The sequence below is a fragment of the Heteronotia binoei genome, chromosome 18 (assembly GCF_032191835.1).
Source record: "Heteronotia binoei isolate CCM8104 ecotype False Entrance Well chromosome 18, APGP_CSIRO_Hbin_v1, whole genome shotgun sequence".
NCBI lineage: Eukaryota > Metazoa > Chordata > Lepidosauria > Squamata > Gekkonidae > Heteronotia > Heteronotia binoei.
In genome coordinates this window covers 37,804,867-37,946,027 of record NC_083240.1, presented here as the reverse complement: position 1 = coordinate 37,946,027, position 141,161 = coordinate 37,804,867, and the positions used below count along the sequence as shown (strand labels likewise).

Sequence of the window (141,161 nt, the reverse complement as noted above, 5' to 3'; positions counted from 1 at the left end):
AGAGGGGCTCAGTCATGGCCGGTGCATGGGAGTAGGCCAAGTAGGCAGCCGGCCTGCCTAGGGTGTCACCTGGCCTGAGGGGGGCTGCCAGGTGCCCCTTCTCCCCACGCGCAGCATTTGTGCTCCTTGGAGACTGCCTTCCCCAATGGACAACACCTGCTCAGTGCACCCCTCGGAGTCCGGCTGAAGAAGAAGATGAAGAATTGCAGGTTTATACCCCGCCCTTCTCTCTGAATTAGACCCGGTTCGCCCAGATAAGAGTCCACGCACTTAACCACTACACCAAACTGGCTCTCTTACAGGGACCTCAGCAGGGTAGAATGCCACCAAGTTCACCCTCCAGAGCATTCATTTTATCCAGGGGAACCGATCTTTGCAGTTTAGAGTCGAGCTGTAATTCTGGAGGAGCCCCAGGTCCTACCTGGAGGCTGGCATCCCCTAGGCCAAGTAAAAGTTAAAACGCAGGACTTACAATCTCACCAGAGGTTGTCGTCTGCTCGCGGTTCCTCGTTACCAGCGACCCGTCCCTGAACCACAGCGATGTCAAGTCTTTTACACCTTCCAACTCTTCCCCTTCTTAGGCGTTGGCTGGAGGGGGGGGAATATATCTGTTTTGCTTGCTCACAGATTGGTCCCCACAGTGGCGGTTTTGATAGGTAGGCGGGGATGATTTCGAAGAACAGAGACACACTGCTAACACAATAATGAAGAAGTCCTGGAAAAGCAGAAGCGATCGCTTGTCCCAGGAGTCTAGCAAAGCTTTTTGTAAAAAAAAAAATGTTTTGGATTTGAGATTGTTTTGTTCCAATTTAGCAGAAGACATTTTTCATCAAATTTCCTCCCTGCGGAAACACATTAAGATCCGGCTCTTTCCCCGGAGCACAGGCCAAGTTTGACAAACAAATGGCAACTTTTAGACAAGCCTGCTTGTATTTTTGTGGTTGAGATCTTTTAGCTGGTACCATGAATGTGGACACCATGTCAAAAGACACATTTGCTTTCTGACTGGATAATAACTTGGAGGGAACTATTCAGATGCTGTTGGTATGCACTCCCCCGTTTACCCACGTGGAATTAAGTTCTGGGGTGTGAACACTTTAGGAATGTTTACTTTATCTCAGGGGCAGAGCTCATTAGCATAACTCTTTAGCATAGCCCCCCCTTCCAGCCAAAAGCAACCCGATGCAAGAAAGGAGAGTCCTGGGTGAGCGAGGCATGCTTAGAGCAGCCAGCCCAAACAGGCCTCACTCGCCTGGGGTTCTCCAGTCAAAAGGCCAGTAAGCCACCAGTTTGGTGTAGTGGTTAAGTGCGTGAACTCTTATCTGGAAAAACTGGGTTTGATTCCCCACTCCTGCACTTGCAGCTGCTGGAATGGTCTTGAGTCAGCCATAGTTCTTGTATGAGTTGTCCTTGAAAGGGCAGTTGCTATAAGAGCTCTCTCAGTCCCACCCACCTCACAGGGTGTCTGTTGTGTGTGGGGGGGAAGTAAAGGAGATTGTGACCGCTCTGAGACTCTGAGATTCAGAGCATAGGGCGGGATATAAATCCAATGTCTTCATCAATATCTTCACCCGCCACCCCAAATCACATAAGAAGTGGAGAAAGAGTGGCATGGGCTTCTCCAGGTGTTAATGAGGGCTGCTGGGGCTGTGGCAAAACCCCTGGTGTATAGCTGGCTGCTCTCCTAATCCAGGGATTGTTATGCAGATGCACCTACTATTCAGCAGACAAGGTAGGTGGGGAGGAAGAGGGGGAACCCTCAGAAAGGTTCAGAAGCTGCACTCCAGTGAGAGCTCCTGCTGAATTTGAGGCCTACTTAATCTCTGGCCTCATTTTGGGCAGGAGCTCACAGGAGTGGAGCTCCGGAATCTCTAAATTTTATTGTGTTTTTTCTTTCTGGGCTCTGTTGTTCAAACCCCCTGTGAGAATTTTGCTGAACTCTAAGATTTGGCAAACTTTCTAATATTTCCCCTCAAAATAACCCAAACACATAAAGCAGAGAGATGGAAATCTTCATCATGGCACTGTGGCCACATAGGAGAAAGTAATTTAACAAGCGTGATGGGACTAGTAAGGTTTTATGATGACAATTTATAATCTAAGAAGCATTTTAAAATAGATGCTGAGCTGATATAATTTACGACACCTTCCGATGATGTCAGGGGTGTGTGGTATATGCAAATGAGTGTGCTAATGAGCTCCAGCACCTCTTTTTCTACAAAATGACCCCTGCTTTATCTATATATGAAAGTCAAGGTAGTGTAGAGGTTAGAGTGTTGCTAGGATCTGGGAAACCCCTACCCTGCTATGGGAGCTTACTTGCTAGGTAAATGTAAGGGGATTTCTCTTAAATGCTACTTCCAATAAAATCTGCCCCACCCCCTCCTTTTTATCGAAAATTTGTCTGGGAGAGAAAAACCTGACTGCAAGGCTTTCCCTTTAAGTAAACAATTTCAATTATGAATGAAATTCGTTCCGACGTCAGTTCGTTCAGCAACATGTTGGGCAAGTCGTATGCTCTCACAGCCTAACCTACCTCACAAGGTTGTGGGAGGAGAGGAGAACAGTGTAAGTTGCCATTGAAAAAAAATAGTTGGTTTTTATGCCCCATGTTTCTCTACCTGAGACTCCTTGCCTCAGGGCAGCTTACTATTGCCTTCCCTTTCTCTCCCCACAACAGGCACCTCGTGAGGCAGGTAGGAATGAGAGGCCTGAGAGATCCGTGACAGGTCCAAAGTCACCAGCAGGCTTCATGTGGAGAAGTGAGGAATCAAACCTGGTTTTCCAGATTAAATACTGCCACTCTTTACACCACACTGGCTCTCAAGACCAGGTTTTTATACCCTGCTCTTGGTGTAGAAGAGCCCCGTGGCGCAGAGTATTAAAGCTGCAGTACTGCAGTCCTCTGCTCACAACCTGAGTTCGATCCCTGGTGGAAGCTGGGTTTTCAGGTAGCTGGCTCGAGGTTGACTCAGCCCTCCATCCTTCCGAGTTCGGTAAAATGAGTCCCCAGCTTGCTGGGGGGAAAGTGTAGATGATTGGGGAAGGCAATGGCAAACCACCTTGTTTAAAAAAAAAAGTCTGCCGTGAAAACGTTGTGAAAGCAACGTTACCCCAGAGTCGGACACGACTGATGCTTGCACAGGGGACCTTTCCTCCTTTCCTTGGTGTACTGGTTAGGTGTGTGGACTCTTATCTGGGAGAACAGGTTTTGATTCCCCCCCTCCTCCACTTGCAGCTGCTGGAATGGCCTCAAGTCACCCATAGCTATTGCAAGAGTTGTCCTTGAAAGTGCAGCTTCTGGGAGAGCTCTCTCAGCCCCACCTGCCCCACAGGGGGTCTGTTGTGGAGGAGGAAGGTAAAGGAGATTGTAAGCTGCTCTGAGACTCTGAGATTCAGAGTATATTCAGGGTATAAATCCAATTCAGAGTATATTTAGGGTACAAATCCAATATGTTCATCTTCTTCTACCTGAAGGAGTCTTGGAGCAGCTTACACTCGCCTTCCCTTCCTCTCCCCACAGCAGACACCCTGTGAGGCAAGTGGGGCTGAGAGAGCTCTGAGAGAACTGTGGCTGCACTGGCTCAAGGCCTCCCCATGGGCTTCACGTGGAGAAGGAGTTGGGAACCAAATCCAGTTCTTTAGATTAGAGGCTGCTGCTCTTAACCACTACACCATACTGATTCCCACTGGGCTCCCACTGGAGAGAAAGCAAACAAATAAATAATAGATAAACAGCACACAGGTGGGGAGGTAGAGTCCTCCTATACATACCCCAACTCAGGACACCCCCTCCCCTGCCTTGTTGTTCATCTCAGCTCTCTCTGTTACTCTCCAAGCTCTGAAAATTGCCATCTCTTTCTCTCTCTGGCCCTTTTTTACATTTGTATTCTGCCTCGGTTTTCTGAGAGCATCCTAGTCCGCCCTTCTCCATTGTATCTCACTTCCACATCTGTCTTGCTGCACTCCTTCTAATGTCTTCTGCCACTCTCTCACACACACAACACACACACAGAACCCCTCCTCTTCTTGGCTGGGGGGCAGTATTCTTTCCCAAACTATAATGGTCTTCAGCCAAGTGAGCTGTCCAATGCAGCCATTCCTGGAGAGAGAAATTTGGCCAGGGGACAGGCAGTTACATACATAAGGACGTAAGAAGAGCCCTGCTGGATCAGATCAGTGGTCCATCCAGTCCAGGCTCCTGTCTCACACAGTGGCCAACCATTTCCTCTGGAGGGCCAACAACAGGGCACGGAAGCCGAGGCCTCAATCAGAACATCAGAAGAGCCCTGCTGGATCAGGCCAGTGGTCCATCCAATCCAGCATCCTGACTCACACAGTGGCCAACCAGTTCCTCTAGAGGGCGAACAACAGGGCAGAGAGGCCGAGGCCATCAGGTAAGGTAAAGCCACAATAAAGCTGCAGTCACACGCACTAAATAATGCATTTTCGATGCACTTTCAAACTGGATTTTACTGTGTGAACTGGCAATATCCGGTTGGGAAGTGCACTGAAAGTGAATTGAATGTGCATTATTAACTATGTGAGATTGCAGCCGTAGTGTCTGAATGCTGAGGTGTACCTAGACATCCCCCTAATGCATTGCTTTTGGCTTTGGCGTTTCAAAAAACACAAAAATAATAAAAACACCTCTGGGATTTCACCAGTTTGCTCTTAAAAGTTTCTACAGTCCCTCCCTGGGGAATCTTCAGACCTTGTTGGGCGTCCCAGAGCAGAAGCAAACAGACCTCTGAGCTCCTCTCCGGCTCTCTGCGCCTCCTAGCTGCACTCATGACAACATGGCGCCCTAACTCTTCCCCAAGCCAGACTTCTGTCTATAATGTCATCCTGCAATTAACCATGCTTCCCAAGACTCCCTCCGAGGACTAATTAAAAAATCAAATAAAAAAAGAAAATGAAACACTCGGCAGCAAAATGAGAAGCTTCTAAATGAGATCATAATGGAAAGATCTTCAAATTGGCCCAGAATATTCATTCGTGACTAACAAAACTAAAGCACTCCGGATAGAAATCTCCTTGACGCTGGGCCAGGTCATGAAAACCTCAACAAGGTGCAGGAGTCTCATCTTTAAGCATCCTTGCTGGGAAAGGAGCAAACCAACCATCTGGCCAGGACTCTGGTGACAAATCATACCCTTGTAGAGGAGCAGGGAAGCCCAGAAGGAACTCTGTAGGATGGGTTCTTATCCAGGCAGCAAGTAAAACTGGGGTCCAGAGAGTCCCAGATTCGTCTGCCTCTAGAGCAGGGACGTCAAATTCGTTTGTTATGAGGCTGGATTGGACATAAATGAGACCTTGGTGGGCCGGGCCATGTCAGGCCAGGCCATGTGTTAAGATTAGGTAGCTAAAATATAGACAAACACAATTAAAACATGATTAAAACATTAGCACTCTGACTTAAAGGTGCTTTCTTTTTATTTCTCTCATGGGATCTAGGGAACTGGGCAAAGGGAGCTGTGGCTCTTTCCTTCCTTCCCCAGGGGACTGGGGGGGGAGGAGCCTCAACCAATCAAAGGAAGAGAGGCTTGGCTCAGTAGCTCTACTATGCAATTGAGCGGGTCTGGAAAAACAAGCTCTGCTCCCCCCCCCTTCCTTCCCAAGGGAGGAGCCTCAGCCAATGGAGAAAATAGAGGTTTTGTTATGTAGCTCCTGTGCGATTGAGCAACCCTTGCAAAGCAAAGTGTTATGCAGAAGGAAGCAAGATACAGGGAGAAGGAAGCAGATGACAGCCGGTTGCTTGGGAACCTGAGAGGAGCCCTTCAAGGGCCTGATTCGGCCCTGGACCGCAGGTTTGACACCCCTGCTTTAGAGACAACTGTCTCTGAAAGCCCATTGATAAAGGCAGACCAGAAGATGAAGATGAGGGTAAGACATTACATGGTACAACTGAAAGGGAGAAAGTGGATTTATTTATTTAACTCATTTGTAGCCCAACTTCCTTGCTCAGAATGACGGCAGATTACAAAATATAATGACAAGGGTGGTCAAACTTGCTTAACACAAGAGCCGCATAGAATAAATGTCAGATGTTTCAGAGCCGCAAGACATTAATGTCAGAGGTTTCAGAGCCACAAGACAGGAAGGAAGGAAGGAAAATAGGTGGGGAGGAGGAAAAGGAAAGGTCCCCTGCGCAAGCACCAGTCGTTTCCGACTCTGGGGTGACGTTACTTTCACAACATTTTCACGGCAGACTTTTTACGGGGTGGTTTGCCATTGCCTTCCCCAGTCTTTTACACTTTCCCCCCAGCAAACTGGGGACTCATTTGACCGACCTCGGAAGGATGGAAGGCTGAGTCAACCTTGGGCCGGCTACCTGAACCAGCTTTCACTGGGATAGAACTCAGGTTGTGAGCAGAGAGTTCAGATCACAATACTGCAGTACTGCTGCTTTACCACTCTGCGCCACGGGGCCGCTTAGGATGGGGGGGAAGAGGTGGAAATAAAGCAACTTTAACTTTGAATGCATTCTCCAAGCCTCTGGTTAGCTTGGCTTGTAAAACTGATTTAAAGAGAGAAATGCCTTCTCCAAGCCAGCTGATCAGGTGGTGGGGGCTTTGAAAGGCACACAAAATGTGTGAAAGAGCCACATGTGGCTCCTGAGCTGCAGTTTGGCCACCCCTGTATAATAACAAAACAAGGAGGCATTATAACGCAGCCAGTGAACAATGCTATAGGGGTCGGATTGCAAAATCAGAAGTTAATACATTTTCCTTTTTTAAGAAGGACGTGTTGTTGTAAACAATACAGAAAATGAATTACAAAGTACGGCAATACACGCAATCAGCAGTGCAACAGAATACAATCCACACAAGCAGCTTCCTGAACCGTTCCCATTGGCCCTGTTCCTTTAAGGAAAAGGCCTTTTGGACAGTCAGCGGAAGGGCAGAGGCGTAGATGCCTTGTTCCTGACCTCTCCAGGCAGGCACTCCACAAAGCAGAAGCCACAACAAAGGATTCCCCAGGGTGTGGGCCACACACATTCACAGGGCGGCACCTTCAGAAGGCTTTGCTCAGGTGAGCGAGGCTGTTGCAACAGAGGATGGCAGGAGAAACCGTCCTACGGCTACGTGGGCCTGAGCAGCGATGGAGCTTCACCAGGATCAGGTCAACAGGAGGGGTGTGGCAACGTCCCAATGGTAGCATGATCTTGGCTGACTCCCCTAGACCAGTTCTTGTCTGAGTGCTCTGCTGGACAGTGCCACGAATGGTTTGTTCCATTTTCTTGTTGGTATTTTGTATATTTTGTGTGTATGTGTGTATGTTTGCATCTGGAAGTCATGTTGACCCAGGGTTGCCAGGTCCAATTCAAGAAATATCTGGGGACTTTGGGGGTGGAGCCAGGAGACTTTGGGGGTGGAGCCAGGAAACTTTGGGGGTGCAGTCAGGAGCAAGGGTGTGATGAGAATTGAACCCAAAGGGAGTTCTGGCCATCACATTTAAAGGGACCACACACCTTTTTAAATGCCTTCCCTCCTTTGGAAATAATTAAGGATAGGGACACCTTTTGGGGGGGAGGGCTCATAGAACTGGACCCCCTGGTCCAATCTTTTTTAAACTTGGCAGATGTTTTGAGGACAGGCACTGTATGCTAAGCTGCAAATCTGGTGCCTCTACCTCAAAAAACAGCCTGTCTCCATAGGGAATAATGGAGTGCCTAGCAGACATTTCCCCCCCACACACACACTTTCTGATGACCCTGAAATGGGGGGAGGGCCTCCAAACTGTGGGATCCCCTGCCCCCACCTGGGGATTGGCAACGCTATGTTGACCTCTAGTGACTGACCCCTACTGGGGGTCCAGAGGATATTCAGAGAGGGGGCTGAATAGAGCCTGCCCTGTCCTCTCGCCTGGGTATTCCAAAGGAGGTCTCTCAATCAAAATAGCAACCATGGTTGACTTTGCTTAGCTTCCTCGATCTGATGAAACTTGGGCTATCCAGCTCAGGTGTTTGCAGTTAAGGGCAGTGGCATTGTAGTCCTAGATACCAAAGACTACTTACTGGAAGTTCATAGACAGCTTGGAGATTTAATGTACTATCGCCCTTTAAAGGACGATCCAACTGAAAAGGTTAAAAGATTGATACAGATCTCTCCGACGGAAGCAAATAATATGGGCTTCATATCTGATAAATTAAAAGACTGTTTAACAAATAAGACAACTCGGTCTTACAGGCCCTGCGGAACGCAGACAGATCCCGCAGGGCCCGTATGGCTTCTGGAAGTGCGTTCCAGAGCTCTGGTGCTGCCACCGAAAAAGCCCTAGATCTTGTCACGCATAGCCTGGCTTCTTTTGGTCCGGGGACCGAGAGTGGGTTTTTTGCCCCTGAACACAGTGCTCTCTGGGGGATATGCGGAGAAAGGCGGTCCCGTAGATATGCAGGTCCCTGACCATAGAGGGCTTTAAAGGTCAATACCAACACCTTGAAGCAAACTCGGAACACAACAGGTAGCCAGTGCAGCTCTTTCAGCACTGGCTGAATGTGCTCCCATCGTGGCAGCCTCATCAGCAGCCGTGCCGCAGCATTCTGCACTAGTTGTAGTCTCCGGGTTTGCGTCAAGGGTAGCCCCATGTAGAGAGCATTACAGTAATCTATTCTTGAGGTGACCGTAGCATGGATTACCATCGCTAAATCGTTGTGCTCCAGAAAAGGAGCCAGCTGCCGTGCCCGCCGAAGATGAAAAAAGGCAGATCTAACAGTGGCTGCTACCTGGGCCTCCATTGTAAGGGAGGACTCAAGGAGCACGCCTAAACTCCTGGCCTTAGGGACCGGTGTTAATGGCACCCCGTCAAGAGTCGGCAGATGGATCTCTCCCCTTGGACCACCCCGACTCAGGTAGAGAACCTCCGTCTTTGTCAGATTCAGTTTCAGTCGACTCAGCCTGAGCCAAGATGCCACGGCTTGTAGAGCCAGGTCTAGATTTTCCGGGGTACAGTCGGACTGGCCACCCATCAATAGATAAAGCTGGGTGTCATCCGCATATTGATGACAACCCAGTCCATACCTCCTGACAATCTGGGCAAGGGGGCGCATATAGATATTAAATAGCATCGGGGATAGAATCGCTCCCTGTGGCACCCCACAACTAAGAGAGTGCCTCTGGGATACTTCCTCCCCGATCACCACCCTTTGTCCCCGATCTTGGAGAAAAGAGGTCAGCCACTGTAAGGCAGATCCCTGAATCCCCGCATCGGCAAGGCGGCTAGTCAGTAGCTGATGGTCAACCGTATCGAACGCGGCTGACAGATCTAATAACAACAGCACCGCTGAGCTGCCCTGATCCAGATGTCGCATGAGGTCATCTATGAGGGCGACCAGAACCGAGTTGTTCAAGCAGGCCTTCGATGCTTGACGAAGATGGCTGCCACCGGACATCACACAGAACGCCGGTGATCACTGTTTGGAATTCTAATGCCGCTATAATGTAGGGATTCAGCACTTTAAAATGGTTTTAATAATTTTAATTGTAATATGTTTTTTAAACTGAAAATGTTAAATTATGGTTTTATATATTGTACTGGTTTAATTGTGTAGATACTGTGAGCCGCCCTGAGTCCGCTTGCGGAGAGGGCGGGATATAAATCAAATGTAATAAATAAATAATAATAAAATAATAAATTTACATCCTGCCTAAGATTCATAAAGAGGGTTTCCCTCCCCCTGGCAGGCCAATTGTTTCTGCCTCAGCATCATTACTTGAGCACTTAAGTCAGTGTGTAGATTTTTATTTAAAGCCTTTTGTGTCAAAATCACAAACATATATTACAGACGCTGCAGATTTTATTAAAAAGATTGAAGGACTACAAGCCACTAAAGAAGCTGTGTTGGTTTCTCTTGATGTCAGCTCTCTGTACACTGATGTGCCACACGATGAAGCTAGACTTGTCCTACAAAATATACTTGACTCCAGAGTAGACAGATCTCCCCCCACAGCATTTCTCATGGAATTAGTGGACATAACATTAGAGTGCAGTTTTATTCGTTTTGATGACCAATATTATCTTCAAGTTAAAGGCGCATCTACGGGCAGTCCTTTTTCGCCTAGTATTGCATGTTTATTTATGGATTTTCTGGAAGAGAAGATTTACTGTAATCCTATTGAAAACCCTTTTTCTTCCTCTGTTTTATGGTTTCGGAGGTATATAGATGATGGACTGGCCATATTATCCAATGAGAATGTTGTAGTCCAGTGGTGGCCAATGGAAGCTCTCCAGATCAGTCATGCTGGCTGAGGCTGATGGGAGTTGTAGGCAAAAAACATCTGGAGAGCTACCATTGGCCACCCCTGTTGTAGTCCCATTCATGGAATGGATGAACAATGTACATCCCTCTATTAAATTTAGTTACAAGGCAGATGTCCAGACAGTAGCTTTTTTGGACACTTTACCGTATAAAACTGCAGATTATAAACTAGCAGTCAAACCATACAAAAAACCAACAGATAAAAATAAACCTTTGAGTTTCGATTCCTGTCATCCGGGCCATTTAAAAAGAAGCTTACTTTTTTCACAGCTGGTGAGAGCTAAAACATAATTCAACCTCTTTTGTAGATTTTGAAAATGAAAAAATGCGCATATGCTCTCACTATAGAGCCCAAGGATATCCTGTAAGGACTCTCAGAACAGCATGTGATCGGATTAATAAAGTCTCCAGAACATCTGTGTTTACAGACTGGTTCATTAGATACAGAGTCTATGCGGCAAAATAATAGGCTTTCTTGTGCATTTCAGTTTTCTACATTGTCTTATTCTATTCAAAATATTTTAAAGAAACATTGGTTTATCGTGAGGAATATACCTGGATGTGAGCTGTTTCCTAAAATAGGATACAGGAGAACAAAAAATATTGCTGATGTAGTGACTAGATCCGATTATGCTAAACCTCCGCCTAGAAATACCACCGCAGGCGGACACCATAAATGCGGAGCGTGTTCTGCTTGCGGTTTGTCTCTTGATTGAAAGAATTTATCCACCCTGATACTGGCTACAAAATTACTTTGAGAGACACTACTCCTTGTTCGACCCAACGTTGCATCTACACGATTTTGTGCCCATGTTTAAAAATCTACTTGGGAAGCATGACACGTGTCATTAGGACACGCGTCTTGGAGCATAAATCTCACATTAAGAATTTTGTGCAAAGAATAAAAATTCTTCACTCATTCCCTGGAATGAAAAAATTCAGATTATTAAATCTTTTATTTTTCCCAAATTTCTGTTTTTATTTCGAGCCATTCCTATTCTTATTCCTGAGGATTTATTTGTGGGTTGGCGTCGTTCGTTCTTAAGATATATATGGAACAAGGGCTTATCTATAATAGGGTATGCAACTCTTATTCGTTCTAAATCCTCAGGTGGTCTGGCTCTTCCGGATCTGCATAAATTTTATGAAGCTGCCATTTTAGGTGGCCTTATCAGATACCATGATGCTGATTTAAATTCAGGCTGGAAGGTCCTAGAAGATACCTATCTAAATAACAAATCGTTTCAATCTACAATATGGGAATTTCCGAAGAACAGACCTCCTAATATTTCCTCCAACCTTTTCCTTAAAGCTATTTTTCAGATTTGGGACAAACGTCGCTTCTCTTTAGCCCCTCCACTATCTCATTTTATGGATGTTTCTTGGTTTCAACCGGGTTTTTTTTACAAGTCTTTTCCAATTTGGAAAAAGTATAATCTTTATAGGTTTGTGGATATTTTGTCCAATGGAAAAATGCTCGACAAAAAATCTTTAGAAGAGAAAACTGGTGGGACAAAAATCCCATGGTTTGAATACTTGCAAACTAACAACTTAGTGACATCACTCTCAAAGAAATACAATTTCAATCGACCTCTTACTTTCTTTGAATACTTGCTATATTCTCCTTTTTTAAAGCGGAAGGGACTGATTTCATTTATCTATAAGGGTTTGCTAGACATTGATGCTGTTGATTTGTTATCCTATCAAGAAATTTGGCAAAGGAATAGTTCAATTAATTTTCAGGAGGATGTTTGGCAACAAATCTGGTCATCTCCTTCGTTTGTTTCAAAATCATTGAATATACAATTACAAACTCAAAAAATTTTGTTTTGGTGGTATTTAACACCTCAGAGATTAAGCCATATGGTGATAAATCAATCCTCCAAATGTTGGAAAAATTGTGGAGAGGTGGGCACATTTATACACTGCTGGTGGTCTTGCCCGAGGGTGCAGTCGTTTTGGGCAGTAATTGTGGCAAAAATCAAGGATATCACGGGCTATAGTTTACCCTTAAGATTGGAACTCATTTTGCTTCACTGTTGGAAAGGTATTTCTATTACCTCTCTCAATAAATCCCTGATATCCCTTTTACTAGCTGCTGCTAAAATGGTGTTAGCCCAATTTTGGAAATCTCCCAATATTCCTCCAGTTAAAGCCTGGTATGCTAAAATCTGGGAGGTCTATGCTATGGACAAGATAGCAGATAGTTTATGCAATATAAACAATTCAGAAGGTAACGATTCTCTGATGTACAAGTGGCTTCCATTTCTTAAATTTTCTTTTGGTCCTGTAGATCAGATACGTACATGTATACCTGGTAGATATTATGACATTATTAATTTGATGTAATTAATATATGGACAGGGTACTTATTTTTTAATTCAGCTGCCAATTATGTATGTGTGTGTGTATGTGTGTATGTATATATATTGCAAAACCGATATATATATATATATATATATATATATATATATATCGGTTTTGCAAATTTGCACATGATCCTGAGTCCCTGAGATTTTTTTGTAATCGAAAGGTTCCCTAATTGGCTACAAGGAAAAAAGAGATATGAACAAGTGGCTTCTTAGACAAGAAATACACTGGATTTTTAAACTCCAAATTTTAATGCCAAATGAGTTAAATAATGATTGAGACCTTTCGTGTTTTCTTTAAGTTGTCATGCATTAGAGATTTTTTTGTCTGTAGCTTTAAAGAACACTGTAATGTTTTACATATAACCATGTGGTTTCTTGCAAACAGTGTCAATTCTTTCTCTAAGAATATTGAAGCGTTGCTCCTTAGGAAAGAATTTTATGAATGTATTCTTGAAGGTTTATAAGTATTTTTTATAATTATTCGAAAGTATTCGTGTATTTTTAAGGATGATGTTTAAAGTTCACAATTATTCACGCAGCTCGTTGAAGCACTATGTGAAACAGAGAGAATAGCGCAACTCTGTCGCGTTCCGATGCCTTGCTGCATTATATCACTCTACTCATCTGTTCACCAAAAAAGATAGGAGCGTCGTACTCCGTTTGAATATCGACCATTTTCACCGCAGCCCGGATCTTCAGCTCAAGAAACTTTATGTTTAAAGACTTAAGTACTACCGGTATGGGTGTGGTCAGTGTTCTGTCACTTAAAAATGGGATTTATTTCACTTTTGATATGTTTATTTTTGTTATAAGAATTGTTGTAAATTACACTTAAATTTCTTTACTGTTGAGGCTGGTGCTCGCGGAGGTTTTTGTACCTTTACCCTGCCCCATCTGGTGATTGGCAACCCAATGTTGACCTCTAGCGACTGACCCCTAGTGGGGGTCCAGAGGATATTCAGAGAGGGGGCTGAATAGAGCCTGCCCCTGTCTTGTTGCCTGGGTATTCCAAAGGAGGTCTCCCAATTGAAATAGTAACCATGGTTGACTTTGCTTAGCTTCCTAGATCTGATGAAACTTGGGCTATCCAGCTCAGGTGTTTGTTCCATTTTCTTGAGGCCCTCCCAGCTTCCAGCTGTTGGGTAGCTCCTGGGCCAACTAATGCCCAACCACTTGATTCCCTGACTGACTGGACTCACCAGTGATCACAACTGTACTGGAAACAGGAAAAATTTCTCCCAAAGTTCTTCTCGAAGTCAGGATGCCCGCTTCCAGGTAGGATTGCCAAGTCCAATTCAAGAAATATCTGGGGACTCTGAGGGTGGAGCCAGGAGACATTGGGAGTGGAGCCAGGAGCAAGGGTGTGACAAGCGTAATTGAACTCCAAGGGAGTTTTGGCCATCACATTTAAAGGGACAGCACCTTTTTAAATGCCTTTCTTCCATAGGAAATAATGGATGGGGGCATCATCTTTTGGGGCTCATAGAATTGGACCCCCTGGTCCAATCGTTTTGAAACTTGGGGGATATTTTGGGGAGAGGCACTAGATGCTATACTAAAAATTTGGTGCCTCTACCTCAAAACATAGCCCCCCCTCAGAGCCCCCAATACCCGGGGATCAATTCCCCATTATTCCCTATCGGAATCGTTCTTCATAGGGAATAATAGAGTGCCCAGTAGACATTTCCCTCCCCCCCCACGCATTCTAAAGCAGGGGGAGGGCCTCCAAACCAGGGAATCCCCTGCCCCCTCCCTCTCTCACACACACAAACACTTACTGGGTCTTGTTTCTGCAGAACTTTACTTGCTCTGAAATCTGAAAGCAAAAGAAAGGAAGGGGCCGTTCTCCGAAGCCCTTCCTGTTTCCTGCTTCCTGCTCAGCCTTAAAGGCACATATTTTAAAAGCGGACCTGGAGAAGCTCTAAAACTACAAGGAGATTGTGGGGGGCGGGGCTTCCCCCACCGGCCAGCTGGCTGGGGCGGGGAGAAGCCTGTAAAAACGGGGGATCCCCCGCTGGTACCTGGGGATTTGGAAGCCTAGACATTTCCCTCTCCCCCTCCCCCGTTTCTGATGACCCTGAAGTGGAGGGAGGGCCTACAAACTGGAGATCCCCTGCCCCCACCTGGGGATTGGCAACCCTAACACACACCTACTTGCTCTGAAACACTCTGAAAGGAGGAGCTCTGCTTTGACAAAGCAAACGGCTTCTGACCCTTCCCAATGAAGTACTTTCTGCTCTTATTTAAAGGCACACGCACACATTTTAAAATGGAACCTATTTGCAGGTTTCTAAAGTTGCAGAGATCTACAGGTAGGTGGTGGCTGTGGGTGGGCAGAAGGAAGCCTGTAAAACCGGGGGATCCCCCGCTAGGACCTGGGGATTGGGAAGCCTACCTCCAGGTGGGGCCTGGCAATCCTCCTGAATGAGAAGTTATCTCCAGACTACAAAGATCAGTTCCCTTGGAGAAAATGGCTGCTTTGGAGGGTGGACTCTGGCATTGTATCCTGCTAAGGCTCCTGTGCTTCCCAAGGTCCACCCTCAAATCTCCAGGATCTGGCAACCATATCCCCCTACCCCCCACCCCCATCCCCTGCTGATGGCCAGTGGGGACTTGGCAACAAATACTCCAAGCCAGGAGTGTCAAACATGCAGTTCGGGGGGCGAATTAGGCCCCCGGAGGGCTCCTATCAGGCCCCCAAGCAACTGGCTGTTATCTATTTCCTTCTCCCTCTCTCGTTTCCTTCTGCGTCACGACTGGCTTTGTCAGGCTCGCTCAATTGCACAGGAGCTACAGAGCAAAACCTCTATTTTCTCCATTGGCTGAGGCTCCTCCCTTTGGAAACAAGGGGGAAAGGCAGAGCTTGTTTTTCCAGGGTGTCTCAGTCAAGTCTCTCTTCCTTCTATTGTCTGAGGCTCCCCCCCCAGTCCCCTGCGCAAGGAAGGAAAGAGCCACAGCTTTCTTTGCCCCATTCCTTGGGTCCCAAGGGATAAATACAAAGAAAGCACCTTTAAACCAATGAGTGCTAACATTTTAAGCATGTTTTAAAGGTTTTTTTAAAAAAATATTTAATTGTGTTTGTCTGTGTCCTTTATAAAGTTTATATCTCCGCAACCTAATCTTAAATAGGCATACACGTGGCCCGGCCCAACCTGACACGGCCCGGCCCAACAAGGTCTCATTTATGTCAGATCTGGCCCTCATAACAATTGAGTTCGACACCCCTGCTCTAGCATTTGGGGGGAAAGCTCTATGATAACTATAGAACCAGGTCATATCTGGCAACCCTGGTAGTGTCAGAGTAGGATCTAGGATGATGATGATGATGATGATGATGATGATGATGATGATGATGATGATGATGATGATGATGATGATGATGATGATGATGATGATGATGATGATGATGATGATGATGATGATGATGATGATATTGGATTTATATCCTGCCCTCCACTCCGAAGAGTCTCAGAGCAGCTCACAATCTCCTTTACCTTCCTCCCCCACAACAGACACCCTGTGAGGTAGATGAAGATATTGGATTTATATCCCACCCTCCACTCTGAAGAGTTTCAGAGTGGCTCACAATCTCCTTTATCTTCCTCCCCCACAACAGTCACCCTGTGAGGTGGGTGGGGCTGGAGAGGGCTCTCACAGCAGCTGCCCTTTCAAGGACAACCTCTGCCAGAGCTATGGCGGACCCAAGGCCATGCTAGCAGGTGCAAGTGGAGGCCTGAGTTCCATTCCCCACATGCCAAGGAGACTCACTGGGACAGGAAACAAAGTGGCTACACAGTAAATAGGTCAAAGCAAAACCACTGTGCAAACACAAAATGAATCAAAAATAATAAAGAGTCCAAATACTTTATAAAGATACCCCAAATACACAGGAAGGATATTTCATGATTCCACAAGAATTTTCCAGACGATTCCATGGAGAATGCAAAAGGTCCATTCAAAAGGCTTCCTCTGGAAATTCAATCACAGTCAATTTCACAAGATGTGGTTGATCCAGTCTCCCGAAATAAAGGCTCCAAAGGGACAAAGTTCCTTCCTTTACATGTTTGTCGACTTGCTAGACCATGTTTCGCAAACAAGCTTCATCCAAGAGCCATCCTGTAAACTCACAACAATGACATCAAACGAAGACGTATTCAGTTTCCAAAAGGCACAATCCATCCCCTCATGAAATATACTTCCTGGGTATTTGGGGTATCTTTATAAATTATTTGGACTCTTTATTCTATTACCGTTGATTCATTTTGAGTTTGCACAGTGGATTTGCTTTGAAGGAGGCTCACTAGGCAACACATGCTCAGCCTAATTGGCCTCACTGAGGTTGTTATTGTGAGGGTAAAATGGAGGGAGGGAGGAAGAATAATGGAGGCTGCTTTGAGTCGTCATTGAAGAGAAAGTGTGGGTATAAATAAAGGCAGGGCTGCATTAGGACTTCCATGGGCTCCAGGCACTCTTGCCTTTGTGAGTTCCTCCCACCATAATAATATCAGTAGTAAATAGGGTTGCCAATCCCCAGGTGGGGGCAGGGGATCCCCCGGTTTGGAGGCCCTCCCCCTGCTTCAGGGTCATCAGAAAGCAGGGGGAGGGGAGGGAAATGTCTGCTGGGAACTCTGTTATTCCCTATGGAGATTTATTCCCATAGAAAACCATGGAGAATTGATCTGCGGGTATCTGGGGCTCTGGGGGGGCTGTTTTTTGGGGTAGAGGCACCACATTTTCAGTATAGCATCTAGTGCCTCTCCCCAAAATACCCCCCAAGTTTCAAAAAGATTGGACCAGGGGGCCCAATTCTATGATCCCCAAAAGAAGGTGTCTCTATCTTTCATTATTTCCGATGGAAGGAAGGAATTGAAAAGGTGTGCCGTCCCTTTCAATGTAATGGCCAGAACTCCCTTTGGAGTTCCATTATGCTTGTCACAGCCTTGATCCACCCCCAAAGTCCCCAGATATTTCTTGAATTGGACTTGGCAACCCTAGTAGTAAAAACTATTTTTGATATAACTTTAAATACTTCAACATTTCTCTCTTTCTCTCCCCCCCACCCTGGTTTTAATAGATTTCTGTGGACCCTAACATTTCATTGTTTTCTAATGTGGGGGGGGGGGGACTTTAAACCATTTTTCTTTGACCCTATTTTTTCCCTTCTGATTTTAAAAGAAATCAAACTGTTTTCGTGGGTCTTTAAGTATCATGGGCGCTAGGCACCGTGCCTATTAGATAAGTCGGCCCTCCGTGAAGAGAATAAATGAATAAAATGTCATCCCTGACACTAGGGTTGCCAATCCCCAGGTGGGGGCAGGGGATTCCCCGGTTTGGAGGCCCTCCCCCCGCTTCAGGGTCATCAGAAAGCAGGGGGAGGGGTGGGAAATGTCTGCTGGGTATTCATGATTCCCTATGGAGACTTATTCCCATAGGAAATAATGGAGAATTGATCTGCAGGTATCTGGGTCTCTGTGGGCCCTGTTTTTTGAGGTAGAGGCACCAAATTCTCAACATAGCATCCAGTGGCTCTCCCCAAAATACTCCCTAAGTTTCAAAAAGATTGGACCAGGGGGTGTGATTCTATGAGCCCCCAAAGAAGGTGACCCTTTCCTTCATTATTTCCTATGGAAGGAAGGCACTGAAAAGGTGTGCAGTCCCTTGAAATGTGATGGCCAGAACTCCTTTTGGGGTTCAATTATGCTTGTCACACCCTTGCTCCTGGCTCCACCTTAATGTCTCCTAGCTCCACCCCCGAAGTCTACTGGCTCCACCCCCAAAGTCCCCAGGTCTTTCTTGAATTGGACCTGGCAACCCTACCTGACACTCAAGTGGGTGGGGACGAAACACAATAGAAGAGGCATTCGCTCCTGGAAAGAAAGGGGGGGGGGGATAGTGCTGGATTAAACCCTGTGGAGACCCCTAGGCCAGGGGTGTCGAACTCATTTGTTATGAGGGCCACATCTGACATTAAAGAGACCTTGCTGGGCCGAGCCATGTTAGGCCGGGCCATGTGTGTTCCCATTTAAGATTAGGTAGCAGAACACAAACAAACACAAATATATATATTTTAAAAAAACTTAAAACATGCTTAAAATGTTAGCACTCATTGGTCTTAAGGATGCTTTCTTTGTATTTCTCCTGTGGGATCCAGGGAATTGGGCAAAGGAAGCTCTGGCTCTTTCCTTCCTTCCCCAGGGGACTGGGGGGGGGGACCTCAGCCAACAGAGGAAGAGATGTTTGGCTCAGTAGCTCTGCTGTGCAATTGACAGAGCCTGGCAAAGCAAGCTATTCTTCCCCACTTCCTTCCCCAAGGGAGGAGCCTCAGCCAATGGAGAAAATAGAGGTTTTGCTCTGTAGCTCCTGTGGAATTGAGCAAGCTTTGCAAAGCAAGGTGTTATGCAGAAGGAAGCAAGAGAGAGGAAGAAGGAAGCAGATGACAGCCAGTTGCTTGGGGGGCTGATAGGAGCCCTCCAGGGGCCTGATTCGGCCCCCGAACTGCATGTTCGACACCTCTGCCCCAGGCAGTCAAAATCTCAGGGGGGGTGGGCTTGCAAATTGTCTGAGTTGGAGCACCTGTCCTACCGCCCACAGCCCCCACAGCAGCAGATACCTTCTCAAAAGCCCCTTTGACAAAGCTGTGGGGGAGAGGCAGAGAGAGGCAAACTTGGCAGCAGCAGCCACACCAGGCAAGTCGGGCAAAGAGTGACTCAGTTGCTGGCTGCGTGTGCAGGCTGGGAGGACTGCAAGCAGGGAGAAAACCGGGGCAGGGGGAGCCGGCCTAGGGCCCCTAAAGTTGTGGGGGCCCATAACCCAGTGCCTAGTTGGCCTAATTGCTAATCCAGCCCGGAGGGGGGGGGGCAATGCCTCTTCTCGTGGCTGTCCGGCGATTGTGTTGTGAATTATTTGGGAACCGATCGTGTAGTGTCTTTCTATGCCATAAGTGCTTGCATGTTCCTTTGGGGTGGGTCAGAGCGTCCCCCCCCCTTTCCTCCGTCAATCATTTCCAGAACGAGGGAGAGGAAGCAAGACCCAATCTAACAGCTCATCACCTTTCAAAAGTGGACGAAAAGCCACAGAATAACAGGATGAGGCAGCTACACGATGAGGAAACCTGACTGCTGTAAGGACTAATTGGCTCGATGCATATGTGATCACGTTGGTTTGTTCTCAGAAATATTTACTCCCTGCCGTTCCTCAGGCAGGGCCAAGGGGGCTCACGGCAAGACTACTGAAATGGCCCCTTAAAACGTGAAAATCAATTATAGAGTCAAGCAACACCATGATGTAACAAGGCGGGTCACCACACTCGGAGCAGAGAAAGCTCTCTGGCGTCGTTTTAAGACAGTCACCGAAAAGCCTCGGATGATAAAGCAGTAAGATACGTAATGATGATAAAAAGTTTCTTAGCTTCTACTGCAGCACCACAGAATCAGCAGCCCCTGCTAAGTAGAGTCAACAACAACACACACACCTCCTTCCTGAGGCTGTGCACGTCCTCCAAATTAAGAGAAACCGAGGACGGGTGTGGGATGCCATAGAGCATGAAGGTGTTTCTTGCAGAAAACTGGCCAGAAAGAGGCTTCTCTGATCCTTACCTCCTCTGACAAATCAGTCCGTAAAGCCGGCACTACAACTGAGAAGGCACGGTTTCTGGCAGCATCAGACCAAAGAACTGCAAGGAGAGATGGCCAGCAACAGCAGCTGATGTGGGGAACACAACCAGCATACTGCTTCATACATGGGGGGCCACAAACAAACCACTAGGCACATAGGCAAGTGGGGAAACAAGGGTTGCTAAGATCTACGAGGTTTGTTAAAACCTGGGGCAACAGTCCAGTTGCGAAGATGTATACACAAACAGACCCACTGCTTGAGAAGCACTCACACAGAAATGTATCACAATTCCTAACCTGAAGATGGTACCTTTAACAAGCTACATGCTTAGAAAGGCAGCGTTGTTTTTCTTAGAGCAGGTGGGTTTTCCTCACGCGCAAATGTGCTCGATTCAAAACGTATGAGCGCAATCTAATCATTTAAAAGAACGTGAAGCCTGGGTAAGATGAATGCAAGATTTTGGCTAAAATATGGAAGTAATAGAATGGGAAAAAAATCTGGAGGGAAAACCTGAAGTTGACAAAGTCTTCTCTTTTCAAAGAAAATTTATATAAATTAATATATCGTTGGTATTATGCTCCGGAAAGACTATCCAGAGCTTACCCCAAGGTTTCAAATAAATGCTGGAAGTGTAAAAAGATTTAAGGAACATTGTATCATATGTGGTGGCAATGTGATGCGGCCAAGAAGTACTGGGCACAGGTGTCTATATGGATGCAAAAAAATCTTAAAAATGCAAATCCCCCATGTCCCAGAGTTATACTTATTAAATGTTTGTAAATTTCCAATATCCAAAATAGGGAAAAAACTTCTACTCCATATAACCGTAGCCAGAATTTTGTATGCCAAATATTGGAAAATTTGTGAAATACCAAATAGAGAAGAATTTATGTTAAAATTATTGGAGGCAGCGGAAATGGATTTATTAACTACTAAATTGAGAGATGGAAATATTGTAGAATGTGAGAAAACTTGGAAACCTATGTATGATTGGGCAAAGCATTTGAAAATAGAATTGATAGAATAAGATATATATATTGGATTATATTCGAACGTTCCTTTAGATGTTAGTGTGTTTGTGTAGTTTTTAATGCTGTATGTATCGTATGTGTTGTTTGTTAATAAAAATTTAAAAAGAAAAAAGAAAAAACAACGTGAGACACAGTTTTAGTAAAAGGCTCTTGTTCCGTTGGACACATCCCTGGTAACGTTATTGGCCTCATTGTCTGTCTAAATGTTTTTTAATTGAATTATTGTATATATACTTTGCTTTAAAAGTTTCTAATGTCGCAATGTTTTAATGTTTGCCACCTTGGGGACCTTTCTTTGGATGCAAAGACAGCAGAGAGATGTTTTAAATAAAATAGATAATAAAAAGCTTCAGCACCAGGAGGCGGTTACCATTCAATAAACTCCTTCAGGTTCTCACATCCAAAGAGAGATGATCCGCTTTGGGCCTTTCTGAACTGCCCTATACTCCTGAGCGAAGCTGTTTCTATCTTTCTGCTCCCCTTTAAAGTTCATGCTCTGGCCTTAGTCGTCCCTCTTTCCATCTCAAGAGACATACAAGATAGGACTGCTGATACACAGTGGGGAGAGGCAAAGAAACGAAGCTGGACACAGCATAGGAGAAGCGAGTAAGTTTCTTAGCTTCTACTGCAGCACCACAGAAACAGCAGCTCCTGGTAAGTAAAGCCACCACCAACACACACACACCTTCTTCCTGAGGCTGTGCATGTCCTCCAAATTAAAGAGAAACCGAGGACCGGTGTGGGACCGGTCATGCCATAGAGCATGAAGGTACAGAAACACATGGAGAAGACTGCAGATTTATACCCCGCCTTTCTCTCTGAATCAGAGACTCAGAGCAGCTTACAATCTCCTACATCTTCTCCCCCACAACAGATATCCTGTGAGGCGGGTGGGGCTGAGAGGGCTCTCACAGCAGCTGCCCTTTCAAGGACAACCTCTACCACAGCTATGGCTAACCCAAAGCCATTCCAACAGGTGCAAGTGGAAGAGTGAGGAATCAAACGTGGTTCTCCCAGATAAGAGTCTACGCACTTAACCACTACACCAAACTGGAGCAGAGGTCCATCAGTGGCTATTAGCCACAGCATATATGGAACACTCTGCTTCGGGTAGTGATGCTCTGTATTCTTCGTGCAGTGGGAGGGTGTGACGGAATTGAAAGGGTTAATAGAAAAGCTAAGGACTCAGGGAGTCTGAGTCATGTGATCTGAGGGTGGGGGCCGGAGTGCTCGGAACTCTCAGGATGAGTGAGTGACAGATAACGACTGGAGAGTCAACTGTCAGCAACTGTCAGAGGGAGACAGTTGAAGTGGGCAGTATATGGTCAGCAGGAGAGCTGAAGAGAGAGCTGATACAGAGAGCTGTGAAGAGACTTCTGGTGAAGTGAAGCTCGCTGTTAGCTCTGTGAAGACAGCCAGGTGGCTGAGAGTGACAATCGAGTGTCACAGTGAAAGACCTGAGTGGTCACAGAAATAGTTACACTACTCTTAAGAACTAACAAGGTTGCTGAGGGAGGGATGTGGGTCTGAGGGAGTCAGGAGGGCTGGGAGCAGACACACCAGTCGACTCAAGAGACCAGACACATAAAGCCCAAGAGGCCAACCTAATTAGAGTTTGGAGAGTGACGAATATAAGAACTGTGGACCCTGAGATACCTCAGTGAACCTCTGTATTGTAAAACCTGAACTGTTTAGCAATTGTTATTCATCCAAGATACAAAATAGCCTAAGTAAATACATCCCTTCCCCCCCAGCTGAAGACTGTGTGTAAATAAAAATCTGTGGTTAACTGTTAAGTTCTCTGGTGCCTGAGTATTTGGAATCAGCAGCAAATCAGCAGTGGTCCCCTACATACATAGTTATCCATCTATCTGAAAATAAAAGAGAACCCCGAAGAGAATAGAAATCCTTATTATACCCACCCCCTTTACTCAGTAGTCATGAGGTAAAACCAGAAGGAAGAAACAAAGGCTGCAGGAGGGGCTGGGGTCGCCATAAGTCGCCTTGAGTGGTCCGGGGCAGTCATAAAGGGCTTCTGGAACTCTGGCCCAGATGGCTGGACCTCCTGACGGCATTTTTGAAGCATCAGTCTTAGTCCATTTCAAGGACAGTAATTCCAACACTCTATTGCCGGCATCGGTTCTTCTGTTCTCGCAATACAGCCGGTTTGGTGTAGTGGTTAAGTGTGCGGACTCTTATCTGGGAGAACCGGGTTTGATTCCCCACTCCTCCACTTGCACCTGCTAGCATGGCCTTGGGTCAGCCATAGCTCTGGCAGAGGTTGTCCTTGAAAGGGCAGCTGCTGTGAGAGCCCTCTCCAGCCCCACCCACCTCACAGGATGTCTGTGGTGGGGGAGGAAGGTAAAGGAGATTGTGAGCCCCTCTGAGACTCTTCGGAGTGGAGGGCGGGATATAAATCCAATATCTTCTTCTTATTATTATTATTCTAATTTGTGGTGTAAGAATTACTTCTGAATAACTGAACAATTGTATGGTGCTATACAGTTTATTATTCTGGTTTAAGTGACAGCATCCGTGCCCTGCCGTAGCAGAGAGGAGTAGGAGGAACACAAAAAGGAAATGGCGGTGCACGGTCGGCGAGAGTTAGGGATGGAAAACAAGGAAAAATCTTTGGTCCCTTTTTAGTACGAGTGCAAATGCAGCACTGGGGAATGATTTACGGGAGTGGAATGCTTTCCCCAGCCACCAAGGCTAACCTGTTCAAAGGGGGTGCCCTCCCATTCCTTTAGGGGAAGGGTGGAGTTCAGGAGGTAGCATCTTACAGGCCCAGCACCTTCAAGGCCCGCTGGTTTCATTCAGAGGGCTCAAATGCCAACCGTGGACTGCTGGTGCTTGCAGGGATATGCTGCAGCACCACCTGACAGCCCATCTGCACACAGCCCTCATTAACAGCATGGGGCTGGGAGCTCCAGACGTCTGCCCCATCTTCTGGCCAACAGTGAGGGTCCCCCTTGTCCTTCCCAATCAGAGGGAGGGGCTTCTGCTGTCCCGCGTTCCGACCTCACTTCCGGTGTAGCATCGCCAAGGCGGCCCCTATCGCCGCGTCCATAGCTACCCCATAAACCACCCGAAAGGGGTACGCGCTATTCACTTCCTGCCTCAACACTTCGTTCCTGGAGAGGGCGCTGCCGCTGGCCAGGATCTGCCTCTTCCCTGCCTCCATCAGGCGCTGGGAAGGCATCATGGAGTGCAGGTTCTGGACCACGCCGCGACACAGGGCTCGGGTCACGTGCCCCAAAGAGAGGTTGGAGGCCGCGATGTGCGTGACGGAGCCCTGCTGCTCAGGCCTGTGCCTTTCGCCATAGATGGTCGGGCAAACGGAGAGAGCTGTGTCGCCTTGGGCCAAGGCAGCATGGATCAGTTGCTGGTAGAGGGTGGAACGTGGGACTTGGAGTCCTGCCGAGAAACACACCGAGAAGAGAAATCAGTAAAAGGGCAGGGAAGGATTTCGTAACTGGAGGGGTGATGCAGAGAATAAACGGGGCTGGTGAATCCTTCATGGGGCCCAATTGTCACCACTTCCTCCAGAGAGGAACACAATGACCTACAGCAGGGATTCCCAACATGGCACAGTGGGCACCCTGGCACCCACCAACATCTTTCCCTGTGCCCGCTAAGTGTCTTTAGAAAGTGGGTGGGTCTCCTTCCCAGCAAGTCTTCTGATTGGCAGTACAGATTTTTTTTAAAATGTTGCTTTGGCAACAATCCAAGGCTCTTCACTATGTGACTGAAGGTAAGCTGCAGGAGCCATTTTGTGGCTGTCCCTGTTCCTTGCAGCAGCCATTTTGTGGCTGTGCCCACCACACCATATCAGAATTCCAAAGCTCCAGAAAGGCTTGGGCACCCCTGCCCTACATGGGCTAAGCCTAGGATAGGAAGGAAAGTTCAGTCAAGAGCACCAATAGTCTATAATAACATCCTGTTGAAACATAGGAGCTTTAAGAGGAGGAAAATCACGTCTAGGAAACAGGGCCTGAAAGAAGCCAGAGAGTTGGTCAGAAGACTGGAGCCTCCATCCAATCATGTTTGGATTTGAGATCCAAAATGGCTAGCCAGTCCATCAGAAGGCATGGTCCAGTGTTGGACCAATCTTGTTCATCTCACCTGCATCCTGCCCTCCCTCCACGGAGGCTAGGGCTGCCAAGTTTCCGGGCCGGGCGGGGATTCTCCCACCTGGGAGGTTCCCAACCCGCCGGCCTACATTGGGCCAGCGGGCGGATTCTCCCCTGACATTGCCAGTGCGATGACGTCACTCACAAGTGATGTCATCGCACCACCATTTTGCTTGCCGGCCACTCTCGGAGCTTCCGGGAAAACTCTACGGTTTGGGAGGGAAAACTCCATGGTACCCATTGTACCATAGAGTTTTACCTCCCAAATTGCTAGAGTGTCTTGGAAAACCATAGAGTTTCCCCAGAAGCTCCTAGAGCAGCTGGCACGTGATGTCACTCGCAAGTGATGTCATCGCACCACCATTTTGCTTGCCGGCCACTCTCGGAGCTTCCGGGAAAACTCTACGGTTTGGGAGGGAAAACTCCATGGTACCCATTGTACCATAGAGTTTTACCTCCCAAATTGCTAGAGTGTCTTGGGAAACCATAGAGTTTCCCCAGAAGCTCCTAGAGCAGCTGGCACGTGATGTCACTCGCAAGTGACGTTATCATGCTGTGCACGCTGTGCATCTGCAAAACCAGTCCTCCGCTGGAGGCTGCTGGGGACTTGGCAACCCTAATGGAGGCGTATGAGGCAGCTGCCCCACTCTCTTCTCCCAGCTGGAGCCATCAAGCAGGTTTTGTAGCCAGCCTGGGATCTGTACCCAGGCCCTTCAGGTTCCAGTCTAGCACTCCTTATAGATCACTCTGCCGGCTACCAAGGTATTATGGGTAGGTGGAAGGAAAGAGCCTGGTGGCCAGGAAGGGGTGGCTGGTCAGGCCTGCTTTCCACTCATGAGGTAGCGCAGATACAGTAACTGTGGGTGGAGGAGGGAGGGGGGCAAGAAACAAAAGAGACGACTTAATAGCATCCAACCCATTAAGTGCTCAAAATGGTAATAAAGCTGGAAAAGTAATTGAAAATCCTCATTAATGCTGTCTTTCAAGGGTCGGCTAAAAGCTCAGAGAGAGGGGCTGTTCTGCGGTTTATGGTAGATGTTTACCTTCGAAAAAGCCTTTTTTGCTGGGATTCAAACCACAGAAAAAGAAAAGGAAGGCGGGGAAAACCCTAACCAATTAGCCCTGACGACCCCTTCTCTCCTGCAAAGCGCTCTGGGGAGGGGAGGCTTTGGAAAGGAGAAAGGGATTGGGGTGGGGGGAGAGCTTGCAAAGCGCATGAACCTTTTCCAGTCCAGATGCTGGCGAATGCTTTGGTTCTACTGAGGAGTGGATCGGGGGAGGGGGGTGGGAAATGGATGGAAGGGTTAAAGCCTGCCTCGCGTTCATTCTCGGGTGAGAAGCACCTCCTACCCAGAGTACTCTGCAACCCAGAAGGGGCGATCAAGTCCTCCTCAAACAGAGCTGCAGACCAAACCCAGCCCCCTCCGCTGAGCTTTTGCATATCCACCAGCTGCACAAGAACTGGATCTCCTCTCTTCACACGTGTGAATCCCAGGGAAGCAAAGGAAATAGGCTGCCAGTTGATTCAAGTCGGAGACGAAGAAGACGAAGGAGAAGAAACTGGATTTATACCCAGATCCGTAGCTAACCAGTTGTGGGGGCCCCCCTCACCCCCATCCCAGGACTGCCCCTCTCCCTCCTTCTTCTGCGTGATTTTAATTGTGCAGGAGGGGCACCCTGAAGCAGCCACTGCCCCTCCCATGCCATTTAAAGGGCCCACAAAGCAGCTGATCAGTGGGCTATAAATCATGCAAGAGGGGCAGCAGGAGCACTCTCCAGCCTCCTGCACAATTTAAAGGTTCCCTCCCCCCTGTGGCCCCCCTGGCCCCCTCCCCCCTGGCCCCTAGCTACGGGGCTGTTTATACCCTGCCCTTTACTCTGAATCTCAGAGCAGCTCACAATCTCTTTTCCCTTCCTCCCCCACAGCAGACACCCTGGGAGGTAGGTGGGGCTGAGAGTGCTTTCCCAGAAGCTTCCCTTTCAAGGACAACTCTTGAGAGAGAGAGAGAGAGAGAGAGAGAGAGAGAGAGAGAGAGAGAGAGAGAGAGAGAGCGCGTGCCATGGCTGACCCAAGGCCATTCCAGCAGCTGCAAGTGGAGGAGTGGGGAATCGAACCCGGTTCTCCCAGATAAAGAGTCAGCGCACTTCACCACTACACCAAAAGGAAGCATGTGGGGGAAGGGGAAGCGCACAATACTGACAAGGGAGGAGGGTATCCCCAAGGAGGAGCCAGTTTGGTGTAGTGGTTAAATGTGCGGATTCTTATCTGGGAGAACTGGGTATGATTCCCCACTCCTCCACTTGCAGCTGCTGGAATGGCCTTGGGTCAGCCATAGCTCTGGCAGAGGTTGTCCTTGAAAGGGCAGCTGCTGTGAAAGCTCTCAGCCCCACCCACCTCACAGGGTGTCTGTTGTGGGGGAGGAAGATAAAGGAGATTGTGAGCTGCTCTGAGATTCAGGGTGGAGAGTGGGATATAAATCCAATACCATCATCATCATCAGAAGTAGGAGCCGAACCTGAGCAAAAGGGGCCCAAGCCCATACCCTCATGCCTTAAGCACACACAAAGCTGCTTTCTACTGAAACAGACCACTGCTCCGTCAAGGCCAGCATTATCTGCTCAGAGAGGTGGCGGCTCTCCAGGGTCTCAGAGGCCTTTCATATTTTTATCTAGAGATGCCACGGTTTGGGCAGATACCCTTCCCTCGAGCTGCAGCCCCTCAGCCTTGCTTGGTTAACTGGCTACTGGTAAAGGCGGAGTTCTAGACCTTGGTCTAATTCCAGCAAGGAAATTCTATTTTTGGAGGGGGGGGGGTGGCGGGGAGACAGGCCAAAAGGCGCTCATGACATCGCTTGCCCCGAGATCCGCAATCTCCCGCCCGCTCCCGCTCTCAGCCTACGGTGCCCCCCCCTCCAAATACTTTACCCAGCTCGGCCATCCATCCGACCAACATGTCCACGAAAGTCGCCAGGACGTTCCCGCCGTTCAGAGAGGCCGCCACGGTCAGATAACGGTTGCCAAAATATGGATAGTAGGTCACGGGCGAGTCAGGGTCTGGGGACTCTCCTGGAAGGAAGCCCAAAGGTGCCAAGATGGTCAGCTGAGCAGAGGTGCCGATGTTGAGGACTAGGAGGAAATATGGAAGGAGAGAGGAGGGCATAAGGACCTCGAAAGAGCCTCGCTGGACTAGACCAAATGGATCGGAGCTTAGTCCCTAAGGAGCATTTCCCGAGCACCCTGCACATTCTATAACAGGAGTGGCCAAACATTCTTAACATACAAGCCACGTAGAATAAACACCAGATGTTTGAGAGCAGGAAGGAAGGAAAACAAATAGATGGGGGAGGAGGGGGTGGAAAGAAAGCAACTTTAAATGCATTCTCCAAGCCGCCAGCTGGTTTGACTTGGAGAAGTGATTTAAAGAGACAAACGCCTTCTCCAAGCCAGCCAATGGGCTGGTGGGGGCTTCGAGAGTCACACAATGTGTGCGAAAGAGCCACGTGTGGCTCCCGAGCCACAGTTTGGCCACCCCTGCTCTGTAACCTCTTTCTGCCAACCAGAATTCTCTGAGCCAGAGGACTCGCATTTTGGACCCCCACTGTAGAAGAAATGAATTTTTTTGACTACTGGATCCACGGTTTTAATTCAAAATAATATCAGAAGGACCCAGATGAATCCGTTTAGATCAGGAGTCCATCAAATCCACAATCCTCTCTAGCCCAATGGCCAATTAAATGCTAATGGGCGGCCAACAAATGCAGGGAAAGAGGCTCCCCCTGCTGTTCCTTCCCAGAGGTGTTCAGTATTCATACTTGTATTCTCTCCGAGTACAGTAGGCCCATTTATTGATCGGGGCTGACAGCGACTGATGGACAGCTCCCTCCTTCAATTTGCCCAGCTGCCCCCTTTTAAAACCATCTAGGTTGGTGGCCATCATGGCATCTTCTGGGGCACGGAGTCCCACAAGTTCACTGTGAACTGTCAGCGCCAGTATTCAACAGGGGAGGCTGAGGTGGCCACCAGGTGATCCCAGATGGGTTACGCAGTCATCCTCATCTCTATTTTGTTTCTCTCTAATTCCCAGTAAGGGGAAATGGCTGGATGAGTGAAAGAGAGAGATGAACGTGAATGAGAAAAATAACTAAAAATTACAGGCTGGGCTAAGACAGCGGGGGCCAAACTCGTTTAACATAAGAGCCACATAGAATAAATGTCTGATGTTTGAGAGCCACAAGACATGAACGTCAGAGGAAGGAAGGAAGGAAGGAAGGAAGGAAGGAAGGAAGGAAGGAAGGAAGGAAGGAAGGAAGGAAGGAAGGAAGGACGGACAGGGAGGGAGATATGGAAAGAAAGCAACTTTAACTTTAAGTGCATTCTCCAAACTACCAGCTGGTTTGGCTTGGAGAAGTGATTTAAAGAGACAAATGCCTTCTCCAAGCTGGCCAACAGGGCTGTGGGGGCTTCGAAAGCCACACAATATATGTGAAAGACCCACATGTGGCTCCTGAGCCGCAGTTTAGCTACCCCTGGGCTAAGAGACGGGGTTTTGGGTTCACTCTGAACAGAACCCCATTAGGAATGAACAGCTATGGCTCAGCTGATGTAAAAAGAGAATGAGGTACGGTTGCCAGACCCCTGCCAGGGGTGGGGGAACCCCTGCATTTTGGGGGGGGGGGTGTACTTCCTTACCACCATCCCCATCTGACCAGAGAAGTAACATGATGATGTCTCACCCATCAGTAATGTCATCACATTGCCAACACTCCATGGGCAAAACTATATGGTAGAATTGGCTACAAATCATAAGAGTTTTGCCTGGAAACTAGACTGTCACCCCCCCCCCCATGACAGCAACATGATGATGTCACTTCCAGGTGATAGAACAAAAGCAGTAGACAAGTTGCACCTTTAAGACCAACTAAGTTTTATTCAGAATGTAAGCTTTCGTATGCTCTTAAGCAGGGGTTGTTTTGTATAAAAATAGGTGGTGGAGCTCATCCAGGGATTGTTATGCAGCTGCACATACTATTCAATGGACAAGGAGGTGGAACTCTCAGGAGGAGGTGGAACTCTCAGAAAGGTTCAGGAGCTGCGCTCTAAAGGTAAAGGTAGTCGTTTCCGACTCTGGGGCAACGTCGCATCATGATGTTTTCATGGCAGACTTTTTACGAAGTAGTTTGCCATTGCCTTCCCCAGTCATCTACACTCCCCCCCCCCCCCCAGCAAGCTGGGTATTTATTTTACCGACCTCAGAAGGATGGAAGGCCGAGTTAACCTCGAACTGGCAACCTGAACCCAGCTTCTGCCAGGATCAAGCTCAGGTTGTGAGCAGAGGGTTCAAACTGCAGTACTGCAGCGTTATCACTCTGCGCCATGGGGCTCCATTAAGACTGTCCAATGTGCATAAAACACAACATATACATAGGCCTGGCTTACGCAGAATCGATTTCGCATGCTGCACTCTAGGCTGAAGGAAGCAAAAGCAATATCCCACCAACTCCTAAACCAGGGGTGGCCAAACTTGTTTAATGTAAGAGCCACACAGAATAAACATCAGATGTTTGAAAGCCACAAAACATGAGCATCAAATGTTTGAGAACTGCAAGACATGAACGTCAGATATTTGGGAGCCACAAAACATGAATATTAGATGTTTGAGAGGAGGAAGGGAGGAAGGAAGGCGGGCTGTGGCTCAGTGGAAGAGCCTCTGTTTAGCATGCCGAAGAACCCAAGTTCAATCCCCAGCAAAGGACCAGACGGGAGGGCATGTGAAAGTCTACCTTACTGAGACTTTGGAAAGCCACTGCCACTCAGAGCGGAATGAGACTAGATAATAGATGGGAGGGGGAGGGAAAGGTGGAAAGAAAGAAACTTTAGATGCATCCTCCAAGCCACCAACTTCCTCGGCTTGGAAAAGTGATTTAAAGAGAGAAACGCCTTCTCCAAGCTGGTCAACAGGGTGGAGGGAGCTTTGAGAGCCACACGATGCGTGTGAAAGAGCCACACGTGGCTCCCGAGCTGCAGTTTGGCCACCCCTGGCCGACACCAATGTTATAGTTCTCCCACGGACGGGAACGTTTAGGTTCTCAGCGTAGCCAGAAAGAAGGCATCACTCTCTTCTGCCTGTACCTGCATCTGAACTTTCAGGCAAACAGGAGTACACCGAACACTGGCAGTCCCCCAGAGCGGCTCCAACTTCAGTGCCCTTCGGGATGGCGTACCACCCGGAGCAAGTCTCCCCTGCAGGGGCTCCGGGGTCAACCACCTCCGGAAGCAAATGGACGGGGAAGTGGGATTCTCCAAGGCTGAAACCAGAGGACAAAAACACAGTTAGAGGAGTCTGCGGCAGGGTGAGAGCCATCAGCAAGGTGAGTAGGGTTGCCAATCCCCAGGCGGATAAGCAATTGATAAGAACACTGTGAAAACTTACACTTGAATAAATTCTAGACACTTGTTTCCTGGTTATTCACATGCACATTCCGTTAGAACCCAAATAATATTTCCCAGTCAAAATTCAAACGGCTCTAACCGAGCTCAAAGTTCATAAATAATTTTGTGGGTTTCAATATAGCCCATATACAGCTCTATATACACTAGGGATATTTTTCCTGCTGTCCTTGAATCCCATTTTCTGGTAGACGCAGGCATACCGTGCTGCTTGAGTAATGTAGAGGTAGCAGTCCTCTGCTCAACAGGTGCAGCTACACGAGTCCCAGGTTCGATTCATGTTTCCCTTTGCCACTTTCACTGGTCGCCTGCATTTTTATCCGGAACCCGCGCTAAGGCAACAGCTCACTCACAACATTTTGTTTGCACGATTGGTTTGATGAAATGTGCACGTGAAGAAACAGAAAAGAAGTGTCTAGAATTTATTTAAGTGTGTAAGTTTTCACAGTGCTCTTATTGATCTCTACACTGGCTTCCGGTTTGCTTTAATTCCCAGGTGGGGACAAGGGATCCCCCAGTTTGGAGGCCCTCCCCCCGCTTCAGGATCATCAGAAAGTAGGAGGCGGGGCAGGGAAATGTCTGCTGGGCACTCCATTATCCCCTATGAAAACTGATACCCACAAGGTATAGTGGAGAATTGATCTGCTGTTATCTAGGGCTCTACGGGGGCTGTTTTTTGAGGTAGCGGCACCAAGTTTTCAGCATAACATCTAGTTCCTCGCCTCAAAACACCCGCCAAGTTTCAAAAGGATTGGACTAGGGGGTCTAATTCTATGAGCCCCCAAAGAAGGTGCCCCTATCCTTCATTATTTCCAATGGAGGGAAGGCATTTGAAAGGTGTGCAACAGCCCCTTTAAATGGTGATGGCCAGAATGCCCTTTGGAGTCCAATTAAGCTTGTTCCTGGCTCCACCCCCAAAGTGTCCTGGCTCCACCCCCAAAGTCCCCAGATATTTCTTGAATTGGACTTGGCAACCCTAGATGCGAGATGCCTCGGAGGTGGGGGATCTAGGGCTATCAAAGCCATGCGGATTACTGCTTGATATTCTGTGCCTCCTGGAGCATGCTCAGTCCTCAGCAGGCTTCTTTCCCGGCACTTAAAAACTTTATATTTTGATTCATTTAAGTGTGGTCGACCTGAGGCTGGCCCAATCGGACTGACGATGGCCCAATTCTGCTCCTTTTGTGGCTGGCCCAAGATGCCCGCTCTGCTATCCCAGCAAAGCGATATCGCAGAGTATTTCACGACAGGGCGCTCGCTCCAACAATGTGTACCCATGAGGGCTCAAACCTATAGTGAGCGTTGAACAGGCATCAGGTGAGGATTTGGCTAGTGGCGCACCCCTACAACCCCCACCCCAGTCGGCCTCACAAGGCAACTGCTGACAAATCATCCCAGTCATCCATTTGATACTAGGCCAGAGCACGCCAAAGAACACAAAGGATTCTGGGTAAAGGCTTGCTTCCTGGACTCTGCCACCGGGAGGCTCCACTTCCGTGGCTCACGGTTGCCATGGTTTCCACCTTCCCCTTGCTAGCCTTGGCCATCCTGTATCAACGAAAGCTGCGCGTGGCAACATCACACATTTGATCCGGAGCCTGCAGTTCCCGCTGATGCTGCCACGTCGAGCTATTCATCGTTTGCAGCTCAGGTAAGGAAAATGTACTCACACCAGCCACACATCTCCCTCCCCTGCCCCTCAGCCCAGAGGGCTTGAAAGCTGGGGATGCAGGGCCAGCAGCAATAGAGATGAACCCCAAGGCCAAAGCTGGCGGTCCAAGACTAGCCAGTCTCCATTCAGATGATACTTCACTACAGAAAATCTGCGGGAGGTGGCAGAAATCCATGAGTTCCGCATAGATAGTTCTGGATTCAATCCCCAACATTGCCAGCTACAGCATCTTAAAGCAGGCAGGGCCAGCCCTAGACTGCCTGACACCCTAAATTCTGACCCCTCCCCACACTGATAACGTCACTGAGTCACATGGGGAGCATCCCCAGAAGGCAGGCACCCTAGGCAATCACCTAGTTTGCCTAGTGGCAGGGCCGGCTCTGAAAACAGGGGTGTCAAATGTGCAGCCCAGGGGACAGATCAGGCCCCTGGAGGATTCCTATCAGGCCTGCAAGCAGATCTGCTTTCTTCTCCCTCCCTCTTCCTTCCTTCTGTGTCACAGCTTGCTGTGCCAGGCTTGCTCAATTGCACAGGAGCTACAGAGCAAAGCCTCTGTTTTCTCCATTGGCTGAGACTCCTCCCTTGGGGAGGAAGGGGGGAGGGAAAGTTTGCTTTGCCCAGCTCTCTCAATCGCACAGGAGAGCTACTGAGCAAAGCCATTTCCTTCTGTGGGCTGAGGCTCCACCACCTCCTCATCACCTGGGGAGGGAGGGAAACAGCCAGAGCTTCCTTTGCCCAGTTCCCTTGATCGCATGGGAGAGATACAAAATCTTTAATTGTGTTTTTGCATCCTTTTATAAAGCTTATATCTCTGCTACCTGGCATTATATTTTATGACCCACATGGCCCAGACCGACAAGGTCTCATTTATGTCAGATCCGTCTCTCATAAGAAATGAGTTCAACATCTCTGTCTTAAAACATCTTCACCCTGCAACCTTGGTGAGCCGCTGTCTACTGTGACAGGCCGTAGTGAGCTAGCTAGACCAGTGCCCTGCCTTGGTGTAAGAAAGCTTCAAATATCCCCCTTTTTCCAATGTGTTCTCCATTAGGGCAGGGGTGGGGGAATCTTTTTTCCTCCCGAGGGCCATTTGGATATTTATAACATCATTTGCGGGCCGTCACAAAACGATCAACTTAAAAAACAGTGCTCCGGCAAGGGAGAATGATTCAGACCAGCAAAATTAATGCAAATAATTGTTTTTTCTATTTGAAGTCATGTGGGGTGTGCCTAATTTGGCGCACCCCCCCCGGCCTAGGTCTAGGTCTTTTTTTGTAGAAAAAAGCACAGCAGGAACTCATTAGCATATTAGACCACATCCCCTAATATTAGCATATTAGGTCACACACTCATTAGCATATTAGGCCACACCATCTGGGATAATCAAGGGCACCCCTCCCTTCATGCGGAAACTGCAGCTTCTCCCGGCAGACCTTTAAAGGCACCCACATACCCCAGCAGCAGTCCTTCGCGATGCCCACCACTCAGGCTCCAGAGAGAGAAAGAGGGAGAGAAAGAGAGAGGAAGGAAGGAACAGAAATTAAAAAAAAATGGAGGGGGAGGCTGCGCAGCGTGGCTGGGCCCTGCAATCCCTGCCAGCCGGCCAGGCCCTGGAGGAGCTGCCGCACAGCGCTGCTGGGTCCCACGATCCTCGCCGGCCAGCCAGGCTCCAGGGAGGCCGCTATGTGGTTTGGCTTGGCCCAGCAATCCCAGAGGGCCAGACCAAGTGACCTGGAGGGCCGCAAACAGCCCTCGGGCCTGACGTTCCCCACCCCTGTATTAGGGAGAGGCTGTAGCTCGATGCGTGCATACTTGCTTGGCATGCAGGAAGTCCCCGGGTGTGGCCGGTTCAAAGGATCTCAGGCAGCAGGCGATGGCAAACCCCCTTCTCCCCCCAAAGAGCCACTGCCGGTCCAAGCAGTTCATTCTGCCATAAACAGACTAAAGGGATGACTCAGGAGAAGGAAACCCCGCCTACCTTTCAAACACATTTGCACTGTTCAAATCACACCAAACCAAGCAGCGCGGGCAGTTTCTGGATGTGGAGTGTTACCCCTTCTGGGTTTCAGGAGGTTAGTTGCTCCAAATGCAATCCACAAGCAGTTAGACCCCCCCTCTCTCATGAGCGCACACACACACACTGGGTGCAATCACACACATTAAATAATGCACTTTCAATCCACTCTCCAACTGGATTATTACTATTTTTTTCCTTTTCTTTCTTTCACTACTTTTTCTTTCTCTTCTCTCTTTCTTTAGCTTCATTTTTCTTTTACTGTGCTAGTCGTGGTTCACACCTAATAGTAATTACCTAATAGTAATTCTTGGAATAACCTGTATAGTACGTATAGACTCTATTTAGGCAGTTAGGCATTCATATCCAAGGCCTTATTAATATTTTTTTCTAATATAGGTTTATTTTGATTGACTGTATCTTGATACAGGAATTATTGCCTTAATTTTAATTTTATATTAATCTCGACCTCTCTCCTTGAATAGAAAATGGTCTGCATGTCTAGATACATCTAGACAGCTTCAAATCCTTACATGATATTTTATTATATGTAAGTATTTGTGCTTTTTTTTAACTTGTTTCCATAGGATTAATTAATTGTATATACACATATTAATATTGAAAGAGCCCCTTGGAGCAGAGAAGTAAAGCTGCAGTACTGCAGTCTGAGCTCTCTGCTCATGACCTGAGTTCGATCCCAGCTGAAGCTGGGTTCAGGTAGCCAGCTCCAGGCTGACTCAGCCTTCCATCCTTCCTAGGTCAGTCAAATGAATACCCAGCTTGCTGGAGGAAAGGTGTAGATGACTGGGGAAGGCAATGGCAAGGAAAAAAAGGAAAGGTCCCCTGTGCAAGCACCAGTCGTTTCCGACTCTGGGGTGACATTGCTTTCACAACGTTTTCACAGCAGACTTTTCATGGGGTGATCTGCCATTGCCTTCCCCAGTCTTTTACACTTTCCCCCCAGCAAGCTGGGGACTCATTTGACCGACCTCAGAAGGATGGAAGGCTGAGTCAACCTTGGGCCGGCTACCTGAATCCAGCTTTTGCTGGGATCGAACTCAGGTTGTGAGCAGAGAGTTCAGATCACAGTACTGCGGTACGGCTGCTTTACCACTTTGTGCCACGGGGCTGCTAGGCAATGGCAAACCACCCCGTAAAAAGTCTGCTGTGAAAACATTGTGAAAGCAACATCACTCCAGCGTCAGAAACGACTGGCGCTTGCACAGGGGGCTACCTTTACCTCAATTTTTTTTATGCATATTGACATTTACGTGTTTACTTCAAACTTAATAAAAAATATTAAATGTCATTCTCCAGCTGGGTTTTGCCAGCTCACACAGTAAAAGCCAGTTGGAAAGTGCACTGGAAGTGGATTGAAAGTGCGTTATTTAGTGTGTGTGACTGCAGCCCCTTCTATCTCTCTGCAACCACAGGCTGCTTTGCCACGCAGGGTTTAGCGATGAACACGCCAAGCACAAGTTTTGCGCAAACCTTGAGGTGGGCTAAGAAAGCAACTGTCTCTTCCCTGCTGGGCTGGGGAAGGGAATCCGCTCCTTGGGAAGCCCCGGCCCGGGTGGAGGCCTCAGACTCTCGGTGCTCTAAGGAGGAAGCCGGGAGGTTTCAAAACAGTATTGGTCACGAGCAACGCTGCAGGGCCTGCTTGGTTATTGCTTAGATTTCTTCCATTTACAGTACCATTTAATGGACTAAACAGTTGCTCCCGATTTTAAGGAAACCCATTTTAAGGAAATCTGGAATTATTTTGAGAGATGAAACCTCCGGAAGAAAAAGTCATTCCCCGCTCTCTCTCATGCGCGCCTTCTTCTTTAAAACTGTTATTTGACCCATATGCTAATGGACGTACATTGGCCAGAGGAAAACTCATACAATTAACAGAATACCCAGAGTGGACTGACTGCGCTAGCGACTGGGACTTCTCTTGATGGGCTCACGGCCTCCTTCTAACCTGTACTGAGGGGTGACATGATAGAGGTTTACAAGATTATGCACGGGACAGAGAAGGTAGAGAAAGAAGTCCTTTTCTCCCTTTCTCACAACACAAGAACTCGTGGGCATTCAATGAAATTGCTGAGCAGTTGGGTTGGAACTGATAAAAGGAAGTACTTCTTCTCCCAAAGCGTGATTCACACATGGAATTCACTGCCACAGGAGGTGGTGGTGGCTGCAAGCATAGCCAGCTTCAAGAGGGGATTAGATAAATATATGGAACAGAGGTCCATCAGTGGCTATTAGCCACAGCATATTGTTGGAACTGTCTAGGGCAGTGATGCTCTGTATTCTTGGTGCTTGGGGGGAGGGGGCAAAGTGGAAGGGCTTCTAGCCCCACTTGTGAACCTCCTGATGGCACTTGGTTGGGTTTTTTAGCCATTGTGTGACAGAGTGTTGGACTGGATGGGCCATTGGCCTGATCCAACATGGCTTCTCTTATGTTCTTCTCATACAAATCGTTCACTTTTGATAATCTGGCAAGTCCCGAACTCAAACGGAACAAGCGTATTCCCAGTTTCTGCCTGACTCACAGACTAAGGGGCTTAAGCAGATGGCGTGGAGAATCTCTGTGATCTTTTTTTTTCTCCCTTAAATTCAAAGCATTGTGGTGCTCCCTGACCATGCCCAGAGACTGTAGCCTGGCATCCTGTCTCCCGTCTAGGAAAAGTTTTACTCACATGTCTGTATTCCAGGTTTTTTGGGTGGTGTTGAAGTACCCCCAGCTGGCAGCGTTCTGGGAAGACATCCGGGGCCGTTTCAGGCCACACAGCATGGCCACCACATAATCCTGGATGGTTCCGGCAGCATCGTAATGTTTCAAGAAATCCGGGCTAGCCAAGAATGACACAATGATCGAGGAAACTGATTAGGACCGCAAGAGAGACACTGAGGTTCTTTGGGGCAGCTCTTTTCCCAAAGGGAGAAAGTTCAAGGAAGCATCTTTCTTAGAATGGCGTGCAACCATTCATCAGTGATATCATAATTTTCCCTAAGCGTAAGTGGCTGAAAGGGGCAAAAGTAGGCGTCTGGCAGACACGCTTGAGATCTCAGCATACCGGGGAGGGGGGAACAAGCCTCTCCAGATAGGCAGAGAAATCTAACTTTGTAAATTAACAAAAAAGAAACAGGAACACAGTCTCACCTCACCAGAATAGCTCCCCCTGCTCCTAGGGGGCAGGGCACAAACCAGTTTTCCAAACTTTTAAAGTGTTTCGTAACTCTCTTCAGTATAGGTTGACAAACAACCACATTGTAACTGGATGTTACAACGTATCACGAATGGCAAATTTTCAGCAATCCAGTCATGTAATAATTGGCTTATAATGTCTTAACCAGGGGTAGCCAAACTTGCTTAATGCAAGAGTGAAGAAGAAGAAGAAAGAAAAAGAAGAAAAAAGAAGACTGCAGATTTATACCCTGCCTTCTCTCTAATCAGAGACTCAGAGTGGCTTACAACCTCACAGTGTGTCTGTTGTGAGAGGAGAAGATATAGGAGATTGTAAACCACTCTGAGTCTCTGATTCAGAGAGAAGGGTGGGGTATAAATCTGCAGTCTTCTTCCTCTTCCCCCACAACAGACACCCTGTGAGGTGGGTGGGGCTGAGAGGGCTCTCGCAGTAGCTGCCCTTTCAAGGACAACTCCTGCGAGAGCTATGGCTGACCCAAGGCCATTCCAGCAGCTGCAAGTGGAGGAGCGGGGAATCAAACCTGGTTTTCCCAGATAAGAGTCTGCACACTTAACCACTACGCCAAACTGGCTCTACACCCAAATGTCAGATGTTTGAGAGCTGCAAGACATGGACATCAGATGTTTGAGAGGGGAAGGAAGGAAGGAAGATGAGGAGAGGGAGAGGTAGCAAGAAAGCAACTTTAACTTTAAATGCATTCTCCAAGCTGCCAGCCAGATTGGCTTAGAGAAGTGATTAAAAGAGACAAATGCCTGCTCCAAGCTTGCTGATGGGGCGGTGGGGGCTTCAAGAGCAACACCATGCGTGTGAAAGAGCCCACATGTGGCTCCCAAGCCACAGTTTGGCCACTTCTGGTCTTAACTATAATGGAGTTATGATTCATGAGGACCAAAACATCACTTCTTAGGAGGGCTCCTACCCTCCAGGTGGCAACTGGGGCTCTCCCAATATTATAATTGCTCTCCAGATAGCCAAAGTAAATTCTCCAGGAGAAAATGGCTGCTTTGGAGGGTGGACTCTATGTCACTGTACCCTGCTGTTGTCCCTCTCCAACCCCCACCCTCCCCGGGCCATCCAGGTCAGGGCAGAAGCCTACTTTAAGATGAAGTTTAGCTCCTTGCCTTTGCTTGCAAAGAAGCATCGAAGAATCGAAGACCAAAACAAAAAACAGAGAATGTGCCCTTCAAAGCGAGGCAGTGCCTACCTGTTCCTCAAGTACCAGAAGATAGTGGCACAACCAAATCCTGTGGCCACGCTGAGGTGCGATCGCGGCAGCGGGAGCGAGGACAGGAAGCTGCTAGTGCAGCGGCCATCTTGCCACGTGATCAGGTGACTGACTTCATCTGGCTCAAAGCTTTGCCCTGTCCATTTGCAACCTGCAGCAGCCAAGGGGTCGGGAAGAACATAGTGGAGAAGTAACACACTGGTAACGACTACCTGATAACAACCGACACTGATAACGACTATATGGAGTAGAGGTCCATCAGTGGCTATTTGCCACAGCTTATTGTTGGAACTCTCTGGGGCAGTGATGCTCTGTATTCTTGTACCGGGGGGGGGCACAGTGGGAAGACTTCTAGCCCCGTTGGAATACCTCCTGATGGCACTTGGGGTTTTTTTGTGGCCACTGTGTGACACAGAGTGTTGGACTGGGTGGGCCATTGGCCTGATCCAACATGGCTTCTCTTATGTTCGAGCCAAGTGGCATCTTTAGGACCAACAAAGTTTTATTCTGGGTATAAGTTTTCATGTGCATGTACACTTCTTCATACATTGAAACAGAAGTCACCAACCATTACATATAGGTAGAGTGTGAGGAGCGTGGTGCCAGAAAGGGTCGATTAGAGTCAAGATGCATAAGCAGCTAAGCAGTAAATATAGCTAAGACTGGAAGAAGGAGATTAATGAGACCTGTGAATAGCAGCAAATTAGTAAAAAAATAATAATAAAAGTTTACAACAGCTTGTGAGAACTGGATGATGTTAACATGTGTAGTGAGATAAGAAACCAATATCTCTCTTAAGCCCTGGGGATTCCATTGTCCTGCGTGTAACTCTGCAATCTCCCTAGTCTGTTTCTGCTTTGAGGTCCCCCACTGAATGTCCTGGAAGGTTGAAGTCTAATTTGAACATGGTTCTGGTCCCACTGATGGACCTCCTGATGGCACTTGTGTTTTTTGGCCACAGTGTGACACAGAGTGTTGGAGTGGATGGGCCATTGGCCTGATCCAACATGGCTTCTCTTATGTTCTTATCTCAGTGGCTCCAGAGGGCACTAAGCTGTCTGTTGAGAAACAAGATTCTCCATTTCTTCAAGCAAGGTGGCTGCTTTTCAGCCCCCTGGATGAGCACCTGACATTCCCTCATAGACAACCGTGTCTCACCAAATTTCCTTCCTGCTGATTTCCCAGCACTGTCCGTAACAAGCCTCCAGAGTGCCAGCCAGCTCTCAGCTGGGGTGGGTCAAAGGGCTGAGGTTTAACCCTGGCAAATGGGTGGTGATGCTGGCTGGCCACCTGGGCTGGAGCAAATCCTTTATTAATGGATTCCGTTGGTCAAGAGAAGTTTATTGCCCTTTGGTTCCCAATAATTTCTTAAGGTAAAGGCAGTTTCCTGTGCAAGCACCAGTCATTTCTGACTCTGGGGTGGTGTCCCATCATGACGTTTTCACAGTAGACTTTTTACGGGGTGGGGAGGAGGAAAACAACTTCCTGAAGACAGAACCAGTCACAGGAAGGGAAGAAGAAGATGATATTGGATTTATGTACTGCCCTCCACTCCGAAGAGTCTCAGAGCGGCTCCTTTACCTTCCTCCCCCACAACAGACACCCTGTGAGGTAGATGAAGATATTGGATTTATATCCCGCCCTCCACTCCGAAGAGTCTCAGAGCGGCTCACAATCTCCTTTCCCTTCCCCCCCCCCACCACAACAGACACCCTGTGAGGTAGATGAAGAGATTGGATTTATATCCCGCCCTCCACTCCGAAGAGTCTCAGAGCGGCTCACAATCTCCTTTCCCTCCCCCCCCCCCCACCACAACAGACACCCTGTGAGGTAGATGAAGAGATTGGATTTATATCCCGCCCTCCACTCCGAAGAGTCTCAGAGCGGCTCACAATCTCCTTTCCCTTTCTCCCCCATGACAGACACCCTGTGAGGTAGATGAAGATATTGGATTTATATCCCGCCCTCCACTCCGTAGAGTCTCAGAGCGGCTCACAATCTCCTTTCCCTTCCCCCCCCACCACAACAGACACCCTGTGAGGTAGATGAAGAGATTGGATTTATATCCCGCCCTCCACTCCGAAGAGTCTCAGAGCGGCTCACAATCTCCTTTCCCTTTCTCCCCCATGACAGACACCCTGTGAGGTAGATGAAGATATTGGATTTATATCCCACCCTCTACTCCAAAGAGTCTCAGAGCGGCTCACAATCTCCTTTACCTTCTCCCCCCCACAACAGACACCCTGTGAGGTAGATGAAGATATTGGATTTATATCCCACCCTCCACTCCGAAGAGTCTCAGAGTGGCTCACAATCTCCTTTACCTTCCTCCCCCACAACAGACACCCTGTGAGGTAGATGAAGATATTGGATTTATATCCCACCCTCCACTCCAAAGAGTCTCAGAGCGGCTCACAATCTCCTTTACCTTCCTCCCCCACAACAGACACCCTGTGAGGTAGATGAAGATATTGGATTTATATTCCACCCTCCACTCCAAAGAGTCTCAGAGCGGCTCACAATCTCCTTTACCTTCCTCCCCCACAACAGACACCCTGTGAGGTAGATGAAGATATTGGATTTATATTCCACCCTCCACTCCAAAGAGTCTCAGAGCGGCTCACAATCTCCTTTACCTTCCTCCCCCACAACAGACACCCTGTGAGGAGGGTGGGGCTGAGAGGGCTCTTACAGCAGCTGCCCTTTCAAGGACAACCTCTGCCAGAGCTATGGCTGATCCAAGGCCATGCTAGCAGGAGCAAGTGGAGGAGTGGGGATTCGAACCCGGTTCTCCCAGGTAAGAGTTCGCACACTTAACCGCTACACCAAACTGGCTCTCCTGGAAGGGAGCACAGAGGAGACGCGATCCATCCGGTAATAACTGCACCCAAGTGCAGCCTCTCCCAGCGAAGGCACCGAGCCCTCTGAGAAAGGCCTCGGTTCGTAAAACGCCAATAAAGGAGATAAACCGCAGAAAAGTAAGTTTCTGCCTCATTTCCTCCCACCTCCTTTTCAGCGGCTCTGCGCCACATTTTTCATCCCATTTATCTCCCTCGCATTCATCACATGGGCTCTTTGAAGCAACATTAACAGTCAGCCCTTGAAAGGATGAAAGGCCATCATGACTGCAAAGGGCGTGACGGACCACTCCGGGGGGACAGGGTGGGGGAAGAGCACACCCAGGGGCCAAACACATTACAAGAGCATGAGACTTTGCAAATGAAAAAAAATGAAAAGCACCTCCATTTAAGGTTTTATTCGCGTGACGTTCGGGGCTTGGTTTTGGTCTGGGCTCACAAGAGAACCGGAAATTATGCAACAGCAAATACTCGTAGATCGAGGTGTCCAACTCGCTTGTTATAAAGGCCGGAGCTGACATAAACGAGACCTCGTTGGGCCGAGCCATGTCGGACCACGCCGTGTGTGTGTTTCCATTTAAGATTAGGTAGCAGAGACGGTAACTTTATAAAGGACACAGACACAATTAAAGATTTTTTTTTTTTAAATTAAAACCTTAAACTAAAACATGCTTAAAACATTAGCACTCGTTGGTCTTAAAGGTGTTCTTTGTATCTTTCCCATGGGATCCAGGGAACTGGGCAAAAGGAAGCTCTGGCTCTTCCATTTCTTCCCCAGGGGACCGGGAGGGGGAGGAGCCTCAGCCAATGGAGAAAACAGAGGTTTTGCTCTGTAGCTCATGTGTGATTGAGCAAGCCTGGCAAAGCAAGCTCTGATGTGGAAAGGAGCAGGAGAGAGGGAGAAGGAAGCAGATGACAGCCAGTTGCTCGGAGGCCTGATAGTAGACCTCCGAGGGCCTGATTCGGGACGCATGTCTGACACCCCCTTTACGTAGATTGCTTCACTTCAGACAATCCCATCACAGAGTGCTGGGAAGGGTCCTCTCAGAATAGGAAACAACTGATCCATTCAGGAAATTGGTTTTACATGGCAAGGACAGTTTCTTCCAGCCTTGGAGGCTCAAAGACTGAAGCTGCCCTACAACGGAGCCAGGCCACTGGGCCTGCCGAGCTCAGTGCTGCCTGCTCTAATGAGCAGCGGCTCTTCCAGATTTCCAACATAGAAGAATTTTTTCCAACACTAGATCTTCTTATTGGGAACTGAACCCGGAACCTCAGAACTCGGTGCTCCATCACAGAGCCTTGAGTCCTGCCCAGACCACCGATCAGCCTATGAATATATGAAGCTGCCTTCTACTGAATCAGACCCTGAGTCCATCAAAGTCAGTATTGTCTACTCAGACTGGCAGCAGCTCTCCAGGGTCTCAAACTGAGGTTTTTCACACCTATTTGCCTGGACAAGTTTTGGCTGGGGACGGCAGGGATTGAACTTGGGACCCTCTGCTTACCAAGCAGATGCTCTACCACTGAGCAACCATCCCTCCCGCAACTACCAACTCAGATTCCTGGTTCATCTCTCTGCTCTGTCTGGTAGAGCAGCACCTAGGGTTGGCGGGGGGGAACCTCTCCCTATGTCGCTGGCGCGATGACATCACCCGGAAGTGACATCATCATGCCGGCGATGGCACACAGCAGCTGCTCTAGGCGTTTCCGGGAAAACTATGGTTTTCCTGGATGCTCTAGCCATTTAGGAGGGAAAACTCTATGGTACAATAGAAGGGGACTTGGCAACTCTAGCAGCACCCCAAGACCTTGAGCAGAAAAAAGTTTTTTTTCAGTCCTGCTACCTGAGGCTCTTCGTAAATTAATCCACAAGGGAAATAACAGGCTTAGCAAGGCCAGAGAATGGTCCAGGGGGTATGCATGAACCGTGGGGTGCGGCTGAAAGTTCATTAAAGGGGGCAGGAGAAGCCGTCAAACCCTTAAGAGCTTGGAGAATCCCGGAAGGAAAGGCGGGGTAGGGTAAGATTATCCCCTCCACAGTAGCTCCAAAATATCCCACCCCTTGCAATTTGTCATGAGGCATTATTATTATTGCTACTACTAAAAAGATAAAGGTAAAGGTAGTCCCCTGTGCAAGCACCAGTCGTTTTTGACTCTGGGGTGACGTTGCTTTCACAACGTTTTCACAGCAGACTTTTTACGGGGTGGTTTGCCATTGCCTTCCCCAGTCATCTACGCTTTCCCCCCCAGCAAGCTGGGTACTCATTCGACCGACCTCGGAAGGGTGGAAGGCTGAGTAAACCTCGAGCTGGCTACCTGAAACTAGCTTCCGCTGGGACTGAACTCAGGTGGTGAGCAGAGAGCTCAGACTGCAGTACTGCAGCTTTACCACTCTGCGCCACGGGGTTCTTTTATTACTACTACTTGCAATTTTAAACTCCTTGCCACTCCAAAAGCAGAAGCGGGGAAGGATACATTCTAAACATCAAGCTTCTTGACCTGGAAAGCTTACCTCGGTCGGCCTTCCAAAACACGAGTCCGTGCATCTGTCCGCAGATTCCAATGTGGCGAACCTCTCGCAGCTGTTGCGGAGAGAGGGCCGAGAGGCATCCGTGCAGGGCAGCGACGATTTTCCGAACATCTTGTTCATTACCCTGCACGAGTAAAAATTACAAAAGAAACGCATGCGCGCTGGAGTCAGCATATTCTTGAGGTGGCGCAGTTCCCTAGACCCAGAACAGAGGGAACTTTCTGTCTGGGACAGTGATGCTCTGCATTCTTGGTTGTGAGCCGCTCTGAGACTCTGAGATTCACAGTATAGGGTGGGATATAAATCCAATATCATCATCATCATCATCAACCACCCAGTTTTGCTACAATGGTGAAAGAGGCAACCTCTATTTTAGGGATTACTAGGAAAGAGATTAAAACGGCCAATACTGTAATGCTCCCGTATAGATCTATGCTCTTGAGAGTCCCTTGGGCTGCAAGAAGATCCAATCAGTCAGTCCTAAGGTCAGGTGCTGAAGCTGAAGCTCACTTTGAAAGAACTGAAGTCCTTTCTATGGTCTCACATTATCATACCCGCCTGAACAGAGAAGCTATTGAGATTTACAAACACCAGCACAATTTTAACAGAAAGGAAGAAGGCATTTCCATCCACCAATCTTGGTACCCAGCTCTGCAAAACACCCTACAGACTATAAATTGCAGAAAGTCACAGAACAACCAGCACAGTCAACAACCATCTTCCTTATCTTCACACCCCTTCCAACCCTCCCAGCAAATAACACAGAACAATGGTCACATTCAACAGCCAGTTTCCTTATCACTACCCTTCCAGGAAGCCCCACCAAACAATGGGCACATCCACAAACCAATTGCCCTTTCACCACACCCCCTCCAGCCTAAAAATAGCAGCTCTCCAGCAGCCCTGGCCTCACTCAATGCACAGCAGCCAAGAAGGTCAGAGCGCCTGCTCCGGCTGCAATGCCACTGAGGATGTTCTCCGCAGCTGAGAACGAAACGTCTGGAAGGAAAACTTTCTCCAGTAGAACACGGCACTTGATCCCGAAAGATTCTACAAACCCTAATAAAGCTCACATACTTTGGCCACCAAATGAGAAGGGAGCACTCAAATGAGAAGGAGAAGATCCTGATGCTGGGAAAGACAGAAAGCAAAAGAAGAAGGGGATGGCAAAAGATGAGATGGCTGGACAGCGTTACTGATGGTACAAACATGAATTTGAGCAGACTTCAGAGGATGGTGGAAGACACGAGGGCCTGGCGTGACTTGGTCCATGGGGTCGCAAAGAGTCAGACTCTACTGTGCAACTGAACAACAACAAAGATCTCTGATGTGGCCTCGTTTGGAAAACTGTGTACAGTTCTGGTCCCTGTATCTCAAAAGGGACACTGCAGAGCTGGGAAAAGTCCAGAGGAGGGCGTCCAAGATGATGAAGCAGCAACAGCAGCTTTCCTCTGCGGAAAGGATGGAGTCTGGGACTTTCTCAGTTTAGAAAAGAGACAATTCAGGGGCTAACACAACAGATGTTTATACAATTATGCATGGGAGGGAGAGAGCTGAGAAAAAAAATTTCTCTCTCTCTTCCAAAATAAAAGAACTCAAGGGCATTCAACGGCGCTGATGGGCGGTAGGTTCAGGATAGACAAAAAGAAAGAGAGAGCAATTTAAATGTGGAATTTCTGCTAGAGGATGGAGAGATGGCCACAGGAATGAACAGCTTTAAAAAGGGATGAGATAGATTCATGGAGGGTGCGTCGCCATGGTGGCTGAGGGGGACATCTCAGAGGAACTAAGCCTCTGAGTTTCAGAATCAGGAGGCAACATCAAGGGAAGGCCTTCTGGCCTCTATGTCCCATTGTTGGCCCTTCAGAGGAACTGGTTGGGGCCACTGTGTGAGACAGGATGCTGGACTAGATGGACCACTGGTCTGATCCAACAGGGCTCTTCTGATGTTCTTATGAAGGCCTTGGCCTCTCTGCCCTGTTTTTGGCCCTCCAGAGGAACTGGTTGGCCACTGTGTGAGACAGGATGCTGGACTAGATGGACCACTGGTCTGATTCAGCAGGGCTCTTCTGATGTTCTTATGAAGGCCTTGGCCTCTCTGCCCTGTTTTTGGCCCTCCAGAGGAACTGGTTGGCCACTGTGTGAGACAGGATGCTGGACTAGATGGACCACTGGTCTGATTCAGCAGGGCTCTTCTGATGTTCTTATGAAGGCCTTGGCCTCTCTGCCCTGTTTTTGGCCCTCCAGAGGAACTGGTTGGCCACTGTGTGAGACAGGATGCTGGACTAGATGGACCACTGGTCTGATTCAGCAGGGCTCTTCTGATGTTCTTATGAAGGCCTTGGCCTCTCTGCCCTGTTTTTGGCCCTCCAGAGGAACTGGTTGGCCACTGTGTGAGACAGGATGCTGGACTAGATGGACCACTGGTCTGATCCAACAGGGCTCTTCTGATGTTCTTATGAAGGCCTTGGCCTCTCTGCCCTGTTTTTGGCCCTCCAGAGGAACTGGTTGGCCACTGTGTGAGACAGGATGCTGGACTAGATGGACCACTGGTCTGATTCAGCAGGGCTCTTCTGATGTTCTTATGAAGGCCTTGGCCTCTCTGCCCTGTTTTTGGCCCTCCAGAGGAACTGGTTGGCCACTGTGTGAGACAGGATGCTGGACTAGATGGACCACTGGTCTGATTCAGCAGGGCTCTTCTGATGTTCTTATGAAGGCCTTGGCCTCTCTGCCCTGTTTTTGGCCCTCCAGAGGAACTGGTTGGCCACTGTGTGAGACAGGATGCTGGACTAGATGGACCACTGGTCTGATCCAACAGGGCTCTTCTGATGTTCTTATGAAGGCCTTGGCCTCTCTGCCCTGTTTTTGGCCCTCCAGAGGAACTGGTTGGCCACTGTGTGAGACAGGATGCTGGACTAGATGGACCACTGGTCTGATTCAGCAGGGCTCTTCTGATGTTCTTATGAAGGCCTTGGCCTCTCTGCCCTGTTTTTGGCCCTCCAGAGGAACTGGTTGGCCACTGTGTGAGACAGGATGCTGGACTAGATGGACCACTGGTCTGATTCAGCAGGGCTCTTCTGATGTTCTTATGAAGGCCTTGGCCTCTCTGCCCTGTTTTTGGCCCTCCAGAGGAACTGGTTGGCCACTGTGTGAGACAGGATGCTGGACTAGATGGACCACTGGTCTGATTCAGCAGGGCTCTTCTGATGTTCTTATGAAGGCCTTGGCCTCTCTGCCCTGTTTTTGGCCCTCCAGAGGAACTGGTTGGCCACTGTGTGAGACAGGATGCTGGACTAGATGGACCACTGGTCTGATCCAACAGGGCTCTTCTGATGTTCTTATGAAGGCCTTGGCCTCTCTGCCCTGTTTTTGGCCCTCCAGAGGAACTGGTTGGCCACTGTGTGAGACAGGATGCTGGACTAGATGGACCACTGGTCTGATTCAGCAGGGCTCTTCTGATGTTCTTATGAAGGCCTTGGCCTCTCTGCCCTGTTTTTGGCCCTCCAGAGGAACTGGTTGGCCACTGTGTGAGACAGGATGCTGGACTAGATGGACCACTGGTCTGATCCAACAGGGCTCTTCTGATGTTCTTATGAAGGCCTTGGCCTCTCTGCCCTGTTTTTGGCCCTCCAGAGGAACTGGTTGGCCACTGTGTGAGACAGGATGCTGGACTAGATGGACCACTGGTCTGATTCAGCAGGGCTCTTCTGATGTTCTTATGAAGGCCTTGGCCTCTCTGCCCTGTTTTTGGCCCTCCAGAGGAACTGGTTGGCCACTGTGTGAGACAGGATGCTGGACTAGATGGACCACTGGTCTGATCCAACAGGGCTCTTCTGATGTTCTTATGAAGGCCTTGGCCTCTCTGCCCTGTTTTTGGCCCTCCAGAGGAACTGGTTGGCCACTGTGTGAGACAGGATGCTGGACTAGATGGACCACTGGTCTGATTCAGCAGGGCTCTTCTGATGTTCTTATGAAGGCCTTGGCCTCTCTGCCCTGTTTTTGGCCCTCCAGAGGAACTGGTTGGCCACTGTGTGAGACAGGATGCTGGACTAGATGGACCACTGGTCTGATTCAGCAGGGCTCTTCTGATGTTCTTATGAAGGCCTTGGCCTCTCTGCCCTGTTTTTGGCCCTCCAGAGGAACTGGTTGGCCACTGTGTGAGACAGGATGCTGGACTAGATGGACCACTGGTCTGATTCAGCAGGGCTCTTCTGATGTTCTTATGAAGGCCTTGGCCTCTCTGCCCTGTTTTTGGCCCTCCAGAGGAACTGGTTGGCCACTGTGTGAGACAGGATGCTGGACTAGATGGACCACTGGTCTGATCCAACAGGGCTCTTCTGATGTTCTTATGAAGGCCTTGGCCTCTCTGCCCTGTTGTTGGCCCTCCAGAGGAACTGGTTGGCCACTGTGTGAGACAGGATGCTGGACTAGATGGACCACTGGTCTGATCCAACAGGGCTCTTCGTATGCTCTTAGGAAGGCCTTGGTCTCTTTGTGTGTGTGTATCCACAAGATGCATGCATAGTCACCATGGATGTCATGTCCCTTTACATGTCCATCCCTTTGGATGAGGCAAGAGTAATAGTGGAAGAGGACTTGTTGGCCAGACAGGATCAAACCCCTAATGGAACTGGTAGACATAATATTTGAAAATAACTTTTTTAGGTTCTGTGAGGATTTTTATTTACAAGTTCGAGGAGTAGCCATTGGAAGCAGCCTGGCTCCCTCAGTTGCCAATCTGTTCATGGCTTGCCTTGAGAAACACAACACATTTGTAATTCGAGCAATCCTTTTTTTTTGACAGCATATGACTATATTTTCGATTCATTGATGATTTATATTTAATTGTGAGCAATCACCAAGTGGTGGCTCCACTGTTGGCTTGGATGAGTGAGCTGCACACTACAATTAAGTTTACAAGCAAGAGTGATATTTCTGAATTGCCCTTTTTGGATGTTACTGTATATAAAACACCTAAAAAACCAATTGGCTGTACGACTTTACAGGAAACCTTCTGATAGAAGTTCCTTTCTTCATTATCGTTCCTTTCACCCTTTACATTTACGAAGGAGTCTTCCTTACAGCCAGATGTTGAGAATTAAACGCAACAACAGAATCAGCAGATTATAGAAGGGATAGTAGAGATCAAGCTCAGGATTTCATAAAACGGGGTTTTCCAGCCCGCGTAGTAAAAGCCATTGATAAGGCGGACTCTATTGACAGAGCATGTCTCTTTCAAAATTGTGAGGACAAACGGGGAGAACAATTAACGTTTGCTTTTGATCACACTCCCCTTTCTAATAAAATTTGGTCTATCATTAATGAACAATTAATGATGTGCCAGGGTGTAGGAATAGACCTTATATGGGACTTCGAAGAACTTATAGTATAAAGGACCTGGTTGTACATTCTGACATGAGAACTGAAGATTTAAAGATCACAGAACCGGTTCTTGGGAATTTTCCTTGTGGCAGGTGCAAAGTTTGCCCCCTAGCGATACAGACTAAAGAGTTTGTGCATCCTGTTAATGATATTACCGGTAAGATTCAAATTAGGCATTTCAGCTCCAGTTTGTCAAAAAATGTGGTGTACGCAGTCCTGTGCAGCTGTCCAGGGATCTATAGGCAACACAACTAGACAAGGGTCCGGATTCTGGAGTACCAATCTTGCTTTCATCATAAAAACATGGAGGCTCCTCTTACGAAACACTATGGCCGTTTTCCCACTGACCTTACTCTGGAGCGACATCCCTCTTCACCGCGCAGCGTCTGCGCGGATTTCCCAACAACTGCTGCGCACAAACAGGAAGTGCCGTGGCTTTTGCGTCGCAGATGTAAACCACTAAAAAACAGTTTACATCAGTGACGCAAAAGCCGCGGCTCTTCCTGGTGCGCAGCAGTCGGTGGGAAATCCGCGCAGACGCTGCGCGGTGAAGAGGGACGTCGCTCCGGAGTATGGTCAGTGGGAAAACGGCCTTTGTGTCTAAAAATCATACAGAGAAGGACATGAGGTTTTGTGTTTTGTATAAATATCAAGGGACTAACAAAACTCAAAGTGAAATTCAAAAAATACTGCTTAGGGAGGAGGCTGCTCTTATTTTTAAAATGGATGCGTTAGAACCCATGGGTTTAAATTCAGCACTAAATTTGTCATGCTTTCTTTAATGTTATTCAATTTTGCATTTGAAATGGTGCAGGCCTTCCAGCTCTTTTTCCTATTTCCATTTGGTTAAATGTTAATTTAAATGTCACTTTAAATTTTTACCAGCTGTTTTTAATTGTGACAATATAAGGTAGAATGTGTGGGAAAACCCTTTGAGAGTTTTCTCCAGAGCTAGTGCTACAAGAAGTGCTTTATTTGTGTGTTGGTGTTATCTGACTTGGCTACATTTTATTAATTATTGGTAACATATGTTGGACTGATGTAGGTCTTTGATTGCAGATGAGTGGGAAACGTCTCTTAGATGAAGGAAAATGAAACAGTATTACAGGCAGCTTTACTGTTAGAGGCTGTTAAAACCCACTGCATTTAAAATTGCTTTAAAAAGATGGAAGTCTTAATAGAACACCTGCAACAGAAGAAACATCTTCGAAAAACTAAAATCATCTGCACTTGAAATCTGGTCGGCACTGGCACTTTATTCTTCCCACGGAGCTGGGTGAATAGTCATTGAGCGCTTGAAGTCTGAAACTGACAGGATGAACTGAAAGGATGGTATAAACTTCTTCTCTTGCACATTTACCTTGTTTTTTGGAATTTATAGTGTTATTAATGATTACATTGTTTAAGAGGTAGTTGACTAATCACATATATTTTTGAAATAATCTTCAGTCTTTTTCGTTATTTTCCCACAGTTTTTTGCAGCTTTATATTAAATCCCTAGGTGGGGGCAGGGGATCCCCTGGTTTGGAGACCCTCCCCCTGCCTCAGGGTCATCAGAAAGTGTGGGGGGGGGAGGAAATATCTGCTGGGCATGCCATTATTCCCTATGGAGACTGATTCCCATAGACAGGGGTAGGGAACGTTGGCTCGCCAGATGTTTTTTTTGCCTACAACTCCCATCAGCCCCAGCCAGCATGGCCAATGGCTGGGGCTGATGGGAGTTGTAGGCAAAAACATTTGGAGAGCCAACGTTCCCTACCCCTGCCATACAGTATAATGGAGATTTGATCCCTTGGTATCTGGGAAGGGAGGGGTTTGAGGTAGAGGCACCAGATTTTCAGCATAGCATCCAGTGACTCCCCCCAAAATATCCTCCAAGTATAAAAAGGATTGGACCAGGGGGTCCAATTCTATGACACCCCCCCCTAAAAAAGGTGCCCCTATCCTTCATTATTTCTAAAGTAGAACATAAGAGAAGCAATGTTAGATCAGGCCAATGGCCCATCCAGTCCAACATTCTGTGTCACACAGCGGCCAAATATATATAAATATATATACACACGCTGTGGCTAATAGCCACTGATGGACCTCTGCTCCATATTTTTATCTAACCCCCTCTTGAAGGTGGCCATGCTTGTGGCCACCACCACCTCCTGTGGCAGTGAATTCCACATGTTAATCACCCTTTGGGTGAAGAATTACTTCCTTGTATCCGTTTTAACCTGGCTGCTCAGCAATTTCATCGAATGCCCATGAGTCCTTGTATTGTGAGAAAGGGAGAAAAGTGCTTCTTTCTCTACTTTCTCCATCCCATGCATAATCTTGTAAACCTCTATCATGTCACCCCGCAGTCGACGTTTCTCCAAGCTAAAGAGCCCCAAGCGTTTTAACCTTTCTTCATAGGGAAAGTGTTCCAGCCCTTTAATCATTTAGGAAAGGCATTTAAAAGGCGTGCGGTTGCTTTCAATGTGATGGTCAGAACTCGCTTTGGAGTTCAATTGTTCTTGTCACAACTTTGCTTACGGCTCCACCCCCAAAGTCCCCGGATATTTCTTGACTTGGACTTGGCAACCCTATCCGCAGATGTCCTGTCCTAAGAAACAGGGTCCTCCTCCAGCCCCACCAGGCCCCATTCAGCTCACCTGCCGCCCAGCAGCCTGGCTCTCCACCTGCGCCTGAGTCTCTTTAGAGGCTCTCTGAATGATTGTGGGCCCTTCGTACGTCTCTTCCATCAAAGCCACTTTCACCGTCGAAGTGCCCAGGTCTATCCCCAAGGCAAGAGCACGTCCAGGACAACGAAGCGCAGCAGGATTCGAACCCGCTCCCAGCCGAGGAGGCGTCTGCATCGCTCGCAACCAGAGCAGCTAAAGGCGGCAGGCAAACAGGGCTGGTCCTCCAACTGAAAACAAGCGGAAGACTTGGATCACCACATTGGCCCCGAGGTCAAGTCGATTACACGGGGTTTGATAATTGTCTAACGCGGGGTTCTTGCCCAAAGGTTTTCCACCCCCAAACTGCAGGCTACGACCGTGGAAGGAATGCGCTCGATACGTTCACACGCAGGCGAGGAAGACACGCAACTGTTTTGCAAGTGTGAACTTTGGACCATAACGACTCCAGGTGGGCCCCCTGAAAGCTGAGAGAGCTTTCCCAGGAGTTGCCCTTTTAAGGACAGCCCCGCAAGATGGCGGGCCCAGGCCGCGGCCATGTTGGGCGTGGCGTCCCGCAGGTACACACCCCTTCTCTACCTCGGCAGTTTTTTCACATAGCCTCAAATGGCCTCGAGTTTTTACCTCAAGCTCTTTCCCCGTTAGGCGTTAGGAGAAAACAAAAATAACCTCGGGGGAGAAAAGAACGAAGTGGAAGGCTGTGTTCCGTCACTACCGCCACACCCAAGATGGCCCCTCCGGCGATCGCGCGAGAGGCGGAAGGTCTGGCGGCGGCTCATTATATAGGGCGGTCTCCAGGGTGACGGCGCGCAGGCCCCGTCGGGCGGGAAGAGACTTCGGGACGGGCAGAAAGCGAGACGCTCCCGGTGGACCTCCCAGTCTCGACCTCTCGGTCGAACCTCGACTTGAGAACGGTATGTTCGGCGGACTCCAATTCCCAGTGTGCACTGCGGCGCTCTAGCGCACGTTTCGAACGCGGCGGTGCCGCGTTGCGCGGTGGGATGCGTAGTTCTAAAAAGCGACGTTTTGCCTTCGATCGGTGTTCGATGTTTGTGCTTTCCTCTCTATTGGTGGCTCTTTCTAATTCGAATTCTTCTTTCTCCAAGGAGCTCGGGGCGGGGGCTTTGCTTTTCCTCCTCTGCAAGGACAGCCCTGTGAAGCAGGTCGGTCCCGGGTGGGCTTGAACTTGGTTCTCCCGGGGGAAGGAAAGGAAAGGTCCCCTGTGCAAGCACCAGTCGTTTCCGACTCTGGGGTGACGTTACTTTCACAACTTTTTCACGGCAGACTTTTTACGGGGTGGTTTGCCATTGCCTTCCCCAGTCTTTTACACTTTCCCCACAGCAAGGTGGGGACTCATTTGACCGACCTCGGAAGGATGGAAGGCTGAGGCAACCTCGAGCCGGCTACCTGAAAGCCCAGCTTCCACCGGGGATAGAACTCAGGTCTTGAGTAGAGTTTAGGACTGCAGTACTGCAGCTTTAACACTCTACGCCACGGGGAGGGGAACCCTTGGTCAGACGTTCCTGCCACTCCGGTGCCTTGGTGCCCCCAATAGCATCCCATGCCCTGGACCCGGGCTATGGGATCCTGCTTAGAATCCCTTCCCCTCCAAGAACCTGCTGTGCCCTGGCTCTGGTAGTGGCGATGCAGAGAGGAGAGGCTTTCCTGGCCACTCCTGCTGGCAACCTCAAAGCAGGGGGCGCTTCTCCTGTGCCTCAACCAGGGATGCCAGCCTCCAGGTGGGACCTGGGGATCCCCTGGAATTACAGCTCATCTCCACAGAACAGAGTTCAGTTTTCCTGGACAACACTGATGCTTTGGAGCAGGGGTGGGGAACCTTTTTTCTGCCTAGGGCCATATGGATATTTATAACATCATTTCCGGGCGATAAAAAAATACCAACTTAAAAAACAGTGCTCCGTCGAGGGAGAACGATTCAGGCCAGCAAAATTAATGCAAATAATTGTTTTTCTATTTGAAATCATGTGGGGAGAGCCTAATCTCGCGCGCACACACACGGCTCGCCGCCCTAGGCAAATGCATAGGTCCAGGGTTTTTTTGTAGAAAAAGCCCAGCAGGAACTCAGCATATTAGACCCCATCCCCTAATATTAGGTCACACACTCACTAGCATATTAGGCCACACCATCTGGGATAATCAAGTGGAAACTGAACTGTGACAGTAACTTTTCCAGGCCCTGCAGTAATTCTGGCCAGCTGGCCAGGCCCCAGGGAGGCTGTCCCGCAGTACATCTGGGCTCTGTGATCCCTGCCTGGCCCTGGGGAGGCTGCTGCACAGCGCGGCTGGGCCCCGCAATCCATTCTAGCCAGCCAGGCCCCAGAGAGGCTGCCACACGGCTCGGTTCGGCCGAGCAATCCCCGTGGGCCACACCAAGTGAGCTCGAAGGCCGCATACGGCCCTCGGGACAGAGGTTCCCCACCCCTGCTTTGGAGGGTGGGCTCCAGGCAGTGTTCCCTCTAAGCTGAGTGGGCGTGAGCTGACTCACGGGTTTTTAGCCTCCAGCTCACACATTTTTGTATTCACTCAGGAAGGAGGACCACAGAGCACACTCATTGATGCAGGAACTCACAACTTTAATGCCAGTTGCTCACAAAGTAGAATGTTTGCTCACAAGACTCTGCAGCTTAGAGGGAACATTGACTCGAGGACATTGTACCCCACGGAGTTCCCTGTCCTCCACATGCTCCATCCCCAAATCTCCAGGTGTTTTACGACCTGGCAACACTTCCCCCCCCCCCAATCCCTGTCTGTGGCTGGTGGGGTGAACCTGGCAGCTGTGCAATGAAAACGTTGTTCTTAATAGAGGTTACCTGGGATGTGATTCACCAGGTGAAGTTTACTTCCATGCCATAAAAAGCTTCACCTGCCCATTGCGGCGCCTGAAGCTGCCCTGAAAGGACCTGGACATTTTTCTTTCCAACAGTGATTACCGGCTTCCCTGTTTCCTTTCCAGGCAGAGGGCCCCAAGCCTGCTCTTGTTGTTCAGTCGCCCAGTTGAGTCTGACTCTTTGCGACCCCGTGGACCTAGTCACACCTAGCTCTCCTGTCCTCCACCATCCTCTGAAGTCTGCTCAAATTCATGTTAGTTATCAGTAACGCTGTCCAGCCATCTCATCTTCTGCCGTCCCCTTCTTCTTTTGCCTTCTGTCTTTTCCAGCATCAGGGGCTTCTCCAGGGAGTGCTCCCTACTCATTTGGTAGCCAAAGTATTTGAGCTTCAGCTTCTGACCTTCCAGGGAACAGTCTGGGTTGATTTCCCTTAGGACTGACTGATTGGATCTTCTTGCAGTCCAAGGGACTCTCAAGAGTCTTCTCCAGCAACATAACTCCAGCCTACTCTATGACATGCTAAATCAAGAAGTGTTAGAGTAGCTTCGCTGTCAATTGGCATCCTCTCTGGGCTGATCTGTGCTTAAGAACATAAGAGAAGCCATGTTGGATCAGGCCAATGGCCCATCCAGTCCAACACTGTCACACAGTGGCAAAAAATTTTATACATACACACACACTGTGGCTAATAGCCACTGATGGACCTCTGCTCCATATTTTTATCTCAACCCCTCTTGAAGGTGGCTATGCTTGTGGCCGCCACCACCTCCTGTGGCAGTGAATTCCACATGTTAATCACCCTTTGGGTGAAGAAGTGCTTCCTTTTATCCGTTTTAACCTGTCTGCTCAGCAATTTCATCGAATGCCCACAAGTTCTTGTATTGTGAGAAAGGGAGAAAAGTGCTTCTTTCTCTACTTTCTCCATCCCATGCATTATCTTGTAAACTTCTATCATGTCACCCCTCAGTTGACGTTTCTCCAAGCTAAAGAGTCCCAAGCGTTTCAACCTTTCTTCATAGGGAAACTCTGTGCTTAGTTTCACAGAGCAGCTTGCGCGCGCGTGTGTGCGCGCTAAGCACAAGTAAGAGCAAAATCATGATAACCGCCTGATCTTGCGAAGCCTTCTAGGCATACTGTTACCTTTCCATTTTTTTTTAATCCCATGGCCATAGGTGTGTGTGGGTTTAAATCAGTGTGCAGGCCCTGGCGCTGTACACATGTGCAAGCTAGAATACCCTGTGAAACTAGAATAATGTGAGCATTATGTCTCAAGAGCATTGACTTAATTTTTTGTTAACTTTGAGGCAGAGTTGCTATTGTATTGCCTTGAGAACTTCCCCTAACCTTCCTAGAGCTTTAGTGTTCATCCGTTTTAATGGACTAACCGCTGTGCTGTATGGGAAGTTTAAGAAAATTCCATATTCCAACGAGGTTTTGCGCTTGTGGGTCACGGGATATAGAAAGTGCTGACAGTGTTCTCCTGCATTGTACATTTTACTGTGAGATTCGTGCCCTTTACTTAGATCCTCTTCTTCCAAACATGAGGGACCATCTGAGGTTGGTAAGATTCTCTTCCGATGGTCCACTCATAACTCTGAGATTATTGAGACTGTGGCTAAAGATCTGTTCTGTGCTTCTAAGAAGAGAGGAACGTTTCAAATGTTGGGGTGATCTATGTTTATGCCCTTGCTGATTGTGCACGTCTCTGCTGTTACGCCAATAAAGGTGGTGGTGGTTGTTATTGCCTTGAGAATAAAAGCTGTAGTGTCCTCCTTGGCACCTGTTGAGTGTTTCAAATGTGCGTGGTTTTGAAAAACTGTTTGACGTTGGAGTTCACCTTTGGGCTGACAGACTTCCCCTTTTTCACGATCTGCTTTGCAGCTAGCCGTTATGGTGCATGGATCCAGTCTCTTTTCTTCCCTGTGGGGTCTGTTACTCCTGTCACTGGGAGGATGTGGTAAGTGCTTTGGCTTTCTAAGACACAGAAACTTTCCATTCAAAATCTCTACTGTCGGCAATTTAGCGTTGTGTGGGAGAGATCACAAGACCTTCACGCTCGTCTCTGTTTTTCTTTCATTCGTTTCCTGTAGCTGTATGAAATGCCTCGTGAGGGTGCCGGCTGTTTTAAAAGGAACGTTTCCCCCCCTGCAAGCTCTTAAAATGCATTGCAAACTAAAGTAATGGGAGGGGACAGGAAAGAGAGTCCAAGATTTATATTTTTTTTTACCCATATTTTCATTTCAGAATCATCTTTGTGATGCTTAACTGGCCGGATTGTTAGCTAAAGCAAATGCTTGCCCAAAAAAGAAAGCTTCTTTCTGGAATCACACAGTGTCCTCAGTTTCCCTTGCTTTTAGCCTCAGTTTTATAGGGGTGATCCTAGGATTTTAAGAGCTTCCGAAGTTTGTTTTCAATCCCTTTATTGCATTTTTTTTTAAACTAGCTTTGGTGCGATGGCTGTTGCTTTAACTTGTTTTTGTTCACACTGTTCTAGAGTTTTTAACGCCTGCCAGCTGTTTTTCATGGGGAGACAGAGCTTAATTGTTATTATTTCCTTAAAGAAGCAGGCATGTTAAGACTGGTTCGGCAGAACTCACGTGCCTCAGCCAAGGGCAGATTCATTTCTTGCATTTTTTTCTCCAGCTCCTCCTTCAGGGAGCTTGTGACGGGGATGTGGTTTTCCTAACTTCCGTTTTATCCTTGTAGCAGCCGTGCCAGGTAGAACAGACTGAGGGAAGGGGAGGGCAGCTAACCTAAGCCGGCCCAGTGAGCAACGTGACAGAGCACGGATATGAATCTGGTACTCTAGCTTGGCCCTGACCCGGATAGCCCAAGGTAGCCCGATCTTGTCAGATCTTGGAAACCAGCAGGGCCGATCCTAGCAAATACTTGGATGGGAGACCTCCATGGAATACCAAGGTTGTGATGTGGAGGCAGGCAATGGCAAACCACCTCTGAATGTCTCTTGCCTTGAAAACCCTACAGGTCTCCATGTCAGCACTGACTTGACAGAGCCTTCCACCCCCACCACTCTAGCTTGCCAGTCCTGACACTATGCTGACTCTCCACCGGGGATGGAATTCTAGCAGGAGCTCCTTTGCATATTAGGCCACACGCCCCTGATGTAGCCAATCCTCCAAGAGCTTACAAGGCTCTTTTTTGTAAGCTCTTGGAGGATTAGCTACATCAGGGTGGGTGTGGCCTAACATGCAAAGGAGCTCCTGCTAGAATTCCACCCCTGCTCTCCACCAATATTCCCTCTAAGCTGCAGAGTCTTGTGAGCCAAAATTCTACTTTGTGAGCTCCTGGCCTTAAAGTTGTGAGCTGCTGCATAAACTAGCGTGCTCTGGGGTCATCCTTCCTGAGCTAAAGCAAAAATGTGTGAGCTGGAGGCTAAAAATCTGTGAGTTAGCTCACGCTATCTCAGCTTAGTGGGAACCCTGCTCTCCACCTGTGGGAACTAAGCCACACACACACGCACACACCCCATAGTGGCAAACCTTGCTTTCCTGGGAGCATGGCAAGGACTTTAACTGAGGCCGTTTCCACACAAGTTATTTCCCTGGGTTCAGCAGTGGTTTTTTCCTGCTTCTCCACGGCTTCTGGGAAGCAGGGTTTCTCTTGACTTTTCCCTGAGCTTTCCCAAACCCACTTTTCCATTAAGTTCTAGGAAGTATTGCAGCAAAGCTGCACATTGTGGCTTCATGGGTAAGAAAGTTTGGTTTCCCAGTCCCACCCACATTGGCAGCCATCTTTTTCCTGCCCTGCAGTGCCCATCTCCTCCTGCCACTGGGCGTTCTTTTGTTTTTGGAGTGGTAACTGAATATTGTTATACAATTATAGACTATAGGGAACTGTGTAAGGGGGTCTCTGAATTCCCAGGTTTTACTTCTTTTTTTTAAGAGTAAATCTCTAGCCTTTTCCATTGTGAAGATAAAAGGGGGGAAAGTACATCTCTGCAGTGATTGTTTGAGGGTAACCAGATTGGTCTGCAGTAGACAGCTGGATTTGAGTCCTGTAGTGCTGTAAAGACCAACAAGGTTTTTGGGGTATAGGCTTTCAAGAGGCAAAAGTCTGACCAAGGGAGGTTTTGCCCTGTACAGCTAGCGGCTGGAGACTTCCAGGAATTCAGAGAATCTGATACATGAATTTTAATAACATGATGATATTCAATCAGATTCACCAATTTAAAAAGCCACAGTGGCACAGGAAGTGGCTACGGCCAAATGGCAGGGAAACTAAGGGGGACTCTACCATGAGGGCAACCAAGATGATAAGAGGGTTAGAGCACCTTCCCTATGAGGAAAGGATGAAGAGTCTGGGACTTCTCAGTGAATTAAGGGGGGGGGCATGATAGAGGTTCCACCTCCACCACTCTAGCTTGCCAGTCTTGACACTATGCTGACTCTCCACCAGGGGTAGAATTCTAGCAGGGGTGGGGAGAGGTGACTTTTTCCTTCTCCGAAAATTCTAGAACTCGGGGGCATCCACTGAAGCTGATGGGTAATGGGTTCAGGACAGACAAAAGGAAATAAGAACATAAGAGAAGCCATGTTGGATCAGGCCAGTGGCCCATCCAGTCCAACACGCTGTGTCACACAGTGGCCAAAAAACCCAGGGGCCATCAGGAGGTCCATAAGAACATAAGAGAAGCCATATTGGATCAGGCCAGTGGCCCATCCAGTCCAACACTCTGTGTTACACAGTGGCCAAAAAACACAGGTGCCATCAGGAGTTCCATAAGAACATAAGAGAAGCCATGTTGGATCAGGCCAGTGGCCCATCCATTCCAACACGCTGTGTCACACAGTGGCCAAAAAACCCAGGGGCCATCAGGAGGTCCATAAGAACATAAGAGAAGCCGTGTTGGATCAGGCCAGTGGCCCATCCCGTCCAACACTCTGTGTCACACAGTGGCCAAGAAAACCCCCAAGTGCTATCAGGAGGTTCACAAGTGGGGCTAGAAGCCTTTCCACTTTGCCCCCCCCCACAAGCACCAAGAATACAGAGCATCACTGCCCCAGACAGTTCCAACAATATACTGTGGCTAATAGCGACTGATGGACCCCTGCTCCATATTTTTATCCAATCCCCTCTTGAAGCTGGCTATGCTTGTAGCCGCCACCACCTCCTGTGGCAGTGAATTCCACATGTTAATCACCCTTTGGGTGAAGGAGGACTTCCTTTTATCCGTTCTAACCCGACTGCTCAGCAATTTCATTGAATGCCCACGAGTTCTCGTATTGGGAGAAAAGGACTTCTTTCTCTACCTTCTCCATCCCATGCATAATCTTGTAAACCTCTATCATGTCACCCCGCAGTCGACGTTTCTCCAAGCTTAAGAACCCCAAGCGTTTCAACCTTTCTTCATAGGGAATACTTCTTTACACAGAATGTGGGATTTGCTGCCAGAGGATGTAGTGGTGGCCCCAGGACTAAACAGCTTTAAAAGGGGATTAGATGGCTTCATGGAGGGTAACAGTCTATTGATGGCTCCTAGCCACGGTGACTGAGGGGAACCTCCACATTTAGAGGCCTGTCTGAATCCCAGAGCCAGGAGGCATCCTCAAGGAGAGGGACTAGCTGACCGCTGTTTGAGCCAAGATGCTGGACTAGATGGACCACTGCTCTGATCCAGCAGGGCTGTTCTCATGTTGAAGAACTGTACTGGTGGATGCAGCAGCAACAGGGAAACCGTAGGAGCCTGTTCCTGTCTGTAATCTTCTCGGAGCATTGAAGAAAGCATTGTGGTCCAGCGTGCAGGCTGATCGTGCCGCCAGCCCTGTTCACTGACTCATTCTCCGGCCACAAACTCCTCTGTGTGCAAAGGAGCTGCCTTTGAAAAAAGTACAACCTCAGAGTCTTTGCCGGTCATCAAACCCACCTTGAATCAGGGCTTCCCAAGCCTTGTCCCCTATACAGGGAGCCCAATGCCTTGAGACCAGGGCTTGCTTTGTAGCGGGAACTCCTTTGCATATTAGGCCACACACCCCTGATGTAGCCAATCCTCCCAAGAGCTTACAGGGCCTACTGAAAGCTCCAGGAGGATTGGCTACATCAGGTGGGTGGGGCCTAATATGCAAAGGCGTTCGTGCTACAAACAAAGCCCTGCTTGTGACCAATCAGAGTCTTCAGGTGTCCCCCCCACAATCACCAAATATCTGTTCCCTCTACATTTGAGCTAGACCACGTCAAAGGTCAGCTTCAGATCCAAGTGATCAGCCGGGGTGGGGGGGGAGGCCCCATGCTAAATCCAGGGTGGGGAGACAAATGGGTCATCTGCTCATAGGATGTGATTGACAGGTCAGTTCTCCTGCCCCCGCCTCAAAACAGAATTTGGCCTTCCTGTTTCCTAGACGGAGACCTCACTCTTTCTGTCCCGGAAGAAGTTTCTTTAGCAAATGGCAGCGTGACGGCCATCACCACCATTTTGAGGTGAGTTTATACGTGTATGATTCCTTTCTGTAAAAGGGAGTGCAGGAGAGGTAGAAGGGGAGCAAAGCCAGGGAGCTGGAAAGAAGAGAAGGTTTTTATACCCTGCTTTTTCTCCCTCCGTGGTCCCGATACCGCTGTGAGGCCTCCAGGTGAGGCCTGGAGATCTCCCACTTTTGCAGCTGATCTCCAGCTGGCAGAGATCAGCTCTCCTGGAGAAAGTAATAGTAAATACAACTGGAACCCGTGTGAAGATAAACAATATAAGATAACCACCGGAAGCAATGAAACTTTCACGCAAAGCGTGTAAATATGCGTATTTAGTGAGATTAAACAAAAACAGAACTAAGGAACACTGAATATTCTTGAAATTTTCCCCTCAAAGTTTCTGAATGGTCACAAAGAATGAAAGCCTCTTCAAACAGGACTTAGTGAATACATGGGTGAAGTCTTTCATTTCTTAGTGTTCCACTCGTGATGGTGTGGAGATAATAAGGAACCGCTTTTAAAAGGACTCCTCGTGGTTTCAATAGTTCTTCCTCAGCCTCTTTCTCCCGACATTACACGGAGCCACAGCTCTACTCTTTACAGCATGGATCCACACATGCTCTAATTTGCTGCTGCTGTTGTAAAGAGTAGAGCTGTGGCTCCGTGTAACGTCGGGAGAAAGAGGCTGAGGAAGAACTAACTATTGAAACCGTGAGGAGTCCTTTTAAAAGAGGTTCCTTGTTCTCTCCACACCATTGCGAGTGGAGCACTAAGAAATTAAAGACTTCACCCATGTCTTCACTAAGTCCTGTTTGAAGAGGCTTTCATTCTTTGTGACCCTTGAGAGACTTTGTGGGGAAAATGTCAAGAATATTCACTGTTCCTTAGTTCTGTTTTTGTTTAATCTCACTAAATACGCATATCTATACGCTTTGTGTGAAAGTTTCTTTGCTTCCGGTGGTTGCCTTATATTGTTTATCTCCTGGAGAAAGTGGCTGCTTCGAAGGGTGGACGCTAGGGCAATTTTCTAAGCCAAACTTGCTTAACATAAGAGCCACATAGAATAAATGACAGATGTTTGAGAGCCGCAAGACACAAACATCAGATGTTTGAGCACCGCAAGGAAGAAAAGAAGGAAAATTGAGAGAGGGAGAGGTGGAAAGAAAGCAACTTTAACTTGAAACGCATTCTCCAAGGCACTAGCTGGCTCGGCTTGGAGAAGCGATTTAAAGAGAGAAATGCCTTCTCCAAGCTGGCTAACAGGGCAGTGGGGGCTTCAAGAGCTGCACAATGTGTGTGAAAGAGCCACAGGTAGCTCCCGAGCCACAGTTCGGCCACCCCTGCTCTATGGCATTGGACCATGCTGAGGTTCCCCCCCCTCCTCCTGGATCCACCCCCAAAGTCTCCAGGTATTTTCCATCCCAGACCTGGCAACCCTACCTCGGTGTCGCATAGGTCAGGGAGTTGCTCGGGTGCCTGATTGCATGGCTCTCATTCCTCTTCCTTTTCTGTAGCGCCCCAGCCAAGGAGACACTGGTGATAACGTTTAATGTCACGTATGCGTCCAAGAACACAACCATCGTTGAACTGCCTGATCAAGTAAGTCTGAGAATGAACGTCTACGTTCAGAGTTGGGCCCGCCTGCCTGCCTGGCAACAGTGCTGATGTCTTGTCTGTGTCTTGTCTGGCAGGTAGTACTACCTGCGGGTGCAAAGGAAACGGAGTTCCAGGTGAGAGCCGAAGGCATCGGGCAGGTGACTGCGTATCTTCACGCCAACCAATCCAACTTGAATGGGTACGCTGAGCGCTCTTGGGGGCCTCCGGTAACAATGCTTATCATCACCCCGTTTTAGAGCACCCGGATTTTTTAACATTAAAACGCCCTTGGCCCCTGACTGCCACAGAACCTCTTTGCTCTTGGCAGGGCTTTTTTTGAGCAGGAGGCTAGATGGCCATCTGACAGCAATGAGGATCCTGTGAATTTAGGGGGAGGCGTTTGTGAGTTTCCTGCATTGTGCAGGGGGTTGGACTAGTTGACCCTAGAGGTCCCTTCCAACTCTATGATTCTATGACTCTAGGAATGCACAGGAACACAGTTCCAGCTAGCTTGGTGTGGCCTAATATGCAAATGAGTTCCTGCTGGGCTTTTTCTACAAACAAAGCCCTCGTTCTTGGCAATACCCTCCCTGCCACACATTTCCTTCGTGTGCATCTGCAACCGATCTCTTTGCTGCCACACCCCAAGGGGGTCATGCGCAGGCAGCCGTCACGTGCTGTTGGCCGATCAACTCTCCTAACGGTGCTACCAACCACACAGAGGAGAACCCACCTGTCAACTTTCCTTTGACAGGCCAAGAATCCGGTTCCTTGTGATCCACAGCTACGCTTTGAGGATTTTAGACCAGGTGATCGGGTGGATCTACTTCCTCGCCTGGTCAATCTCTTTCTATCCCCAAGTGTTTGAGAACTGGAAACGCAAAAGGTAAACCAGAAGGCCGTGGGAGAAGCCACTAGAGGCAGAGAATGGTCGGCAGGCTGCCCCAGAAGGGGGTGATGGGAAAGGAAGAAGATATTGGATTTATATCCTGCCCTCCACTCCGAATCTCAGAGTGGCTCAAATCTCCTTTACCTTCCTCCCCCACAACAGACACCCTGTGGGGTGGGTGGGGCTGAGAGAGTTCTCACAGCAGCTGCCCTTTCAAGGACAACCTCTGCCAGGGCTATGGCTGACCCAAGGCCATTCCAACAGATACAAGTGGAGGAGTGGGGAATCAAACCTGGTTCTCCCAGATAAGAGAGCTGTGGCTAACCCAAGGCCATTCCAGCAGGTGCAAGTGGAGGAGTGGGGAATCAAACCCGGTTCTCCCAGATAAGAGTCCGCACACTTAACCACGACACCAAACTGGCTCTCTCCAGTGGTCTCTTCCAGTGAAGTCACTGGCTTGGGTTGCTCAGGAGGCTGCACCAAGGAGGAACTTGGTCAGCTGGCTTCCTTTCCAGGGAATGAGATCAAATTGCGAACTTGGCAGATCTTCTGAAGGAAAAATTTTGGGTTTGATAGAAGTTGCCAGCAGAGGGCGCTCAGACAGAAACCTGACATGGATGGACGTAGATCAGGGGTGGCCAAACTTGCTTAATGTAAGAGCCAACAGAATAAACCTCAGAAGTTTGAGAGCCGCAAGACATGAACATCAGATGTTTGAGGGAGGGAAGGAGGACAGGCAGGCAGGGGGAGGGAGGGAGGGAGAGGCGGAAAGAAAGCAACTTTAACTTGAAATGCATTCTCCAAGCTGCCAGCAGGCTTAATTTGGAGAAGTGATTTGAAGAGAGAAATGCATTCTCCAACCCAGCTGATGGGACAGTGGGAGCTTTCAGAGTCACACAATGTGTGTGAAAGAGCCACATGTGACTCCCGAGCTACATTTTGGCCACCCCGACCTAGATCCGGGTGGGCAGCCCTGTTGGTCTGAAGCAACAGAACAAAGTAGGAGTCCAGTAGCACCTTTAAGACCAACAAAGTTCTATTCAGAATGTCAGCTTTTGTGTGCATGCACACTTCGTCAGACGGGGAATGAGGTACAGTGAGCAGAGCTACATCTAACTGGTGGGCAGTGGGACCCAACCCAAAATCTCCTCTGTCTCCCCTTCTGACTCCTGATGTACTACCGACACCCTTTTCAATCTTACGGCCCCACCCATGAGGTCTGGAAACATTGCATCTTGCTCTAACGGAAAGCAGAGGCTTTCAGGTTGTCCGCCGGCGGTTTCTTTGGGTCCTTTCTGAAGCTAGCTGTTGGCCTCTTGGTGTGTTGGAAGGTCTTCTCTCCAGACGCGCCTTTCATTTTGACTTTCCCCTGCATTTTGACCAGCGTCGTGGGCCTCAGTTTCGATTTCATCGCTCTGAACCTGACGGGCTTCATCGCCTACACCGTCTTCAACGTTGGGCTCTTCTGGATCGGCCCCATTAAGGTAGGCGGGCCCGGCAGGCGTCCCCTCTTGCTTTAGAGCGGTCTCTCCCAGGCAGCTCTGGACCACTGTCTGACCTTCCTTTTCCCTGCACAGGAGCAGTTCCTGCAGCTGTACCCCAATGGAGTGAACCCCGTGGACAGCAACGATGTGTTCTTCAGCCTCCATGCAGTAGCCGTGACCCTCTTCATCATTTTCCAGTGCTGTATTTACGAGGTGACTATTTTCTAGTGCTGTATTTACAGTAGTGCTCCGCAGCTCTCGGGAGGGGGGAGCTTGTTCATGCATGCAGGAGAATACGGTAGCAGTGGAGCGGGCGTTCCTTTGGGTAGAAGATGATGATGATATTGGATTTATATCCCGCCCTATACTCTGAATCTCAAGAGTCTCAGAGCGGTCACAATCTCCTTTACCTTCCCCGCCCCCTACAACAGACACCCTGTGAGGTGGGTGGGGCTGAGAGAGCTCTGACAGAAGCTGCCCTTTCAAGGACAGCTCTGCGAGAGCTACGGCTAACCCAAGGCCATTCCAGCAGGTGCAAGTGGAGGAGTGGGGAATCAAACCCGGTTCTCCCAGAGAAGAGTCTGCACATTTAACCACCACACCGAACTGGCCACATGAACTAAGCATTGATGAAACCCTCCCTGCCCTCCTTCTCATGATTTGCCTAAGTACAGATTGCTTGTTGGAACATCCCACATAACTCGCGTGTATTTAATTGTCATGAGATATGACAAGATTTCAAAAAATGTTCTGGGGTGTGACAGAGATCTAGAGCAGGGGTGGCCAACGGTAGCTCTCCAGATGTTTTTTTGCCTACAACTCCCATCAGCCCCAGCCAGCATGGCCAATGGCTGGGGCTGATGGGAGTTGTAGGCAAAAAAACATCTGGAGAGCTACCGTTGGCCACCCCTGATCTAGAGCCTTAAAATGGAATATGAGGCCATGCGCAGACCTGATTGGATGACACTGTGCCGGGTGCAAAACTGGTTTCAGGATGCGCCAAAGGCTGCCAGGACAGACAGGGCCAAAGGGAGGGTACGCTTCACTGGGAATCTAAAAGCCAGCAGTTAATCCGAGGCTGAGATCTAGAGAAAAGAGTAGTCATCCTTAGGTTAAGGAAACCAGAGGTGAATTTCAGGTGTGCTGCTAGGTGGAGTCACTTGAAGGTAATGTGGCCTAGTGGTTGGGGGTGACAAGCAACCCTGCCCCTCACCCCCAAGCATCATCCCAGCTGAAGAATCCGTTATGGATAGGAGCATTTGGTATTTCCCAGACTAGGCCCAAGATGATGGGAGGCTGTGTGGGTGACAGTACGGTTCCCAAATAGCTGTGTTCTACCTTCCTGCGTTGTTTTGCCTTCCCAGAAAGGGAGCCAGAAAATCTCTTGGGTCGTCGTCGGGCTGCTGGCCTTTGCCTGGATTTTTGTCTTCGCCACCCTCTTTGTGGCCTTTCTCCGGGAAATCACGTGGCTTCAGTTCTTATTTTACTTCTCTTACATCAAGTTGGGAGTGACTCTCGTCAAGTACTTCCCGCAGGTAAGCAGGCTTTGGAAATAAGAAGGGCCAGCGAATTCATTCCAAATAGCCTTACGTAAGAACAGAAGAGAAGCCATGTTGGATCAGGCCAATGGCCCATCCAGTCCAACGCTCTGTGTCACACAGTGGCCAAAAAAACCCAGGCGCCATCAGGAGGTCCATCAGTGGGGCCAGGACACTAGAAACCCTCCCACTGTTTGTCCCCCCCCCCCACTCAAGCACCAAGAATATAGAGCATCACTGCCCCAGACATAAGAGAAGCCATGTTGGATCAGGCCCTCCAGTCCAACACTCTGGGTCACACAGTAGCCAAAAAACCAGGAGGCCATCAGGATGTCCATAGTGGGGCTAGGACACTAGAAGCCCTCCCACTGTTGCCCCCCCAAGCACCAAGAATATAGAGCATCACTGCCCCAGACATAAGAACATAAGAGAAGCCATCAGGCCAGCAGCCCATCCAGTCCAGCACTCTGTCACACAGTGGCAAAAAACAATAGGTGTTATCAGAAGGTCCACCAGTGGGGCCAGGACACTAGAAGCACCCCCCACACGCACTGTTGCCCCATCAAGAATACAGAGCATCACTTCTCCAGACATAAGAGAAGCCATGTTGGATCAGGCCAGTGGCCCATCCAGTCCAAAATTCTGTCACATAGTGGTCAAAACACCCAGGTACCATCAGGAGGACCATCAGTGGGACCAGGACACCAGAAACCCTCCCACTGTTGCCTCCCCCCAAACACCAAGCGTTCTTTCCGTTTCCTCTGTGCTACATGCTGTCAGGTCACTTCCAATTTGTGGTGACTCTGTGAATTAACAACCTCCAGAATGTCCTGTTGTTAACAGCCTTGTTTAGGTCTTGCCAACTGAGGGCCTTTGTGGCTTCCTTGATGGAGTCCATCCATCTCCCATTGGGGCCTCCTCTTTCCCTGCTGCCTTCCACTTTTCCTAGCATGATTGTCTTGTCCAGTGACTCTTGTCTCCTCACAATGTGATCAAAGTATGATCAGCTCAGGTTCAGTTGTTTTAGCTTATAGGGAGGCTTGATTTGCTCTAGAACAGGGCTGGCCAAACTTGCTTGACGTCAGAGCCACACAGAATAAATGTCAGATGTCTGAGAGCTGCAAGTCATGAATGTCAGATGAAGGAAGGAAGGAAGGAAGGAAGGAAGGAAGGAAGGAAGGAAGGAAGGAAGGAAGGAAAATAGATGGGGGAGGGAGAGATGGAAAGAAAGCAACTTTAACTTTACATTATTTTAAGAGACAAATTCCTTTTCCAAGCTGGTTTGGTAGGGCTTCGAGAGCCACACAATGTGTGTGAAAGAGCTGCAGTTTGGCCATCCCTGCTCTAGAACCTACTACCTTTAGAGAAATAAACTGTCTTTATTATTGCTTCAGTTCTTCTTCCCATATGCTACCTTTCCCCATTAAAATCCGTGCATCTTTCAGCATGATTCCCTCCCTCACCCCCGTCCCAATCACATATGGAAAAAATGAAAGGTCCCCTGTGCAAGCACCAGCCGTTTCCGACTCTGGGGTGACGCTGCTTTCACAACGTTTTCATGGCAGACTTTTTACAGGGTGGTTTGCCATTGCCTTCCTCAGTAATCTACACTTTCCCCTCAGGAAGCTGGGTACGCATTTGACCGACCTCGGAAGGATGGAAGGCTGAGTCAACCTCAAGCCAGCTGCTAGAAAACCCAGCTTCCACCGGGGATCAAACTCAGGTCATGAGCAGAGCTTAGGACTGCAGTACTGCAGCTTTAACACTATGTGCCACAGGGCTCTTAATCACATATGAACAGCATAAAAATCAGCAACATTGAAAATGGGGCAAGCTGGTGACGAGATGCAGAATCTAAAACAGCTGCTTCTCTCCTCACGTTGAAATTGCCCAACAAGGCTCTGGAAACCTGCTCAGCTGCCTTCCAGCCTGGCAGCTGTTTTCCCGAAAGAAGAATTTTAGATGTTTCTGATTTCCCAGTAATTCAAAGCATTTAACCGAACTGATCCATTTGAAACAAAACCTCCCATAGTTGTCCATGAGCATCAGGCCACAGGTAAAATAAAACAGCCTTTAAAAAGTCGCAGGGCCACCTGAAATGAAGAGACCTGAACCCACTTCCTGAAATTCAGCGAAGCGCAATCCCCACAGGAATGTTCTGGAACGGCATTTCTGAAGCTTTGCTGGAATGCAAAGCCGCAGAATGTAGTATGAAACACAGAACTGGAATTTCATTTTTTAAAAAAAAACTTGTTGCACTTGAAACTGGTGAACTGCCTAATGCAGTCCCTGATGCTAAGTGAACACTTGGCAGAACGTGAAGCAACTAGGAAGGGCAGTGCTCGGATGCCCGCGTGACACAAGGCTGTGAAAAAATGCAAATGTGATACAAATATATCCTACATGGTGCAGACACACACTGCTTTTATAGGCTTCAGAACTCTTTTTCAGGGGGGAGAGGGGGTTAGCGTGTGCAGAGGACACAGCAGGGGTTTTGGGCCACAGACAAGGCCCTGGTTGAGACAGCAGCAAACCAGAGTGCCGCCTTTCCTCTGAGGAGACTGGCACATCGTTCAGGGTCTCCCCTCTTCCGTTATCCCCTTAACAGTCCTGCAAGGGAAAATGAGGGTGAGTCCTCCAGAAGACTTCTTGACCAGGTTATGGGTTGGGCCCAAGTCTTTTAAAGCATTGTCTGAGTGTCAGACTGCATAAATTATGCAAACCATACATAGTTACACGTAGACATTTGATGGATTGACAATCACCAGAAGGACCATACGCGATTCGGCCCCTAAGGGCCTTCCTCAGTGGTCAATATATAAAACGTACAGAGACGCACATCCAAGAATAAAAGTATAGCGAGCCAATCGTTGCTTCTGGAGTTATCAAATAAGGAAAAAAGGGGGGAAACCAAAATTATTATAGGCATTGAATTTTTATTTTATTTTCGGTTTTATTTTTTAACTTTAAAAATTATTATTAACTGTTGTTACCTTTATATGATGTGTGGTGTGGTTACTAAATATTATACAAAGTAAGTAATGTCTGGATAGTCCTGAAGACTTCCCCCACACATCAGAATATTCACCTTATGGTTCTCTGAAAAAATAAAGAATACACATTAGCTTATTTTAAAACCACATGTACATGTGTAAAGATAGATAGACAGACAGATACTAGCAAACCAATCTGGTGCAGAGTATCTAATATCACTGGATGTGAGGTAACACCATCAAAAGTAGAATACTAATGGCGCACAACACTTATTGCGTTTCTTTCTGTAAGAGCTGCTAGAGTATGATGCAATCACGCACCTGCATAACATTATCATAGCTACAGAGGAGAAGGATAATGCAGCCACACCCATCACTTACATAGTATTTTTCTTAAGAGGAAAGGCAAGAGACCAAAAAATGGGTGAGGGAACTTTTCAAAGACAGCATGTCCAGTCTGCTTCTTCATTTAATCCCGTGAGAGTTAAGTGTCTGTAGATGATGTATCCGGAACGTTTCCCTTTTGCGGAGAACTTTGAGCAGGTTTGAAGGTGTAGATTGTACTGCTTCCGTGACCCAGAATAAACAGGTTGCTTACCTGTAACTGATGATCTTCGAGTGGTCATCTGTGCAGTCACACACATGGGTCTTGCCGCAGGCAACGGATCCATACCTCGGAGCTCCAATAGCTCGTTTATAACGTCTTTTGGCGCGCTTTCCTCCCGCCCTGGGGAGCAGGCAGCGACTGCGCATGCCTGGAGCGGGGGGAGAGCGCCCATTCCACTCAGTTTCTTCCAGCCGCCGTTGGCACTGACACTATCCAAGGTTAAGCAACAATTACAGGAGGCCAGCAGCGGGGAAGGCTGGGTGGGCGTGTGTGACTGCACAGATGACCACTCGAAGATCATCAGTTACAGGTAAGCAACCTGTTTATCTTCTTCGTGGTCTCTGTGCAGTCCCACACATGGGTGACTAGCCAGCTAGATGACCTGGAGGAGGGTGCTGGTAAAGAAGAAGGTTAGTCACATAAAGCAACCAGATGCAATGACAGCATATTAAACAACATGGAATGCAATGTAAAGATGGAAGCGGATGCACTCACCCTGACTTCAGTGGAAGATGGATCTGAGGACCGCTTGGCCGAAGGAGGCGTCACGTCTCGCACGAACGTCTAGCGCATAATGAGAGACGAACATGGATGGGGAGGACCAGGATGCAGCCGCACAAATGTCCTCCAGCGAGACGCCTTGCAGAAAGGCCGAAGAGGTCGAGACCGCTCTAGTAGAGTGGGCCTTAAGGCCTTCGGGCAGAGGCTGTTTAGCCAGTTCGTAGCACAACCTGATGGCACTGACTACCCATTTAGACAGTCTTTGGGTAGAAATTTTAAGACCTTTATGTGGGTTCCCGTAGGCCACAAATAGGTTAGGGTCCTTACGGAAAGGTTGTGTACGATCAAGGTAGAAGGATAAAGCCCTTCTGACGTCCAAGGAATGCAGGGCTCGTTGTCCCTGGTCGGATGGGTTGGAGAAAAACGTTGGTAGAGAAGTTGAAGTTGATAAGTGGAACTGGGAGACAACTTTAGGCAGGAACGCAGGGTCCGGTCGCAGAACCACTTTGTCCCTGTGGAAAATGGTGTATGGAGGATCGTAACGGAAGGCGCATAAGTCACTTGCCCGTTTACCTGAGGTAAGGGCTACCAGTAATGCTGTCTTCCAGGAAAGAAGGTTGAGGTCTATGGTGGCCATGGGTTCAAAGGGGGCCCTCATCAGGCAGGAGAGGACTAACGATAAACTCCACGTCGGAACAAAGGGCTTAACAGGTGGGTTGAGGTGCAACATGCCCTTAAGAAAGGACTTAGATAAAGGATGGGAGAAAACAGTTTTGCCATCAACCGGGTTGTGGAAAGCAGAAATTGCAGAAAGGTGAACTTTCAAGGAGGAATAACAAAGTCCTGATTTTCGTAGAGAAAGCAGATAGTCCAGGATCAGGTTCAGGGGTGCCGTTTCCGGCTGCAAATGATTAGATGTCACAAAGGAACAGAAACGCTTCCATTTTCGCTGATAGGAAAGTCTCGTGGAAGGCTTCCTCGCGTTGAGGATAATATTGGCTACCTCTGCGGAGAGATAGGAGGATGTATTCTCCAGGCTACCAGGGCCAGGACTCGAGGGTTGTGGTGCAGAATCTGGCCGCTGGCCTGAGAGAGAAGGTCGCCCACAGGAGGGAGTCGGCGGTAAGTGTGGCGGGACAGTTGAAGAAGCCTCGTGAACCACGGTTGCCGAGGCCACCATGGCGCAATGAGGATGCAGTCTGTGCCATCCCGAGCTATTTTGACCAGCACCCGTGTCAGAAGGGGGGTTGGTGGGAAGAAATAGTGAAGGGGACCCGTCCAGTTGTGTAGGAAGGCGTCGTTGCCCCTCCTGGAGTAAAATTGAGGGCATTTGGCATTGTCCCTGGATGCAAAGACGTCCACCTTGGGTGTTCCGAAGCAACGGAAGATACGCCGAAGGTAGGTCGGATTGATGGACCATTCGTGGTCGTCTATGCGGAACCTGCTGAGGGAGTCGGCCAGAGTATTCTCCACACCTGGGAGATGAATGGCAGTCATGTATATGTTGTGCTTGACACACCATTCCCAGAGCATCACGGCTATACGGCAGAGACGGAGGGATCTGGTGCCCCCTTGCTTGTTTATGTAATAAACTGTTGCCATATTGTCCGTGGAGATCTGAACGTGCCGACCTCCTATCAGAGGGAGAAAGGATTGGAGGGCTCTGTGTACCGCAATCAGTTCTAAGCAGTTTATATGCATGGCTCTCTCGGAGGGTGTCCAAAGTCCTCTGACAGTCTTGTCCTCTAGGTGGGCTCCCCAACCCCACTTGGAGGCATCTGTAGTGACTGTGGCCGTGGGTGAAGTCGGTAAAAACGGCTTGCCCTCGAGGAGATTGTTGGGAACAGTCCACCACGTGAGGGATAGAAGCGCTCTCCTTGGAACAGTCAGCAAAACGCTTTGTGGCTGTGTCTGAGGGTGGTAGGCTCGCACAAACCAGATTTGTAGTTGTCGCATCCGTAGTCTGGCAAAGCGGAGGACAGATGTTGTTGCGGCCATAAGGCCCAGCAGGCGCTGGATTGTGAACGCAGACTGACAGGGTTGTTGTCGCACTGACCCGGCTAGGTCGATAATAGTCTGTGCCCGATCCTCGGGGAGAAAGACACGATGTATGGAGGTGCATAGAAGGGCGCCTATAAACTTGAGGTCTTGGGTAGGTGTGAGGTGTGATTTTGATGCATTCACACGAAGGCCCAGAGAAGTCAGGAGAGTGAGAGCTGCGTTGAGGTTGTGCTCCAACTGTTGTTGTGTCGGGGCCACCAGAAGCCAGTCGTCGATGTATGGGAAGACTGGGATGTTCCGGATGCGAAGCGCAGCTGCCACCACTGCCATGCACTTGGTAAAGACACGAGGCGCCGTGGATAGGCCGAATGGTAGGGACACATATTGGTAGTGGTCCGGGCCCATGGCAAACCGCAGATACTTCCGATGTTGAGGTCGGATGGTCACATGGAAGTAAGCGTCCTGAAGATCTAGAGAAGCCATCCAGGACCCCCTGGGGATGAGGGGCAAGATGGACTGCAGGGAGATCATTCTGAACTTCCTGTATTGGATGTGTTTGTTGAGCTTCCTCAGATCCAGAATGGGACGCCTGCCTCCATCCCTCTTGGGAACTAGGAAATATCTTGAATAGAAACCTGTCCCTCGGTGTAGGGGGGGAACGGGCTCTATGGCGTTCTTGTGAAGTAAGTCCAGGATCTCCTGATGTAGGAGAGAAGACGGGGGAGTAGCTATGAAGTAGTGGTGGTGAGGTGGAGAAATGAACTCGATTGCGTAACCTAGGCGCACGATGGTCAGCACCCAGGAGTCGGTTGTTATCGAGTTCCAAGTGGGAAGGAATGGTGAGAGACGGGTGCGGAGCTCTGGTAGGGTGTGAGGAAAGTCAAAGAGACTGCTTAGAAGGGAGGGAGGACTTTTTGGGCTGCTGTGACCGAGGCCTTTGTTGGAACTGAGGCTTCTGCTGTCCACTCTTCCTTTTCCAGAAGTCATTGCGCCTAGGTGACCGTTGGCGCCTCTGGAATGATGGTCTCCAGGGTTTTGTACGATTGGGTTGTTGGGAGAACGGTTGAGAGACTCCCAAACGTTTTGCACGTTTGCGCCCGTCATCCACTGAGGCGAGAACCTCATCGGTGGAAGCGTGGAAGAGACCCAGGCCATCAAAGGGGAGGTCCTCGATCTTTTGCTTAATATCCGGTTGTAAGTTGGTGGACCTCAGCCAGGCATGACGGCGTAGAGCAACAGAGGACGCAAAAACCCTTGAAGAGCAGGAGACAGCGTGGCGAATGGTATTTATTTGTTGCTTCGACACCCTAGACAGCTCTGATACAAGTCCAGAGGCCACCCGTTGAGAGGGTTCCGGAAGGGAAGGAATAAGAGGTGTGAACTGGTTGGCCAAGTTGAAGATGTAAGCCGAAAAGTAGGCTAGATAATTGTTCAGCTTAGAATTTGTTGACGCAAGGTTGAACATTTTCCTGGCCAGAGTGTCCAGTTTCCTGCCCTCTCGGTCTGGAGGTGTCGGATGTCTAGAGGGCTTGGCTTTGGTGGCTGAGTGCACAATAATAGAGTTGGGTGCTGGATGGGAGGCCAGAAATTTAGCTTCGGGAGCATGGACTCTATAAAGCGAGTCCAAGCGCTTAGAGGTAGGTGGAATTGAAGCAGGTTTCTCCCAGGTTTCACGGAGGCCTTCGAGGTGCACCGGCAACATAGGAAGTAATGAACCAGGTGGGAAGTCCGTTTGTACAAGGTCGTGCACAACGTCCGAGACCTTAGGCGAGTCCGACGGAAGGGTAATGTTCAAGGCTTCAGCCATAGTAGTAATGAGATGGAGGTAGGCCTTGGAGGCATCAGATGGAGAGAGCCTGGGCTGTGGCGTCGAATCCGAGACTACCGAATCCGGATGGTCGTCGGAGTCAGATGAAGCTACGGAGTCGGCGTCGGAGCGGGAGTCCTCACCGGAAGGAGGATGTGGAGGCGGAATCGGGTCCGACGGGGTGGTCTTAGGCTTCACAACCTGATCGCGTTGGTCCGTGTGGGTAGAGACTGGGGGAGCAATCGAAGTAGAAGCTGACGGAGTGCGCGGCCTAGCACCTTCTAGCTGGTAGTGGTCCCGAGATTGCTGTACACATTCCCCTAGTCGCTCACGGAGTCGGGGGGAATAGCGAGAATAATCAGGTTCTCGGGTCCGATCAGGTTCTCGGGTCCAATCTTGATCACGGGCCCGTGGGTAGTACCGATCACGGAGTCTAGGTGATTCCGGAAAACGCTCGAGATCGCGGGGTCGCGGGGAATCCCAGTGTCGTGGGGAATCCCGAAGTCGTCGGTGGGAATCACGGAGTCGATCACGGGGTCTGGGAGAATCTCCGTACTGAATAGCAGAGTACATTGAATAACCTGAACCCTCCACGGATGGGGACCGAGAAGGATGGCGGTACGGTCGGCGTCTAGGAGAAGGAGACCTAGAGAAATGGCGGTCGTACCTTGAAGGGGCATAGTAGTGTTGATAATACCCCGGAGAGTCGGAGTCTCGGCGCCGACGTGGCGATCTGGAACGGCCTCTAAGAGGGGACGACCCGGAGTGGACTCGATGAGTAGGTGAGCGAGGGCAGCCTTCATTTGACGCCTGAGTGGCCGAATCCTTATACAGGGGAGAAATCCCGATGTCCCGGAAGGATCCGATCCGAAGCGGAGGCTTAAAGTGGGCCTGAGTCGAAGCAGTAGTCAGGTCAGTAGTCAGGTCAGGCTGCATGAAGTCGGTAGGAACCACGCTGTGCACTGAAGGTGAACGAGAGTGGACTGGTATAACCTCTACTGCTGTAGATGAGTGAGGAGTCAGCTGTGGCATGTCGGTAATGACGTCTGACGGAGTCGACAGTTCAAGCGGAAGTGCGGGCTGCGTTGAAGCCGAGGGATCCATAGGCGTTGAAACTGGGGCCCGAGGCTTCTTAGGTGCCGAGTGCGAGTGGTGGAGTTTCCTCGGAGCCGAATCAGCTGATTCGGAAAGGCGAGATTTTTTGGGCGCCGAATCCGAAGATTCGAGATGGCGCGATTTTTTCGAAGCCTTATGGCCAGGATTGGCGTGCTTCGAAGATTTTTTCTCGGACCTGTGCTTTTGCTTAGAGAGAGACACGTCCGTAGAGGCCGAAGCTCCCGTTTGTTGTTGGGGAGGCGGCGAGTCCGACGCGGGCATAGCCCTCAGGGACAATTCAATAAGGAAACTCCGGAGCCTGGCTGCCCGGTTTTTACGGGCCTGCTTGCCAAAGTTCGCACAGTGCGGGCAGGAGTCGACGCGATGAGCTTCACCCAAACAAAACAGGCAGTGGCTGTGGCCGTCTGACGAAGGGATTTTGGTCCCACAGCGCGTGCACTTTTTGAAGGTAACTTTCCCTTCCATGCGCTCCGGACAAGGGAGGGGAGGGAAGGGAGAAAAGGGAAAAGATAGCGCAGAAGGCGGGTTTTTTTTTTTTTTTAAATTTTTGCAGGACGAAAGAATATGAAAACGGTGAGAAAGAGAAAATACTAGGTAGCGAAAAGAAGACGAAGGATGAGGTACGAACGAGCTAAGGAGGAACGCAGCGAGGAGGGTGTTGTCCGGGCGGCGGTAGGAAAGAAACTGAGTGGAATGGGCGCTCTCCCCCCGCTCCAGGCATGCGCAGTCGCTGCCTGCTCCCCAGGGCGGGAGGAAAGCGCGCCAAAAGACGTTATAAACGAGCTATTGGAGCTCCGAGGTATGGATCCGTTGCCTGCGGCAAGACCCATGTGTGGGACTGCACAGAGACCACGAAGAAGATCTCAGTTGTTTTTTTTCCCCCTTCCCCCTTTCTTTGGGCCCAGGTCTCCATGGTTCTAAGCCAACATTTTCTAGCCACGCTTCTTTCACTCACACCCAGGGCTTTTTTTTTTGTAGGAGTTCCTTTGCCAATCCTCCCAGAGCTTACAGTAGGCCCTGTACGAAGAGCCCTGTAAGCTCTTGGAGGATTGGCTCCATCAGGGGTGCGTGGCCTAATATGCAAAGGAGCTGCTGCTACCAAAAAAGCCCTGCTATAACCTCTTCCTGATTCAGCAGTTTCCTCTATGCCGTGCATGCGTGTGTGTGTTTGGTCTACAGCCGCTTCCTTCTCAGGAATCTGTTTTGCATTTCAAAGCAATTTCCACAGTATGTTGCTCCATTTCACAGGAGCCACAGAATGCTAATGTGGACTCCCTTCCCCTTTCCTCGGAATTCCGTGGGTTTTGATTCCGGGAAGTTGCAGGCTTGTGCTTGGTCACCGACGGGCTGGCAGTGGAAGAGCTGCTCAGCTGGGGAGTGTGTGCGCTTGGTCAGTTTGGGTGGGCTGGCTGCCAATCCCTGAGGTTCTCGTACGAAGCCCGAAGCGGCCCCTGGCTCATTCAGCAGACTGCTCTCTCCCCTTAGGCCTACATGAACTTTCACCGGAAGAGCACGGAGGGCTGGAGCATCGGCAACGTCCTGCTGGACTTCACAGGGGGAGTGTTTAGCCTGCTCCAGATGTTCCTGCAGTCCTACAACAATGGTAAGCAGGAGGGAAGGGAATCATCTGCCCACCGAGTGCTGGCTGGAACCCTATCTGGGCCACCACCCCAGTTTCTCGCAGGGTCCAGTCCGCTGGCCTCAGAAGCTCCCAAGCAAAGCACGAGAGAGTTGTCTGATGCGTTCGTGCCAACTGCCTTTGTACATTGAGAGCCAGTTTGGTGTAGTTCTTAAGTGTGCAGACTCTTAACTTTGCCCACTCTTCCACTTGCACCTGTTGGAATGGCCTTGGGTCAGCCATAGCTCTCATAGGAGTTGTCCTTGAAAGGGCAGCTTCTGTCAGAACTCTCTCAGCCTTACGCACCTCACAAGGTGGCTGTTGTGGGGGAGGAAGATAAAGGAGATTGTGAGCCACTTTGAGACTGAGATTCAGGGTGGAGGGCGGAATATAAATCCAATGTCTTCTTGTTAACCAGCGCTGCTGACCACCATTGGTTAGAATTCACACCATACAAGGAAGGCTTCATTCCTACCTTTTGCGCGTCAACCGTTCTCTTAGAGCTGTCAAGGCATCACCACAGCTTGTGGGTCCATGAAGCTCCACCAGCTGTCCTTAAAATGCAACAGCTAATTGTCATTCTGTGTTCCAGAGTTATGAGAAAGGGACGAGGTGTGGGGGAGAGAACCTGCCTTCTATACCATTTACAGGCCTTTTCTAAAGCTTTTTCCCCTGTTCAAGTGAAACAGCTTTCTGTATCCTTTTGGAATAAGTTGCTTGAAATTCTGCAGTGTCGCTTTACAGAACGCTTGCTTTCCTTCCTTTAGATGAATGGAAGCTGGTCTTCGGGGACCCCACCAAGTTTGGCCTGGGCGTTTTCTCCATCGTTTTTGACATTGTCTTCATCGTCCAGCATTATTGCTTGTATAGACATCCAGGCTATGAGTCTATAGAGTAAAAGCTCTGCCCTGAGGAACACAGTGCCTGTCCCAAGTCCACCCCACCGCACCTCCTGGAGGGATCCATGCTGTGGAATCAGCAGCTCTGGACCTCCTGCACCTGGACTGCGAGAAGCCACCTGTGCCCTATTTGTTGCTGCCCTTGTGCCTTCGTGTCTTGCGTGAACCTTAACCCAGGAAAGGTCAGCCTTCCTTGGGGTCTTCAGAGGAACGGGCCTCTTCAGCTCAGGGGAAAGAAGACAGGAGACTGGATGTCAAAACACCGTATAGTGATCTTTACCTGCGGCCAATTAACAAAGCAACTGCCTTCGGAGAAGATGGCTGGGAACGAGAGGAACGAACAGCCACGCTTCTAAGGATCAGGGCCACGTACCTGGAGAAACAGAGACAGCTAGGAGGTCCCATTCCTGATCAGCAACGGATGATTCCTTCTGTTTGGAAGGAGGAAGGGAATTAGATTATCACTGGAGCCTCTCTGTCCTCTAAAAACTTTGTCCTAAAGCTGCCTGCGGCAATGGGTGTGAAACACCCAGACCTCCGCTGTCGATGACGATTAAAAATTTTGTAGCAGAACTGGTTTTGAGCAATGGACTAAAGCAACTTTCAATGCAATGGGGGCAAAAACATACCATTGGCCACTCCAGCTCCCCGAATACGTTGTCGGTTGTTGGCAACCGGCTTCCGAATATTGCACAGAGCTATCCTTCCCCCACCCGTGGGAGCTAGAAAGAAATCCTGTTCGGATGGCCCAGAGCTGTGAAGGAACATCAGAAGGATTGCTGTCCTCAGTGTTCCTGGAGGCACTGGGCTTGCTTGCGAACTGGAGGAGCTGGGCTTTGTAGCCAAAAGCAGCAGGGACATTTATGTTCTTACACTTGATTAAATAGGCTTGCATTGGAACTGAGTTCAGGCCAGGTCCCTTTAAGGTACGCAAAGCATCTGTTTAGGATGGCTTCAAGGGTAACATGGCAGAATCGGTCACTGCAAACCACACCACGTGAATTACTTAACGGACTCCATTATTCAAGTATTCCCGCTGGGTATCTTAGGTAAGAGGCCTGTGGCACAGAGTGGTAAGCTGCAGTACTGCAGTCCAAGCTCTGCTCACGACCAGAGTTCGATCCTGGCGGAAGCGGTTCAGGTAGCTGACTCCAGGTTGACTCAGCCTTCCATCCTTCTGAGGTCGGTCAAATGAGTCCCAGCTTGCTGGGGGGAAAGTGTAGATGACTGGGGAAGGCAAGGGCAAACCACCCTGTAAAAAGTCTGCCATGAAAACGTCGTGATGCGACATCACCTGAGAAAAGACTGGTGTTTGCGCAGGGGACTAACTTTACCTATCTTAGGTAACATTCTGCTGGGAGGAAGGGGGTTACAGGAGGGTTAGGATCTGCAGGAGTCTGCTGTGTACTTACCTTATCATAAAGGACAGATAGGCATGCCATAAAAACAGTGAAGTCTCCCCTGTGTCTTGTCTCACCTGTCTTGAAGGGAATGCGCAGGGCGAAAGCTATACAAGGACAGAATGGACTTGGCCCTTCAACATTCAAGCATACAAATGCTCCTTTGCTACACTAGAGGACACTCTCTCCCCATTCTAGTCAGCAGAAATCTAGAGAAAGGCCTTCAATGGGACTCAGACCCGACAGTTGGTTAGTGATTTGTTTTTGCTTTCTTGAAAGGATCTCAAAGTAGCGTTCTCATGATACAGCTCTTAAGAGAGCCAGCACTGTGTAGTGGTTAAGAGCAGTAGACTCAATCTGGAGAACTGGGTTTGATTCCTCACGCTTCCACCTGAAGCCAGCTGGGTGACCTTGGGCCAGTCACGGTTCTCTCAACACTCTCAGCCCCACCTATCTTATGTGCCTGTTGTGGGGAGAGGAAGGGAAGGCAATGGTAAGCCACTCTGAGACTCCTTAAGGCAAAGAAAGGAAAGGTCCCCTGTGCAACCACCAGTCATTTCCGACTCTGGGGTGACGTTGCTTTCACAGCAGACTTTTTACGGGGTGGTTTGCCATTGCCTTCCCCAGTCATCTACACTTCCCACCCCCCTCCAGCAACCTGTGGACTCATTTTACCGACCTCGGAAGGATGGAAGGCTGAGTCAACCTCGAACCAGCTACCTGAAAACCCAGTTTCCACCTGGGATCAAACTCGGGTCGTGAGCAGAGCTTAGGACTGCAGTACTGCAGCTTTAACACTGCGCCACGGGGCTCCTAATGCAGAGAAAAGTAGGGTATAAAAACCAGTTATTCCTTCTCTTTCTAAGCCACTTATATTTTATTCCGTGCTCAGGAGCGAAAAAAGCGAAAACCACAACTACCAGAAACAGTCAAACTAGAAAACCCAGCCGTTTTATTGTATGCAAAAATCATTCAGGGCAGCAAAACGCAACCCCCCAAGACACCAGGCTACTGCAAACTTGCTGTTACCCCAAAACCACTGGGCGGGGCTTGCAGCTCAAGTTATTAAAAAAGACCCCAGAACAAAACACAGCACAGGAGGCAGCGAGTGGCAAAGACAGACGACATTCTTCTCCAGTCCCAGGCCCGAGTTAATATGACTCAGGTAAAATCAGCACACAAGTGGGGGGTAGCAGTAATATACTGAAATAAGTTAGTGAAACTTCCACAGGAGGATTATTTACAGTGCGTTTAAAAAAAAACCCACAGTTTGAAGGGACGATCAGAAAAGAGGGAAAGAGAAACCAGAAGCCAACTTGGGGAGGGCCGAAAAGAGCCCGAGAGAGAGAGAGAGAGACTGCGGGTGGCAGGGGCATCCGCTGCTGTGCAAAAGGAATCAGGGCACAGCAGGGTTCTCCCCAACAGCAGCCTTCTCTTACTTTCCAAAGCGTGATTTAGGAACAACCCCTCCCTTCCAAAAAAAAAAGCTTAAGGCGCTAGTCACAGCTGTCCCTTAACATTTTAAGAGTTTGCCAAACAGTAGCAGGGAAGCTGAGGGGGGCTTCAAAATCATCTATACATTCAGCTGCTCGTTTGGTCAGAAGTGGTTTGCCTTCCATGATGCAGCATTTGGTATTCATTAAAGCACAACAGGGAACTTTCAGGGGGAGAGACCTCTCAGGCCGCAGAGCTATTAGTGTCTGACGCAGGTCTCAAGGAAAGTCCCACGAGAAGTTTGGCACCGCGTGTGGATTGGGCACGATCTGGGCAACAGGAATCTTCATCGGTACCAGGCTCTGTCTCTGCTAGATTGCCATTTGGCGTGCTAGTCTCGAGTTTCCAGACAGGAATGCGACAATATCAAAACAGTTATTTACAGTAATGCCTTTTCTAAAAAATGTGAAATGTGCTTTGGCTGCCTTGAAAAACACAGGTTAAGAGCGTTTCATGTTTTTGAGTCACAGATCCTATCCGTAGATCCTGATAAGAAAGCCTCTGAGTAACCAGAAATGCCAGAGCTTTGCCTAGGGTTGCCAACTTCCAGGTACCGCCTGGAGATCTCCCACTATAACAAATTGCTCTTCTCCCAGGAGAAAATGGCTGCTTTGGAGAATGGGCACTATGAGCAGCAGAACCCTGCTGAGGTTTGACCCCTCCCCAAACCCCACCCTCAAAGTCTCCAGGTATTTCCCAAGCCAGTGCTGGCAACCCTAGTCTTGTCTCTCCCATATGAAGAGTTGTGGTGGCTTTTGTCACTCTTGGAAGACAAGGCAGCCCAGGCGGAATTTATGAGCAGAATACACCAGGGACTTAGTCCCTTTCACTAAGGCCTCTGGCAAAGACAGCGCTTAAGGTGGATTCTACCCTTGGGGCTGGACCTCAAACTAAGATGCTCTTCACATCTTGGACTGGCTTCGCTTTCCCAGGGAGTGTCTTGATTGGTTGCCTTCTATAGTTCAGGGGCGGGGCTGGAGGACAGTCCGACCGTGCTACCAAAAAAACGCTCCTAAGAGACAGAGTGACAACGCCCACAGCATCACAGCTTCAGCGATGAAGTGGGCCGTGTCGCATTTGAAGAGGGTTTTTCTGGCAGGCAGTCAGTGCTCTGTGGCCCGCTGGTGAACTGTGATCAAGTGTCCTTCCCGCTTCCCGTTCCGGATCCTCCTTCATCCCAGCCCAACAGGGCAGTTAGGACATCATGGACTGCTGCACGGCCTTCTGGAGGGAGTGCCTGGTCACCAGGAGCCGGACCACTTCCTCGTTCCGTTTGGTCAGCCTCTTCCGGGCTTGGTCGTGGGTGACCATCGTCATGTCCCACCCGTTCACCTGCGGGAGGAATCGCATTTAACAAGGACAGATGAGCATGCTTTTATGCTTAGGGCTGCCTGCAAGCTTGACAGCTGCACAGAACACCACAGATGATTGAAGATTTAAATGACGATATTACAAGCACGCTAGTCTGTTCCTGGCTTTGTGGAAGAGACCCTGGGCTCTACAATACCCAAGTGAGCAAAGCATTATGGACCTCAAAACTCTTAGCAGTGTTTCATTAAAAAAAAAAAAGGAAGCTTAGCCCTACAAATTAAGCTACATGCATTCCTCACAGTGCCAGTTTGGTGTAGTGGTTAAGTGTGCCGACTCTTATCTGGGAGAACCGGATTTGATTCCCCACTCCTCCACTTGCACCTGCTAGAATGGCCTTGGGTCAGCCATAGCTCTGGCAGAGGTTGTCCTTGAAAGGGCAACTGCTGTGAGAGCCCTCTCCAGCCCCACCTCACAGAGTGTCTGTTGTGGGGGAGGAAGATAAAGGAGATTGTGAGCCGCTCTGAGACTCTTCGGAGTGGAGAGCGGGATATAAATCCAATATCATCATCTTCTTCTTGTTGTTGCTAGAATCAAGTTGGAGGTGACCAGCTTTGCCACTGAGACAAAGGCAGGGAGAGAAACCCTTTGGCCACCCAAAAAGGCTATATGGTGGGGATCAGGGACGGATTAACTAGTAGGTATTGGCCTATGGGCCCCCACACCTTTAGGAGCCCCAAGCCGTCTCCCCCCACTGTTTTCCCCCTGCTTGCAGCCCTCCCAGCCGATACACACATCCAGCAACTGAGCCGCTCTTTGCCTGATTTGCCTGGTGCAGCTGCTGCTGGCATTGTTGCCAAGTTTGCTTCTCTCTGTCTCTTCCCCACAGCTTAGTCAAAGGGGCTTTTGAGAAGGTGCCTACAAGCTACAGCACGGTCCGTGGGCAGCGGGGTGGGCACTCAGACTCTTGAGATAATTTCGACTGCCTAGGGGCCTCCACAGGGTTTAATCCAACATCAGTGGGGATTATCAGACCTACATGGACAAAAACCAAGCAGGATGAGGGGTGCAGTAGGGAGAGGAGCAGGACAAGCTAGAGCAAAAAAAAAAAGCTTACTGAACCCAACTGGAGAAGCCTGAGTGTGCAGGATCATGGCCAAAGGATAGAACTTTCCCAACTTCACACTTCCCTAACCCAGATCTCAGTGCGGTGCAGTGGTTAGAATGTCAGATTAGGATCTGAGAAACCCGGGTTCGAGCCCCCCTCTGCCACAGAAACTTTGCTGGGTGTTTTTGGGCCGGGCATATGCTCTTATTTTTATTTATTTATTTTATTACTTTATATTTATATCCCGCCCTCTCCGCAAGCGGACTCAGGGCGGCTTACAATATCATAAAAACAATCAATTTCATAAAACATATAAAACCATAATACATTTATCAGGTTAAAAACTATTACGATATCTCAGTCTAGTCTGGCGGTATTAGGTTCTGACTATGACCACCAGCTTCTGTAGGATGTCCGGTGGCAGCCCATTTTCAGTCAACCAGAAAAGCCTGCCTGAACAGTTCGGTCTTACAGGCCCTGCGGAACGCCGACAAATCCCGCAGGGCCCTTATAGCTTCTGGGAGGGTGTTCCAGAGTTCTGGTGCTGCCACCGAGAAGGCCCTAGATCTTGTTGCGGATAACCTGGCTTCTTTTGGGCCAGGGGCGGACAGCAGATTTTTTGTCCCTGATCGCAGTGCTCTCTGGGGGATATATGGGGAAAGGCGGTCCCGTAGATAGGCAGGTCCCTGACCATAAAGGGCTTTAAAGGTTAATACCAACACCTTGAAGCGAACTCTCAGCCTCACCTACCTCACAAGGTTGCTGTGATAAAACAGAAGAGGGGACAAATGATGCAAGCAGCACTGGGAAAGGTGGAGTATAAATTAAGTCAATAAAGAAATAAACTCAGGAACTAATGTCACAAGCCTTAGGAGGAAATCATAAGCATCTTTGCACATGAGTAAACCCCACTGGTTTTATTGCAACTTGCTTCTTGGACACAGGGCCAGGTTCTGTTCATTTCGTGACAAGTGTGTGTGTGTGTGTGGGGGGTAGTTGTGTGGTTTTTCCCCCCAAAAAATGTAATAAAAGGATAGATTGTTAGTTTCCTTTCATGAGTCACGTGCTGAACATGATGCACAAAAAAGCACTGCTAGGTTACAATTTTGAAAGGAAGAAAGTACTAGCAGAAAGGCCAGACTATGCAAAGTAACTGAGTTATGTTGGCTGCTGTAAACCTGCTCAGCTGTTCACTGGAACGAACACAAGACACTGGAAGGGGAGTGGGGGGGGGGAGAAGGATTTTTTTTAAAAAGGTGTTTTGTTACCTGCATTATTTTGTCTCCCACTTGAAGGCCAGCAATTTCTGCCGGGCCACCTTCCGTCACTCTCGTGACATAAATGCCCTGCAGGGAGAGAAGAAAAAAAAAATACTAAGACCGGCCACAAAACAAAACAAAATATAAGAGACATTTTTACATATCCCCACCCCCACCCCCCGCTGCAGCTGTCAACACTCTTAAGGTGAAGCAGCGATTCATTCCTGCTAAACAGCTTGCCGGTCTAGCTGTTCGAGCCATTAATGGGCACGCAGAAGGCTGCAAATCAGTTGGCAATTTTCTTTTGCTGCCTGGCACGTTATCTGTACAATGCTTGGCTAAGTGTCCCTTCAACCGCCCTCTGTGACAGCACTTGTGCCCATAAGTAGGGCTGGACTGTGTAGGCCCAGAGACTCCGCCTAGCCCCACCCTGGTGCTGTCAGTACTCAGACTGGGTTATCGTCAAAAATAGAAAGGGACTTGTACATTTGCTCTCCGCAAGAGGGCTTTACAGCAGAAGAGATTCTGCTTAGAAAACCTAGAGCACGGTAACCCCTCTGCTTTGGATACTCATTCTCACGTGAATTACTAGACCAGCTCTGAGCCGTGGCCTCTGTTAAAACCAAACGAGTGAGCGGTTTGATCTGACGCTCCTAAGCAGCTGTGCAAGCTGCCCACGAAACTATTACTTCCGTGCACGTTACATGCATCTGTGGCCTGAAGGATGGGATTCTTTTGCAGTTTTCTTGCCTAGACACCGGGGGGGGGCATGGTTCATTTGCAAGAGGTGACCTCATGCTCCCAAGAAAGCCAGAAAAGGACAAGCATCGGCCCACAGACTGAGACATCCAGATGAAGCAGATTCATTTTCTGCTAGGGAGAGTGCCAGCTGCGGAAGCCCCAGCCCCCGACGACAACTGCAGATTTATACCTCGCCCTTCTCTCTGAATCAGAGACTCAGAGCGGCTTACGATCTCCTATATCTTCCCCCCTAACAGACACCCTGTGAGGTGGGTGGGGCTGAGAGGGTTCTCACAGCAGCTGCCCTTTCAAGGACAACCTCTGCCAGAGCTATGGCTAACCCAAGCCCATTCCAGCAGTGGAAGTGGAGGAGTGGGGAATCAAACCCAGTTCTCCCAGGTAAGAGTCCGCATGCTTAACCACTACACCAAACCGGCTCTCCAAACAGATTGCCCACCTGCTCTGTGCTTCCAATGATACCCTTCCTCCAGAACAAGACTGGTTTTTTACGAGGACAGAGACCCAGCCAGCATCCAGGCAGAAGCTGCTATGGCTGGATTCAAACAAGGCACAGCCTGAAGTCACCAGGAGGGTTGGGGGAGTCAGTCCTGACCTTGTCAGTTTTGTCCTCCGAGAAGGGATTCTGGGTGGGGTCCTGGTCGATGCCACCTCCGATGCTGAAGCCCAGAATTAGGTTCTCCCCTTGGCGGAGCTTGTGGATTTCGACTCTTTGCTTGGAGGAGAAAAAAAGGAGAAGTGAAACTTCCTTGCTTTTAGCCTAGTTACAGCTTCTGGTTCATAATGTGTTCAGTGTAGCCCTGGACCCTGAACTCCTGATAACAGAAGAAACCACTTCAAGAGCACTCCAGTCCAATGCGTTCAGGTTTCTTTGCAACCCACCTCTCCAGTACGATCATCCCACGCACAATTAAGAGAGACAGCAAAGTTCTCTGAAGCTGAACAAGGAGAATACCAACAGCAAGGCATGGGATTGCATCACAGTGGAAAGACATTTGCTGTTGGATTGCTGGGCAGAGCTAGATGCTGCACGAGAACAAGCAAGACCGAGCAGAACCATTACCTTCCTGTTCCCTCCCGAATACCACTTTCCCTGCACCTCCGCTGAAGTGCTGAGAAGGGGCTGAGCTGGGTTGACCCGACAGCAATCTCTCGCACTCAGCTACTGACTCCCCAAAACTCTTTCCAACAAGGAGGAACTATTTCCTCCAGCCGCAGAGCCCCGCGGCGCAGAGCGGTAAAGCTGCAGTACTGCAGTCCAAAGTCTCTGCTCACGACTTGAGTTCCATCCCAGCAGAAGCTGGGTTCAGGTAGCCAGCTCGAGGTTGACTCACCCTTCCATCCTTCCGAGGTCAGCAAAATGAGGACCCAGCTTGCCGGGGGGGAAAGCGTAGATGACTGGGGAAGGCAATGCCACCCTGTAAAAAGTCTGCCATGAAAACGTCATGATGCAACATCACCCCAAAGTCGGAAACGACTGGGGCTTGCACAGGAGACTACCTTTACCTATTTCCTCCAGCAACAACCGACTGGGCTGCAGCATCAAAGAAGGCTTGACAAAGGGCTGACATCAGCTTTGCTGCTTAAACCCTAAAAAAAGGTAAAGGCGTGCAAGCGCTAGTTGTCTCCGACTCTGGGGTGACGTCGCATCACAGCGTTTTCCCAGCAGACTTTCTACAGGGTGGTTTGCCATCGCCTTCCCCAGTCCTCTACGCTTTCCCCCCAGCAACCTGGGTACTCATTTTGCCAACCTCGGAAGGATGGGAGGCTGAGTCAACCTGAGCCGGCTACCTGAAACCAGCTTCCGCCGGGATCGAACTCGGGTCGTGAGCAAAGTTTAGTACTGCACCACGGCAGCTTTACCGCTCTGCGTCGCGGGGCTTAAACCGCACAGGCAGGCAAAAAAAGATTATTTTCATAGCAATTTGAAACAATTGGCCATATCCGGCCCTCAGTCTCTAGCTCTGACACAGGGCTCCTTCATCCCAGAGCGTGCCTGGCTTTCATTGTGGATATGCAAGACCATTCTCCCTCCAGGCCCAAGAGGCCCAGCATGAAGTTTTAGCGAGGGGAAGAAGTGGGCCGGATTCAGCTAGCGTAAACAAACGGCCCTTTATACTTTTTTTTATTAGGGACTGGAATTTGGTATGAGCTCATTGGAAAGAGCAGCCACTTCCAGAGAAAGACACAAGCAGGGACAAGGGGCGGGGGGGCGAAAAAGCCAGAGGACGGCAGGGACTGATCATTTCTTTGGCTGCTTCGCATGCCGAAAGGTCAGAGGGAGCATTCTTATGGCACACGCATTAAGCCTGCCAGAACTGAACACAGATGACTTCCAGGACACGGAGGCTTCTACGAGCAGGGACTCTGATTTGAGATTAAACGTTTCGAGTTTACTCTCCAGAAGCTCCTCTCTGCAGATGAAGGAAAGAAGGAAACTTCAAAGCGTTGGTGAGGAGGAAGAGCAGCTGGGAACGCGCGAGGACTTTTCTAGACCCTGGCTGTAATACCTGGAAACGACCAGCCTAACCCTTGTACGCACTGCCGAGGGCTACGTTTTAGCCTCCACTGCTCCATACTATCAGCCTTCAACTCTGAGTTAATGTCCTTGTTCGATCTTTGCCTCCATCTCTGAGTTACAGTAATGCCCTTCTTTCTGTCGTTGGCATTCTCATACAGCCTCACGGTAGAAGGCTACATTTATAGTACTAGGGTGGTTCCCAGCAAGAAACCCCATTAAACATTAACACTGGTGGGCGAACATGCCATCTAGTCCAGGACCATAGAATCATAGAATTGGAAGGGACCTCCAGGGTCATCTAGTCCAACCCCCTGCACAATGCAGGAAACTCACAAATACCTCCCCCTAAATTCACAGGATCTTCATTGCTGTCAGATGGCCATCTAGCCTCTGTTGAAAAACCTCCAAGGAAGGAGAGCCCACCGGATCTATATGTTTTTTGAGGGGGGGGGGGCAAAATTAAAAAATGACACCTCCCCTTATGGGCCCATTCTATCTTATGGGTCCATAGAATAGAATGGACTCCATGCCCAATTTGGTGCCCCCTCCTCTGTCGGTGCCTGGGGCAAGCACCCCCCTCTGCCTCCCCCCCCCAGATCCGGCCCTGATCTAGTGTCAACTGACCTAAAGCAAAAGGTTTCCAGAGGTAACTTGTCGTTGCCTGCCTCCGTGCCATGACCCTGGACTTCCTTGGCGGACTCCCCTCCACATACTAACCGAGGCTTGGCTTCCCTGCTTGGCTTCCAAGATCTGACCAGATCAAGCTAGGCTGGACCCTTCAGGTCAGGGATCAACAGTAACGCTATGACTGCCTGTTTCCAGGAACAAATTTTCAAGTGTTTTTCTTTTTGATCATGACACCTTCTTCCTCAAGCACTCTGCGAAACAACTTCGCTTGAGCTGGCTCTCCTGGAAACCCATGGAGGAACCATTCTTGGATTACAGGGCTTGTGTGGCCGCTCTCTCTCCACTGTACTTCGCTGTTCAGCCTCCAGTTTGGTGTAGTGGTGACCCAGGTTTGATTCCCCACTCCTCCGCTTGCACCTGCTGGAATGGCCTTGGGTCAGCCGTAGCTCTGGCAGAGGTTGTCCTTGAAAGGGCAGCTGCTGTGAGAGCTCTCTCAGCCCCACCCACCTCACAGGGTGTCTGTTGTGGGGGAGGAAGGGAAAGGAGATTGTGAGCCGCTCTGGGACTCTTTGGAGTGGAGGGCGGGATAGAAATCCAGTATCTTCATCTACCTCACAGGGTGTCTGTTGTGGGGGAGGAAGATAAAGGAGATCGTGAGCCGCTCTGAGATTTGGAGTGGAGGGCGGGGTATAAATCCAATTTCTTCTTCTTCCATCTATTTGTTTGAAACAACTAACATCTGAAACCACCTCATGTGTTGCAAGGAGCCAGTAAGGCTGCTGGCTGGCCATCTATACCAAGTCACTATCTACTCATCAGCGTTCCTGAAAAGATAACCTCATCAAAGACCAAAGACCAGACTTCAGACTAAGGAGGAGTATCACTTGTCCGTGCAACACATTGCGCCATGAAGCGCTGTTTGCAGAAGGCAAAGAAAGTTACAGGCAAGGTTGCCAGGACGGCACTCTCTCTTCCTGCCCTAGACAGCAAAAAACATGTATGCGCCCCCGCACTTGCGCGATTTACACTTACTCATTCCCATGACTGTACAAAAGGGCAAAAACAAAACCACTCCTTCAGGCTATTTGCTGACCCAGCCCTGAATCACCAGCCACGCCCAAAAGAGAAATATCTGTGGGATTCAAAAAGATTTAACTGGGGAGGACAAAAAGCCTCTTTATTGGGGGGGTGAGAAAGAAAAGTCAGAAAAGGGGATGAGGACAGTGTACAAAAAGGTGAGAACAGAGACACACGTTCAGGGTGCAAAGATCATCACGGCCTTCAGGATGGCCTGGAAGCGGGAGTGGTTGTTCAATGGCACCCAAAGGGGCCATGGCAAGAAATACTCCACCACCACCAATGTTCCCTCTAAGCTGCAGAGTCTTGTTTGGTGTAGTGGTTAAGAGCCAGTTTGGTGTAGTGGTTAAGTGTGTGGACTCTTATCTGGGAGAACCGGGTTTGATTCCCCACTCCTCCACTTGCACCTGCTGGAATGGCCTTAGGTCAGCCATAGCTCTGGCAGAAGTTGTCCTTGAAAGAGCAGCTACTGTGAGAGCCCTCTCCAGCCCCACCCACCTCACAGGGTGTTTGTTGTGGGGGAGGAAGGTAAAGGAGATTGTGAGCTGCTCTGAGACTCTTCGGAGTGGAGGGCGGGATATAAATCCAATATCATCATCTTCTTCTTTGTGAGCAAAAATTCTACTTTGTGAGCTACTGGCATTAACGTTGTGAGCTCCTGCATCAATTAGTGTGCTCTGGGGTTATCCTTGCTGAGCTAAGACAAAAATGTGTGAGCTGGAGACTAAAAAAATCAGTGAGCTAGCTCACGCTAACTCAGCTTAGAAGGAACACCGTTTGGAGCCCTGGCCAGATGCTCCAAAGTTCACAGAAATCCCAAGAAAATGATATGCAAGATCCAGGTTTGCTTGCGAGGAGATTTTAATCAAGCATCAAACTTACAGAAAAGAGCAGGGTTCAATCTTCTGGACCTTGAACATACACAACAAAGTCAGCCAAAATTAGAGATGAGATACAGAGCTAAAACTTTGTATCTCATCTTATACTCTAATCACTGGCTACAAGTCAAGCCGTCAAAGCTAAACACTGGGAGGGAAAGCCAAGCCGTATCTTGCCCCCGGTTTCTTAGCAGCAGAGGAAAACAAGTCAAGTTTCTAGATAAGAACTCAGGAGAATGCAAATGAGGAAACATTCCCTTGGGAGAGGCCTGGCGGCCATCCTCCCAAGCGACTCAGATGCATAGCAAAGGCCAAAATGGAGTTACGACGGCCATATGTTCCCTCACTAAAGCAGCAGCAGCAGCATATGGCCACATTCATTTCAGGAATCCAAGCAAAAATGCTTCCTAGAAGAAACAAACCGCTTGGTGCCTCCTGAAAAGACTAACGTGCATTCTGGCATGCACTTTCATGTGCTTCGGCCGTCTTTGTGAGATGAATAGAGCGCTCTTCTCAGTGTGAAGGTACCTGCACAATGAAATGCATTTCCAGGCAAAGCTGAAATACAGTTAAGCTTCACACAGAAATATCAGAGAGAGGCCCCCGCTGAATACCATGGCCTTTTGGCTTCACTGGGTTGTAACCAGAAGACATCAGAAGCACAAAGATTTCTATCCAATAAGACATTCTATATATCGTTCTGTTTGAGCAAAAACTATACACTCTTTTTGTCAGAGCACTGTAGGGCTTACTGCTAAACACATACACAGCACTACACACAGAGTCTGTTTTGGGTGACAGCAGAGCACTGTGTCCACCAGACAAACACTCCCACTCCTGACATTTTAAAAGGTTCAGTACAGGGCAAAGTTGCACCCACACACCTTCAAAGAAGAGGAGGAAGGTGACAAAAATCTACCCTAAAGAAAAACACGCACACAACTGCTGTTCTTCCATATAGGAGAAAAGCTAAAATTATTACAAAGCTAAAAGAGACAAAGAAAGGCGGCAGGAGAGGTGCAGAGAAGTGGAAGGCAGGTTCAGCCTAGAGGCGAGGATGCCCGATGATGACCTGGGAGGCCCCCAATTCAAATCCCAGCTCTGGTGTCCTTCCTTTGGCAAGTCACTCTCCGCCTCTAGAGATGTGTGGATGCACACAGAAGCCTACGCCCAGAATTACAGATCTAAGCAGGCGGCTATGTTAGCCTAAAGCAGCAGAAAGATTTTGAGTCCAGTGGCACCTTAAAGACCAATGAAAGTTTATCCAAGCTATGAAAGCTCATACCTTGAATATACTTTTGGTGGTCTTAAAGCTGCCACTGGACTCAAACCCGCCCCTCTGCAAGCCATCCTCATGCTACGGCAGGGGTGGCCAAACTTGCTTAACGTAAGAGCTACATAGAATACATATCAGACGTTTGACATGAACGTCAAATGTTTTGAGAGCCTGGAAGGAGGGAGGGAGGCAAATAGACGGCGGAAGTTAGAGGGAGGGAGGAGTGGAAAGAAAGCCACTTAACATTAAATGCATTCTCCAAGACGCCGGCTGGCTTGGCGACGTGATTTGGGGGGTCTTGCCACTGTGTGACACAGAGTGTTGGACTGGATGGGCCATTGGCCTGATCCAACATGGCTTCTGTTATGTTCTTAAAGAGAGCAATGCCTTCTCCAAGCTGGCCAACGGGGCAGTGGAGGCTTTGAGCGTCACACAATATGTGTGAAAGACACACATGTGGCTCCCGAGCCACAGTTTGGCTACCTCTGCGCTATGGCATTGCTTAGGAGTTGCACCATCCTACTGAGCGCACTAACCCTGCGCAATCCGCCTTGAGCCTCCACGAGAAAGGCGGACTATGACTCAAGCCCCCTCCCTGGGGACCGGCCAACCCTTCCAGCAGCTCAGCACACATTCCAGGACCCGGAAAGGCGCAGAAGGAAGAGCCTCTCCACGGGGAGAGGCCAAGGAGGCTCCCGGCGGGGTGGCAACGAGAGACCGTCCAGGGAGAGGCGCGCGGGCCCCTCCCCCACAGGGACCGTTGGGCGGCCCGGCGCAGAGGGGGACGGAGGGGCTGGGTCCTCTGCCGCCGCCCCGCTACTCACCACGACGGCCGTGACCGGCTGGCCCGGAATGTACGACATGGCCCCGGCTGGGCAAGGCTGGCGGCCGCCGCTCCTCTTTCTTCCCTCAGACCGAACAAAAGGCCCCACCCAGCCTTCAAGCCACGCCCCCTCCTCCCCGCCCGCTTCAGGCGCCGCTCCCGGGCGCCGCCCCGCCCCCTTCGTCACGGGCGCGCGTCCCTGCACCACGCATGCGCAAAAAGGACGCCTTTTGATCTAAGGATAAAGTTGGAATCCGGTGGCACCCTGAAGGCGGTGTTCCTTCTCTCAGCGGATAGATCCCAGTAGGCAGCCGTGTTGGTCTGAAGTAGTAGAACAAAATAGGAGAGTCAAGTGGCGCCTTTAAGACCAACTTAGTTTTATGCATGAACGTAAGCTTTCGTGTGCTCTCTACGCACGCTTCGTCAGACGAGGAATCCGGTATGAAGTGTGCTTAGAGAGTGCACGAAAGCTTAACGTTCTGAATAAAACTTAAGTTGGTCTCAAAGGTACAACTTTGACTCCTATTCCGTCCCTCTAAGCTGAGTTAGTGTGCGTTAGCTCACAGATTTTTAGCCTCCAGCTCATGCATGTTTGTCTTAGCTCAGGAAGCATGGCCCCATAGCACAATAATCCATGCAAAGCAGGAGTCAAGTCGCACCTTTGAGACCAATTTAGTTTTATTCAGAACGTAAGTTTTCGTGTGTGCTAAGCACACTTCATCAGACGAGGAATCCGGTATGGTGTGCTTAGAGAGCGCACAAAAGCTTACGTTCTGAATAAAACTTAAGTTGGTCTCAAAGGTGCAACTTGACTCCTATTCTGTCCCTCTAAGCTGAGTTAGTGTGAGCTAGCTCACAGATTTTTAGCTTCCAGCTCATCCCATTTTTGTCTTAGCTCAGAGAGGATGCCCCTAGAGCACACTAATTTATGCAGCTCATAATTTTAAGGCCAGTAGCTCATAAAGTAGAATTTTTGCTCTCAAGACTCTGCAGCTTAGAGGGAACATTGCTTGAAGGCCCGGCAGGTTTTATTCAAGGCATGAGCTTCGGTGTGCGTCACCCACGCTTCTTCAGATACTTTGAAACGAAAGGTGCCAGTTCATACCTATTGGTAGCAAGTGAGCAGGAAATTAGCATGTAGCATAATAAAATCGTGTTGGCAGACGCATGGACCAAGATAGATCCAGGTGGGCAGCCGGATTGGTCTGAAGCAGTAGAACAAAGCTGGAGTCCATTGGCACCTTGGAAGACCCACAAAGTGTTATTCAAGGTGTGAGTTTTCATGTGCATACATTCATTGGACACAAAGGGTACCTGCACACGGATGCTCACACCTTGAATAAAATTTTCCTGGTCTTCCAAGGTGCCACTGGAGTCTAGCAAGGACCAAGGTCCGGGGTGTTTGTTTGTTTATAGTCCGCGCTCCCCTGCGAGCAGGACTCAGGGCGGGTCACATCATAAAACATACAGTTGAAACATAAGCAGTTCCACATAAATAGGATAAAACACGCAACATATTTATGTTAAATATGAGCAGCCAGTGCGAAGCAGCAACAAAAAGGGCTAATACCATCTTGGAGCGTACCAACAAAGGCATAACATCCAAATGGCAAGATGTCATAGTCCCACTGTACAGTGACTGCTTCAAGTCTCTGCGGTTAAAGCACAATACTGCTCAAGCACAATACTGACGGTCATTTGGGCCGGTGGCAATAAAAGGTGTCACACAGATTTTGTTTCATTTTATTTCTGGATCTGGCGCAGCAAGCTCCCAGCTTGACGTTTCCTATCGGAGCAGGAACACTTCCGGTCTGAGCCGGAAGTGGCGTGGCGATAGCGAAGTCTCTACGGTTGCGGGCGGAAGGGGGAAGCGTTAGCGCCGGGGAAGCCGACGCCTGGTCCCCTCTCGTTCCCAGCATCCTCTCTGTTTCAAGATGGCGGCGGGATGCCGCTTTCGGTAAAGGGGGGCTGAGGAGTGGCTGTTGTTCGGTGGGTTCGTGGCGAAAAAAGCGGTGAGAGAAATCCCTGGTTTGGAAGGGGAAAAAGGCACGGCCGACGCAGGAATCCGGGGCGGCTTGGTGGCGTCATCGCAGTGGGGTTGTCATGGTGGGGAGAAGACCTTGGCTCACTCCGGTTTCGTTGGCGAAGGATCACAGTGGCCCTTCGAAGACTCAAAGGTTGCCAATCCCCAGGTCGAGGCAGGGGATCCCCCGGTTTGAAGGCCCTTCCCCTGCTTCAGGGTCATCAGAAAGTGTGGAGAGGGGAAAATGTCTGCTGGGCACTCCATTATTCCCCATGGAGACCGATTCTCATAGGTATAATGGAGAATTGATCTGTGGGATTCTGGGGGGGGGCTGTTTTTTGAGGTAGAGACACCAAATTTGCAGCATAACATCCAGTGCCTCTCCTCAAAACAACCTCCAAGTTTCAAAAATATTGGGCCAGGGGGTCCAATTCTATGAGCCCCAAAAGAAGGTGCCCCTATCCTTCATTATTTCCAATGAAGGGAAGGCATTTAAAAGGTGTGTGGTCCCTTTAAATCTGATGGCCAGAATTCCCTTTGGATTTCAATTATGCTTGTCACACCCTGGCTCCACCCCAAAGTCTCCTGACTCCACGCCCAAAGTCCCCAGGTATTTCTTGAACTGGACCTGGCAACCCTAAAGGTGTACAAATGCATTTTTCAAAATTAGGACCACTGAAAATATGCAAACTAGGCAAGCGTTGCAGTTAGGGCTGCCAGGTCTCCCCAGGCCACGGGCGGGGGATTGGGGTGGGGTTCCCAGACTGGGAAAGTCTTGTGGTTTTGGGATGATCCTGGCAAAGACAGGAATCCATATTGGGTACAATGCCAGAGTCCACCCTCTATTTTCTGCAGGGAAACTGATTTCTGTCATCTGTAGATGCACTATAATTCCGGGGGGAACTCCAGGTCCTATCTGGAGGCTGGCATCCTTGACAATTCCGGTAGAACTCTTTAAACCAGTGCAAAAGGGGAGGAGGGCATGATGAAGGAGCTACGTAGTAGCTTACAACTTTAATGCCAGTAGCTCACAAGATCCATCATGATCTACTGGAAGAGAAAATAACATAATAATATAAATGAAAGTAACAATGCAAAAGCTTGCAGCTAATGTAATGTTTTCAACCCCAATTGGGACATACAAAATGAAGACTTCTATGGAACTTGAGAACTCATCCAAGTGTTTGTGCTATTGAGGCTACTCCTGATACAAAGCTATTAAACGTTTATTAAATTGTATAAGAAAGGCAGTGAGGTGTAGTGGTTAGAGTGTCAGGCCAAGATTCAAATCCCCAAACTGCTATAGAAGTGGCTGAGTAACCTTAGGCCAGTCAGACTCAGATGGATAGCCACGTTGGTCTGAAGCAGCAGAACAAAATTTGAATCCAGTGACACCTTTAAGAAGATAAGATGATGATATTGGATTTATATCCCGCCCTATACTCTGAATCTCTGTACCCCAATGAAGCTTTATTCAAGGTATAAGCTTTTATATATGAAAATGTGTGTATGCTATGCCATTAAAGGTCTGGATGAAGTATATGAGGAAGTGTGCATGTACGCGAAAGCTTACACCCTAGTAAAAACTGTGTTGGTCTTCAAGGTGCCACAGAATTCAGACTTCTTAGGCCAGTCACGTACACTCAGCTGAACCTACCTCACAAGTCTGTTGTTTGGTAAAATAGAGGAAAGAAGAATGATATAAGTCTCTTTGGGTCCCCATTTGTTACAAAGGCAAGGTATAAATGAAGTTAAAAAACATTTTTAAGTCCAGTAGCAGCTTACTGTGTTCATTTTTAAGGTGTCACTGGACTTTTGCTTTATTTTGCTACTAACACTGACTCTGTTTTGCATATTTGCCACCTGCTCTAGACTTGGCTTTGTGGCAGATCATAAGACTTTGTTTCTGGTATAAGACTGTACAGCACTGTCAGCATTCACTGTACTTTGTATGTATTGTTGTTATAATTCCCACAAGCATTATCATCCCTCATATTGCTGATAGATCATGATGAGAAAGAGATCCTGGCCTAAGGCCACCTGGTGACTTTGTGGCAGAGGTGAGATTTTAACCAGCAGCTTTTTTGGATTAAAATGCCATCAGTTAGCCACAGTACTATGCTGACTGCCACTTATCTTTAAAACACCTAAAAGCTTCTCATTCCCCCCCCCCTTCCCCCATCTAATACATTCTGAAGTTCTTGATTTTAATCTGTTCTAAATTGTGTTGTTTGAACTGGAATTCTGTTTCTTAGTAAAAGAGACAAAATCAGGGCGATAAATTAGGCCTGTTTCTTCTCTTTGCCACAAGGATCTGATGAGTTTGCTTTCTTTGAAATTGTTCAGTGGCACCTTAAAGATTAACAAACATTACCGTGTAAAAGCCTTTACAATAGGTGTCACCGGATTCTTTTCTTTTTTGATCTTCGCTGCAACGTGTTGACCTCCTTGACATTTGCTAACATCTGCCTTTCCCTTAATAACCTTGTGATACGTGAGTTTGAGAACCACAGAAAATATCAGGAAGTTACGGAGCCAACCCAAAATAAATCAAGGAGTTAATTTTCTATCCCAGTTCAATATGCCATGTAGATCAATATAAATCACCAAGAAAACCTTTCCATGCAACAAAAAAACTAGTTATACATCATACTCAACTTATCCAATGTTTACTAATAAATAATTATAATAAGAGCTCACAGTGATAAGGAAGCTTTTTACATGGTTCACAGTAGAGTTTAGGAATGCCATTTCAAAAGGACATGAAGGCAATTTGTAAGGCGTACAATGGAGTTATAGGAATAGAGCCATGAAAGCAAGAGTGAGTAAACTGTTTTGTACATTTTATTTACGAAACTTATTTACAGAGAAGAGCCCCGTGGCGCAGAGTGGTAAAGCTGCAGTATGGCAGTCAGAGCCCTTTGCTCACGACCTGCGTTCAATTCCAGCGGAAGCTGGTTCAGGTAGCTGGCTCAAGATTGATTCAGCCTTCCATCCTTCCGAGGTCGGTCAAATGAGTACCCAGCTTGCTGGGGGGAAAGTGTAGATGCCTGGGGAAGGCAATGGCAAACCACCCCGTAAAAAGTCTGCCGTGAAAACGTGAAAGCGACCACACCCCAGAGTCGGAAACGACTGGTGCTTGCACAGGGGACTACCTTTTTTTTTTTTTTAGGGTTAAACTAAGGATACTTTTTTTCCTTAAAGATGTTCTTGTCTGCCTAATTTACTTTTTGAAATATAGCATGCATTATAAACATCATTGCTTATATCTGTAGTTCTGTTTCATTTTTCCCAAACAAACCTGAATTACTGATTTTTTTTTTAAAACAGAAACCTTGAAAGTGACATCGCTGGAGCCAGCGTCTTAAGCCATGGCTGTGGTTGTGGCCAAGCGGGAAGGCCCCCAGTTCATCAGCGAAGTGGCCGTCCGAGGGAACGCGGCTATCCTGGATTACTGCAGGACGTCGGTGTCTGCCCTCTCGGGAGCGACGGCTGGCATTCTCGGCCTGACCGGCCTGCACGGATTCATCTTCTACTTCCTGGCCTCCGTCCTGCTCTCGGTGCTTTTGGTCCTAAAAGCCGGGAGGCGGTGGAGCAAGTACTTTAAATCGCGGCGGCCCCTTTTCACTGGGGGGCTGATCGGGGGCCTCTTCACGTACGTCCTCTTTTGGACTTTCTTGTACGGCATGGTCCACGTTTACTAGGAGGAGCTGCGCCGAGCTCGAATGGTTTTAATGAAGCAAGGTGACCTCTGCTAAACCATTTTCCCGGGGAGGGGGGGTTGTCGATCCATTCATTGCACTGCTAACGCTGTCTGTAACTTATGTCAGAAAACAAGGTTGTAGAATCCTTCTAATTAAAGGGAATGGAAAACAGCTTGGATTTTTTTTTCTTAAAGAAAAAAAAGATGTCTGAAGAACCCCCACCTCCCCAGCCGCTTCTTTTACTGCTACCAAGCTCAGCATCAGAAATGTGTGGGGCAGCTTCATTTAGCTTTAGAAAGTTTGGACAGCGGCCAACGTCTTGCTTATGGCTTAGGAAAGGCACTGTGTAGGTTCAGAAAGCATGAAGTCTTCATATTCGTATTTGCTGTCTTGGTAGTTGGAAATGAAAGGCCCCCTGTGCAAGCACCAGTCGTTTCCGATTCTGGGGTGACGTTGCTTTCACAACGTTTTCACGGCAGACTTTTTTACGGGGTGGTTTGCCATTGCCTTCCCCAGTCATCTACACTTTCCCCCCAGCAAGCTGGGTACTCATTTTACTGACCTCGGAAGGATGGAAGGCTGTCAACCTCGAGCAAGCTTCCGCCGGGGATCGAACTCAGGTCGTGAGCAGAGCTTAAGACTGCAGTACTGCAGCTTTAACACTCTGCGCCACGGGGCTCTTGGTAGTTGAGCAGGGGGCAAATCAGCATTTCTGTCCCCAGGATGCAGGCAGGGAAGTGGAAGAGTCTGCCTAACCTAAAAGTACTCACCTGCCCAGCCCTAAACACGTTGACTCAGACCCAGTGTGCTCAGCACACTTTGGTGGTGGGAAGTGCTGTTGGGTGGCAACTGGCTTATGGAAACCCCGTAGGGTCTTCTAGGCAGAAGGCAGACAGAGGTCATTTGCTATCGCCACCCTCTGCAGGGTGAGCCCAGAATCCCTTGGTGGTCTCACATCCAAGGTCTAAGCAGGGCTTAGCTTCCAGGATCTGATGAGATTGGTCTAGCCTGGCCCATCCAGTTTGGTGTAGTGGTTAAGTGCACGGACTTTTATCTGGGAGAACCTCTCATCTCTTATGTTCTTATTTCACTGCCACAGGAGGTGGTGGCGGCTGCAAGCATAGCCAGCTTCAAGAGGGGATTGGATAAAAATATGGAGCAGGGGTCCATCAGTGGCTATTAGCCACTGTGTGTGTGTGTGTGTGTGTTTGTGTATTTTGGCCGCTGTGTGATACAGAGTGTTGGACTGGATGGGCCATTGGCCTGATCCAACATGGCTTCTCTTATGTTCTTATGTTTGATTCCCTCACTCCTCCACTTGCACCTGCTGGAATGGCCTTGGGTCAGCCATAGCTCTCACAGGAGTCGTCCTTGAAAGGGCAGCTGCTGTAAGAGCTCTCTCAGCCCCACCTACCTCACAGGATGTCTGTGGTGGGGGGGGGGGTGGAGGGGAGGTAAAGGAGATGGTGAGCCGCTCTGAGATTCAGAGTGGAGGGCAGGGTACAAATCCAGTATCTTCTTCAGTGCAATTTCTTAAATGTGCCAGGAACATCCCCACCATCACTCCCTCCTCTCTTCCCTCCTTCCTGCTTGGTTTGTGGTTGAGGAGAGGATTCTGTGAATGTCATCGTTTTGTGGCTCATTCCCTTGGCCACTGCCCGTAGCTGGCTGTGACAGCCACTCTGCAGAAGCGCTTAGAATGGGACTGCTGGATTTCCTCAAGCAGCAGAGCAGCTGCAATCGAACCCTAACGCTGTCTCCAGAAGTAGGTGCAAACATGAGGGGATAGGAGTTAACTCGTCCTTTGCGTGGAACTTCCCAGCGGCCTCTGCTGCGAACAGGTTTTTCACTCCCTTTCCTGGCTGTCTCACTGCTGCTGCCCCCAGTGCTATCTCTCCCCCCCCCCCCCCCTAATTTATGGTCTCCCTGTGCCCCAGTCAGGCCCTTTCATTGCGCACATACAAAACAGAACCACAAAAAAAGATTCTGGACAGATAACAAGCACAGCTTAAGCCAAGAAGAATCCTAAAACAGCTTTCCAAGAAAACGAACGCTCAACGTTGAATTTAGTTCACAGTAAACTGTATTCAAATCACATGGCTCTCAGGTGCACGCAGGCACTGGTGTGGTTATTGCAAACAGTGATCCTTCACTTTGGCAATACAGAGACAAGCACAACTCAAGTCCTTCCAGTGCACTGGCTTTATAAAAGTGGATTCTGCTTGGAGAAGAAGGGTCAGAGATTGCTGAGTGAGATGGCAAATCCAGTGCCGGATGCCTTCCAGTCTGCATCTATGTTCTGGTTTGTATGAAAGTGCTTTATGAGTGATAAGCCCCAGGCAAAGCAGAGGTCTCTCCGTGATAGACAGCAGGCTCAGTCCTATGCCAGTCTCTAGGCTACTTAATTCCCCCATGTTAGCAACGAACCGAGGCTTGTGCTTCCCTGATAGCTACCCCAAAAACCTTGCTTCTTAATTCCAAGCTAGTTAGCTATGAGGGATATTCTGCATATGGTCAGAGGCCCCCTTCTGTTTTGTTCTACTTTGTCTTTCCATTTATTTCTGTTGACCCTTGGTATTAAAAACGGGGTTTGGGGCTAGAGCCAGTTTGGTGTAGTGGCTAAGTGTGAGGACTCTTATCTGGGAGAACCGGGTTAGATTCCCCACTCCTCCACTTGCACCTGCTAGCATGGCCTTGGGTCAGCCATAGCTCTGGCAGAGGTTGTCCTTGAAAGGGCAGCTGCTGTGAGAGCCCTCTCCAGCCCTGCCCACCTCACAGGGTGTCTGTTGTGGGGGAGGAAGGTAAAGGAGATTGTGAGCCGCTCTGAGACTCTTTGGAGTGGAGGGCGGGATATAAATCCAATATCATCTTCTTCACATTAAGGTTCGCTTTTGCAACAGTGTCAGGCAACAGCCCTATTGGGCTTTGAGTCACAGCCCAAATCCTTGGTCAATGTGACAGCTAGGTGTACAGCTGGACTTAAAAGTTTCATTAATTCTGACCTTTGCAAGAAGCCTGTGAACAATCTAGCTACACACACGCGTGCCATCCATTTTGGCCTTGATGGGTTTCAGTTTCCTTTACTATGGCTTTAAATTCCAGGCTTTACATTATTTTTACAGTACATCCAGGGCTTTTTGTTTGTAGGAAAAAGCCGAGCAGGAACTCATTTGCACATGAAGCCACAATCACTGACATCGTCATTGTTTCACACAGGGCTTTTTTGTAGAAAGAGTGCAGGAACTCATTTGCATATTAAGCCGCATCTTCTGATGCCAAGCCAGCTGGAGCTGCGTTCCTGCTCAGAAAAAGCCCCGAGTACATCCTCTAGATTAATTAGCAGTCACCAGCAACTGTACGTAAATTTAGGGCCAGCTCAAAACTGCACGCTGTTTTCTGCTACCACTTTCAGCAGTGCTGAAAAATACTTCCCCTTTCAGCAACTTGATGGCACTCCTTTATTTACCAACCACTGGTGATGGCATCAGGTCAGCTGCAGCAAACGAGAGAAAGCATCCCAGTGGCTTTGTGATCCCCTGTTTGGACGGGCTCACCAATGTGACGGATTCAGGGAAAGAAAATAACAGCTAGAAAAGGCAAATATTTGATATAGCCCTACATAATACATTTTGGCCAAACCAGGGTGGAATTCTAACAGGAGCCCCTTTGCCTATTAGGTCACACAGCCCGATGTATCCAATCCTCCAAGAGCTGACAATGCTTTTTTTGTAAGCTCCAGGAGGACTGGCTTCATCAAGGGGGTGTGGCCTAATATACAAAGGAGCCCCTGCTAGAATTCCACCCCTGGGCCAAATTATACTATAGCTGTCTTCACATAGCTAAGGTAGATATACTGGATATTTTGTTCACATTGAGCTAAGTTTAATACTGCTGCAATAAGAAGAAAGCTAGCGAGCATTCTGGGGGGGGGGGGGAAATGTTGCTTTGCTTCTTTCCCTTATTCACATCATCCTTTAAGATTTCAAAACTCCTAACTCAGCTTTCTACCCAAGGCAATTAGTTAATGATATTTACTTTTTAACTGGCTTTTTGCCAGTAGCAGATCACAGCACAGCTCATGCATTTTAAATACATGTATTTATTTATATATATTAAAAATTGGCACTTTATAATTTAGGCCGGTATCTTTCCTCCAGCTATTCACATGAATTCTTAAAAAACCGGCTATGGTTTTTCCACAGAACAGGCAGCATTCCTGTCCATAAAGACTGCGTATTTACAAGCACAAAAACTACTTTGCAAGATTCTGTTGCACTCAGGTGTGATCAAGGAACAAAATTTAAATGGGGGCTTGGTGTGGGGCAGGTCTATAAAAACTGGAGTCAATGTGATTTGTAATTAGGGCTGGCCCTGCCACTAGCCAAACTAGGTGATTACCTAGGGCGCTGGCCTTCTGAGGGTGCCGGACTGGGCACCCCCCACCCCGTGCAACTCAGTTAATTATCAGTGCAGGGGAGGCTCCAAAAGTTAGCCTCGCCCAGGGTGCCAGCTTTGTAATGATGAGTTACCAGGGGCAGGAAGCAGATTTTAACTCACACCTCGTTGAGGCTGGTCCCCTTTCTCTCATACGTTTGCTGTTTATTCCTGTGGGAAAAGCAAAGCATCGTGCTCGGGGTTCACTGCTGCAATGCCATTCCTGATGCTGGGCGGCCATTGCCCGATGGTCAGAGATCCCACAGAGGGTTAGAATATGCCTCCGTGGACAGAGATGTTGTGCATCCTCCAGGAGAGCTTGTAACATGTAAGTTCTTCCTCTGTCAGAAACAAAAGGCATTTTGCAAAAAAATATATTAAAAAATAATTCAAAAAATCTTGTCCTTCCTCCAAGGAATTCAGGGCAATATACTTGGTTTGTCTTCCTCTGTTTTTCCTCACAGCACCCCTGCGAGGTAGGTTAGGCTAAAAGAATGACACAGCCCTCAGTTACCCAGTGTCCTGGGGATTTGAACAAAGCTCTCCCTAGGCCTAAGCTACTTCTAGTAACAGAAAAGCTAATTGGCCAACAGTTAAATAATGCAGCTTAAATAATACAATTGCAAAACAAAGACTAGAGATACTGTTGATAATGACAAAAATGATCCGTAAGGAAATTGGACTCCTGAAGATCTGGAAGTCAACCTTTGCTTCAGCTTTAGTTAAAAGAGAAGGATGGAAAGTACCATTTTAAGAAGGATATAGACAAGCTGGAACGGGTCCAGAGAAGGGCAACAAAGATGGTGAGGGGTCTGGAGACCAAGTCCTATGAAGAAAGGCTGAAGGAGCTGGGTGTGTTTAGCCTGGAGAGGAGGCAGCTGAGAGGTGATATGATCACCATCTTCAAGTACTTGAAGGGCTGTCATCTAGAGGATGGTGTGGAATTGTTTTCTGTGGCCCCGGAAGGTAGAACCAGAACCAATGGGTTGAAAAGAGTTTCTGGCTCAACATCAGGAAGAACATGGTACAGATTTAAGAACCAACGACAGTGAAGTAAAATTATCTGGTTTAAATCTGTACCATGTTGCATTCTGGGCCACTGCCTACCAGCTACGTATGGCTCTGCTCAGCTATGTATGGCTTTGCTCACTGTGCTGGATTCCTCGTCTGATGAAGTGTGCTTAAGAGCACACGAAAGCTTACGTTCTAAATAAAAATTGGTTGGTCTTAAAGGTGCAACTTGACTCCTGCTTTGTTCAACTGCTTCAGACCAACTCGGCTGCCCGCTTGGATCTATCTACAAGTTTGTTCAGTTGTCCACTGAGAAACCAGCTAATAGAGGTAAAGGATGGATGAGCAAGCAGCTTGAAAGGTTTCAGTTTGTTGCTTTACAAAAGTCTTCCATCATGATGTCGGGGGCGGGGGGGGGGGGAAGGCCTGGCTTGATGGCTTTCAACAGCTCTCTCCCCCACCCCAATAAAAGCTCATTAGGCCTGAAAATGGCAGCCCTCGGACCAGCTGTAAGATTGGCAGGCTGAGATGTGCCTTCCAGGAGGCTACACAGACAGAACTTCATTGTCTCGGTCAGACCGAGATATGTACATGGTTTTTGCCTTTGGGTTTATAAAAAACATGTAAAATCTTGTATTAACCAGCACAGATGTCCTCTGCTGAATGCCTGCAGCTGGGAAACAAGGAGCTCTTAACGCCGACAAGGCCAAAGTGGACTTCTGCCTCCTGGCATCTGCCCAGTCACGAGGTCTGTGGTTGCTCAATTTGCCGCTCTAGCCTTTGCAGGGTGCATTTCCCAGCTGACGGCTCAGGTGCTAGGTCTCCACAGTCTGCATTTGCCTCAGCTGATCCAGTCTGGACAAAGAGTCATCGCTCTGGTTCCCGTTGACCGTACTTTCGGGCAAGGGTTTTCTTACACTCGACCTGCCGTGAGGACAGAAGCAGAGGAGGGAAAGGTCATGTACTGTTTTGTACATTTGAGGGGGTGGGGGAGAAGTAGATTGTAGATTTATACCCCGCCCATCACTCTGAATCGCAGAGTGGCTTACAATCTCCTTTATCTTCTTCCCCCATAACAGACACCCTGTGAGGTAAGTGGGGCTGAGAGCTCTCCCAGAAGCTGCCCTTTCAAGGACAACTCCTCCTGGGGGAATCTATTTGCATATCAGGCCATACCCTGTGATGTCACCATTTTTTCACACAGGGCTTTTTTTGTAGAAAAAAGCCCAGCAGGAACTCATTTGCATATCAGCCCCCCTCCCTTGACGCCAAGTCAGCTGGAACGGCGTTCCTGCTCAAGAAAAAGCCCTGCAAATCTGCATGGAAAAGGTCCCCTCAATGTGCAAAGCCCGGAAACCATCACCCTTCATACCTGGAGGCAAACGTACCTTACTTCTTCATATTTTTTGCCCCGGTAAAAATTGCTCTTTTTGATCAGATAGAGGAGCACCAGATCGCAAAAGAAAGCACCCTGCAAACAAACCATGAAATATGGTTAACAGCATAATATAAATTTCCCCTTGCAGTTGTGTATGTGCTCTGAGGCATGCTGGGATCTCTGATGCGTGCCGCTTGCTTTGTTGGTTTAGCAATTCTGTGTGTGTGCACCGTGGAGATATTGCCTGCAGGTTTCTAAATAAATGGGTGGGTCAGTCATTTTGGGGAGAAGGGTACGGTGCTCCTAGAGGGTTGCCAGGTCTCCCCAGGCCACCAGCAGGGGATGGGGGTAGGGTTGCCAGATCCTGGTTGGGAAACTCCTATACAGAGATGGAGCCTAGAGAGGACAGGGACCTCAGTGGAGTATACCAGGGGTGGCCAACGGTAGCTCTCCAGATGTTTGTTGCCTACAACGTCAATCAGCCCCAGCCAGCATGGCCAATGGCTGGGGCTGATGGGAGTTGTAGGCAAAAAACATCTGGAGAGCTACCATTGGTCACCACTGGAGTATACTGTATAAGGCCATAGAGTCTACCCTCCAAAGCATCCGTTTTCTCCAGGGGAACTGGTCTCTGCAGTCTGAGATGAGGTGTAGTTCAGGGGCTTTTTTTGTAGCAAGAACTCCTTTGCATATTAGGCCACACCTTCTTGATGCGGTCAATCCTCCAAGAGCTTACAGTAGGCCCCAGACTAAGAGCCCTATAAGCTCTCAAAGGACTGGCTACACAAGAGGGGTGTGGTCTAATATGCAAAGGAGTTCCTGCTACAAAAAGAGCTCAGGTTCCAGGGATTTTCCAGGTTCCACATGGGGGCTGGAATCCCTGGGCTACCAAGAGCCATTGTGGGACACCAGACAAAAATCCCCCCCTTTCTCATTCAAAAGGTCACTCAAAATGCATAATGAGAGCTGATATGTTGCTACTACTTCTGTCACCTCTGTAGCATCTTCCTCCGCTCCCAAGGATTTCAGGATGACACACGGACGCATGAAGCTGCCTTATACTGAATCGGACCACTGGTCCATCCAGTCAGTCTCTGTCTGTTGCAGGGGTGTCAATCTCATTTGTTATGTGGGCCAGATCTGACATAAATGAGACCTTGAGGGGCCGGACCATGTCGGGTTGGGCTATGTGTATACCTGTTTAAGATTAGGTAGCAGACAAACACAAATTTAATTTAAAAAAAAAAAAAGAAACTTAAAACATTAGCACTGATTGGCCTTTTAAGGGTGCTTTCTTTGTATTTCTCCCATGGGATCCAGGGAAGCGGGCAAAGGAAGCTCTGGCTCTTTCTTTCCTTCCCCAGGGACTGGGGAGGGGGGGGGAGCCTCAGTCAATAGAAGGAAGAGAGGTTTGGCTCAGTAGCTCTGCTGTGTGATTGAGCAAGCCTGGCAAAGCAAGCTGTTATGCAGAAGGAAGCAAGAGAGAGGGAGAAAGAAGCAGATGACAGCCAGTTGCTCGGGGGCCTGATTTGGCCCTTGAACTGCATCTTTGACACCCCGGGTCTACTGTGTCTGGCAGCAGCTCCCCAGGGTCTTAGGTTGACATCTTTCACATCACCTTTCACCGCCCTGAGCCTGCTTCGGCGGGGGAGGGCAGGATACAAATAAAATTTATCTATCTATCTATCTATCTATCTATCTATCTATCTATCTATCTATCTATCTATCTATCTATCTATCATCTATCATCTATCATCTATCATCTATCATCCATCTATCATCCATCTATCATCTATCATCCATCTATCATCTATCATCCATCTATCTATCTATCATCTATCTATCTATCATCTATCTATCTATCATCTATCTATCTATCATCTATCTTCTATCTATCATCTATCTATCTATCTATCTTCTATCTATCTTCTATCTATCTATCTATCTATCTTCTATCTATCTATCTTCTATCTATCTATCTTCTATCTATCTATCTATCTATCTATCATCTCTCTCTCTCTCTCTCTATCTCTCTATCTCTCTCTCTCCTGATCCTTTGAACTGGAAATGGGAGGGATTGAACATGGGACCTTTTGCATGTCAAGCGGATGCTCTGCCGCTGAGCCACTGCCCCTCGTAGGCTTCCCCTCTTTGCAGCCCAGCTGCCAGATCCAACTGGAATATGATGCACTTACGGCGCCCATGAGTGCCAGGCCTGATCCCACATTGATAACGGTTGGAATAATGTTGAATTTCCCTGCCTGAAAGAAAAGTAACATAAATGAGATTAAAAATTGGTGTGTCAGCCGAACTTCCTACATAGCGTTCAGATCGCAGCCGTAATTATTTGTGTGTTGAGAAATGCCAGATTCGAGAGTTCAGTTTTGCAGTGCCACCAGGGCCAAAGTGATCCTCTCTCTATATATCAACTCCTCTCCTTTTAAACTGTGGTCATCCTGGTCAATTTTCACTGGTGCAACACTGCAGGTAAGATCTGGGCTCCACTTCCGATCACCACTGCTTTTGTCTGGCCATCGCTGAAGCACTAACTCTGTTTGTGGCGCGTTCCACTTAAAACTGCACATTGGGCATCACAAATGTTCATCCATAGAACAAAAAAAATTCCCTTTACTCAGAAAACTCGCGTGTCTCAAGGAAAGGCCAGGCTCGAAAGCTCCTCCCAGCATGCATGTTTCTGAGGTGGAGGTTTTTAAAAATTATTTTTCAGTCACGTAAAACCTCCCGTCTCAGTCTGAACTGTTAGAGCCCTGATTCAAGTAGACAACTTCGTTGGAAAATGGATCTTGCATTTATTGTCGGATCTGGATCCGTCAGTGGCTGGCCACCAGGCAGCCTGAGCAGTGACTTCACTAGGGAGTTTTAAGAACCTAAACGTTGATATGAATCCAAATTAACAGGCTCGGTGTTAAAGGAAATAAATATAAGATTTAATTAAATACAGAAAAGTTATTCAAAAATACCAGTATGCATTTACAAGATATTTTAAAAAATCAATTAAAGAAGAAGATGATATTGGATTTATAACCCGCCCTCCACTCCGAAGAGTCTCAGAGCGGCTCACAATCTCCTTTTCCTTCTTCCCCCACAACAGACACCCTGTGAGGTAGATGAAGATATTGGATTTATATCCCGCCCTCCACTCCAAAGAGTCTCAGAGCAGCTCACAATCTCCTTTTCCTTCTTCCCCCACAACAGACACCCTGTGAGGTAGAAGAAGATACTGGATTTATATCCCGCCCTCCACTCCGAAGAGTCTCAGAGCGGCTCACAATTTCCTTTACCTTCCTCCCCCACAACAGACACCCTGTGAGGTGGGCTGGGCTGGAGAGGGCTCTCACAGCAGCTGCCCTTTCAAGGACAACCTCTGCCAGAGCTATGGCTGACCCAAGGCCATTCCAGCAGGTGCAAGTGGAGGAGGGGGAATCAAACCCGATTCTCCCAGATGAGAGTCCGCACACTTAACCGCTACACCAAACTGGCTCTTAATGTAGCCAGTTTAGATTAAAAACCTACAGGACACGCGAAGACCTTATGCGACCCTGACCAGATGCATTTTGGCCAAATGGTTTTCAAGCCTAACAATTACGCAATGGCTTCAGACTTTGCAAAAATATTACAATGATAAATCAATATAAGACCAAGCTGGAATTGTGTATTAATCAATATCTGTGGTTTATGGGGGAGAGAGATGTTAGGGAGGCCTCAACTGAATTCATTGCGCACAAGTCAGGTGCATGTTTCCTAAACGTGTGCTTTTCTGATTGTGGTCCAAGGTGATCAATCCAAAGTGCAGTATGGAACCAATGTGGCAAAATATAGTGCTCTTTAGGTTCTTAATTCATCTTTGTTCTTAATTCACCTTGTAACCTCCCCTTTTTTTGTTCTTACTCTAGGGGATAACATGAAACTTCCCATCAAACCCAAGCTCTGGTCTCAATCTGAGATCTGCTTTTGTCCCAACTTTAGCTGGACTCAGATTTGAGCACCTTCTGCCCATCGTAAGTCCTTTGTTCTCTTGGTTCTTCTTGCAGTCCGTGTCCTGATATGACCCTTGCAGTGAGCCGGAAGGTCCCTGGTTGAACTCATTCTTCAGATGTAGCAACGTATTTCACGTTGTGTTAAAACTGACTGCAGATTTTTAAAAGATGAATTTGGATGTACATGACATATGATTCTATTGGAACTGTACTTTTTTTAAATAATCAGCACCACCAACCACAAAAAGGAGCACAGCCAAAAGGCTCCCAAAAGCAACATACAAATACAGAAATAAACAAAAAGGGCCAGTCTGTGCATCTCTAGATATACACGCAACAAATACACACATGCCTTTTTTTAATCACGCGGCCCATTTACCTTGCCGTTCACCATCACATCAAAGCGGATTCCGTATGCCTTGATCAACGTGCGGAAGTCAACATCAGCCGCGTCCTTGTAATATTTGGCAAATCTAAAAAGCAAACAATGGACGCACTGCTTGCTGTTTCTCACTTAAACATCAGCATCTTCACATGAAGCTGCCTTGTATTGAATCAGGCCCTTGGTCCATCAAAGTCAATATTGTGTATAACAGGGGTGGCCAAACTTTCTTAACATACGAGCCACATAGAATAAATGTCAAATTTTAAGAGCCACAAGACATGAACATCAGATGTTTGAGAGAAGGAAGGATAAAATATGCAAAAGCTTTTTAAAAATATATTCTCAATAAATTCAGCAAAAAATCAGACAGAGTGGAATGAGTGATGCAAAGTGAGGCTGAAATATGCAAAAGATTTTTAAAATATATTTGTATCACAGATTTCAGCTTTTCCAGCACAGAAAAAGACCCAGAACCCGGGGGATAACTTGAGGTGGAAATGTGTACAACACACACAAAAAGCAGACTAAACTATGTTTGTTACCTGAAGTTGTAGCCAGATGAGATGGATTTTTCTGCAAACTTGTTATCCAGCCGGCTAAAAGAATAGTGAGGGTTGCATTCAGAGGCACCTCTATCAAGGTCACAGTCCCATTCAATCTGAATGCCTATCACACCACCCTTGACAAAAGAGAGACAGGTTTTCAGAGGGTGTTTGGCACTACAATCACACAGCCCGGTCCTTTGTTGACTGCCTTCAGCCTCCCACCATGTTTACACAACAGAAGAAGAAATTGGATTTATATCCCGCCCTATACTCTGAATCTCAGAGTCTCAGAGTGGTCACAATCTCTACCTTCCCCCTCGCCCCCCCACAACAGACACCATGTGAGGTTAGATTTGCCAAGTCCAATTCAAGAAATATCTGAGGACTTTGGGGATGGAGCCAGGAGCAGGGTTGTGACCAGCATAACTGAAGTCCAAAGGAAGTTCTGGCCACCACATTTAAAGGGTCTGCACACCTTTTAAAGGGTCGGCATACCTTTTAAATGCCTTCCCTCCTTCGGAAATAATGAAGGATAGAAGCACCTTCTTTGGGGTCTCATAGAATTGGACCCCCTGGTCCAATCTTTTTGAAACTTGGAGGATCTTTTGAGGAGAGGTATTGGATGCTATGCTGCAAATGTGGTGCCTCTATCTCAAAGAAACAGCCCCTCCAGACCTCCAGATACCCAAGGATCAATTCTTCATTATATCCTATGGGAATCGGTCTGCATAGGGAATAATGGAGTGCCCAGCAGTCATTTCCCGCCCCCTGCTTTCTGATGGCCCTGAAGCAGGGGGAGCACCTCCAAACTGGGAGATCCCCTGCCCCCACCTGGGGATTGGCAACCCTATGTGAGGTAGGTGGGGCTGAGAGAGCTCTTACAGAAGCTGCCTTTTCAAGGACAACAAGAGCTATGGCTGCCCCAAGGCCATTTCAGCAGCTGCAAGTGGAGGAGTGGGGGAATCAAACCCGGTTCTCTCAGATAAAAGTCCACGCACTTCACCACTACACCAAACTGTCTCTCAAAAGGATTGGGGGGGGGGGGCAGTGGGTGTGTCACCCCCCCCCCCCCAGCCCTGCTTTGCCTCCCTCCCTCTCAGAAGAAGGGCAGTCCTGCCCTCACAGTCTCTGAGGTGCTTTTCCTGAGCCTGCTCCAAACAGAAGGCCGCTTCATTATTCACTGAATAATGAATTGTAAATACTGTTTATAAAAATCCAATGCAAAGTTCTTTTCTTCAGGGGAACCAATCTCTGTTGCCTGGAGATCAGTTGTAATCCCAGGAGATCTCCAGACACCACCTGGAGGTTGGAATCCCTAGAAGAGCAGATATCTGACAGACCAGTCACCCAGGAGGCAGTGGGCATGCTGAGTCCCGTACCTCTGATGCCATTTCCTGGAAGTTGCTCCCCGCCCACTTGACAAGGTTCCCCAGATGGAATATGGGGCAGTAAGGATGCTCTGGCCCATAATGGCACGTTTTCAAATAGGTCTCGTCTTCGGTGTCCAGAACGTTGGTCCTGCGTCAGAATAAAAAACAAACAGTCTAGGGCAGGGGTGTCAGACATACAGTTTGGGGGCCGAATCAGGCCCCCAGAAGGCTCCTATCAGACCCCCAAGGAACTGGCTGTCATCTGCTTCCTTCTTCCTCTCTCTTGCTTCCTTCTGCATAACAGCTTGCTGTGGGTGGGGGTCCTCCCCCCCCACCCCAGTTTTGGGGCCCCCAACTTGCCAGCAGGGAGCCTAACCCGGAAGTGATGTCATCATGCTGGGCACATCATGCAGGGGACACTCTAGCGCAGGGGTGTCAAACTCATTTGTTATGAGGGCCAGATCTGACATAAACGAGACCTTGTCGAGCTGGGCCATGTGTGTACCTATTTAAGATTAGGTAGCAGAGAACTCTCAGGCTCAGAGTCCCTTGCATAGTGCAGACGGCCAAGTGCTCCTCACCGACAAGGCATCCATACTGAACCGGTGGTCGGAGTATTTTCAGGTTCTCTTCAGTGCCAACCGCGTAGTTCAAGATTCAGCAATCCACCTCACCCCACTTCAACCGGTGAAAACAGAGTTGGATGAGATCCCCACCCTAGAAGAGACTGTTAAAGCCATCAAGCAACTGAAAAGTGGCAAGGCAGCAGGAGTTGATGGAATTCCACCAGAGATCTGGAAGCATGGGGGCACAGTACTACATAGCTCACTTCACAAAGTACTTGTCACCTGCTGGGAACAAGGCAAATTACCACAGGACTTTCGCGATGCAATCATCATCACCCTATACAAGAACAAAGAGGAAAAGTCAGACTGCTCCAACTACCGGGGGATAACCCTGCTCTCCATCGCAGGCAAAATCCTTGCCAGAATACTCCTGAACAGACTGGTGCCCACCATTGCAGAAGAACTCCTCCCAGAGAGCCAGTGCGGCTTCAGAGCTAACAGGAGCACCACCGACATGGTATTTGTTCTCAGGCAGCTCCAAGAGAAATGCAGGGAACAGAACAAGGGTCTGTATGTGACTTTTGTCGACCTTACCAAAGCTTTCGATACCGTTAGCAGGAAAGGCCTGTGGCAAATCTTGGAACGTTTAGGATGTCCCCCAAGGTTCCTCAGCATGATCATCCAGCTACACGAAGACCAGCGAGGCCAAGTCAGACACTGCAACGACCTCTCGGAGCCCTTCCCAATAGGCACAGGTGTAAAGCAAGGCTGCGTTCTCGCGCCAACTCTCTTTACGATCTTCTTTAGCATGATGCTTCAAAGAGCCGCAGTAGATCTAGATGAGGACGATGGTGTCTACATCCACTATCGCACCGATGGCAGCCTGTTCAACCTGAGGCGACTAAAGGCACACTCCAAGACAATGGAAAAACTCATCCGAGAGCTACTGTTTGCTGATGATGCTGCACTCGTCTCCCACTCGGTATCAGCTCTGCAGCATATGACATCCTGCTTTGCAGAGGCTGCCAAGCTATTCGGCCTAGAAGTTAGTCTGAAGAAGACAGAAGTTCTCCACCAGCCTGCACCCCAGGAAGATTATCACCCTCCCTGCATCACTGTGGGTGAATCAGTTCGGAAGACAGTCCAGCAGTTCAGCTACCTGGGGTGCATCATCTCCTCAGATGCCAAGATCGACAAGGAGATTGACAACAGGCTGGCAAAGGCAAACCGTGCATTTGGCCGACTGCACAAAAGAGTGTGGAGCAACAAGCATCTGAAAAAAGGCACAAAGATCAATGTTTACAAAGCAGTTGTGATGACAACCCTCATCTATGGCTCCGAATCGTGGGTTTTATACCGTCATCACCTGCGACTCCTTGAGCGCTTTCATCAGCGCTGCCTTCGCACCATCCTCAACATCCACTGGAGTGACTTTGTGACCAACACTGAAGTCCTCAAGCGGGCAGAGGTTACCAGCATCGAGGCACTGCTTTTGAAGACGCAGCTGCGCTGGGCAGGGCATATTTCTAGGATGGAAAACCACCGCCTTCCCAAGATTGCCCTGTATGGCGAACTCTCCACCGGCCATCGAAATAGAGGGGCACCAAAGAAGAGGTACAAGGACTCCTTGAAGAAATCCCTTAGCACCTGTCACATCAACCATCACCAGTGGTCTGACCTAGCCTCAGATCGCAAAGCATGGAGGCACACCATCCACCAGGCTGTCTCTTCCTTTGAGAAAACACGCATAGCTGGTCTTGAGGACAAAAGGAGATTGAGGAAGAATCGCACTGCTACAGGACCAACCCTAAATCAGACTTTTCCCTGCAGCCGCTGTGGCCGGACCTGCCTGTCCCACATTGGTCTTGTCAGTCACCAGCGAGCCTGCAGCAAACGTGGACTATTGCACCCTTCTTAAATCTTCGTTCGCGAAGCCAAGCCGAGAGAGAGAGCAGAAATATAAACTTTACAAAGGACACAAACAAACACAATTAAAATATTTTTTTTTTAAAAAAAACATGCTTAAAACGTTAGCACTTGTTTCTCTTAAAGGTGCTTTCGTTGTATCTCTCCCTTGGGATCCAGAGAACTGGGCAAAGGAAGCTCTGGCTCTTTCCCTCCCTCCCCAGGGGAGCAGGAGGGGGAGGAGTCTCAACCAATGGAGAAAATTGAGGTTTTGCTCTGTAGTTCCTGTTGACTGAGAGAGCCTTGCAAAGCAAGCTGTGATGCAGGAGGAAGCAAGAGAGTGGGAGAAGGAAGCAGAAGAAAGCCAGTTGTTCGAGGGCCTGATAGGAGCCCTCCAGGGGCCTGATTCGACCCCCTGGTCGCACGTTTGTCACTCCTGCTCTAGCGTGTGGGTAAAAACTCTATGGCAGCATCCTAGTGGTTACCAGGTCTGTGTTGGAAATTACCTGGAGATTTTTTTTGGGGGGGTGGAGCTGGGAGAGGGTGGGGTTTGGGGAGGGGAGGGGCCTCATCAAGGTACAGTGCCCTAGAGTCCACCCTTTCAAGCAGCCATTTTCTCCAGGGGAGCTGATCTCTGCCAGCTGGAGATCAGTTGTACAAGCGGGAGATCTCCTGGCCCCACCTGGAGGCTGGCAACCCTACGCTGGCAGCAGGTAAGACCTGGCATTCCTAGAACAGTTTATACAGAAGTACCTACTGCCCTGAACCTTCTAACTCTGCAGTGAGTAGCCCTACTGAGGGAAATATATCTACACACCACAGGGTTCAGTAATTCCACCTTCCCAGAGCACCCTAGGTTTGGTAATTCAGCAAGTAGAGCTAGGATCTCTCCCAGAGAATTCTCTGTATCGTTGGCTGAACGACAACTCCTCCAGCAAGATGCCCTCGCACGTGTTAACACCCCCAAACACCCACCCCCTGTGTGTTCTCAGTATCTGCTATTCAGAAATATATTACTTTATTAATATATGAAGGTTCTAACCAGGGCTTTTTTGTAGCAGGAACTCCTTTGCATATTAGGCCACACACCCCTCATACAGCCAATCCTCCAAGAGCTTGCAGGGCTCTTATTACAGGGCCTACTGTAAGCTCTTGGAGGATTGGCTAAATCAAGGATATGTGGCCTAATATGCAAAGTGTCATGAGCTTTGAGGAGGGGGAGCTGGAATGATTAAGAGACCAGGAAGAACAGCCTTCCAGCGCCTCAGCCAAAGAACCAACAGCTGGCCCATCAATCACTCTCCCCACATTCCAGGCACCAGCGCCGGCTGTTGACAATCAGTCTCCTCCAAGCTCTCCCCCTCCCATCTCAAGAATGCAGAGCCGTTTTCGGAAAACACTCTCAGAACGCAGGCACGAGGCATGCCAATGCTTCCGATCTCTTAGCCCCGAGTTCTAGGAGAATTACGGCTACCCAGGGAGCAGGCTGATTGAGGCTCCCATATAACTCACACCTGGGACTTGGCAACCTCGTGGAAGCAACAAGTCGATTTCCTGGCCTGCATCCACGCTCCTTCCTGATTCCAGTTCCTGACTGGTTTGAATTCCTTGGCACCCTGACCCTTTGGCTTTGGACACTGACTTCTGCTTCTGGTTTGCGATTTTGCTGTGGTGACTCAGCTCCTGCTTGACTTCCTGAACTTTGACCTCGAACTGGCTTTGGACTCCCACTTACCTCGCCCTGAGAACATGACACAAAGGAGTTCCTGCTACAAAAAAAAGCCCTGGTTCTAAGGAAAATGGCTAGTCACTAGTATTGGACAGCCTGTTAACAGACCTCTTTCCACCACCCATGAATTTGGCTCCTTCTTCTCTGAACCTGTCTAAAAGCTAGCATCTGTGCAAGCACAAAGCTTTGGAGGGGGACACAGATGGGAACCAGGGTTGCCAACCACCAGGCGTAGCTGGAGATCTCTGAGGATTACAGCTGCAGGCAATAGAGATCAGTTCACCAGGAGAAAATGCCACTTTGGAAGGTGGACTCGATGGCATTTTTTTGTTGTTCAGTCGCCCAGTTGAGTCCGACTCTTTGCGACCCCATGGACCAAGTCACGCCAGGCCCTCCACCATCCTCCGAAGTCCGCTCAAATTCGAGTTAGTTACATCAGTAACGCTGTCCAACCATCTCATCTTTTGCCGTCCCCTTCTTTTGCCTTCTGTCTTTCCCAGCATCAGGGTCTTCTCCAGCGAGTGCTCCCTTCTCATTTGGTGGCCAAAGTATCTGAGCTTCAGCTTCAGCATCTGACTTGCCAGGGAACAGTCTGGGTTGATTTCCCTTAGGACTGACTGATTGGATCTTCTTGCAATCCAAGGGACTCTCAAGATTCTTCTCTAGCACCACAGCTCAAAAGCATCTATTCTTCTGGACTCAGCCTTCCTTATGGTCCAGCTCTCACAGCCATACATTTTACCCCATGGAAATCCTTCCTCTCCCCAAACCCCTCCCTCTTCAGGCTTCAACCTGCCCCCCCCCACAATCTCTAGGTGTTTCCCAGCCCAGAGTTGGCAACCCTAATGGGAACGAGCACTTACTTGGAGAATTTGAACTTGGGGAAGCGAATGGAGTTCTTGATGTAAACAGTGAAGTTTTCAGCATTTGCCAGAAGAGGTTTTCTTGAAAGGAAAGGATGGGTTTCTTGGATTAGTAATATTTCTGGCTGGAGGAAAGGGATGTTTATGATAAAAATCTGGAATGTTTTTTTAAAAAAGGCAAGGATAGGAACTCACTTGGATTTGCCTTTCTTCTCCACCGGGCACCAAGCGATAATTTCACACGTCCCACTCATCTGGCCTCCAGTTTTCATACAGCGTCCCGTCTTGACCCCTGCAGGGAAACCAAGATTGGGGGGTGGGGGGAGATCAGGCAGTGCAAAGGGAAGAGCTGCCCACTCTAGGCTGGGAAATACCTGGAGATTTTGGAGTCCACCTTCCAAGGCAACCATTTTTTCCAGGAGAACTGATAGATGTCACTTGGAGATCAGTTGTAATAGAGTGAAGTCTCCAGTCACCACCTAGAGGTTGGCAACCGTAGCAATGATCTTTTGGATTTCCTGGGGCAGCCTGGTTTTTTGAGGGAATTTGCTTCATTGGGGTGCTCATTAACAAACATTGAGCTGTCTTACACTGAATCAAACCACTGGACCCTTCAGGGTCAGTCTCATTCCGCTCTAATAGTGGCTCTCCAAAGTCTCAGTCCGGTAGTCTGCCGCCTGGTCCTTTGCTGGGAATTGAACTTGGGTCCTTCTGCATGCTAAACAGAGGCTCTCTTCCACTGAGCCACAGCCAGCCAGCCAGCCAGCCTTCCTTCCTTCCTTAATTCCTTCCTTCCTTCCTTCCTTCCTTCCTTCCTTCCTTCCTTCCTTCCTTCCTTCCTTCCTTCCTTCCTTCCTTCCTTCCTTCCTTCCTTCCTCCCTCCCTCCCTTCCCAGCTGAGGAAAGAGACTTCAATTTCCTTTGTTTTAATTGTTAATAAATATTATTTGTTTTGATACCCTTCTGCTCTACCCTTCTCTTTGTTAGAGTTACTTCCCCAATAATGTCTTTTTAAAAATCTCTGTATAAAAAAATCAACAAACATCCAATAAAACGACAGCGTCAGATCAACCAAGAAGAGCTGGCTAATGTTCATCTCTTAAAGGGCAATCCAAGTTGTCCTGAATAGAAATATCTCTTAGGGCAGAACTGTGCATCGTGCACACCTTTTTGCAAGCCCCGCTTTGCTCATGCCGGAATTGGAGTATTCAGGTGCTCTTTCTTTCGGAGCTCTTTTTGATTTTGTAGGGTGACATCATGAGCCTTCTGTTGGCAGAATAACTAACACAGCAATGGTGCCCAGCCTGACTTAAGAGGAGATAAAGGTTTTATTTAAGAAGGCATTTGAAGCTAGACACAAAAAGAGCTTTTACCGTTGCCAGAAATTACAACTTCCCCAGCTGGACAGTCACTGTTCTGGTAACAAAGAGCGTCTGGAATGCCGGGACTCTGAAAGCAAAGGAGAAACAGGGGCAATGATTCTGGGGCCCAGGGCAAAAGGGCCTCCACATCCCCTTTATTCCTACCCAAGTCCACTCTGTGCAAGAAGAAATGCACTTCCCTTAAAAAACACACTGCAGTTTGCATGTGGACCTTAAATAGATTTACCACCACCATTTTTTATCACCCCCACTGGCCACGACTCCTCCCTCAGTGTGGGGTCGGGTCAATTTCCCAGGCCACCCCATAGGAAGAAGCATAGATCTTACTTGCCAGAGATCACCTATACATCCCCTCTGTCATTTGACAGATGAACAGAGAGACATTTTAGAATACCTCTTTTTTTTAATCCCAAGAGTTTTCACTTCGATTCCATTTGGCGTTATGCGCTGCTGAAGGCTCTACCCCATCTGCAGAATTCATTTATTCTGCAGAGACCTGTCCAACACTGTTTGCTCAGTATCTTAGATATACTTGAGGGGAAAGTAATAGTCGTTAAGAAGATTCTGTATGCATTTCAAAATAGACCTCAAGAGCTGCAGTATGTGAAGGAGCAGGCTATGAATGACTTGGCCTCTTAAATATCATATGCACACACTTACATACAAGTGCAATCAGTGCAACATACATCTAGTAGGAAGAGAGTTGTTACATTTCAATTTCCTCCCAGGTCAAACAACCATGGAGTTTTGTGACTGGAACTCCCAATGTATCAGCCCCCCCAAAGTGGGTCAAATCCAGGTTGGTTTGGCAGTGCTGAGGAAGGGGAAATTCACTGTCTACCTGCCAGTGCCGTTTGCTTGAACAGGAAATGTCCTACCTCCCCTGCCCAATATTTTAAGCCTTTGCAGGAAAAAAAGACAAGTGCAATATGGGTTCCTGTTTTCTCCTACAGAGCAATGTAGATAAGAACATGGTGCTTTTGATAGGGAAACACCAGGGAGGGAAAGATCCCCTACTCCCCACCTTTTCTAGGGTTGCATCTCGAATCCATATCAACTCCCTTCACAGCTGGTTTTTAGATATTGTTGTTTTAAATTATTGTATAACTTAAATACTGCTTTTAAACTTATTAGATATTGTATAATTTTATCGAACTGTTGTTAGCTGCCCTGAGCCTGCCTAGGCGGGGAGGGCGGGATATAAATAAAAATTTATTATTATTATTATTATTATTATTAGCTGGGTTTCTTTCTTTTTTTTGTACTAATTATCTATCTGGAGCTGGAGTCAAGGAACCTCACATCCTTACTCCCAAGTAGGGTTGCCAGCCTCCAGATGGGGCCTGGAGATCTCCTTTTACAACTGATCTCCAGCTGGCAGAGATCAGCTCCCCTGCAGAAAACGGCTGCTTTGAAGGGAACTCTTTGGCATTGGACCATGCTGAGGCCCCTCCCCTCCCCAAACCCCGCCCTCTCCTGGCTCCACCCCCAAAGTCTCCAGGCATTTTCCAACCCACACCTGGCAACCCTGCTCTCAAATCATTTGCTGTGCAGTGCCTTCTCGAGGGAAATCAAAACCAACTGGGATGAGCCACTCATGTCAAAATCATTTTTCCTAAGCTTTTCTCTCTCCCCCCCTGCCCCTCCCCCCCCCCAGCTTCGTTTGTCTCTGTTCCTACCTCAGGGCATGTAGCCTGACGTTGGTTTTGGGTGACGATCAGGTTGGTCATGATGAAGAAGACACCTTCACCCTATGTGGGGGGAAGGAAGCCGGAAAAAAGCCATGTCACATTTGTTCATTGTAAACTGAGGATTGAGGCCTGAACATATTACGGATCGGGGCTGAGGAAACCGAGCATCTGCTACAGGAACAAATGATGCATCTATGATGACGTTGCTAAATTTGCTTGTTTAATTCTTGTTCTGATTTTTTTCCCCCGTACAACATTAAGGAGGGGGTTCTAGCTCTGGCCTGAACTCTCTGCTCACGACCTGAGTTCGATCCCCGGCGGAAGCTGGGTTTTCAGGTGGCCAGCTCGAGGTTGACTCAGCCTTCCATCCTTCGGAGGTCGGTAAAATGAGTGCCCAGCTTGCTGGGGGGGTGGGAAGCGTAGAAGACTGGGGAAGGCAATGGCAAACCACCCTGTAAAAAGTCCGTCGTGAAAACGTTGTGAAAGCAACACCACCCCAGAGTCAGAAACGACTGGTGCTTGCACAGGGGACTACCTTTACCTTTTTTTTTCTAGCTCTGAAGAAGAGAGAAGGAGATTGCAGGATACCGTAAACATCACTGGGTACTGTTCGGCCCAGCGAAACTGAACCTTCTAGGCACAAAATTGCCAATCTCCAGGCAGGAACTGGAGAACTCCTAGAATTACCACTATCTGAGCTTCCGCTGGGATTGAACTCAGGTCGTGATCAGAAAGCTCTGACTGCAGTACTGCAGCTTTACCACTCTGCGCCACAGGGCTCATCTAAGATAGAAAGCGTTTATTCCAGCAAGGTATGATGTCAGCGTTTGCTGGGGGCAAAGGCTTGCTAGTTGGAGTGCTTAGCTAACCACAGAAACTGAGAAGAAGAGTAAACGGTAAGACAAGCGAGCTAAAGCTTCCTGTTTTGATAGAAACTGGCTCTGAATAGGGCGGCAGGTGATGCTATAGTAGTCTACGAGGAGAAAGCGAAGGCCTACATGGCAGGAACATCCCATAGGTGGTTGAAAGGTCGCTAAGAGCATTGAAGGGTCAAAGTGGCAAAGCAAAAGGTCATTGAGTGAATAATAGAAAAACAGCGGAAAGGAAGTCCATATTTGATGACCCTGCCAAGACAAGAGTAGACGTGCGTGTCATGAAATATGCCCTGTGACAACATGTAACCAATCACAGTAAGTAAATGCAGCATGTATAAAAAGTATGTATAAAAAGACTGGTCTAACCTGGGACATCTAGGTCAAGTCTCAAAGGGATAAGAGCCCCGTGGCGCAGAGTGGTAAAGCTGCAGTACTGCAGTCCTAAACTCTGCTCACGACCTGAGTTCGATCCCAGCGGAAGCTGGGTTCAGGTATCCGGCTCCAGGTTGACTCAGCCTTCCATCCTTCCGAGGTTGGTAAAATGAGGACCCAGCTTGCTGGGGGTGGGGGAGTGTAGAGGAAGGCAATGGCAAACCTTGTGAAAGCAACGTCACCCCAGAGTCAAAAACGGCTGGTGCTTGCACAGGCGACTACCTTTACCCTTATAAAAAGCTATGACTAGTCGTATAAGATGGAGGAACTTGCCGGCTTGCGAAGGCAGTCCCTCTGCCTTTGTTGCAATAAAAGCTATCTGCTTCTACTCAAACAACTCCGTTTGGTCAATTGACTTGGGACTAAGGTTCCCAAACTCCTGCCTGAGTGGGGGTTCTCCTACTTGGGAAGTTCCCAACCCACCAGCTCATATTGGGCCGGCAGGGGGATCTCCTCCTGACATCACAAATGACGTTATCATGCCGGCGACATCACACTTTGGCCACTCTAGGAGCTTCCAGGAAAACATTATGGTTTTCCCAGAAAACCATAGAGTTTTCCCGGAAGCTCCTAGAGCAGCCAGCGTGAGACATCACTGGCACAATGACATCACTTGCGAGTGACGTCATCGCACCGCGCACGCACAGCATGTGTGAAAAAAGACTTGGCAACTCTACTTGGGACTGAGGGGAGGTCCTGGTGATGACCCCAGACTAGGGTTGCCAAGTCCAATTCAAGAAATATCTGGGGACTTTGGGGGTGAAGCCAGGAGACTTTGGGGGTGGAGCCAGGAGACATTGGGGCGGACCCAGGAGACATTGGGGCGGACCCAGGAGCCTGGATGTGACAAGCATAATTGAACTCCAAGGGAGTTCTGGCCATCACATTTAAAGGGACAGCACACCTTTTAAAATGCCTTCCTTCCATAGGAAATCATGAAGGATAGGGGCACCTTTTTGGGGGGCTCATAGAATTGGACCCCCTGGTCCAATTCTTTTGAAACTTAGAAGGTATTTTGGGGAGAGGCACTAGATACTATACTGAAAATTTGGAACCTATAGCTCAAAAAATAGCCCCCCCCCCCAGAGCCCCTGATACTCACAGATCAATTCCTCATCATTCCCTATGGGACTCGTTCATGGAGGTGCATAATGGCTGTGGGGGTGGAGCTTCCCCCGCCGGCCAGCTGGCTGGGGGAGGGGGGAAGCCTGTAAAACCAGGGGATCCCCCGCTGGGACCTGGGGATTGGGAAGCCTACCCCAGACCCATCTCCAACTCCTTTGCATAGCAACCCTGGGCTTCCTTGGTGGTCTCCCATTCAAATACCAACCAGGGCTGACCCCCGCTTAACTTCCAAGATCTGACAAGACTGGTCTAACCTGGGTCATCCAGGTCAAGTCTCAAAGGTATAGGATGCCGTCCCCTTGTTGAAGCTAAACTGGTCAAGGTTTAATCTTTGTCTGGACTGCTCTTGGGAGCAATGTTCCCTCTAAGCTGAGTTAGTGTGAGCTAGCTCACAGTTTTTTAGCCTCCAGCTCACCCATTTTTGTCTCAGCTCAGGAAAAATGGCCCCAGAACAAACCAATTTATGCAGTAGCTCACAATTTTAATGCCAGTAGCTCACGAAGTAGAATTTGTGCTCACAAGACTCCACAGCTTAGAGGGAGTTTTGCTTGGAGCCCCCTATGAAACCACCTCAGTAGGAGAAAAGCACCCCCTCTCAGACAGACAACGTGAGATAAATAAACTGAGGTGTGGGGACAGCAAGAGAAGACCTTGACTAATTTCGCACTAGATCTTTAATCCTGGTTTAACTCTCTCCCCAAACTGACATTCTACACTAGAATCAGAGAATCCGAGAAACCAACTCTGTGACTCTATGATTCTATGATTTTAGTGTAGAATGTCAGCTTGGGGACAGGGATAAACCAGGGTTAAAGGTCTAGTGCGAAATTGGTCCATGAGTGCGCCCAAGGGAGAATCACTTGGCTTGTGCTTCTGGCTCCTGAGACAGAGATGAAGTCCTTCCCCAGAAGGCCCCAAGAAGGAAACTCTAAGCCCTTGACCCTTTGCATCAAACCTCGTGACCCTGATCAACACAGAGCTCATTCCCCCCTAAACTCCTTGTAGATAGGTCAGAATGATGTAAGTATCCATGCCTGTATTAACTTGTTCCTGTAAGATTTTTTTAGATGTATATTCATATTCATATTTTTTTGTTTACTTCAAAATTAAGAAGAAGAAGATGATATTGGATTTATATCCCGCCCTCCACTCCGAAGAGTCTCAGAGCGGCTCACAATCTCCTTTACCTTCCTCCCCCACAACAGACACCCTGTGAGGTGGGCGGGGCTGAGAGGGCTCTCACAGCAGCTGCCTTTTCAAGGACAACCTCTGCCAGAGCTATGGCTGACCCAAGGCCATTCCAGCAGGTGCAAGTGGTGGAGTGGGGAATCAAACCCGGTTCTCCCAGATAAGAGTCCGCACACTTAACCACTACACCAAACTGGCTCTCCAATGTGTAAAAAAATGATTAGCAGAGGAGGAAAGCAGTAAGGAGGTCGAAATTCCCTGAAGAACTCTATTGCATATGATTCCGGATGTCATAAAGTTCTGTCAGCAATGAAAGACTGCAGTGGCAAGCCGTTGTACTTGGCCTCCAATAGCTGGAAGGTGCTCCAGCTTCAAGCAGCATGCCTATAAAAATGCACTTTAATTTGTGGTCCATTATTGATATGTTATAAATATCTTTTGGCTCGGCTGCTACTGTAGATCTTGGTCTGGCTCCATCAGCACTACTTGGCACAGGGCGGCAACAGCCCTCTCTCAGAGGGAGGACGTCTGAGGCAAACTGCATTAACCTTGAAACAGGAGCAACATCGGATCCTGAAAGCCCCAGAGGATTCTGGGAAAGCCTTTGGCCTAACTGTTTGCAAGCTGCCTGGGCTGTTTTGGGAAAGCAGCTACAAAGGCCTAACGCCACACCACAATTCTTGTGCAAAGCACAAAAACAGCTGAACGGCTTTGCTATGCAGGGAGGGACAGTTGGTGGGGCTGCATAGAAGTGATTTACTCTGGCTAATGAAAATTCAGTTTTAAAAAAAGAAAAGGCAAAGGTCGTCCCCTGTGCAAGCACCAGTTGTTGCCGACTTTGGGGTGACGTCACATCACAACGTTTTCACTGCAGACTTTTTTACGGGGTGGTTTGCCATTGCCTTCTCCAGTCATCTACACTTTCCCCCCAGCAAGCTGGGGACTCATTTTACCCACCTCGGAAGGATGGAAGGCTGAGTCAACCTTTAGCTGGTTACTTGAACCCAGCTTCCGCCGGGATCGAACTCAGATCATGAGCAGAGCTCCGACTGCAGTAGTGCAGCAGCAATGTACAAACTGGATCTTTCTTGAAACAGATTTCCTTTTTGTTCTTCTGTTTTCTCCGCAAGTCTTTTTGTTTTGCTGGCGGTCATTACTAGAGCTCCCCATTCTTGTGGTGTAGAGATCGGTTGTTATTCTAGGAGAATTCCAGGCACCACCTTGAGGATGCTGAAACTAAAATGGGGGATGTCCTTATATGGGGGGGGAGGGGAGGATGTTGTACAAAAAAACAGAACACCCACTACATTTAAAGTGTTCTGAATAGGGATGCCGACGCAAAGTTGAGACATTCTAGGAGATTCTGTGGTGGAGCCAGGAAAGGGCGGGGTTTGGGGAGGGCAAGTACCTCAGGAGGGTATAATACTCCCAATGTTCCTTCTAAGCTGCGCAGTCTTGTGAGCACAAATTCTAGTTTGTGAGCTACTGGCATTAAAAGTTGTGAGTTACTGCATAAATTAGTTTGCTCTGGGGCCATTTTTCCTGAGCGAAGACAAAAATGTATGAGCCAGAGGCTAAAAAAATCTGTGAGCTAGCTCACACTAACTCAGCTTAGAGGAAACACTGAATACCACAGAGCCCACCGTCCCGAGCAGCCATTTTCTTCAGGGGAACTGACCCCTCTTGTCTGGAGATCAGTTATGACCAGGGTTGCCAATCCCTAGGTGGGGGCAGGGGATCTCCTGGTTTGGAGGCCCTCCCCCTGCTTCAGGTTCGTCAGAAAGCGGGGGGAGGGGAGGGGAGGGAAATGTCTGCTGGGGACTCTGTTATTCCCTATGGAGATTTATCCCCATAGAAAATCACGAAGAATCGATCTGTGGGTATCTGGGGCTCTGGGGGGGCTGTTTTTTGGGGTAGAGGCACCAATTTTTCAGTATAGCATCTAGTGTTTCTCCCCAAAATACCCCCCAAGTTTCAAAAAGATTGAACCAGGGGGTCCAATTCTATGAACCCCAAAAGAAGGTGCCCCTATCCTTCATGATTTCCTATGGAAAGAAGGAATTGAAAAGGTGTGAGGTCCCTTTAAATGTGATGGCCAGAACTCCCTTTGGAGTTCAATGATGCTTGTCATAGCCCTGATCTTGGCTCCACCCCTAATGTCTCCTGGCTCCACCCCCAAAGTCTCCTGGCTCCACCCCCAAAACGCCCAGATATTTCTTGAATTGGACTTGGCAACCCTAGTCATGACACGTTTGGGGGAGGGGCTTCAAATTTCACAGAGGGGATCCCATCCTCCCCCCGCCCCCCCCCCCGCCACACTTGCCCATGGAGGCTGGGTGCAGCTCCCTTTCAACTCCACCTCACCCTCACCCCAATTACTGAACACTTTGTGAATCCAGGCCTAGCAGTTGCCTCTGGGCCTGGTAGGGTTGCCAATCCCCAGGTGAAAGCCTAAGAAAAACCGTGTTCAAAAGAGATGATAAACCTCTCAAAAAAGTCTCTAAGGGCTGATAAGAAACTTGGAAGAGTTACACAGGCTCAATGCCAAAAATTGTTTTTACTGCCAGCCTAACTAGTAAAGCTGTGAGCTCGTTAAAGGCACAAAGCCTATTTTTTACAAACTTATACCACTTATGCAAAATATTTAAAAAGGTAAAGGTAGTCCCCTGTGCAAGCGCCAGTCGTTTCCGACTCTGGGGTGACGTTGCTTTCACAACGTTTTCACGGCAGACTTTTTACGGGGTGGTTTGCCATTGCCTTCCCCAGTCATCTACGCTCCCCCCCCCCCCCAGCAAGCTGGGTACTCATTTTACTCACCTCGGAAGGATGGAAGGCTGAGTCGACCTGGAGCCAGCTACCTGAACCGGTTTCGGCTGGAATCGAACTCAGGTCATGAGCAGAGGGCTCCGACTGAAGTACTGCAGCTTTACCACTCTGCGCCACGGGGCTCTTACAAAACATTTACATAGGGTTGCCAATCCCCAGGTGAGGGCAGGGGATCCCCAGGTGAGGGCAGGGGATCTCCCGGTTTGGAGGCCCTCCCCCTGCTTCAGGGTCTTCAGAAAGTGGGGGAAGGGGAGGGAAATGTCTGCTGGGAACTCTGTTATTCCCTATGGAGATTTATTTCCATAGAAAATCATGGAGAATTGATCCGCGGGTATCCAGGGCTCTGGGGGAGCTGTTTTTTTTGTGTAGAGGCACCAAATTTTCAGTATAGCATCTAGTGCCTCTCCCCAAAATACCCCCCACGTTTCGAAAAGATTGGACCAGGGGGTTCAATTCTATGAGCCCTAAAAGAAGGTGCCCCTATCCTTCATTATTTCCTATGGAAGGAAGGCATTGAAAAGGTGTGCCGTCCCTTTAAATGTGATGGCCAGAACTTCCTTGGAGTTCAATTATGCTTGTCACAGCCTTGATCTTGGCTCCACCTCTAATGTCTCCTGGCTCCACCCCCAAAGTCCCCAGATATTTCTTGAATTGGACTTGGCAACCCTACATTTACAACATTACAAAGTCACAAATCATACAGAAAAACAAGTCACTTGTCCACCCCAGGAAGGGTTGCTGAAGTAGCAGCGTTGATACCCAGACCCCTCTGTAGAAAAGCAAAATGATTGTTGACAAACTCTCTGAACAACAATGTTGCAGTGTAATGAAGACTCGAAGACAAATAAGAAGTATAATTGGTAACACGTTTCCCAGGTAAAATTTACGTGTTTCGATACCAACTTCTTCTGGAGAGCCAGTTTGGTGTAGTGGTTAAGTGCGTGGACTCTTATCTGGGAGAACCGGGTTTGATTCCCCACTCCTCCACTTGCACCTGCTGGAATGGCCTTGGGTCAGCCTTAGCTCTGGCAGAGGTTGTCCTTGAAAGGGCAGCTGCTGTGAGAGCCCTCTCCAGCCCCACCCACCTCACAGGGTGTCTGTTGTCGGGGGGGGGGGAGGTAAAGGAGATTGTGAGCCGCTCTGAGACTCTTCGGAGTGGAGGGCGGGATATAAATCCAATATCTTCATCTTCATCTTCTGTTCAAAATACTTCAATAATCTGGAACCAATGCTCTATCACAGTATGCACGCAGTTAATCAATTACTCCAAACAGGCATTAGCGGTTCTTACGAGACTTTTTTGAGAGGTTTATCATCTCTTTTGAACACGGTTTTTCTTAGGCTTTCAACTATACTGTGTTCTTCCCTATTGGTTTTTTGGTAGAAAAAGCCCAGCAGGAACTTATTTGTATATTAGACCATACCCCCTGATGTCACCATTGTTTCACATAGGGTTTTTGTAGGAAAAGCCCAACAGGGATTCATTTGCATATTAGGCCACACCCCCTGATGCCAAGCCAGCCGGAACTGCGTTCCTGTGTGTTCCTGCTCAAAAAAAGGCCCTGGATTTAAGTTCCCACAGATTAGGCCCCGTTTGACCATTAGAAGAGAAGATTTTCAGGGCCCACCTAGAAGTTGGCAACTTTAGATGATGCGAATGAGTTGAAAGCATGTGGGGAAGAAGCACAATACAACGAAGGCCCTGTCAGTACCTGCGAGGGGATGACGTAGTCGGCAACATCCCAGAGTCGTTCCCCCAGCTCAGAGGTGTTGGTGAAGGCCACGCCTTTCACCTTGGTGATGACAGAACTCTGGATGGACGTGTCCACATCTTGGTAGCCTTTCTTGACCACAAACACCCACCTGGAAAGCCACAAAAAGAGATGCAACAGTGAACTGGTTTTAGGGTTGCCAAGTCCAATTCAAGAAATATCTGGGGACTTTGGGGGTGGAGCCAGGAGACTTTGGGGGTGGAGTCAGGAGGCATTGGGGGTGGAGCCAAGATCAAGGCTGTGACAAGCATAATTGAACTCCAAAGGGAGTTCTGGCCATCACATTTAAAGGGACGCACACCTTTTCAATTCCTTCCTTCCATAGGAAATAATGAAGGATAGGGGCACCTTCTTTTGGGGCTCATAGAATTGAACCCCCTGGTCCAATCCTTTTGAAACTTGGGGGGTATTTTGGGGAGAGGCACTAGATGCTATACTGAAAATTTGGTGCTTCTATCCCAAAAAACAGCCCCCTCAGAGCCCCAGATACCCGTGGATCAATTCTCCATGATTTTCTATGGGAATAAATCTCCATAGGGAATAACAGAGTTCCCAACAGACATTTTCCTCCCTTCCCCCCGCTTTCTGACAACCCTGAAGCGGAGGGGGGAGGGCCTCCAAACCTCCTAAGTGGCCATCAGTTTCCCCTTGGGGGAAGGCTCAGACTCATTTGGATTTTTAGAGATATTTGGATTTTTAGATATCCTCGATCCCTCTCTCCTTTCTGACAAAGAGAGCTGTGTTTCTTCACGCTTATGCTACAATAAAATTTGTGCGTCTCAAAGATGCTACTGGGCTATTTACTATTTTGCAACAACGGACTAACACAGTTCACTCCTTTGGCTCTTTCTCCTCACTCTGATTCCATGCCTGACACAGACGGGACAAAACAAGTCAGAGAAGAAGTTTTGCCTGGTAAAGGTGGCTGTCAAAGTCCCCGGAACAGCCACTAGCAGGGCCAGATCTGGGGGGGGGGGGGGGGGGGGCAAAGGGGGATGCTTGCCCTGGGCGCCAACAGAGGGGGGTGCCAAATTGGACATGGAGTCCATTGTATTCTATGGGACCATAAGATCATATGGCCCATAGGGGGTGCCATTTTTTAATTTTGCCCCCTCTCAACAAACATGACAATCCAGTCCTGGCCACTAGGCTGCCTTCCTCCAACATCTGCTGGTGTCAACATCTGTTTGGGCAAGGAATGAACCTGGGATACCATTAAATGCCACTGTTGACATCACCAGGCATGCTGAGCAGCATCCCAAGACATAAAAGTGATGCTTCCGTTTCCGAGTGCTGGCAGAGCCGCTGACACAGACAATAGTCATTTCCTCTTCCTTAAAGCCCAAGTGTGAATCAATAGTGATGATGATAATGATGATATTGGATTTATATCCTGCCCTCCTCTCCCAATTTCAGAGCGGCTCACCATCTCCTTTATCTTCCTCCCCCACAACAGACACTCTGTGAGGTGGGTGGGGCTGAGAGGGCTCTCCCGGCAGCTGCCCTTTCAAGGACAACCTCTGCCAGAGCTATGGCTGACCCAAGGCCATGCCAGCAGCTGCAAGTGGAGGAGCGGGGAATCAAACCCGGTTCTCCCAGATAAGAGTCCGCACACTTAACCGCTGCACCAAACTGGCTCTCAAAAGCTCTCTGCAGACAGAGCAGTGTCTACCGTTGCTTACAAAAGAGAAAAGGTTATCTGGGCACAGATGGTCCAAACTGCATTGGCAGTCCAGCATAAACAATGTGCACCCTTGCATCATCCCTCCTCTTTAGATGGGCATGGGGTGAAAAGCATAAAATTTGGCCGGGCATCAAAGCTCTGTCCCAGTTGCCAAAATCCTTCATCAGCCTCCCTCCAGTTTCTGCAGTTGCAGTAGACATCTCACTCACACTTCCCAGGGCACAAGCTGCAGGGCTGAGACACGCAGGAGCCTCCAAAGCATCCAGCATCCAGCCAGCTGACTCCCGAGGCTTGCCTGAGCAGATGCTTTGGTGGTAACCACAAACCAGAATGCTGTAGGGACAACCAGGATGTGTGGGAACGTGGCCCAGAGTCACATTGGGTCCAAACGCTTCCTCCCTCAGCTGAGAGGTCGCCGCTTCCTTCGCTTCAGCAGCAGGTTAGAGCAACCGGGGAAGAATGCGGAAAAGCATTCTTTGCCCACAGATATAATTAACATGAGGTGGTAAAGCTGCTCCCATAGCAACCCATCCTGCGCCAAATGGAGGCTTTGCAGGATGGTTTTGATTTCCCTCCAACGCCAAACAGACAGCTGGTGCTACCGAAAGAGCAACTACTCTCTGCAGAGACTATCACTGTCCCAGGGATCACTGGCTTTCAGCTAGCGTGCGGGAGAGCCAGTTTGGTGCAGTGGTTAAAGTATCAGACTAGGGTCCTAATCCCAGGTCCTAATCCTAGCCTCTGCCGTAGAAGCTTGGTGGGCGACCTTGGGTCAGTCACACACTCTTGGCCTCACCTACCTCACAGGGTTGTTGTGAGGATAAAACAGAGGAAAGGACCCCTGACCTGAATAGCCCAGGCTAGCCCAGTCTCATCAAATCTCAGAAGCTAAGCAGGGTCAGCCCTGCCTAGTATTTGGAAGGGCGACCTCCAAGAAATACCAGGGTTGTGAGGCACAGGCTGGCAACGGCAAGCCACCTCTGATGGTCTCTTGCCTTAAAAACATCTAGCTCGCCACCTACTGGTGCATTACACTAAAAAGAGCTAGAACTTCTGGCTGCCAGTCAATCTTAGGATCTCCTGGCTATACTGCACCATATTATAACAATAACAATAAGAGGAGAGGAGAATGATGCAAGCTGCTTTGGCTCCCCATTGAGAAGGAAGGCGGAGTAGAAGAAGAAGAAGATGAAGATATGGGATTTATATCCCGCCCTCCATTCCGAATCTCAGGGTGACCCACAATGTCCTTTACCTTCCTCCTCCACAACAAACACCCGGTGAGGTAGATGGGGCTGAGAGAATGCTGACAGAAGCTGCCCTTTCAAGGACAGCCCTGCAAGAGCTATGGCTGACCCAAGGCCATTCCAGCAGGTGCAAGTGGAGGAGTGGGGAATCAAACCCGGTTCTCCCAGATAAGAGTCCGCACACTTAACCACTACACCAAACTGGCTAGTAAAAATGTAAAAAACAAAAAAAAACCCACAACATCACAGTCCCATGTATCACTGGCTTTCAGCTTTTAAATAAGTAGAAAGACAGTGGAGGGGTTGGAATAGAATGGAAGTTAGGATTCCCACTCTTGGCTCAACAGCAGGGGGAGGAACGTTTTGTTGACAGATACTGGAAAAATGGCACTGTGTGATGTCACAATATCATTTCTGGCTAGGAACCTGGAAGTGATGGCCCTGTGTTGCACAACACTCTAGAATTTCCCCTGAGCTCTATAGTAAAAACAATAGCGATCGGGAACATTCCTAGAGCATTGCACAAAGCATAGATGTCACTTCCTCCTCAGAAGTGATGTAGTGGTGTTGTGTGACACCATTCCTCCTCGCCACTCCACTGAGCACTGATGGGGGTTAGGGACTGCTGGAAAGGGGGGGCGTGCCCACTTCATATGGCAACCCTAGTGAAGGTACATTTGTGAGGTGGCCAAATGTCATGGCCACGCTGTTTCGATTTGAAAACCAACCCGGTTCCTGACATGAGTTTGCTCCACCCTTAACATGATACTTCAGGTCTCTCCCCTCCCACCCCCCCCCCCAAGCTGTAGTAATAATTTTTGGAAGAATAATTGCTGTTGAAATGATGCCTGTTTTTGCCTTAAATGCGTAAAGGTTATGTGTGGAGCAAACAAGTCAGGAATGCCAGAAATGAAAAGGCTTGTGACCAGTGATCCTTCTAAGCTGAGTGAGCATGAGCTAGCTCACAGATTTTGGGCTTCCAGCTCACACATTTTTGTCTTACCTCAGGAAGGATGACCCCCCAGAGCACACTAATTTATATAGTAGCTCACCATTTTAATGCCAGTCGCTCACAAAGTAGAATTTTTCCTCACAAGACTCTGCAGTTTAGAGGGAACATTGCTTGTGACACTGTATTTATACAAAAAAGAAAAGCCTCGTTGTACAGACCGGTTCTGTTTTAGTTTAACGGTTATGATTTATCTCTCTCCTTTCCAAATTCTGGGAATTGTTGCTTGTTATAGGCCCTAAACATTCTTCGTTAATCCTCCCCCACCCCAAAGTAGCAATCCCAAGCGCACCTTGAGGAGAAGATATCATGATTAAAGCATTCTATCTACAGGGCAGGGCAGATACGGCCTGAGCCTCTGGTTGCCAGCTCTGGGTGGGGAAATACATGAACATTTGGACGGTAGAGTCTGGAGAGGGCAGGGTTTAAGGAGGAGAGGGACGTCAGCAGGGTACAAATGCCACCGAGAGCAGCCATTTTCTCCAGGGGAGCTGGAGATCAGTTGGAATAGCGGGAGATAGGGTTGCCAATCCCCAGGTGGGGGCAGGGGATCCCCCAGTTTGGAGGCCCTCCCCCCACTTCAGGGTCATCAGAAAGCGGGGGGAGGAGAGGGAAATGTCTGCTAGGAACTCTACTATTTCCTATGGAGACTTATTCCCATAGGAAATAATGGAGAATTAATCCGTGGTTATCTGGGGCTCTAAGGGGGCTGTTTTTTGAGGTAGAGGCACAAGGTTTTTAGTATAGCTTTCAGTGCTTCTCCCCAGAATACCCCCCCCCCCCAAGTTTCAAAAAGATTGGACCAGGGGGTCCCATTCTATGAGCCCCCAAAGAAGTTGCTCCTATCCTTTATTATTTCCTATGGAAGGAAGGCATTTAAAAAGGTGTTTCAAGATATTTCTCGAATTGGTCTTGGCAACCCTAGTGTTGCCTAATATACAAAGGAGTTCCTGCTATTAGAAAAGCCCTGGGTCCATCAAAGTCAGTCTTGTCTACTTGGACTGGCAGCAGCTCTCCAGGGTCTCAGGCTGAGGTTTTTCTCCTCACCTACCACCAGAGCTTTTAACTGGAGCTACCAGGATTGAACCTGCAACTTTTTGCACGCCAAACAGATCCTCTACCATTTGGTGTAGTAGTTCATTGTGCAGACTCTAATCTGGAGAACCGGTTTTGCTTCCCCCACTCCTGCACATGCAGCCAGCTGGATGACCTTGGGCCAGCCCCAGTTCTCTCAGAGCTGTTCTCTCAAGAGCAGTTCTCAGTCTGAGCTCTCTCAGCCCCACCTACTTCACAAGGTGTCTGTTGTGGGGAGGGGAAGGGAAAGGAGATTGTAAACCACTTTGGGACTCTGAGTGATGGGCGGGGTATAAATCCAACAGCCTCTTCTCTCTTTTCTTCACTGAGCCATAGCCCCTCCCAAAGGGAACACTTATCCACAAAACTCATAGTTAATTTGTTGAACGAATTGCCACAGGACATTGCAATGGCTTAATTGTCTTGAAAAGACAACTTAAAGGGAAAATGGCTATTGGTCATGACTGAATGGAACCTCAATGTAGAGGGGGAGAGAGCCAGTTTGGCACAGTGGTTAAGTCTGCAGACTCTTATATCTTATTCCCCACTCCTCCACTTGCAGCTGATGGAATGGCCTTGGGTTAGCCACAGCTATCACAGAAATTGTCCTTGAAAGGGCAGCTGCTACAAGTGCCCTCTCAGCCCCACCCACCTCACAGGGTGTCTGTTGTCGGGGGAGAAGACATAGGAGACTAAGCCGCTCTGAGTCTCTGATTTAGAGAGGGAGATGGGGTATAAATCTGCAGTCGTCTTCTTCTTCTAAACCTTTGAATAACAGACACTCAGTGTGGGGAGCTCTGCTTGTGGGGCTTCCGGAACATCCAGTTGGGTGCTGTGGGAAAAAGAGTGATGCTGCAATCGATGGGCCTCCAGCCTGATTTAGGAAGGCTCTCCTGATGTTCTTAAGCTCCTTCTTCATTGCAAGGGTGATTTAGCCAGCATACCAGTAACCTGTGTGCTAAAATCAGATCTGCCTCTGAGAGCCAGTGTGGTATGATGGTTAATTGTGCGGACTCTTATCTGGGAGAACCAGGGTTGATTCCCCACTCCTCTATATGAAGAAGAAGATATTGGATTTATAACCCGCCCTATACTCTGAATCTCGGAGTGGCTCACAATCTCCTTTACCTTCCTCCCCCACAACAGACACCCTGTGAGGTGGGTGAGGCTGAGAGGGCTCTCCCAGCAGCTGTTCTTTCAAGGACAACCACTGTGAGAGCTATGGCTAACCCAAGGTCATTCCAGCAGCTGCAAGTGGAGGAGTGGGGAATCAAACCTGGTTCTCCCAAATAAGAGTCCACATACTTAACCACACCAAACTGGCTCTCAGAGGCAGATCTGATTTTAGCACCTGCTGATGTGACTTTGAGTCAGTCACAAGTTCTCGCCAGAGCTTTTCCTCTCAAGAGCTAGTTTATGTCAGAGCTCTCTCAGCCCCACCCTCACAGGGTGTCTGCTGTGAGGAGGGAAAGGGGATTTTTAAGTGCTCTGAGACTCCTTTGGTTAGTAAAGAAAAGGAAAAGTCCCCTGTGCAAGCACCAGTTGTTTCCAACTCTGGGGTGACGTTGCTTCACAATGTTTTCACGGCAGACTTTTTAATGGGGTGGTTTGCCATTGCCTTCCCCAGTCTTTTTACACTTTCCCCCCAGCAAGCTGGGTACTCCTTTTACCAACCTCAGAAGGATGGAAGGCTGAGTCAACCTTGGGCCGCTACCTGAATCCAGCTTCCGCCGTAATCGAACTCAGGTCGTGAGCAGAGAGTTCAGAGAGTTCAGTACTGCAGTACTGCTGTTTTACCACTCTGCGCCACGGGGCCGCTGGTTAGTAAAGGGGAGGGTATAAATCCAATCTCTTCTTCTCACAACAGGGTGATAAAACACACCGCACAGGCAGGAAGTGGGAGGTGAATTCTCTTGGGGTACCATGTTTTGCATCTCATAACTGGAGCACCCCAGTTCTTTATTTGTCCCTAGTGGAAAACTGGAAATAGGCCGGAAATTAAGCGCAATAGCGGGGGGGGGGGTGTGAGAGGGGAGGGGTGGATTGCAGGAGAGCTCCACAAGCCCTGACTGAATTTGCTGTCAGTTTGTTCAGCCTGAACCTCATGAAAGTCGGGGTGGGGGTGGGGACATGTAAGGGCATTTTAGTTTAATTTGATCAACTGACTGTCGAATGATTCTGCAATGGAAACTCTTTGTCCGTCCGCAGGGTTAATCTTGACAGACGGGGCATAGAACGCGGACACAGAAAAGACGAAACGATTGCTAATGTTGATGAGCTAACCCGGCAGAAACGTCGGTGCCTGCTGCTGCTCTGTGTGTCTTTCTCCTTTTGATGCGCATTGCTGGCTGGACTCAGCCAGACCCCCTGCCCCAGCAGTTCAACCTCCTTGTTATACGAATCCTGCACTAGCACCTCCGACTACAGCAATCTGGGCATGTGCGGAAAGCCTGGCTACAGAGGCTATCAGCCACAAGCATGATGGCAGACATCTAGAAGTCTAGAGCAGGGGTCCCCAACCCCTGGGCCAGGGACCGCTACTGGTCTGTGGTCTGTTAGCAACCAGGCCATGAGTTGTATAATTATTTCATTATATACATTAAAATGTAATAATAATAATAATAAGGCAACACTGGATTTGTATCCCGCCCTCCACTCCGAATCTCAGAGTCTCAGAGTGGCTTACAATCTCCTTTATCTTCTTCCCCCACAACAGACACCCTGTGAGGTAGGTGGGGCTGAGAGGGCTCTGACAGAAGCTGCCCTTTTAAGGACAACTCCTGCGAGAGCTATGGCTGACCCAAGGCCATTCCAGCAGCTGCAAATGGAGAAGTGGGGAATCAAACCCAGTTCTCCCAGATAAGAATTCGCATGCTTAACCACTACACCAAACTAATAGAAATAAAGTGCACAATTGTATCTTCCTGAAACCATCACTCCCCACACCCCACCTGGGTCCATGGAAAAATTGTCTTCCACAAAACCGGACCCTGGTGCCAAAAAGGTTGGGGACCCTTGGTCTAGAGAAGGTAATAAGGGTACTACTGTCAAGAAACGTTCCCAAATAGCGCTGTTGTCTGAAAGACGGCTGTACAGATTGCCTCATTCCCCATTTCTTTCTTTGCAGATGCTGTTCCCAATTTGTTTGCTTCTTTTGCTCCATTTGTTCAAAAGTGACACAAAAATTATGTTTAAAAATGGCAGAAGAAGAGGGCTACAGCTAAGTATGCCCACCCTATTTCCAACAGCGCACACAGCCAAGTGCCTCTGGAAAGCCCAGGAACTGGACACGAAGGCCTTTCCAGCCAGCCAGTTTGGTGTAGTGGTTAAGTGTGCAGACTCTTATCTGGGAGAACCAGGTTTGATTCCCCCACTCCTCCACTTGCAGCTGCTGGAATGGCCTTGGGTCAGCCATAGCTCTCTTATCTGGGAGAACTGGGTTTGATTCCCCACTCCTCCACCTGCACCTGCTGGAATGGCCTTGGGACAGCCATAGCTCTGGCAGAGGTTGTCCTTGAAAGGGCAGCTGGTGTGAGAGCCCTCTCAGCCCCACCCACCTCACAGGGTGTCTGTTGTGGAGGGAGAAGATAAGCCACTCTGAGTCTCTGATTCAGAGAGAAGGGCGGGGTATAAATCTGCAAATCTTCTTCTTCACTGTTTTCCTCCAGTAGCTGCTGTCACTGAGAGGTACACTACCTCTGAATCTGGAGGTTCTATGTAGTCATCATGGCTAATGGCCATGTTGACAGACCTGTTTAAACCTTATTAAAAGCTAATGGACTTTGCATGCCAAAGGTGTACGTGCCACATGTTTGCACAACGGGCAAAGGAGAGAAGAAGGGAGCCTCCTCACATGCAGCTAACACACACTGGGGCGGCACAGAGAGCGCAGGTTTTCTTAGGGTTTTCCTTGTGTTATCAGAAACCTTCGTGTTCATCTCTGATGGGATAGTGACCCCCGGGGAAACACTGGTGCAGGCAGGCAAGTCTACCACACAAAGAAAAGAAGACTGCAGATTTATACCACACCCTTCTCTCTGAATCAGAGACTCAGGGCGGCTTACAATCTCCTATATTTTCTCCCCCCACAACAGACACCCTGTGAGGTAGGTGGGGCTGAGAGGGCTCTCCCAGCAGCTGCCCTTTCAAGGACAACTCCTGTGAGAGCTCTGGCTGACTCAAGGCCATTCCAGCAGCTGTAAGTGGAGGAGTGGGGAATCAAACCCGGTTCTCCCAGATAAGAGTCTGCGCACTTAACCACTACACCAAACTGTCAGCAGCCAACCTTTCCCGTGCTTCCAGACAAGGAACAACTGATCCGGTACAACTACACAGGAACCGTGCTGAATCCCACAGGACCCAGCGATCAGCATGCTCCGCATTGGAGGCAAAGACCACCATCTCAAAATTACACTTGATTCTCTCCCTTGTTCACCAGATCGTAAGAACAGCGTCGCAGGATCGGACCAAAGGTCCATGCCGCCCAGGGTTCTGTTTTCAGTGGCGAAAAGCCAGCTGCCCTTTATGGGGGGGGGGGGGTAGCTCACAAACAGGGCACCATCCTGTCAGATGAGGGACTCTCATCTCAATCAGATGAGGGACTCTCATCTCAATCAGATGAGGGACTCTCATCTCAATCAGATGAGAGAATCCCATCTCAATCAGATGAGGGAATCTCGACCAGCCTTCCTTCTGTTAATCTCTCACAGCTGCAGAAGCAGAGCCAGCCTTACCCCACGATGTAGGCCATGATGGACAACTGGACGGCTCGGTAGAGAATCCCCACTTTCTTGTTCTTGGCGATGACATATTTCTCCGTCTTGTAGTCAAACAGCGACAAGCACAAGGCTTTCCAGGCGATCTGCCCCATCCTCCCGGCTGGCTGGGCACCCAAGGCACATCTGAAGGAGGCGGTGGGGGAAAGGACAGCTCCGGAAGAGACAAGCAGCCCCACGTGCCTGGCGCCAGAACCTGAACCATCAGCTGGCGAGAGAGAGTCCCGGGGAAGGTGGCTCTTTCTCCCCCGCCTGCTCCGCCTCTCTCGGTCTTGTTCAGCTGCTCCCAGGCGCAGAGAGAAGGAGCGCTAGAGGAGAGCACTGCAGCAGCAGCCGCTGAGGAATGCGGACTGACAGGCGAGGCATGCCGAAAAACCACCTTCGGTAGGAACCAGCGATGGCATCCGGCAAGGAGGGTTACCAACAGGCCTGGAGGAAACGGTCCTGTCTCTTTAACAGAGGAAATGCGTGGAGATGGGCAGCTGAATCTTTTCAGGGCAGGGAGGTAAATAGCATCACCTGGTAAATAACAGCCCCTTCAGCCTCTCTTAAAGGGGCAGGATATTTTTCTCTCTCCAGATGTTGGGCAACCCTGGGTCTTCTGGATAGTTCTACACACCAGTGTTCCCTCTAAGCTGAGTGAGCATGAGCTAGCTTGCAGATTTTTAGTCTCCACCAGCTCACACATTTTTGTCTTAGCTCAGGAATGGATGACCACACCCTCACTTAGCGAACGGCAGTGCAATTCACTTTTGGGTCAACAGCAATGTTCCCTCCAAGCCGCAGAGTCTTGTGAGCAAAAATTCCACTTTGCGAGCTACTGGTATTAAAGCTGTGAGATGCTGGCATTAAAGTTGGGAGCCGCTGCATCGAGTAGTGTGCTCTGGGGTCATCCTTCCTGAGCTAAGACAAAAATGTGTGATCTGGAGGCTAAAAACCTGTGAGCTAGCTCACGCTAACTCAGCTTAGAGGGAACACTGGTCAACAGGCGTGGGATTTGGGCCTTTACGGGTGTAGAATTTGGGCCTGATATTTAGAAAAAAATCAGGAATCTTTAATCTTGACAATATTGGCAATAGTTTGTATGATTTTATTGTGATTTTAATTTAAATTGTTGTACTCCGCTCTGCACCCCCAAAAACGAGGGAAGGGGCAGAATAGAAATAAAATAATAATGATAATAATATGACGACTGCTAAAAATTGGAAACCCCCACATACTCCCACTATAAGTTAGGGGACCAGTATGTAATGGGTAAGGCAATGGATAACCCTTTTTTTTGAAAATTACTGATTTGGCTATAGATTACGATTTGCTTTGGGCCCCAGGTTTGGAATTCTTTGGGAATATTTCCTTTTTTGCCTAATAGAATGAATTGTAGGCTTTTTCTTAATTCTTAATACCTAGCATATTATGTATTGTTTTTTTGTAAATGGTTTGTTATATGCATCTAATGATCTAAATTGGATTCTTGTATGTTAGATTTATATTTCTGTTATTTATTTTTCCTATGTTCCCCTTGTATTGGATTAGATTCAATAAAATCTATTAATTTTTTTTTAAAGTGTAGGAATGATTTCTAATTTTTTTGGAATGGAATGGGATCTCTCTCCCATGAGCCAGTTTGGTGTAGTGGTTAAGTGTGCGGACTCTTATCTGGGAGAACCGGGTTTCATTCCCCACTCCTCCACTTGCACCTGCTGGCATGGCCTTGGGTCAGCCATAGCTCTGGCAGAGGTTGTCCTTGAAAGGGCAGCTGCTGTGAGAGCCCTCTCCAGCCCCACCCACCTCACAGGGTGTCTGTTGTCGGGGGGGGGGGGTAAAGGAGATTGTGAGCCGCTCTGAGGCTCTTCGGAGTGGAGGGCGGGATATAAATCCAATATCTTCTTCTTCTTCTTGAGTAAAACTACTTAGC

General features: G+C 48.7%; 5 protein-coding genes across 6 annotated transcripts; 2 read left to right on the top strand and 3 right to left on the bottom strand.

Annotated features, from left to right (window-relative positions):
• Positions 1-23,768: 23,768 nt before the first annotated feature.
• Positions 23,769-54,164, bottom strand: SHPK (sedoheptulokinase). Of its 2 annotated transcripts, none has more exons than XM_060259555.1 (8): positions 54,078-54,164; positions 53,382-53,638; positions 45,340-45,481; positions 39,946-40,117; positions 38,232-38,384; positions 31,541-31,716; positions 28,337-28,537; positions 23,769-24,695 (listed from the first exon to the last, which is right to left on the bottom strand). In XM_060259555.1, the coding sequence occupies exons 2-8, from the start codon at positions 53,583-53,585 to the stop codon at positions 24,301-24,303; spliced, it is 1,443 nt and encodes a 480-aa protein (XP_060115538.1). In that variant the 5' UTR covers positions 53,586-53,638; positions 54,078-54,164; the 3' UTR covers positions 23,769-24,300. The 2 variants fall into 2 exon arrangements, with proteins under 2 accessions (XP_060115538.1, XP_060115537.1); XM_060259554.1 differs by having other exon boundaries at positions 54,033-54,160.
• Positions 54,165-54,209: 45 nt separating this feature from the next.
• On the top strand, positions 54,210-80,299 carry CTNS (cystinosin, lysosomal cystine transporter). The gene is made up of 11 exons (XM_060259556.1): positions 54,210-54,322; positions 58,139-58,214; positions 62,614-62,692; positions 64,192-64,276; positions 64,369-64,472; positions 65,028-65,159; positions 66,547-66,646; positions 66,740-66,859; positions 68,011-68,181; positions 78,695-78,812; positions 79,595-80,299. The coding sequence occupies exons 2-11, from the start codon at positions 58,148-58,150 to the stop codon at positions 79,723-79,725; spliced, it is 1,107 nt and encodes a 368-aa protein (XP_060115539.1). The 5' UTR covers positions 54,210-54,322; positions 58,139-58,147; the 3' UTR covers positions 79,726-80,299.
• A 1,751-nt stretch (positions 80,300-82,050) lies between these two features.
• Positions 82,051-94,441, bottom strand: TAX1BP3 (Tax1 binding protein 3). The gene is made up of 4 exons (XM_060259557.1): positions 94,258-94,441; positions 87,650-87,769; positions 86,305-86,382; positions 82,051-83,952 (listed from the first exon to the last, which is right to left on the bottom strand). Exons 1-4 carry the CDS (start codon positions 94,294-94,296, stop codon positions 83,815-83,817), a joined length of 375 nt encoding a protein of 124 aa, XP_060115540.1. The 5' UTR covers positions 94,297-94,441; the 3' UTR covers positions 82,051-83,814.
• A 1,596-nt stretch (positions 94,442-96,037) lies between these two features.
• EMC6 (ER membrane protein complex subunit 6) lies at positions 96,038-100,154 on the top strand. The gene is made up of 2 exons (XM_060258781.1): positions 96,038-96,268; positions 99,610-100,154. The coding sequence occupies exon 2, from the start codon at positions 99,651-99,653 to the stop codon at positions 99,981-99,983; it is 333 nt and encodes a 110-aa protein (XP_060114764.1). The 5' UTR covers positions 96,038-96,268; positions 99,610-99,650; the 3' UTR covers positions 99,984-100,154.
• Positions 100,155-106,197: 6,043 nt separating this feature from the next.
• P2RX5 (purinergic receptor P2X 5) lies at positions 106,198-139,405 on the bottom strand. Its single transcript, XM_060259053.1, has 12 exons — positions 139,205-139,405; positions 129,398-129,548; positions 121,228-121,299; positions 119,540-119,615; positions 118,363-118,459; positions 118,168-118,248; positions 113,114-113,252; positions 111,732-111,868; positions 111,184-111,277; positions 109,002-109,067; positions 106,817-106,899; positions 106,198-106,352 (listed from the first exon to the last, which is right to left on the bottom strand). Exons 1-12 carry the CDS (start codon positions 139,339-139,341, stop codon positions 106,244-106,246), a joined length of 1,242 nt encoding a protein of 413 aa, XP_060115036.1. The 5' UTR covers positions 139,342-139,405; the 3' UTR covers positions 106,198-106,243.
• Between the last annotated feature and the right edge of the window lie 1,756 nt (positions 139,406-141,161).

Coding starts and splice junctions, on each gene's coding strand:
- P2RX5 (XM_060259053.1), bottom strand. CDS start 139,341: ATGGGGCAGATCGCCTGGAAAGCCTTGTGCTTGTCGCTGTTTGACTAC. Junction 118,460..119,539: donor AGTTGTAATTTCTGGCAACG/GTAAAAGCTCTT, acceptor GTTTCCCTGCAG/GGGTCAAGACGGGACGCTGT. Junction 111,278..111,731: donor TCATCTGGCTACAACTTCAG/GTAACAAACATA, acceptor TTTGCTTTTTAG/ATTTGCCAAATATTACAAGG.
- TAX1BP3 (XM_060259557.1), bottom strand. CDS start 94,296: ATGTCGTACATTCCGGGCCAGCCGGTCACGGCCGTCGTG. Junction 87,770..94,257: donor AGCCGGTCACGGCCGTCGTG/GTGAGTAGCGGG, acceptor TTCTCCTCCAAG/CAAAGAGTCGAAATCCACAA. Junction 86,383..87,649: donor CGGAGGACAAAACTGACAAG/GTCAGGACTGAC, acceptor CTCTCCCTGCAG/GGCATTTATGTCACGAGAGT.
- SHPK (XM_060259555.1), bottom strand. CDS start 53,585: ATGCAGACGCCTCCTCGGCTGGGAGCGGGTTCGAATCCTGCTGCGCTT. Junction 45,482..53,381: donor GCCAGGCTGCTGGGCGGCAG/GTGAGCTGAATG, acceptor TTACTCGTGCAG/GGTAATGAACAAGATGTTCG. Junction 24,696..28,336: donor CGGATGGATGGCCGAGCTGG/GTAAAGTATTTG, acceptor GTTTCTCGGCAG/GACTCCAAGTCCCACGTTCC.
- EMC6 (XM_060258781.1), top strand. CDS start 99,651: ATGGCTGTGGTTGTGGCCAAGCGGGAAGGCCCCCAGTTCATCAGCGAA.
- CTNS (XM_060259556.1), top strand. CDS start 58,148: ATGGTGCATGGATCCAGTCTCTTTTCTTCCCTGTGGGGTCTGTTACTC. Junction 65,160..66,546: donor GAGAACTGGAAACGCAAAAG/GTAAACCAGAAG, acceptor CATTTTGACCAG/CGTCGTGGGCCTCAGTTTCG. Junction 66,860..68,010: donor TCCAGTGCTGTATTTACGAG/GTGACTATTTTC, acceptor TTGCCTTCCCAG/AAAGGGAGCCAGAAAATCTC.